The sequence below is a fragment of the Episyrphus balteatus genome, chromosome 2, assembly GCF_945859705.1.
Source record: "Episyrphus balteatus chromosome 2, idEpiBalt1.1, whole genome shotgun sequence".
Lineage (NCBI taxonomy): Eukaryota > Metazoa > Arthropoda > Insecta > Diptera > Syrphidae > Episyrphus > Episyrphus balteatus.
The window spans coordinates 93,395,965-93,499,108 of NC_079135.1; the positions used below are offsets into that span (position 1 = coordinate 93,395,965).

Genomic DNA, 103,144 nt, shown 5'->3' on the forward strand with positions numbered 1-103,144 from the left:
CGATTTGCATTTATATTTTGCTTAGTGCTATGCGAAATATTAAAAATTAATCAAAATCGCTTTTGATTTGTGATTTCCTGCTGTTCCTGTCCTGATGTGGAGTATGTACCTAACTCGTATACCTTTGAATATTCTTCTGTTCTGGCTACGGAGACTCGGACCTTCCAATCTTGTTGTGATGTCTTGTGCATTGTGTTGCACACATCAGCACGCTTATGGTGAGGAAACTATAATATGAAATGTAATCAAAAGCCAAGTCAACGGATGCCATACTTTATTTCGTTTTATATAAACGGATTTTGTTTTATATGTCTCGTGTCCTTTTTTGTTTTGTTGTGTGTGATGGGTAACATCAACTATGAATGACCGCAGCGTAGTATGGGCCATGGCCAATCCAGGTGAAGTTCTTGATTCAACTCTTTCAACCAAACCAATCTAGAATACAAAATAAGCTAAAATCAAAAATTTAGATATACAAGTAGTTTCTTGAATCGATGATGTTCCATTCATTAAATCGTTCTTAACCATTTTTGGTTACGGGAAGAAGGTGTATCTTCTCCCTTGGGAGATGTCGGGGTACCTTTTTGGGAGCTCCAAAGCATCCGGTCGGTTGTACCTATCTTATATTTGAATTTTCTCATTCTCATCTTCCTGATCTTCTTCATGTGTATAGTAAAAGAATACCTTATACGGTAGACAATAAAGGATGAACCATCCACACACAGAATCGAGAACAAATATATACAAACAATGAGGCGATAAGCCCACATTCGTTCCACTTGAGTAATGAGCCGAAACCGAAATACAAAATGCATTTTCTAAAAGAAAAGAAATCATAAAAAAAAGGGCCAACTTTGCGGCAGCTATAATAGCGGCCGGCAGCAGCAGCGGCACCGGCATTGCTCTCAAAAATGTTAAACGTCATTCATAAATCATTAGTCTTGTTCGTTTTTGTTTTTAAATTTGTTTTTGTTAATAATGTTTATTCATATTCTGACCAAATAATATAAAACTTATACAATAGCATTTAGTTTCATTTTGGTGAAACAAATTGTTTCATTTATAATGAGTGAAGGTAAAAAATATAAAGAGGTTATAATAAGGATAGTTTTTAGTAATAAAGTTATAGACAGATTCGCATGTGTATATTGTGTATTTAAATAGAAAGAGGAGTCTTTGAGTTTTTTCTGCCAAACGATGAAATCAACTTTGGTTTTTTCTTAATTCTTAGGTATTATAGAAGAACACCGCACCATTTTGTGTATCCTTTTCTATGATTCTACGCAAAACTTTGTATTTCTCGCTAGCTGTGAAGATTTTCGACTGATTTTAACTCGTTAAGCGTTATTCGCCATGCTTTTGTTCATTTATTGACATTTTAGAGGATTTTACAATTTGTTGTTCGATATGTTAATCGTTTTTCCAACAGCAACTAGATATTACGGAATCGACAGTAAAAGTTGCTTCAATCGTGTTTTCTGTTTGATGTATGTCAGAGTCACATATAAACAAAAAGTATGCACTATCTTGTGTCACCAAAGCCAATATTTCCTTAAAGTTTGAGTACTTTATCATTTTCGTGTTTAATGCGGAAAATTCTGTTCTATAGAATATGAGCTAAGAATTGTTAATACCACTGGTCTGCAAAATTTAACTTTTTTTTCTCCTTCAAATAATTTTTTGATATTATGAAAGATTAGACTTTCCTGAATCTACATCTGGTTTCAGAAAGAAAAATTCTATCAGGTACCATTTTTGTTAAAATGATTTTTGAAAAATGTGAGTAGTTTCTAAAAAATCACCCTTTTAGATTCATTTGAACTTGTATAAAATAAAAACTATTTGTCGAATTGAGCTAAAATTTGGAGGACTTATTCTTTATAATATGACCTATCGATTGACACCAAATATGTTCTTTTACATTCATGTTTACTCATTTTTTAAAATACTGATTGACAAAAAAAGCAGATATTTCGAAATCCTTCACTTTTTAGTAAATCCTACATGAACAAAAGCATCTTAATTAAGGAAAATGTAAAATATCAATGCCCATTATATTTTAAAAGTCAAATATGTAAAGAAAACCAAAATAAAATACATTAAACAAAATTTTTACGTGTTTTGTAATTTTATATATTTTTTCTATTTAGAAATATCTTATTTGTAATAAATTATTCGATAAACTGCCTTGTAAAGCTTCAGATTTGTTTCTCCTAGAAACAATAGTACACTTTTCTTATAGTTTTTGATGTGCTGAGTTAGAATCGGAAGTCAAAAAAATTCTATTACGTCAGGATTTTAAGATATTCGCATTAAAGTATCACAAAATCAAAAACAAAAACTACTATATCTCAAAAACCAGAGCTGACCGAAACTTTTTGAGTTCGGATTCAAAATCAGCACACTTTGTTTAGCAATTTTTCAAATAATTATTAATTTATTATTATATTTATTATTAATAATTTATTTGTTTAAAAAATCTTATTGGAGTTTAAGCAATTTAAATCTTAAAGCCTCTAGTTTTAATATCTTTAAATTTCTTATGGACCCAACAACTTCATTATTCAATTCCTAATTTTTCAAATCAAGATTTGAGAAATCATTGAGAAACATTTAATAGAAAAGGATCGTAAAATCTATTATGTATACATCCAATGATCTCAAAGAGAGTTTATGGTAGATTTTAAAAACTTGAATAAGTTTTTGACGGCCGTCATGCCGTCCAAAAAATCTTTTCATTTTTCCAACACTTCTCTCGCTCCGCCCGGCTGCGCCAACTCCCCCTCTCCACTCTCTCTCCTTTCTTCCCTACACCTCTCCCACCCCCTTCACCCTATCTCCCACCCTCCTGTCGTGATTGGTCATTATTTTTACAAATTTTACCGAAACTATTGATCTAAACAAACATTTTTATTGCGACTACTCAAATTTATGAAAATATTATTTTTAAAAGTGTGATTTTTTTGTGAATCAGATTTTTAAAATAAATCATTGGGCAGTTCTCAAGATTTGTATCTTAAAAAAAGAACATCACATATATATTAATGGCTTAAAGCATGCCAAAATGATGAAATTCGCTTTCTGTTATGACAACAAGAGTATGCTAGCTAACAGACCACCAATGCTCTTCAATTTTAAATATAGGTACTTGTTTTTAGAAAAATTATGGCAAATAAAGTCAGAAAATTCAAACAAGCTTGAAATGAAATTAAGCTTAAAATAATAGCTTATTGGTTTGTAAACAAGAAAAAAAAAAACTTTAGGATTGTGTATTCACTAATAAACTACTGTAATTTAAATCAATGTGTTCCTAGAATAAAAACAATATGGTTTTTGTCTTTGCTTTCGATTTCGAAATTACTCGAAAAAGGTATTTTACAAATACATCCTATCGCTTTAAATTCTCCTCAAAAGATGTCACTGTAAACAAATAATACCAAATACACAAACCTTTTTAAGCTCTTCCTAAATTTTGCTAACGCCTTTACTTCTCAATAATATAAAGTACTTTTACTTGTATAAAAATAATTAATACCTGCTTATTTTTACTTACGATATAATGTACTATAACTATAGGGTGAGGATTCGTATGAAAATCGAAATGGTAGAAAATGCGATTGCGTCTAACGTAAATAACGTTTGACTAACTCTTAAGCGATAAACCGATATCAACGAAAATTTTTACACAAAAGCATTTTAGTAAAATTTTTGAAAATCTCATTTTTGGATGATAACGTGATAACGTGTTATAAATCTATGAACCATGTCAACCACCACAAAAAACTGACGCCATTTTCTCCCGTTCCATTCTCGCACTTTTGCAGTGCGGCAAAAATTTCAATCAAAAATTAAAAATAAACTATTAGAGATACAAAAATCTTCTGTGGCTTATTTGAAAGAAAATAAGCTAAAATGATGTGAAAAACAAGTTTTTTTGTCCCAAGTTTTTTGACCTTTTTTAACCGTTTTTTATTTTTATCTTTTTTTCTTCAACAGATAAATAAATGGAATTTATATTGTAGATAGATAATAGACAGGACTATATCTGTGTAAAAAAGCTCTTTTTGTAGGTGCCTAATAGACATGATCGATATATATATTTTGAGCTGAAGCAATAAGCTTTTAGGTGGTATAAAATTTATTATAGGTTGTTTTATCAAAAAAATGAATTTTTGGGTGATGGAAATGATTTTTTCACTTTTTTCATAAGAAATGATTGTTTTTAATAAATTATTTTAATACTTTTTGAGCATTGTAAAAATTTAAAAATGGTTTAATTATTTAGAAGAAATATTTGGCTTTTTAATGGTATAATTTTTTTTGTAAGCTTTTAAAATAAAAAAATTAATATAATGAGAAAATAAAAAAGGTAAGTTTTTTAGCTTTTTCTTGTAGATTAGGTATGATTGTTTGAAATAAATAAACGCTTCAATTGACTTATTTTAAAACCACACAACCTGTTTTCTTACGACGTTATCACGTAAAATCATCGTCCGTAAACCGGCTTTACAGACAACCTATTTTTTTTTTTAAATTAACTTAATGAAATTAGTTGAAACTTTTTTGTGTCTTAATTTTTTCTTTCTTAATTTTTTTGTTATAAAGAAATCAGACGAGTAACATCGTTTCTAGGTAAAATTATTTTAAGATTAAATTAAAATTATTGTGTTATCAAAGTTCACAAAAATGTCTTTAAATTCCAAGGACCTGCTACTATTAAAGCAAGAACATGTGACCAAGTCGTGCTTTTCTACTATTTTTCAGGAAATTTAAAATTTTTGTTAAAAATTGAAAACATATTTTTGTTAGAAATAGGTACAGTTTTCTCTTTGAAGTATTTGTCATGGGTTCAACACTTGTACCCGTTCCCAGAATGACTCTTAATAATTTATGTACGCTACCCATTTGCAACACTTATTTTATTTTTGTATTACTGAAAAGAGACATCCAATGATAAAACCATGCTACTTGAATTTCAGTTTTTGAGTTTTGGAAAGACTTCAGGAAAAATTTTTGGTATAAAATGAAAATTAAAATATCCATAGTTTCGAATAAATAAGAAACACATTGAATTTACCAAAAAAGTTGAATAAAGTTCAACTTTTGTGTACACATTCCACATGCGCACAAGAAAGCAGGTTCATATTTAAAAAAAAATCAAAATAAAAGAAATACACCAACCCCAAAAAAACAACCACATTTATTTCACTATCTACCATCTAATAGAATACACATACCTACAAAAAAAAAAAACAACACACGAATTCACCATCCAGCAAAATGCTAAAGGTAGTCGAGGTGTAACGTTAGCCATCAGCCAGCCTGACTCTGCTCACCGCCTAAATCGCAAGACAGAGAGCACCCACCACCGCTGCCTGCCATCAATGTTGTCTACACAAACTTCATCATCATCTTCATACATTCGTTCGCCATCGTCGTCATCGTCGTAGTAGTGCGAGTTTTCTTGATATTTTATATTTTATCGTACAAAGTTCGTACCTCAACTCTTTCGTTTTTAGTATAATTTCAATGGTCGACTGTTGCGGTTGTGTTTTCTTTTTGTAAATATTTTTGGTATAACATTTATGTTTGAATTTTGATTTTCTCCTTACCGTTGGTGGACTATAAACAATCTTCGTGTGTTTTTCACCTTACGAATATTGGTGTTTGTTCCAATTTAAGAAAAAAGAACAAAAAAAAATATTGCTGATTGAAAAATACAAAAAGTCTTTCGTTTGGACTTAATCGAACCAGTTTTTTTTTTTTTTTTTGTGGATTAAAAAAAAATTTATTCTGTTAAACTTAAAAAAGATAATTATTTAATCGAAACAATTTTCTTTCTACAATTGACACTTAAAAATAATCAGTTCATTCAGAGGTAACCCTATTAATAGCAACAAGTAATATATAATTTTGCCAACGTAGTATTTAAACTGTGCAAAGAGAAATAGAGAGAAATCATCATCATCGTATATTCTTCTTTAATGCCATCTTACGAATCTTATTCTGTGTGTTTTGTTCTTTGCGCTTTTGCGGTTAGAGAAAAATATATATTCTAATATTGTGAATTGCTTTGCTCCGTCACGAGAGAGTGTGTGTGAAAAATTCTAATTGTATTCGTGTTGGTACTATTCGACCATTGCGCCTCAAGTGTTGTTTTCTTTTTATTTTTTTGAATTTGAAAAAAAAATTAAAACAAAAAAAAGGGGGAACTGCTAAAAAAAAATAACAACAACACATTCCAATTAAAGGGATACTTTGTGGGTTTCATCATCTTTTACTGCCGTCTTTTTCGTCTTTAACTTTGGATAAAAAAACTAAAAAAAAAAGTAGCAGATAACATTCTTTGGTAAGTGTATATATTTATGCAAAAAGAATTAATGATGATTTATTTTTCAACTTAAATTAATTGACACTAAATGCAGGTTGCATTTTAAACTTACCTCATGAAAATTATACTTAGTGAAAGCAATTAAAATATACATATACAACGTGTTTAACCATCGTATATCAGTTGACAAAATCTTTCTGAGCTTCTTTTCACAAATAAGTAGATATGCTATTAATGCCGGAAAAACTCTCAAAAAGAGAAACAAATAATATATCACAAAGTATAGTAGAAAGTCGTTAAAAAATATTAATCTTTCTTCCAAAGTCGTGTGTGTGTTTATAGGCTTCTCTGTTTGGCTAGAAAAAGATTCTCAGATTTCTCTAAAAAAAATTAATTCAATGAAGATGAAAACATTGGACTTTTTTTTTATAGCATGATTAAGTCGGGTTTTATATGGGAATTCTCTTTTTCGAACGGAAAAACTAACGGTTATTGTTTTGTTTGCTTCCGTTTTTTTTTTTTTCATTTTGAATTAAGAAGTGATAGTGTTAGAAATTGGGTGTGTTTTGATTAATTCATGGCAACTAAAATTTTGAATAGGTTCCAGTTTTATTCATGACATGTCACTTTTAAATTTACTTTCCATATGCAGAGAATCTTAGCCAGACACTTGTAGCATCAGATCTTTTTTTGTCAATTAGTTTTTTTCATTATGTTTACAAGTAAGAAAATTTGCTAATGTTTATTTTTAAGTTCAAAAAATCATCTTATGACAAATTTATATTAATGTCGACTCTCATTGATGAGTTAATGCTTGGTTGGTTCTTCCCTTTACTTCAATGTCATTAGGAAATTCAAATCTTAAGTGATTTTTTTTTTTTTTTTTTTTGTTATAAGATAGTGTCGTTTAAGTTGACATAGGTACCTACTGCGCACAATACTTGAGAAAAATATTTAATAAAATACGTGACAACTCGTCACCCTACTGAATTTCTTCGTTTTGATTATTTCGGTAGAATTAATTCCAATTTTTACGAAGCAGCACGCTACGAGAAATATCACATGCTACTAACGAAAAGTAAGAACATTAAAAGTTAAGCACATAAATTATGGGTATATTTCTCCATTTAAGCTTTCATAAACTATATTTTTGATATCATCGGCCTATTGGAATACCAACAGTTTTTTGTTATTTCAATAATAACACTGGTTTACAAGGGTTTTGTTGCTGAGAAAATATAATATTTCAAAAACGAGAGCTGATTAATTTTTTCTAACTTCGGATTCGAGTTCAGCACACCAAACACCTTCAGAAAAGTATATTTTTGTTCCGGCAACAAAAAAAAAGTTTAATTTTGTTAACCAGTGTAATCATTTAAAAACAGCATTATTATTGATTTTTTTCTGTAGAAATGGCGCCGATACTTGCCGAAATAATAACTTTTTTATGACTATTAATGTGTCTGCTTATAAAATATTAATATGAATAAGTTACGTCTCTTGCTTCTACTTCTTTAAAAAGAGTTTCTTATTTAATCGAAATGCGTTTTCTTTTTTTGTTTTTTCTTTTGACTTTAATTTAAAAATCTATTTAAATGGAAAGAATTAAGTGATGTACTCTTCTCTTAACAACTTTATAATGTTTAGCATATTTTTTTAGTATTTTTTGAGAATTATGCGGTGGATTTCTAGAAATAAACATGTTTTTAGGCAATAAATTAATAAATTCTTAGCAACTTGAACTATAAAAACTTGTGGGTGTGTCCCAGTCCAGGTTATAAATAATGAATTCCAACCTGTATTCAGCATATACAAATATTTATAAATATAAAATATTCAAATATTTGTCAATTTCTAGCACATTTATGTACATTCGAACATACATAGATATAATTAAAATTTAAGAATATTTTGTTATCTTACATCTTTTTATCTTATAGCCTGTTTTCACCAGTGAAACTATCTCATTTGGGCTCTAGTGAAAAAGGCTATTAACAAGATGATCATAATATTTATTGAACAGTCAAAAACCCTAACCTCGGAAAATTTCACCTTCCTAGCTTGAGTAGTTTATGAGATACAAGTCTTCGAAAATCACAAAAACCGTAGCTAACTGACCACTGATTTACTCATTGGCAGATCATAAAAATTCTTGCAGAAAATAAGGGCACCTACAAATAAGGGATTGGGGACAAAATCCCGAAAACCGAAATCCCGAAAACCCAAAATCCCGAAAACCCAAAATCCCGAAATCCAAAATCCCGAAAACCCAAAATCCCGAAAACCCAGAATCCCGAAAACCCAAAATCCCGAAAACTTATAATAATTGTATGTTTAAATTGTTTTTAATTGGTTTTATTTTTATGTTTCAGTTAAAATTTCAGTGAAACACAGTTTTGAAGAGTTTTTTATTTTTTCTGTTTTTTTTTCGAGATTTTGGTTTTTCGGGATTCTGGGTTTTCGGGATTTTGGGTTTTCGGGATTTTGGATTTCGGGATTCTGTCTGTCTCCCACAAATAAGATCATGCCCACCTTAAATCCCACCCTCTTAAAACAATACGATTTCCGCTTTAAATAAGTGGAATCTTTATTTACAGTTTATCATACCTATTTTCAACAGTGAGATAGACTGTTAGACCCAACAAGTGCAAGTTTGATCTCCCGTAGCAGCCAGTTTTTTTTTTTTTGAATTGAAATGTTTACAGTTTACACATAAAAATAAGATGATTTTCCGCTTAAATTAAGTGGATTTCTTTTAAATTTGCACATTCAAGAAACTAAGACGACTTGTCCGCTTAAATTAAACTAAATTTGTTTTAAGGTTTAAAAGATATAAACTTTAATGGTTTTGAATACTAAAAGAAGTATAACAAAAGAAAAAAAAAAATTGTGACACTTTTTTAATGTATTTTGTATCTATACAAATACAAAATTTTGAAAAATTTTAATTTTTGTATGCCTTAAAAAAGAAAAATATTAATCGACACATGCAAATAAAGTTTAATTTCAAAAAATTGATTTTTCAAACCAAATTTAAATTTTTTTTTTTTAAATCCAAAAATGATTTTTTTTGTTGAAAATTTTCCCTGACTTTAACATAAGAATTATCAAAGTATATTTTTATACAAATAATTTTATTGGAATGGGTCAAGTAACTTGGTAGAAAGTCAGACATCAAGAAAACAGTTCTGTTGCAAGTATCGATAATTTGGTCCAAAAAAATATTTTATTATTTCAAAAGTATAACCTTGTTTGCCACATTACATGTATTTAAAAAAAAAAACTATGACGTCACGTTTTTGTCATAAAAGAAGTTAAAGATGAGTTTTTATTATAGAAACTTGACATAATAGATTTTTGTTGGCCTCGAATTTAAATTTAGAATATTAAAATCTATTTAAAAAGTATTTTTTTGTTCACCAGAAACATTCTTATTATTATTAATTAGCACAGTGTTATTCATCATTATCATACTTTTTAATATTTATTTTAAAACATGGTTGGCAACCTTAACCCAAAAATATTAATTTTTTTTATAAAAACTAAACTATAAGAGATGTGCTAATTTAAAAAAATCTATGAAATACCTTAATTAGAGGTCTTAATTTGTGTTTCACTTATTTGGCACTTTTTGTACCTTGTTTTTAAAATTTGTGGGCCCTCCCTCTTTGTCGGAGTATTCAGGGGGTAACTTGGTCTTCAGCGCTGGTATTGCTGTAAGTGTTTATACTGGAGCTTAGGTAGACGAAGTCCTTTACCACCTCGAAGTTATGGCTGTCCATCGTGACGTTCATATCCAATACGACAATGTATGTTGTTCTTAAGAAAATTTATAAATTAGAAGGAAATTTTCCTATCATATCGGACCGTTATTTATTATTGCGTTTTTGAATGGATTCTCAAGATTTCTTATTGGAACATGTCAAAACAATGGTATTTTTATCCTCGTACTTTTAATTGTATCAATTTTTGTTAATCCTGGTGTCCTTCTTCTTCACTTTTTATTTTTGCAACAATCTATTGGTAAAATATAAAAACACTTGTTTATCATTTAAATCTATTCAGCGAACAGTAAAAATCAATCAAGAGTTAACTGCTTGTTGTTCTAATTAAATCAATATAATGTTATAATTATTTTTCATGACAAATAAAATAGTATTACAAACATATTTAACACTTAAATTTTATTTTACCAACAACCTCAAGTCCAATATTAATGTCTGACTCTACTTATTCTATTTAAGCCTTTAAATCATTCACGAACCAGTTCGCCTTAAGTATTATCTACTTTTTCTGATTCATCCTTCACTCACACAAAACCCGCCGCATCTTCTGATAAAATATTTGCATTTTAATTTTCTTCCTATAGATGGATTCAAATTATATCTGGCATTTTATTGAATGTAGTTGTTTTCAACAATTTATATCCTTTTTTTATGGTTTTTGAAAAAAGCCGCACGCACGTTCCAACAATCTAATGCTTCTCATCTATTTTAAGTGCCTTTTCACTGTTATTTTTTTCTCCTTTTTTTTCATTTGAATTTATTAAGTGGGAACACTTTTTGCAGCGAAAAGTTCCTACTCTGTGAATGATCTGAGAGGAGAACTACATCATCAACGATTGTATATAGTTGCTGTGTGCATGTGCCATATAGTGACCAATAGTAAAATATTATTACTATCAACTTAAGTGCATAGAGAAGACCATAGATATAGATAGAAGTCTGTGCTGCTGGCAGAACAAGTTTGGCAGCATGAGTTCTGCAGTCTATCTATAAGGCTAAAGGCAGCAAAACAGTAACAGCAACTATACTAGCAGCTACATCAGGCAAATATTGCAGATAAATCATGTGGAACTAGTTATTCTTAGTCGTATATTGTAATTGAGGGTTGCCAGCATTGGTTTTTGTACGTCAATTTGAAAATAACGTCTCCTTTGGTCCTTGAAACTTTTTATTTTTTGACTTATATTTATTTTGACAAAAGTGAAATTTGCAAAATTTGGCTGTCGTTTTTCTGAATTATTACAGAATCCACAGCCATCATGTTCTTTCTCATTCTGAAATAATGGCAACCCTGCCAATAATGGCCGGTTAGATTGGTTTTGATATTTTGTTCTTTTTTTTTTATTTTTTCTTCTGTCGAACTATCATTGAGGCGAATTGCGAATTTTCCGAATCTTTTTGCTAAACTCACCACGAATAGAGGTAGTGTTAGTACAAAATTAGTGACCAAAAGAGTGTTGAATTTATATAAACTTTCTTTTATGCAAAGAAAAGTAAAATATACAACAGCAAAGACTTTATGTACACCACTCAAACAGAATTGGAGAGCGACATACATAGAAATGGGATGCAATAATGGGTTATGCTCTATGTAAAGCTCAATGGTTCGATTAACAGCTAAAGAATATAGTTACCAAAGAGTAATATAAAGACCGCAAGAAGATAGTAGAGGCCTTTGAAGACATCATAGAAGCAGGTTTATAAATATAAGTTAAATGAATGTTTAATGCAATTTTCTATAGTGTTAACGTGTTCGCTATTTTGTTTTTAATTTAAATTTATTAATGTTTATGATTTTATGATTTTTTATTAAGCTGATAGTGATTGGTCTTTAATTTTAAATTACAACTATACTCGTAGAAATTTTTAAAGGATAGAATTGGGGTAGAAAACCAGTAACTCAAAAACGAAAACAAATGGAGAAATAAATATTTTCAAATACACAAAACAAGAGTTTAAAACTGGATAAATGACATTTTAATCTTAAATTATTTTTTTATTATTAGTATTTAACGGAAATAATTCAGTTTTGAACGCTTGCAAAAATAGGAGATGTTTTTTAAGTGATCGATTTTTACAATTGGACTTAATTTTCATTTCATTTTTGGACTTGGTGGATATTTTTCAGTTTTTGTTCATAGGCATAAGAACCTAATGGTATCTATAAGTTCTATTTCTTTTTCCATTTATTCACTTTTCTGTTCTGAAAAGAAGCAATAAAGTTGTTCTTGTTTAAATTTTAATCATCAATCAGGCATATGTTTTGAATACTAAAAACTGTATAAAGATTGAAAAATTGTGGGAATTTTTTTAGCCACGATTACTTCATTCAGTGAAAAAATACGCAATACGCTTAGCTTTTTTTTAAATGCAACTTAGGGGAAATTTTTAATTAGTACCTATCTAAACTAGAGGAAAAAACTAAAGAATACAAAAAAAATCCAAATTTTTTGAGATTTTTTAAGTGACTGTACCTATTTCCCTTAAAACTGGTCGTATTCGAATATAGTATGGGTAAAATAGTACATAAAATCAAGAGGGAGGGGGTGAAGGTCAAAAATATACTGAAAAAAATTGTTAGTCGAATATCATCATATGACACATGCTTTCAAGGTATTTTTTGATGCTGAATCTAATGACATAAAAATAAAGTCAATACGATTGCTCTAAGAAGTTAAGTTATTGTCGATTAAAAACAAGGGTGATTGTTTTTTGACTTCAACAGGTAAAATATAACCAAAATCCATGTGAAAAACATGCTACACGGATAAAATTCGGGATAAAGGTTCTTAAAATTATTTTTGGTGAAAGGGTGTTTTTTCGATAGGTTAAGTTGTGTGTGAGTAAGGTATCATAACAGCTAACTTAAACTTTATTAATTTTTAAAACTTGGTGAAAAAGTTTTGGTTGGTATGTATAAGAATTTAGAATCTATAAAGTGTACAAAATTATGTTGAGTGAAAGGGTGTTTTTTTTTTTCAAGAAATTATGAAATTCGAAATAAGTACCACAAAAACTGGGAAAAAATTGTTACACCAACGAAAATTGGTAAAAATCTTTCATTTATAACAGAAACCAAGAACCCAAAAAGTCTATACAAATATTTTTGGTTAAAGGGTGTTTTTTTTTTTGGGAAAATAGATAAAATCCGCGATAAGTGCAATAAAATCAATGTTATAAAAGGTACCCTCACGAAATTCAATAAATATGTTCTCTTTCTTATGGGGATTACGAACAAAAGAAATCTATACATTTTTTTCATGTGAAAAGGTGTTTTTTTAGGTATAGAGAAAATATGGGTATATTTGAAAAAGTGTGCAATGCTAGAGTAGTACTAGTAGTACCCTATTTAAATTCAGGAATTATGTTACTTTTGAGATAAGAAACAAGAATCTAAAGTGTCTATAAAAATTTCATGGTTAAAATGGTGTTTTTTTTTTTAGTGAAAACAAAAATGATGGATCACCCTTATGAAATTTGGAATAAAAAGCAAGAATAAAGAGTTTTTATAAAAAAAATTAGGTGAAAGGTTGTTTTTTCGAAGAGACAGTAAAATCTGTAATTGGTCTCAAAAAGCCAATGATTCGTGTAAAACGTCTAAGAACTTTAGTATAAACGTTTAATTTGTCATCAAAACCAAAAATAAAATGAATCATTGGCTTTTGGGAACCAATTACAGATTTTACTGTCTCTTCGAAAAAAAACACCCTTTTACCTATTTTTTTTTTTTTATAAAAACTCTTTATTCTTAATTTAATTTTTTTTTTTTTTATAAAAATGTAATAAATTCAAATATTTTCTGTTATTTAAAGTCAACATCGTGATTCTTAAATATGTTTTGCAAAAAGTCGATAGAAAAAAAAACAAAAAAAAATGTCTAGACGGATTGAATCGAAACTTTGTATAAGGGCATATTAAATCATAAAAGCTACAATCAACATTAAGGTTTTTTCGATACTTTCAAAAACCACCAAAAGCCCTTTTTTTAATTTTTCAAACTAACCTGATTTTTGTGGGAAATTTTTTGAAGATTTCAAAACCATTCTTAATTTTCCTTTGCGCTCTGTTTTTAAGATATTGATGGTAAAAGACAAAAAAAATCCTTTTCCATTCAAAGTTCGATATCGCAGCGTCAAAGCGAGCGTATCGAACTTTAAAAAAAGCACAAATTTAAGATGAATAAAAAATCCATATGGTGGTTAGACCATAAAAAAAACCGGAACAAACTATTAAAAAAAATAATACGTAATATTTATTTGGATTGGGGACTTAAAATTTATTTCTCAAAATTAGAAAGTTTAAGCCTTAAAATCCTTTTTTTAATGACGGTACGACCATTTCAAAGGGAAATAAGCAAATGTCACTTGATAAAAAACCAAATAATACTTTCGTAAAAAGGAAATTTTGGCAGAAACTTTTTTTCTCTCTTTAGAAATCTGAATATCAAGAAGTACCTTATTTACCCAGGTTCATGTTTATTAAAAATTTTTACAATAATTATAAGAGTGTTGAAATAATCATATTTGGATGGATAATTAATTTTTTTCACTTTAAAGTGGTAACTGCCTTTAACGTCTCCAATTTGTTTTTTTTTTTTTTTTCACAACACGAAAACTAAAACTTATATTAAAAAATTTAACTCACCATCTTGGTACCTAGTACATTTACTAAATCAAAGGAAACAAATTTTTAAAAGACTTCAAGCTTTTATTGTTTTGCTTAATCTCCAAAGAGATTAACTTTGTGGTTGTGCACGAATAAATAAATAATTAAATAGTTTTAAGTTTGAATCTACTTTTTTGTTGTAGCTAAAGTAGTATAGTTACTTCCTCATTTAGAGTATTTCTCATGACCCATAACTAAAACGAAATGCATTTGACAGGCTTCATTTATCTGGTTTCTTTTGTTAACTTGCTTACGCTCTTGTCTTGTTTGATCGTCTTCTTGCCACCACCAAGACCAACCGGCACAAGAAACGGCGCAGGCAATCAAGGCAACATGTTTCCTTATGGTATGTACCTTTATAGTATGAGTTGTAATGTTGTATTTTAATGATGAGACAGACAGTGGTGAGCTCCAGTACAACTAGGTTGCCAATTTCATTCATAGTTTTAGAAGAAGCTTTTAAATTTCCAACCATGCCTCCCAGACTATTAAGTCCGGACTAACATAGTGCCAGTAGTGTTTCCCGCCTATATTGCATGTTTTATGTCACTCGGTAAATTTCCGATATTTGAAATTGGAAACTACCAACTCTAAGCAACATTTGTAAATTAATACTTTCTTAAGGAAGGCGCTGAGTACTTCACAGTAAGACTTCCCATGGCGAGTGCATCGATTCTTCCTTTTTTCTTTCATCAAATTAATATTGTAAGACGAGTTAAAAACAAAAAAAAAAAAACTATAAAAAATGATTGAATGCTGATGTAATCATAAACAATTAAACTTTGAAAAAATTATGATGGCATAAATATATCTTACATAATACAAAAATTAAAAAAATATAAAAATATTCGCCAAGTCAGAAATGATAATTTAAGCGAAAAAATTTTTCTGCCGGAAAAGTTAATTTATTCAAATAGCCCAGGCTATTTGTACTAATGGTCAAGACTCGAGAGACTATGTCTGACGAAATTTTCGCCTTCAATTAACTAACTACGTATAGTAAATTGGTCACTTTATTGTGATGGATAATTTTTTTTATTTTTGTCTTATGAAAGAACTAAAAGATATTCTGTTAGACGCAAATTATTTTGTCAAAATATGGTTAGATATTAATTTTTTATAATTTTTTTTTCTCCTTCACAAAATAAAAATATTGTTGATGGACTTTTTGTGGCTGATGAACTTTGTCTTTAATATTTTTTATAATACTGCTGCTGGCTAACCACTTGAATATTGTTGTTAAATAATGTATAAATTTGTTGGAAGACAGGTTTATTATTATTTTTAAAAAGTAATTTATATGCAAACACTTTACTACTTTGAGAACAAGTTTGTTTAACTCTAAGCATTAGCAAAATAATTAAAGACTAAACTGAGATATAATTTAAATAAATTAATGTTGTTGTTTTTTTTTTTTTTTTTGATGAGTCATAAGAATTATATTTTGGTGGTCTCATCTATACAAGTTTGAAAATAAACAAAATCTCAATGTTCAAGAAACTGACTTTTAAAATCAATAAGAATTTTGTATTTATAACAAAACCGACAAATTAAGACAAATTATTTTGCCTATTTTTACTTTTTTTTTCATTTTATTTATTAATTTGATTGTTATTTACATAGTTATTTGAGAAATTATTGTTATTTTTAAGTTTTTGGCCAAAGTATAACCGCTACATGGAAATACATAATAGATATGTCAATTATGAGCAGGATTGTAAAAATATCAATTAAAAAAAAGCATTTAAATAAAAAAAAATATTTATTGCAAACAAAAATAATTTTCATTGAAAAAAAAAAAAATATTTATTGCAACTGAAAAAAAATTGCATTAAAAAAAAATTGTATTGCAACAGAAAAATATTTTCATTAAAAAATAATACATTAGCTATGTCACCTTATGTCAACTAGTCAAAATTGTAAAAAATTGGACTAATATTGAAAAAAAAAAAAAATATTCAATGCACACATTTTGAAGTGATTTTTTTTAATGCATAAAATGTTTTATTTTCAATAAAATTTTGTTTAATGCAATTTTTTTTTCATTTGCAACAAATAATTTTTTTTAAATTGTGATGGAAAACAAATCCATTAAAAAAATAACATTAGCTTTTTTTTTTACTTCGATTTACTTACAATAGCGCAATACGGTTAAAATTATGTAAGTATATCTTTATTTTTTAAAATTTTGATTATTTGATTTATCTATTGAAATTTCGAAAAGCTTTTTTTTAAGGGAATATATGTATACCAACATTTTAGGCTATATCTAGCACGTCACAAAATATCTACGATAAATTTCCTTAAACCATGTTTCTTAAAGTCTAACGGCCATATTATTCACTAGTTTAAAAAATACATCTGGATGTAAAATTGTCAAATGTCAAAAATAAATCCAAATCCAAAATAGTTATGCCAATTTTAACTATGAAAATAGTTTAAAAAAAAATAGTTAAAATTGACTATTTTTTTCTCTGTGTGATAGTGAATATTATTGATTTGGATTTATTTTTGACATTTGAATTTCTTTACATCCCAGATGTATTTTTTAAACTAGTGAATAATATGGCCGTAAGACATAAGATCATTTGTCATGCCAAATTTTTTTTACAAAAGTTTTGATAGTAGGCATAAACTTGAAAATGTGCTATTTGAATTAAAAATATTAAAGTTCGTTCGTTTTGCATTTCGAATCGAACAGTTCCAAAGAGTTCTAAGAATAACCAAACAAAAACGTTATGTGATTCGTTTGCTTTTGTTTAGGGTTTAGCCTTAAGTTTGGCCAAATTAGACCATCCTGTCCTTAAAGTACAGTGTAATGTATAGGGATAGGATTTCTTAAAAATAATAAATATGCACTTTAAATATGCATTTAAGGCCACATGAATTTGTAAAATATCAATATTTCTTTAAAATTATAAAAAAAGATTTTACGTAACTTTTATGAAATCTGTATACGAAACAATTTCCGAGTTCAAAGATGTAACTTTTTGGAAATATTGGTTTTTTTTTTTAATAAATAAAATTGCAGAAAATTTACTCTTAAATAATCCAATTTATCATTTGATCGTGTTATTTATGAGTTTGGACAACGTTGGTTTGTCAGTTTTGCACAGCATTTGCTTACGTTTTCTAATTGACTTTCAGTCACTTTTAGTAAAAAATTTCAAGCCTGTAATTTCGTTATTTTTGCTAATTTTTGCGAAAGTATGCACGAGAAACATACATTTATTTCCAAAATATATCAAAATATGCAAAAAAAAAAAGGAAATAATGCAAAAATAATGCACTAACAATTGATTTCCATTTTAAAGGAAATCTCCTGATTCGTATACATAATTCGTTGCCATGCTTCCAAGGTGTTCCTTAAAGAAAATGCATTTGCATGGAAACCCGATCTCTAGTATTGTACAAGTCCTTCGATTGAATAATTTGCCTTTAAACAACTCATTTAATCAACGCATTGTTTTCCGCTATTATTGTTTTCCAGAATTATTTTCAAAGTTAAAATAAAAATCATTTTTATTTAATAACACTGGTAAATTTCGAATTAATTTTCTTCCTAACCTCAGGCGAACGAATCGCAAAGTTTTGCAAAAAAAATTGCATTTGAAAATGCAATTTTTTTAACGTTTTGTTTTAAAATTGTACGCGAATTTGTATTTCCTTTAGGACGAAAGGGTTACAGGATTCAAATACATCTGTCAAAATAGTAAAGACAAAAAAATATTTTTGGCGTAACAGAATATGTTAAACAAAATTATGCTAGTTTTAGGGTAGATATCTTTTTCGAAATTTCAAACGGCAAAACTAATTAAAGAAATGCTTTAGATCATTTACTAAGGATTTTACAATATTCGGCTCTGATTTCGTCAGCTTTCAGGTATTTATCAGCGGTTTTCTTTTCATTTTCGTGCATGTTCTAACACATTTTGAAAATCATCTTACTCAAAAGAATTTAGTAGCACATAACAATTTCTTGTTTAAGTTTTGAGTTCTTGTATACGCCGTTGATCTGGATGTAAAATTGTCAAATGTCAAAAATAAATCCAAATCCAAAATAGTTATCCCAATTTTAACTATGAAAATACATACATAGTTAAAAAAAATGGTTAAAAATGACTATTTTTTTCTCTGTGTGATAGTGAATATTATTGATTTGGATTTATTTTTGACATTTGAATTTCTTTACATCCCATATGTATTTTTTAAACTAGTGAATAATATGGCCGTAAGACATAAGAACATTTTTTGGCGTTTATCCTTTTTTAAAATCGATTTATTTTGATTCTGATTGATTAGAGGCAAAAATGTATTGTAAACGAAAAATATTCAAGTATTGAGTGATTGGTGATTGGCTTTACAATTCTTCTTCCGGATCAAATGTACACTGAGGGAAAAGCCACCATAAAACCACGTAAAATCAATGAAAACCACATTGATTTAACTATTATTCGGAATGATCAATTTATTTTTTCCCTCAGTGTAGATTTGTAGAGCAACGAGTTAAAGGGCAAAAGTTACTTTTGGTAACTTTGGTTCCTTTTTACTTGCGATATAGGTACTATACATATATCAAGTTATGCATTCGTACAAAAAAAAAGTTGAGATAACATTTTTCCATGACACTACGATGGTAGAAAATGCCAAAAAAGTGGTTCCCGGAAGTCCGTATGTCTGTCTTTAAACGAAACGATGTCTAACTTGGTATGTAGCGTTATTTGGCGACTCTCCATAGGGGTTTTTGGAATTAATTTTTTTGGACCAAAAATAACGGTACTTGTCATATACCGATTTTAGTAAAATTGAAATATCTCAAAAACGGCTCCAACGATTTTGTTTAAAAAATTCAAATGTAAGTTTTAAGCTAAGGTCTATCTTTTAATGAAAAAAATTTTTTTTTTGAAATCATTATTAACGGTACCTGCCATTGAACCGTTTTTTTTCAAATCCGATTATCTCCGAAACTGCTTATTCGATTTCAACGAAACTTTTTGTGAAGAAGCATTTATATAATTTATAAATATAAACCAAAAATAAAATTTTCAAAAAAATAATTTTTGGATTTTTAAAAAAATTTTGAAATTTTTGAAAAATAAAATCAAATTTTCGAAAACGGGACATTGAATTTTTTTGAAATTTTGTTTTTAGATGCTGATTAGTGATTCCTACAAAATGGCATACCAATTTTATTTTAAAACTTTTTTTTCCAAAAAATTATTTATAAAAAATTAGTTTTTTAAAAAACTGCTCTAACGATTTTGAAAATTTTTTTTTCTAAGGCGTCGAATTTTTTTTTTCAATTTTAAGATGAGAATTGCCTACAACGAGTTAGATGGGGAAAGGCCAACAAATTATAAGGTTAAAGGTATAAGTAGTGGGAAGACATTCTAGCAGAGACAATACGAAGACCCGAAAAGTTCGTTCAAGAAATGATACGCAAAATCATCATTTCAAAATTTAAAATAAAACCAAAAAATGTATTTTCTTAAGCGTTATATGGTAAAAAATATTTTCATAGGCTAAAACTGAGTTTTAGCTTCAGGCTATGGTAAAAAAAAAAATATTAGAAAAGTGCCGAAATTAACCTTTTTTCCATATCTTAAAAAATATCTCAATTAAATTTTCCTGCAATAATAAAATATACTCTTTGTTGTTTTATTGATTTATTTATCAGGCATTATATTACCATATCTTTTGATATATAGCTGTTGGAAATATTTACACACATTGTCTGTTTTCTTAAATTGTATGAATAATTTAACTACTAATTTAATTTATGGCCATAATCTATGAAATATTTTTTGTCTATAGACAACATTTCATTTCATTTATTCAAATTGATACTTGAAATTTTTCATAGGTTCGTTTAAATGATGAATGTTGTGGTTTATTGAAAAAAAAAAAAAAAAATTAAAAAATATTTTACATAATGAAAAAGAAAATAGTGAAAACACCATTTATCTAGATGGTGTCGAAAATATTTTAAAATAAAAGGAAAAGTCAATTCTGAGAATGTGAAACCATGTCATATTTTTTTTTTCAATTTTTTTTTCATTCATTATAGACAATATTATTTTGATTGTGTTTTTATTTTAAAAAAGAGGTATGTAGGTACCTAAATTAAAATGTTTGGCACACGTTCCAGAAATAATTTCACACACAACTCGGTACCTTTCAAACAATCAAAAAGGTTTGAATCATTGCAAAGCGAGTCTTGAATATGTTTAAAATGCTTCACGCAGCATGTTTTTTTATAGAAACATGTAGGTATGATGTATGTAACTAGTTGCAGTTTCAAGGTTTATCTATGTGAATTTTTTTTTTTTTTTTTTTTATTGGAATTTTCTTTACAGAGTTGATTACTGGCACATAAAATAGTCACACCTTCTGCCGACGAAGACGCCATATCGCCAAGCCAATTTATTATTCAAAGAGATGGAAAGTATCTAAAACCTAACTTGTTGTGCCAAACTTGTTGCTTTCTCCCTCACCGGTACAACATTTTCACTTTTAATTGCCAAGTGGCATGGAAAATGCTAAAGAAAAAAATAAATAAATTCATAAATGATAATTAATGTCTATGGCAAAATATGTGCTAAATTCCATTCGACACAAATGCACAAAAATTTAATTTGTGTATAGATCTCTCGTGAATAAGCAATAAAATATCTATCTTTTTGTATCTGCAAAACTAAAATGATATAAAATAAAACACAAAACACGAAAACCAGTTGGCCAGCATAGCATTTGGCCAGGTTAAAAGAATTTTATTTATAAATAACGATGAAGACATCAGAGTTAACTATATCGAGTGTGTAGGTATCATTTTTATAATCAAACAAGACACATTCTAAAAGTTGTCCTTCACCTTTATAAGTCGATAAATGTTCTTCTAGTCAATAAGATGAAGTAATCAAATTGACTTTTTCATAAAAAAAAAGAAGATACATAATATTATTATTTGCTTGTGGTTTTTTTTGTCATTTTGATAAAAGTAAACATCAAGAATAACAACACAAAATTAAAAAGTCATAAAACCCATTAAGATGTTTCATCTTGTATAGCTTTTTATATATATTTTATACCAAAGACTTGTAAGAGTTTGCGTGAGTCTTTCTCGTGGATTAAAAGAAGTGAATAAAAAGATTGTAGTTGTAAGGTACATATGTTTTTTTTGCTTGTATTTTTATTGAGGTTATGAGGTAATTGCAAATTATTTCTTTTTTGTAGTTTAGAACTATAGAGAAAGGTAAGCAAATTATTGATGGAAACGACGATTATCAAGCTTATACTTAAGAAAATGAAGGAAAAAATGTTATAAATCTCAGAAAATTCTTCGTTTTCTTTGATCTAACAAAAATAAGAATTGTAAGTATGCATTTAGATGATGAACCTTGCGTTTGATGAATAGTATCATTCTTAAGTTATAAATTTAAAAAATTGTCTCTTACAACCTTATTCTTTAGGTTCATTCTCATTCAAGAATTCGATTTAACCAATTTTGCATAAATATGTGTGTGTAGTTGAACATGAATATCATTAAAAGTATGTCATCAAAATAACAATGGCACAGATTTGTTCTATACCTTAACAAGATCAATTTATTTGATTTAAGTTTGAAAATTGAAATAGAAACCATTTCGTGCAGAGTACATAGTTCACGAAGTCGTGAAAACAACAGTATTAAAATGTATGGCTTCATTTGATCTGTATTCAATATGCCCCATAGTAGGTATATCACATGACCTAAGTAATCAGTCAACTACATAAATACAAATTTTCAAATCATTGCATTTTCAATTTTTTTTTTTTTCTTCGGATATAAAACATATATTTTTTTATATTACTTTTTCCTGTCTGCCCGAAGTATTTTAGGAATTTAATTTGTTAGTTTCAAAAGCTATTTTATAAATTTTCCTGATTGAGTCTCAGTATTCAAAGTAATTTGTTTTTTAAGAATACGTACTTAGCGTAGACGTTCCCTTTACTTGCGGTATAGCTTAGATAGGTTAAGTTTAGGATTCGTAAAAAATAATCGAACTCGAGATAACAATCAGACATAACATTACGATGATGAAGAATGTAAAAAAAGTGGGTCCCGCAATTCTGTCTGTCTGTCCGTCTCGTTAACGACATAGCCAATTTCGACCAATATACAAGAACAGTAAAATAAAAGTTATATAAAAATTTTTAAAAAATAAAAAAAGCATATTTTTTAATTTTTTAAAAAACTATTCAAAATTCATGTTTTGAAAAATCAATTTTTTAAATACGGGTTGGTGAATTTTATCGAAACTTTGTTTTTATGAGTTAAAAAATATTTTCTTAAAAATGGAAAATTTAAAAAAGATTTTTATTAAATTTTCGTGCATTGGTACAGCGAACAGGAAATGCACTTTTTAAACTTTAAATTCAAATAGAAAATGACTGAGAGGAGCTACAAAATTAATTTTTCCGCAACAAATTTTGTTTTGCAAAGCTACAATTTCTAGAAAAGAAAAAAAAATTTGAAAATTCAACTTTTTTGAAAATTTTGACCGTTACATATGAAATTGAGTCTTATTCTAGCGGAATATTGAATAACAAAAAAACTAATCGAGGTTTTCGGATTTCGTCTTAGTCTAGGTTACTTCAAATTTGTGCAAAAAAATTTTTTTGAATTTCGCATTTTTTTTTTATTTTGAAAGGTTACTTTTGAGCTATCTTTTTAAAACAAAATCTTGAATATTTCAAAAACGGTTCGAGTTACAAAATTGGGGTTTATATCAAAAATAATGTATTCAAAAGCTTCAATTAATGGCAAAAGAAAAAAATTAAAAAAGTGATTTTATAAAAAAGTCTCCACTGGCCTCATCAAACCGGAAGTGCACTTCTGAAACTTTAAGTTGAAATAAAAAATTACTGGGTATAGCTACAAAATTTAATTTTTGAGCAACAAATTAGCATTTAATTAGCTTCAATTTTGGGCATCAAACAAATATTAATTTTCACTACTTTTGTCCGCTAACTTCAGTCTTATTTTAGCGGAATTTTGAATAACAGAAAAACTGTTCAAGCTAGAAAAACAAAGTTCATGTAATTGAAAAGCATTTAAAAAGCTACAAATTTGGAGGTCAACTAAACTCATTAATTTCAATCATTTCAGATTTTGTCCGCTAACTTCAGACTTATTTTAGAGGAAAATTCAATAATTAACTTTAAATAGAGTATATTGAAAAAATTACGTATACACCACAGTGAACATAACTGCTTTTTTTTCAACCATTTTTTCCATATTTTTAATCTATTTTTTAAATTTTAGTAATTAAATTTAAAAAATGAAAACAAAAAAAAAAAAACAAAACAAAACAAAAATTTTATCTTTTTTAGACATTTATTAATCATTAACAAAGCAATAATCATTCAATCTTTATATGAAATGAACACGTCTTAAAAAGATTGTGAATGCAAAAATAATCTTGCTAAAATTATCACAAACTCAAGTCGTGTAGTCTTTTTTCAAAGATTTTAATTTTTGTTAATCCACCAAGATCCATTGTCTGTTTGGACTAAAGCTAAACATGACCTAATACTGTAACCTGAGCTCTTTCAATCTTTCTTTATACATGATCTTAACAAATGTTGTGCAGGTTTTTTGCTATTATTGAAATTATTATTATTTATTATGTTCAATGCCACATCGATCAGTGCCATTGCCGTTTGAAATTGTACAAGAAAAATAATTCCTGCTACTGAACTAGTTTTATTATTTCTTCCCGTGTCTATTGTTTTGCTATTTTCTTATAAATTTAATTGTTTCGAGGAACAAAACTCTGCTATAAACCTGATGCCATTCACATCAATTTAACAATAATTTCTGAAGGTCATTATTATTATACTACAGGTTCTTAATTGTCATTATTAGGCGTTGTCCGAATCGAGTATCCGTCTTGTTTTTTCACAGATACAAAAAAAAAAAAAATGCACCCAAATTATATTCCAATTACACTCTCGCTGGAAACAAAAAAAAGCCTTCGTTTTTCAGTCAGTCGGTCGACATTTATAAAGTTTCATCGTCTCGCGAAGAAATCAAAATTGTCTTCACCTTGTTTGTTGCCGATGTAGCCCATGGAGCAACCTCCAATCAAAAGTGGTGGACAACTCTTAATTTCGGTCAAATGAAAACGAAAAGGTTCCGGTTTTCATAACTCTAAAAACATGACTTATCCACTTAAAATATATAAATTTTTTTTTATGTTCACAGCACGAGTATCTTTTTTATGTATCGTCACCTTAAACTTTCCTCTCGGTCTCTTCGAATTCCATTTTTTATAAAAAATAATAAAAAAAAAAAATAGGCACTGGACTCCACCTGTGTATAAAGTATCTCTCTCTGTCGTGTTTAGGCGACGAAAGTTGTTTTTCAACAAAAAAACGAAACACTGCGAGTGCGCGGCTTCTTCTTAAATTCCAACTGGTCTCTTCTGGTAGATGACCTAAATGTCAATGGGCTATAAAATTGATTATTCGAAAGTTTTCGAATCTTTTCAACTTTTTGTTGTTGTTGTTGAATGCAAGCGATTAGTGAAATAAATCAATTGAATATCAAGTTTTTTTTTCGATTTTTTTTTTTTTAATTTTGGAGGTAACATTCTTATTCTTGGTTATTTTTTTTGTCACAGTGTGTATTTTGTTTTTGTTTTCATTTTTACTGCTATAAGTTAATTTTGTTTAATATCAACTCACCTTGGCATTTTTTGTGGTTATTTTATCGAAAATTGCTGCGGGTAAATTTTTAAGATAAAAATCTTCTTTTTGTTATTGCTTTAAACAGGTAAGTGATTAAGATATATAACCTTAGTGCATGCAGCAAGTGGTGATCTACTCTGAAGATGTGACTATGCCAGAAAGAAGAAAAAAAAATAATTTAGCTCATTTTTTATATTTAAACAAGTTACTATGACATTTAAATGACCTTGCACACATAACCATGCTATTGTGAGTTATTTATTATAAATCGATTCATCAATATCAGACAATTTATTTTATGTTTAATTTTTGGTTCAAAAATGACTGCAATTTTTAATAATTTGTGATCCAGTAACCTTATACATCGGAATCCAGTACCTAACCTTAAAATCGGGATAAATATTTTTAATAGTTAAATGGTGAATTGTGACTATTTTAATAATCATTCGAAGTATTTTGCATTATTCATATTTAACCGTCTGTCGGCACACGGGTGCGAATTTGGCAGGACAAAAATAAAAGGTGATCACAAAAAAGTGTCTTTATAAGGGTAAAAATACATTTTTTTGGAATTGTGAATGCAATATTCGAGTTCCTCAGAAAATTCTACATCAATTTCATACATGATTCTCTATAAAATATTGAGACCGAAAAAAGTTCTAGGGAAATGAAAAAGTATAAACCAAACTCGCAAAAAAGAGGTGTGCCTATAGAGGGTTAATAGTCAACTTTAACTAATAAAATAGTTATTTTGTTACATTTGACTAATTAATAGCTAATTTCGATAATACTTCAATTGACAATTAAAATAGTCACAAATAACCATTTTTAAGTATTTAAAATAATTATCATTATCAACTATTTCTTTCTCTGAGTGTAGTTGTAATTTCTTTATTTCGATAAATATTTAAAAATAAAAAATAAAATATATAGGTTAAAAAACTAAAAATTCGCTTTTATTACGCACTAAAAACTATAAAATTTAAAAAATTTAATTGACTTATAGGAAATGGTTAGATCAAAAAGCGTGGTGCTCTTTGTTCAAACTTTATTAAAGTATTGATAGTTTTTAGTGCGTTATAAAAGCGTATTTTATAATATATATTTTATTTTTTACTTTTTAGTCTTGTCATGATTGAAAGTACATACATGTACAAAGTTTTATTTCGATACGATGTTTGGAAGTGGATCAAAATGTATTTCCAAGTTTTTATTACATTAGTTACAAGTGAAGCTAATAAAAGCGTATTAAAAACACCCGAATTTCCAACTAATTTTAAGGCATTTTATGAGAAAAAAAAAATTAGGAAAATATTATTTTTTGTACAATTGTGTCTTTAACCAATTTCATTAATAATGTAATAAATATAATAAAGAATTAACAAAAAAAATTTAAATCGTTAAAGCAGTTTTTTTTAGAAAAATATAATTTTATATATAAATATGTATATTCTCACATTTTTCAAAATAAAAACTTGGTATTCCATTTCTAAGGACATACTATTCAATGCCTAAAACGAGATTTTGAAAAAAAAAAAATCATCAGCCTGTTTTCAAAAAATTGATTAACAAAAAAAAAATGAAATATTTTTTTAAAATGCAAAAAAGTGCTTTTTGAAAACCTAGTTTATAGTACCTACAGTATATTTTCTTGTTGTTTTGAAATCGACTTAGTCTTTAACGAAAAATTCAGAATAATAGTTCAAAAAATACAGATAGACAGAATTGCGGAATTTACTTTTGGTTGGTATCTCAAGTTCGATTTTTTTTCGAATCCTAAACAAGTACCTTCATATATGTACAAATGAACATTTATGTACCTATGTAGGTACACTGAGGGAAAAAATAAATTGAAGTTGAAACGTCTTTGTTTTAAAGATGAACTACTTTGGTTTATGTGAGTTTAAGATACGAAAGCATCAAAAATTGACCTATTTTATACGTTGATTTTAAAATGTTCATCTTCAACGCAAAATCATTCCGAATAATAGTTAAATCAATGTGATTTTCATTGATTTTACGTTGATTTATGGTGGCTTTTCCTTCAGTGTATATCGCAGGTAAAAATTTTCATTGAAAATAAAATTTTGATTCTAAAGAAAAATATTTTGCATTAAAAAAATGCTGTTGCAAATAAGCAAATTTCTCCATTAAAAAAAAAATTAATTGCAAAATTTGAGCATTAGAATTTTCTTATATCGTCGATTTTTTACAATTTTGTCTATTTGGCATTTGAGCTTCAATCTTATCATTGAATTTAATTTAAGGCCAAAATTAAAAGAAATTCGATTACGAGTAAATATTAAAAAAAAAATAATCAATGTACACATTTTGCATTGATTTTCTTTTGCACTGGAAAATTTTTCTGGTTTGTAATTAAATTTTTTTAATAAATCGGTATTCAGATTTTGTGTCCGATGCATTGTTTTATCTGAATTTTCGTGATAATCAAATGGATCATAATTAATAAATTATTCATTATATTACGGTTAGTATCCTGGCCCATTATAATAACATGAAAATATTTGGTATCATTTCCTATACAATTTTATTATTCGGCCTTAAAAAACAATCCTAGTTACAAACTTCAATAAACCGAAACAATACTCGCTTTTTTAACAAAAAAAAAAGTTTGGTACCTCTTCGAAATAATGTGGGAAATAGCAATTATATTTTGAAAGTTACATTCACCATAATTGTTAACATGTCCCATGTCTTCCTTCTTTGGATGTCTAATTTTTTTTTTTGTTCATTAATTGTACATCAACTGTTTAAAATGACATGTGAAATAAGACCGTTTGTATCTTTATGATTTATCACAGAGAGTTTGAACGAAAAAAAAAAAACAAAAAAAAAATAAATAAAAGACTTCAGCTGACAAAAGACCACCTCATCACATCATTGACATTTTGAAAGTTACCATAAGTGCATAGCTTGTCTTGACAAAAACTAAATAAAATGTATGAATTTCTTCTCAGATTGACAAGTAAAGAAAATACAAAAAAAAAGAAACAAAATACAAAAAAAAAATAAATTTGGAAATGCATTACGCAATCTATCAAATTCTATTATTTTATTCAAAATAATAAACTAGTTTTAATGCAGATATTTAACTTAAAAGGTTGCCAAAAAAACTAGTTTAAGCAATGTATTATAAATTTATAATCGCTAAATAAAAAAAAAATAAAAATAAGGACGAAATTCCAAACAGATACCTAAATTTCATAATTTTTCCAAAATCCCTCCTCATTTTTCGAAGAAATGTACTGGTAACCCTGTTTTCGAATGCTTTCAAAGACATCTCTATGGTTTATGTCAAATAAATTAACTACAAAAAAAATAAATGTCTTCGGACAACACTTACATTTTATTTACTATTTGAACAGGTCAGAAAGGAAAGTGACAACAACTTTAACCACTTTTGCTAAGTCCATTATTTTTTTTTTATTAAATTTTTACTTGCTTTTTTTGTTGTTGTTTTTAGTAGTTAAAGTGAGTGCGCAAAAAGTTTAATTAAAAAGAATGTATGTTGGCTGGCGTGTGCAATAAAAGTGGTTTGATCCAATTTTTTGTGTTTTTTTTTAATGTTAAACTCTGAAAAAAAAAAACAGGTTCATGGATTAGTAGATAGATTAATCCAGATCAGTAAGCTGTGAAATGTCTGTCTGTATCATGTATCAAGTGAAGATAGAAAATTTATTTTCAGATAAATTTCTTAAAATGAGTTGTTAATAGTTTGGAGAAATCTATTTAAGTGAATGTTAACATGCTGTGTGATTATTTACATTTTTTTTTTTTAACATTTTAATCAAAGATTATATTTTTTTTTTGTCATGTTGGGTGGTGTAAAATTATAGATTATGACCTAGTTTGCTTCTTATAAATTCTTGATTCGCAAATATGAAATACATTGAAGTACCATTTTTTTTTAATCTATCTGAAATTAAGGAGGAATTCAATTTTTTTTTTTATGTTTCAAAAATATGGCAATCAATTACCTACCCTTCCTTTTTTTAGAATTGAATGAACTCTTTTGTTGATGTTGATTCTTAGCAACAATCAAACATATTTATATAACATATTTACCAATTTTCATAAGAGAACTATTTTTATATTATAATGTTAGTTCAATCAGCGTGAAACCTTACCCTTTCCAAAACAAAAAAAAAAAAAAAAAAAAAAAAACGTTCACATCGAGTTTCATGAAATCAATAAAATTGTTATAAGTATTTATTAATTTTCTTAATATTATTATTGTCCGACGTTTCAACAAGAAATTCGAATAATCAAAAATCGTGGTAAGTCCGTTTGAGAAAAGTAAAATATATATAGTTTAAAATTAAACAATAAATGTCATGTTGTATTTATATGAATTTATTTGTTAAATTCATTTAAGGATACCTACATAGAAAAAACTCAGGTTTTTATAAGTAGGTAGGTCATGTTGAAAAATTATTGATGTGGATTTAATTTAATTTAAAAAAAATATAGATACAATCGGCTCTATAAAAAAATGAATATTTTGGCCACTATGGCGTATACGTACTTTTTATTAAAATTTTTCAAAATTACATATTCAAAATTAAAAATAAACTATTAGAGATACAAAAATCTTCTATAGCTTATTTGAAAGATAATACCTTGAAGCTTAATACAAAGGAAGGATTTTTAAAAATTCCGTCATTTAATAGGGTAAACAGGGGTAAAAGGGAAAGATGAAATTTGGGCTAAAATCTAAACTCGAAGTTGTAGAGAACTGATTTTTTTTGCTATAGATAGATGATTAATTTAAGAATAACTGCATTTAAGAAAAAATTCTAAAAAATTTTGAAACTAAGCTATAAAGTTTTGTTTGAACGTTGTACACGTGTTGGGGCTATGACAAAATGATGATTTTGGGTAGGGAATTTTTTTTTTTCAATTCTAAAGGTGCCAGGTAAAAGATGAGGGAAAAAAAGTAGGCGTCTGATACGGATTTTTTTCCAACACTCTGCGTTTCGAAATATGAATTTTTGAAAAACACCATTTTGTTTTAGGGGTATTTTTGGGGAAATGGTAACGGAGTTACGAATAACAGAGTTACGCGCGACAGAGTTACGGCCGTCAAAGTTACGCGAAACCGAAGTTACGAAAAACTAGAGTTACGAATTCTAAACTTATGTTAAGCTATGACATGTGATTTTTGGGTTGGCAACAATTGCGAGGAACGATATGGAATTATGGAAATACAAACAAGAGATTAACATTTTTCTCATTGGTCAGAACTAAATGAGTAAAGCGAAAATGGGTGTTATCCCAACTAACAATTTTACTTCCACGAGGTTAAGATTTTTAATTTCTTGCAGCTATTATCTCTACAGGGCTTGTATTTAGTTTGTGAATCGAAAATTCAAACTTTCGAGGCTTAACTTTCGTTAAACGCTTCCTAGAAACCTAGTGCAAGTGGAATCTAAAAATTTCTACAAGCATTAATGTAAACATTTCGTTTAAATTTCAATACGGCCAAATGAAATTCCATTGTAGAAGCACAAGAAATAAAAGCCAATAACTGACTTCTTTTAAATGGCTTTGCAAAAGAAATTGTATTAGAACTGCTTACAAAATCTTTATGAATGCTTTCTATTTTTTGTATCCAATTCGAAAATTATTAGACTCAAAAATGACTTAGGTATGTATTTAAGTATGGTAGAAGTACCTACAACTTATACAATTGCCTTAAATGCATTTATTAGTATAATTCTATATTACCGAAATTATGTCAATAGTATATGAGTCGTGATATTCATTAAATAAAAAAAACATTACGTTGAATTTCAAATAAACCGCATTAAACGGTTTTGCCTTTTTAAAAAAATATTCCACAAAATATATGTGTTATAGTTACTGCATTTTAATATTTGAATTAAAAAATTGTTGAATCATTGTTTTTGATTGAAAATATTACAAAGTATGTTTTATATTACTTTCAAATATAACGACTTACATAAATGTTTATTTTGTATCTCTGTATGAGAAAAAAAGAAGTTCAATTTCAGGCGCATGCGCGAAAAGTTTTTAGTTTTATATGTTTGCCTTAGCGAAGTTAGGGGACATTTATGTATATTTGTAGAGATCCTTTAAGTACAAGAAAAACATTGTAAAAAGCATTTAATTTTATAAGTTTGCCTAAGCGAACTAATTTTATTTCTAGAAGCCCTGTGAAAGTGAGTACAAGCTAAATTTTTTAAACTGTCAGGCAAACTCATGAGAATAAGAAATATTTGGATAAGTGCCATTATGGTGACCATTTTTGGTTTTTTTATTCATTGTTATAAAGAAATAAATAAAAAAGTGAATCTTTTCATATCGGTAATTATTTTAAAATAGTGATATTAAAAATGGTTTACTGGCCAATTTGGAGTTCATATTCAAGTAAGTAGAGAAGAAAGGAAAACAAGATTTTAATCTTCTCCACTTATTTAATTATGAAATATTGATAGACATTTTAGATTTTTACCTAAGTTCAAAACAAAGTTAATTCTCTTATTTTTAAGAAAAGGCCAAAAGTCCAAAAAAATTGAAAATTTTTTTTCTGCTTCGGAAAAATGCAAGTTGACGGCATCCGGATGAAACCTCTAAAGTCTAAAAAACCGAATTTTTCAGATATTTTTTTCTGCTCCAGAAAAATTGTTCTTGAGTAAAAAGTTATTCTCTTTCATCTTCTCAATAATTATAAGAATGTACAATCAGAATATAATATTATTAAGTCTTTATTAAATAATTTTTTACAAGATAAAAAAAATCAGAAAATACCTAACCAAAAACAATAACTTTGAAAAAAAAAACACAAATGGTCACCATATTCTTTAAGATATTGCAACTCATCAGGAATTAAGTCGAAGCCCTTAGAAAGTTCTGGTTTCAAGTAGTCCAAATTTGAAACTCTTTTATTATATACCTGAGTAGCTCGATGGGTAAAGTACCGGACTTTCAATCAGGATGTACGAGGTTCAAATCCAGCAAAATTCGTCAAGTAAGTAAAAGTTTTTTTCTTAATATAATTGTGTTTGGAAATTTAATTTCAGAAGCAAAACTTGTCTGGATGGAAAACAAAGAAGAAAATGAAAAAATAAAATGTAATTAATAACAGCTTCGTTAGACCCTTGTGGAAGTAAAATTGTTAGTTGGGATTTAATCTTGTAAAATGATTGGATAGGTATAGATATACATATATGGTTTTGTTTTTGTGAGAAGATCGCAAAAACGTTGAAATAGAAAAAAAACATCAATCAAAATTTTACAAGATTAAATAACACCCATTTTCGCTTTACTCATTTAGTTCTGACCAATGGTGAAAATGTTAATCTCTTGTTTGTATTTCCATAATTCCATATCGTTCCTCGCAATTGTTGCCAACCCAAAAATCACATGTCATAGCTTAACATAACTTTAGAATTCGTAACTCTAGTTTTTCGTAACTTTGGTTTCGCGTAACTTTGACGCTCGTAACTCTGTCGCCCGTAACTCTGGTATTCGTAACTTCGTCGGTTTCCCATTTTTGGGTAGTGTTTGATTTTTAGCTCAAACTTATAGGACATGTAGGTTGGAATCGTTTAGTGAATTTTGACTGAATAACGGAAGAAACAAGTTTTTAAAAAACATGTTTTCTGACCGTTTTTAACCGATTTTTATCGTTTTTTATTTTTATCTTTTTTTCTTTAATAGATACAGGAATAAAGTATATGGAGTAATGATAGACCATGACCACGACTAAATGTGTGCCAAGTTTCAATCATTTTCGTGAACACAATTTTGAGATAACGGTAAAATAAAATTTTAAAAATCAATAGGTTATAACTTTTGACCAAGAGCAGATATAAATTTTATTAAACTTTTATGAGCATCCTGATACAATTACCTTTCATTTGGTAAAAATAGTTCCTCCGTGTGTTTTTTTTTTTTTTTTTTTTTTTTTTTTTGAAAACAGATAAATAAACATAATAATGAAATTTTGTTCCTTATATAAATTAGTCTCATTTGACTCTAAAAAAAATATTTTACACAAAAATTTGGTCTTTTTTATGAAAATGTTGCTGTGGACATGAAACTTTAAATAAAATAGTGACTGACAAGTTGCTAAGGCTTTCAAAAATTAAAAAATATAAGTTTTATATACGAATTAAATTAAACTATGCACATTCATCTAAGGAGTGATCATGTACATTGTACAAGTAGTAATTTTAACAAACCTTGTATTTTGTCAGAAAATAAATCACACTAAAAGGTATAGAAAACCTCAATTTCGCCATTGGCAATTTTCTACCCAAAACCTCTTTCGCCAGCAATTTCATCTTAAAAGATAAGAAACCGCCTTACTTAGTAGCGCTAAAGAAGAAAGAATCTTGAAAATCCATTCACCTGTAAGTAGTAGATAAACCAGGCAGTGCCAAAACAGTAGAAGAAGAAGATGGAAACTTCCACCGCCTTAATTTATTCCGAATGGATACCGACACGAACAGAAAGAAAAAAAAACAAGAATCATTGCCGTCATCATCAGCATAGCTTTTGTATAATCGTGTGGTTCCATTGGTGCCCCAGGGCGAAATCTGAACTTTCTGTCGAACAAGTTGTTCGACATCTCTGATGTCGTTGGCGAGCCACATGCGTGTATAGGTACTTCTTCTTCTCTTGCGTCTTGCGGATTGCGGACCATTTGATAATGATGTTGATGGCAAGTAGGTATATCTTTGCTATATGAGAAATGTGTTTTGTGAAGTCTGTGTCGCGCTCATCTTTTCGGTCCCCCTGGATATCCAGTGAAAGTTGTATTTGTTTGTGTTGTTTGGCCGACAATGTTTTTTTTTTTTCATTCAATCTGTCTGTTTTGTATCTTTTTTTTGCGCCTTGTCTGCCAAATCGTTAAATGATTTTCTATCAATTAGTAAAGTCAAGAGTTTCCATTTCACCTGTGATGATGGTGGTACTAGGTAACTCATACTCGTATAATAAATGTTGGGTGATTTCATTTACGCAAACGGCGGAAAAAATAATATTACTGGATGCTCAATGGTCGTTTAAGTGGTTATTATAATTATTTTTTATAAAAGTTACCAAAGTATCGAGTTTAATATTTATTTTATCTTTCAATTTCTTTCGTAAATTTACATACGAGCCAGTCAAATAATAATTATTTTGCGTGCGTGATGCTGCAAGGCATGCATTATCATTATGTCAAAAAACCCACGAAGTTTTGTTATGTTTTTTTTTTTTTTTAGAATGGGTAAGGCTTTGAAGAGAAATATTTTGCATCGTTAGTTGTATACATTTATCTTATTTAGCTTCTTTTTGTTGACAAAAAACAAGACATGAAAATTGGTTAGAAAAATATGTATAATATAATCATGCAAATATTATTTCGTGATGGCAAATGATTGGATAGAATAAGTGTTAATTTATTACAAAATTCTAAAATATATTCAAAATGAATAATCATGAAACTGAGTGTTTTCATACAAATTAATTCAATGGCCTACATATTGATTGTAATGAAGGTAAAATCAATATTTACAATGCTAGATAATTCCAATGATTGTATTATTAGATGTGTTCAAAAACCAAGTTCTGTGTTTTAATTTTGTTGGCTATTATGTTTTTAAATATTTTAACAAACAAGAAGCTTTAATAAATAAGTTTTGACTTTAAAAATAGAAATCAAGTGGAAATCAATAACCCCTAAATTATAATTTGTTAAAAAACGTTTTCAGCTTAAATCACACATTTTTTTAAATATATTTTTCAAATGACATATTTCATGCTATCAAAATATCAGAGGTTTCAATGATTTAATGTTACTATTTTGTAAAGAAGTAAGAAGTTTCATTGCGATCACTATGGCGTATGCGTACTTTTTTTTAATACAAAAAGTGAATTCTCTTTTTTCTGCTTTGAGTACGAAATTTTCAATGTATTAGAATTTTTCGATGGAAAGTAAGATTAATGAATTACATTTGTATGTGTGCACTTGCACATGCGTGTTTAAAGGAAAGTTTTCAGACCATAATGGGTAACCTCTTAGAGTATATAGAAATAGAGCTGCAACTACTATGAGGCCCGTATCGTCAACGTTTTCCGGAAATGTATTCAAATTCAATATATTTGAGCCATCAGAATAATTAAATGGGTTTTGATAATGCTAAAGTTTCATACAAAATTTTAAAATTTGTTTAAGTTGTTTCAACTACCAAATATTAAGATTATTCCCACATTTAATGATTTCATTTTTTTAAGAAAATCTTTTAATATAAGACGTACGAACATAAGAACTAAGAAGGAGTCTTTTCATTTTTAGTCGGTTTTTTTTTTGTTAGAGAAAAATTACTTTTAAGATGCAATGAAGTTCACCTTAAATGTAACAGAATTAAAGCGAATTTCACTTATTTAAAGCGGAAATCGTTCGGTTATCATCATATTTTAAGGTTCCTTTTTTTTTAGTGTATGTCTTCCAGATTATTTCGACGGTGGGGCCGAATCTTCTTGTATACTATAACATAGTTTGTAAAAGTACTCCATCTTCAATTTGATTCTTCTATAAATATGGACAAAATTTTGCACTTCATAACTACCAAAAGAATTAAAGCTCTTTCTTCAAATGAGTCATGAAGTTTTATTCCTTAAATCTTAAGGCGTTGCACCTTTTATGTGAAGGTAAAGAGGTAAAAGGTGTATAAGATTATGTAAAGTGCATCAGTTGGGAAACTGTGATGCCTCCGATGACTAAGCTTGCTGATCTTTGTATTTTTTGAAGTGAAAACTTCTTTAGTATCATAGTGATTCGAAACAAGATGAAATTTATAAGTAATTAAATAAACAACAATTGTGCAAAATTTCAAATAATTTCATATTCAAAATCATGAAATAACGGTAAAAAGATGTGCCTTTTCTAAACACGTTGTACCTTTTGATCTACATAAGTTTTATTTAACTTTAATACGCATGCTAATAATATTACCTTTCATTTGACCACACATACAAAAATTTTAACTTTTTTTTAGGCATGGTAGAAATATCATTGAAGAGTCATATAAAAGGCGATACTAATAAGCTTTCAGATAATATATTAAATTTGTCATTTAAAAAAATATATATAATGGTGTTAGAAGAGAAAAAAGATTGATTTTTTTGCTTTTTTGATCAAAAGTGATTGGGTTCAAAAAATTCTAGCTCTTTTTGTATATGTTGTATACACATGGTTGATATAAATATTTTGAGCTGAAACAATAAGCTTTCAGGTGATATAATATTTATTAAAGGTTGTCATATAAAAAATATGGATATAAAGATGATGGAATACAAAAAATAAGTTGATGATTTTTTCGATGCAAGAAAAATTATTTTTTAAGGTTTCACTTCTAACACGTGTGAATTGCACACATGATTTTTTTTTTCAATCTGAGACCTTACCTTAGTAAACGGGATAGAACTTTATCCTAAGGTGTACTCATCTTGAAATATTTGGTATAATTTCTTTCACCTTAAGCCGATTCAAATTCAGTTGTTCCTTTCATCAGTTGAAATTTATTAGGTAGTTACATATTCAGCAGCTGCTTCCTGATTTCCCGTTGATTAACGCTTCATATAAGCATGCCCGACAAACAATTTTGGTTCTATAAAGCTTTACAGATGCAATTGTTGCTTCTGTAAAGCATTATAGAAGCAAAATTGTTGGTAGGGTGCTTTGACCTATCGAGTAGGTGATTTTCTAAAATTCCTCTAATATAAGTATTCAGAATTTTGCTCTAAAGTTTTAAGTAGTAAAGGTAGTAGAAGGATAGGTAATTTGCCGTGTTAGTGCCTTCGTTTACCAATTTACGAGATAAAAACTACATTAACTTCTTTTTACGGAATAAGGCATTCTTTAAAAAAAAAATTAACTCTTACCAAATTTTTTTTTCATTTTTCACAAAACAAAAAACTTATCTTTCAAAATTGCTAGCAAATAAATTTTATGCATTTCATTTGTCAAAACAAGATAACAAAATCTAAGCAAAACCACCAACGTTGTTTCTTTCCCACAAATACATATCTCTCTATACCCACTCAATTTCATAGTTTCTGGCTATCAATTTACCGTTCAACTATAAAATATCTGAGAACTTATTGACAGCTTCCTTATAACCTGGGACTTTTCTTCCTCATTACATCCAAATCTGTATAAGAAGAACCCAAACAATATCCTTCCATACTCAAAAACAGTATAGGTAGGTACAAAAAGAATAAAAAAAATAATTACAAATAGCCTTTAGGCCATTAGGTTTATATACTATATTCTAGTCTATCTCTTGCTCAGATAAAAGAAATCACGAAACATACATGTTTTGTGTCTGCTATTTGCTATCTTCGTGCATGCATGTGCAATGCGTGTGTCCAAATTGAAAAACAGCTTTTTCCAAGGCTCTCTTGCACTACTGCCGCCATTATAGCCATCGCCACTTCTTTATATAAGTTAGTAAGTACTCCTTTACAGTTTTGTATACATACGTGAATGCATGCATGCATGTGAATACGAGTATATTGAAAATCAGGAAATTATTTTTATCATCATTGACTAACAGCACCACCATAACTGCTCGCACCATTAGTTGCAGAATAGAAGTGAATTTTTGTAGCAACAGCAGCAGCTACAAGATTGTTCCGAGAGGGAGTGGAGCGTACCACAAACATTTTATAGGTAGTATAGGTACTCGACGTTTACCTTACGTCTATAGGAAAAAGGCAAAACCTGTTGAACTACTTTTGGTCTATTACATGTTTCTACCTTGAGTTTGAGTGCAATGTGCAGATATCACCTTATTCTGCCAACTTTAATCTACGTTAAAGCAAAATTCGAAAAGTCTATAGTAGAAATAAAGTACACTACAGGGTTGGATGTTTTTGTTCTTACAAAATTTTAGGAAACTATAAATAGAAAAGTTGTTAGGGTCTAGAAATTTACCAGAAGTAATTTTTCAGGGCAGTTTTGTACTTTGATTTGAATGCTTTGGAACTAGCCCACAAAATTGAATTAGCCCAAATAAAAAAAAATCAAACAGTGGTCATTTAGTCGCAGGTGTATAAATTGAGACTTTTTTAAGTCAGCAAAAAAAACTTCAAAAAATAATTTTTCGAAAACTGTCGGTGGGCAAAAGTAGCAAAACAAAATAAATAAAATTGGACATATTTTACACCTAAGTAAACATATAAGTACCAATTCTTACGGGCGCCTTCACACGAACAAATTGAAAATGAATGTAAGACCGTTTAATCGGGCCTGTTAGCTGGGCACTGGCTTCATGTGAAATAGGCATACGAATAGACGAAAAAAAAGTCAAAAGAAGGAAAAATATGTATAACAGGATGAATTTTTAAATACAGGTTGGAATTGCAAAGGTTTTGAATTTGTGAAAAGTCCTAAAGGTTATTTTCGTTCCCTAGGCTAAAATTATGAGTTCATTTTACAAAAAATTGTTATCAAAAGTGAGTGACGTACCTCTTAAAGTTGTAATTCTTTGATATGTTTTTTTTTTCTGTCATTGTATTTTAAAAATACTTTTATACCATTGATTTTATCGGACTTATCGTGGACTTTCCCTATTTCCCAAACAAAAAAACACCCTTTAACCTAAAATATTTGTATAGACTGTTTGGGTTCTTGGTTTCTGTTACAAATGAAACATTTTTACCAATTTTTAGTGGTGTAAAAACTTTTTCCCAGTTTTTGTAATATTAATTCCGAATTTCATCATTTCTTAAAAAAACACCCATTGACTCAATATATTTTTGTACACTTTATAGATTCTTAATTCTTATACCAACTAAAACTTTTTCACCAAGTTTTAAAAATTAATAAAATATAAGTCAGCTGTTATAATACCTTTCTCAAACACAACTATTTTCTTTACCCATCAAAAAAAACAATCTTTCACCAAAAATATTTTTAAGAACTTTTTGAATCCTTTGTCCTTGCTTTATCTAAAACCATCATCCCGAATTTCATCAATGTAGCATGTTTTTCACATGGGTTTTGGTTATATTTTACCTGTTGAGGTCAAAAAACAAGCACCCTTCTTTTAATCGGCAATAACTTTTCTTAGAGCAATCGTATTGACTTTATTTTAATGTCATTAGACTCAGCATAAAAAAATTACCTTAGAAACATGTGTCGTATGATGATATTTGAGAAACAATTTTTTTCAATATATTTTTGAGCTTCGCCCCCTTCCTCTTGTCCGCGAAAAAACACCCTTTTACCCAACTTTTTTTATAGACTTTTTATCCTTGGTTCTTATCCCAAAAGCAAACTTTTTTTCAAGTTTCATGAGTGTAACAATTTTTTATTTTTTAAATGCCTATTTTACCTGTACTACTATTACAATTTTTGATTTATACACACATTTTTGAATGCAATATTTTAAAAGAATTAAAAACCAATAAAACTGCATCAATAATTTTGTGATGGGTGGTGTACTTTGAGATGAAAAAAATAAAACTTAAAAGCAAAAACTACAAAAACAGCTAAGGAAAACATTGAAAATTTCAGAATTCCTTTACAGAATTTAAAGTTCGAAATTTTCAACTCTAAGGGTTTCGAATCGTAGAGTCTTAAAACATGGTTGAAATATCGATTTTTGTTATTTGATTTATTGATCCGAATCATCAACATCTTCCGGGTAGAGAAAACCACTTAATACATTTTAAATTTTTGATAGTAAAGGAACTGTATTTATCGTTTTTTTTTTTTTTTTATTTATTACAATTTTTTAAACACTAACAATTAACCTGAGAGGATATTATATTATATTCAATTAAAGTCAGAATGAAAACTCAGTTTTCTCAGACGATTTCAGATACATGTTTTATTAATATCTGTCATAACATGAAATAATTATATTATTAATGATAACGAAATGTTGTCATAAAAACTGCTCTTACATCACAAAAATTTGAACTTTATTCAAAAAAAAAAAAATTCATACAAAAATTAATTATCATAAAATTTGCTAAATAATTAAATGTTGTCACATTTAATTGGTGCAAATAAATTTTGTTACAAAAATTTTGTTAATTTGGTTCTGGTAATAAATTTCTTATCAAAATATTTGCATTAAACATTTTTAATTTATTCACCATTTAATTATGTAGATTCTTATATATTGATAATTTTTTTATGGCTTTTTAATCGAAAATCCAAAAAGTATTTTCATGTTAAAATAATTAAATTGGAATTATAATAAGATACATTTTTTCTTTTCTGTCAAAATGTATTCCAAGTTTAATAAGTTTTTTTCATTGTTCTGTTTATAGCTTTATGTTATACTACGTACATACAATTTATTTCAACCTTGAGAAGGGAATTGTAGAGTAGACTCAAAATCTAAACTTCAGATCTTCTAATAGTAGAGTAACTAAAGCAAATTATTAGGGAACCCGGCCGAACAGCTCTGATTTTGACGATATTTTTTTTCAAACGTAGGTAATTAAAAATACTTTAAAGTCTATAGATTAAAAATTGCCGGTGTTGTCGTATTGTTTATTAAAATTAAAATTAATTTTTTTTTTAACAAAACCATTTTTTTTGCTTAAATTTCATAAAACAAATGATAGCAAAAGATTCTCTAGGTAATTTAAGAAAAATATATAAAAGGCAGTAAGGGACAATCTTCCATCGTTTAAGCGATAAATGCAATTTTCTAACATTCTGACCTCAAACACAAACAAAAATATTTTGAAAACAACGGCAACACCTACAATATTTTAAAATACATTTTTAAAAAGCCAGAAGCTCATTCTTATCTCTTAAATTTAAATCCACTAAATTTAATCAAGACTTTTTGAAAAAATGGTCCTCAAACTCAGAATTAAAAAAAAAGTGTTATTAGAAAAATTTAAAATTACTTTTTTCCAAACTTTTCTAATAAAATATGAATTTATCTAAAAAAAATGTTTGGCCATAAATATTATCAGTTGAATTTCGAAGCAAAAAAGGTAAAATATATCACACTTTTGAAAAAAAAAATGAAAAATTACTTCAATTTCAATGTTTTTTTTTTATTAAAACTGAATTTTTGCATTGAAATAATTAATTATTTCAAAGACTGTGGGAAATAGGAACTTTAATTTTTTGCTATTTAACTTTCAACAGTAAGAGTTATTAAATGAATAAAAAATAACTTTATGTTTAGATGTTGAACTTAAAAAAAAAAAATAAGTTACATTTTTTTTCAAAACTTTTATTAAAAAAAGTTCTTCGAAAATGAAATACTTTTTAATTTTTTTCATAAACCGTAATACATAATGACATTTCCTTTTATAATTTGAAATCATAATAAACACGGCCAAAAAAATTTGAAAATAAATGCATTTTATATTACGACCAAGTTTAAAAAACGACATGTTAAAATTTTTTCAATAATTTTTTTTTTCAAAATCTGAGTTCAATTACCATTCTTTCAAAAGCCGTTCATTCAATTAACTTAATTTTAATTTTACATATATGACTAAGCTTCTAGCTTTTAAGAAATGTATATTTGAATATTGGAGGTGTTGCCGTTGTGTTCAAATATTTTTTTTTGTGTTTGAAGTCAATTAATAAGAAAATTGCATCTATCGCTTGAACTATGGAAGATTGTCCCTCACTCCCATATATTTTTTTTCCTTGAATTTCCTAGACAATCTTTTGGCATCAATTAATTTATGAAATTTAAGAAAAATTTTTGAAAAAAATTTGTTTTTGTTCACAAAAATCTTCAAATAATTTTAAAAAATCAAAACGGCAACACCGGCAATTTTTAATCTATAGACTTTAAAGTATTTTTAATTACCGACGTTTGAAAAAAAAGATCATCAAAATCTAAGCTGTTCGGCCGGGTTCCCTAATATTGCCAACTTTTGAGCTTTAGTTACTCCACTATAAGCCTTACTTTGTTGATATGATTTTTTATGAACCCTAATCATACCCTTATAGGTTTTTTTTTCTGTTTGGTATTTCAAATAAAAAGAAAAAAAAATCTTTTCCATTTTTCTTTAGTTGCCACATTGTTGAAAGTTCTAATCTCATCTGAAGCTGAAGCCACCCGTTAAGCCAAAATTGCGCACTAGCAGCACACTCTGACACCAAAGACTCGATGGCGGAATACAGTGGTCATATTTGAATTTTTTTCCAAGAAAAATATCGACATTCAAGTAAAATTTGGGATCAAACCAAAATGTATGACTGCCACATGTTGCGCTAAAAAGAAAACTACACTTCAATAAGCTTGATATTCCCCCAAAACCTCGATTAGTTTTTTTTTTTGTCAATACCTTTCAAAGTTTAAAATATTCATGAAATTTGTACAAACTGCTCCACTGTGTGTAAAACATTCTCCAAGTCCGCAAGCAAAAATTTTATAGCCTTAGATCTTTTAATGGCAACCAGAAGAACATTTTTGGCGCATATAAAACCTCGAACTACTCACGTCTTTTTACGGTACACACGCAACTATTTAGCCAAGAGGTATTTAACGTCTCAAAACTATATACCCCTTGGCTGACATTTTGAAAGAGATTATAGTCGAGCACCGCAACATGATTTTCTGTAAGTTTTGAATTTGCCATGCTCGGTGTTATTTGATCGTTGAACTCTTGCATCTATAAAAATTATAAGTATAGTGAGGAGGTGAGATGGTTTTATGTCTATGTTTTATATTGGGTTAACTGTCTTTATTATGATTGAAATGGTACTTAGAGTTTAGACGTTTTTACAACAACAACAACAACAACAACAAAAAACTGAACACGAGTTGGAGTTTATTTTATCATCAAAAAATATAATTAATTTCATTTCAATTTGTTGGCGGCACATTCACCTGCTGTGTGGTTAGATTGGTCAAAGAGAAGAAATATTTGACTTTCGTTTGACCAAAGGCATTGTAATTAAGATCACTTTCTATAAACTAACTTTGGTCGCAGTTTGGTTTAATTAAATTTAATGATCCAAAGATATCCAATGTGTTAAGTGGATAGATGTGTACTCTCGTCGAATAGTGTGATTTGTGATTGTAATGAGTTGAAATTTAATCGAATTTTATATAGTGGAAAGGCAAGTGCTTTAAAAAGGCATCAAAGGTATGCAAGTATATAATGTTGAATTCACTTCTTATAAATTGAAATCAAACTATCGGATCAAGATGGAATCTTGATTTATTTTTTTGTTGTAGATGACACAGGATAGTAGCTTAATTTAATCGAACTTTCCAAAAATAAAAAAAAAAAAAGAGGATTAATTACTTTTTTAGACAAAATTGCAATGCATTGTGAATTATGTTGGTAGTTAAAAAGAGACTTTGATTTCTTTGCTGACGTAGTGAATTTAACAATAGTTTTAGACAATATGAATTTTTTGTGAAATTATTTTTTTCCAAAAGGATATTTAAAAACACTTGCATAGAAAAATTAGATTATTAGAATTGTACTAGAAGATACAATAAACATTTTTTTCTTAAAAAAAAGTTACCGCTGTACTACAAATGAAATATTGATTATTTTGGCGTTGTATTGGTGTTAAAGTTAAGATTAAAACCAGGGTTGTAAAAATATCAATTCAAAATTTGCTTGAAAAAAAATATTTATTGCAACTAAAAAATATTTGCGTTACCTAAATCAAAATTTCTATTGCAACTGCAAAATATTTGCATTGGAAAAAAAAATTGATTGCAACTAAAAATAAACTATTCCTATTTTCGTGATCTTTTCATTTATAAATAAGTTATTTTCTTCGTAGGCTCTAGGTCTAAAAATATTTTTCATAAAAAAAAAATGTATCGCAAATGAAAAAAAAAATTGCATTGAAAATAAAATTTTTGTTCCAAATAAAAATATTTTACATTGAAAACATTGCAAATATAAAATTTTCTGCATTGAAAAAAAAAAAAAATTCAATCCAAAATGTGCAGTTTTTTACAATTTTGGCTATTTGACCATACATAAAGTTTTTTAACTATAATATTGAAGATAATATAAGATCAAAAAGTCAAATTTGTAAGAAATTCGACGAGAATTAAAAAAATATATACATTTAATGCACACTTTGGCATTGAATTTATTTTCAATGCAGAATATTTTTTATTAGCAATACATTTTTTTTTCTCAATGCAAAATATTTTTATTTGGAATAAAAATTTTATTTTCAATGCAATTTTTTTTTTTTCATTTGCAATACATTTTTTTTTTTTAAATAAAATATTTTATTAAAACTGATTTTTCGATGAACCATGATTTTTGACGCCAAACATTATCAAAGGTACCACTATGCAAGAGCTCATGAAGAACAAAAATCACTTTTCTCTATCCAAGTTATTGTTTAGAGCAAACCATATTTCAATGAAAGTTTCTAAAAGTTTCATCATGAAGAAAAATACCTCTTACCTGGACAAATAAATATTTTACGGAATAATAATGGGAAATTACTAACAGAAATGTTCTTTCAATATATTTTTTTTTTTTAAGTTTGGCCACCATCTATTCGACAATTTTACCAATATTGCATTTTTAGGTTTGGATTTGTTACGAAAACGAAGCTGTATTTTGAATCTAATGAATCAATAAACTAAAACCGATGGCAGTGCTTGTTAGAGTTTTCTATAACATATCGCACCCTCAGTGCAAAAGAGCGATAAGTCAAAAAATGACATTTTTAAGATAATGATGAGGTTAAATTACTTTTCTTTTGAAGGGCTTGTTGTTAACGTAAACGAAAAATTCGAAAGATTATGACTGTTTTTATCCAATTCCTATTACCTATATTAAAAGTCAAACTCTTTCCTAATTTTAGCAATTTTAAAAAATAAATTTATTAAAACTACAAAATAAACATAATGGTTCTTGTAATAGAGCTTTGACATTATGGAAATTGCTGTCCCATGGAAAGTTATAATTGAAAGTTTTGCACTGAGGGTGCGATATGTTCAGTAAGTTTCCTAATGAGGTCATTGAATTGACAAATCTTATATGTTATGATTTACTGTGGCGTATACGTAACATATTTTTTTAAACACTGTTAATATATCTACCACTAATAAAATAATCTAATAGTAGATATTTTATGAAAATTTTCTTGTCTTTTTATTGTTCAAAATAATCGGTGTAAGAACTTGTAAGAATTGCAAGGTCAGACTTGGAGCATTTATGTTACCTAGGTTCAAAGTAATTTTAAGTATTGCCGACTTATCTTTTAGTTTAAAAAATCATGCTAGTTTATTTAAGTAGGTACTTGTCCATTAGGATTTAAAGCGTGTAGTTTTTTTTTAATAAAATTAAATTTTTTATGGGCTTGAATACTTTTTATAAGTTTTCATGTTTTTAAACTACATTTTTGACGAACTTAGTTTGAGAATTTTAATTGGGGAAAAAATTAATACAGCTGTATTAGGTTTTACTATCCTCACTTATCAATTAAAGATGAGTTTGTTTTGCTATACTACCATTCCCTTCTTCTATTTTTATCAACTGGTTTCTTTATCCACTAAGCTTCAATAGTTGGTTAAGAAAACATTATTAAAGTACGCAGTCTGAAAAACATACATGTTTCTGACTATTATCAAAAGCAAAAGATTGTTGATTTGAAAGGAAATTGCGTTTTCGCTTATATTTGTTGATTTCAAATTACTAACAAGTCTAAACAAATTTTTGAAGTGAAAACTTCTTTAGTATCAAAGTGATTTGAAACAAGATGAAACGAAAACGCGACACAAACATTCAATTTGTTATAACTTTTTTGTTTTAATAGATAAATGAAATTTGTACTGTAGATAGCCCTACTAACAATTTTGCTTCTATGATGCTTTACAGAAGCAATAATTGCATCTGTAAAGCTTTATAGAACCAAAATTGTTTGTCGGGAGGTAATTAAATAAACTATAAATCTACAAAATTGCAATTAATTTCATATTCAAAAGATTATAGTTTTTATGGCTGTTTTCGATATTTTTTCCACCATCAAAAAACATATTTGATATTCAATATTATAAGACGCTGCATCAACAACAACATCATTAAAATATATGGATAGTTTTCAAATTAAAATTTCGTGGAACCAGAAGTACGATCTCGAGTTGGTCTGAGAAAAAAGAATTTTTTTTATTTTTCAATTTTCTCAAAAACTAGGAAGCATTCAAACATGTGGACTTCAGTATTTGATAAGGAATCAATTGTGACACTTTATTTTATCAGCCATTTTTTGTATTGTAATCCACAATCTTGACAAAAATAGTATTTAATGTGTTTTTTTAAACTTTTTTTCCCAATGTTTTACTTTTAAATCGATTATTTCAAAAACAATTGATTGAAATAACTACACTTTAAAATTAGAATAAAGTGTACAGTTCTAGCTTTTGAAAAAAGTATCATTCATAACTGTAAGTGTTGCCATTGTTTTTTAATATTTTTTTTATTATTTAAAGTCATTTTTTAGAAAATTGCCATTCCCGCCTAAACGGAGCCAGATAGACCACCGCTCCCATAGTAAAAAATGATCGTATTCAACTCCTCTACAAAATACCGTTATCAAATCTCGGCGCCCAAGATATAGTACCCTCAAAAATTTTTCCGTCACTTGTTTTGGTACGATCTTTTTTAAAAATTATTTTTCTTTTATCAATTTAAGAAGAATTGAGCGATATAAAAGCGCTGTTTTTATAGTAAATTTGATGAGGAATACGATAAAAATAATTTTAACCGTTATAAAAAAACAGTAAAACATAGTTTTAAGGCTTTTTTCCCAGCATTTATCAGTAATTTCGACTTCTAACGCCTGGTAATTAGTCAAAAATATTTTTTTTTGAAAAAAGAAAAATTGATGTAAGTAGATCTATTGAAACTCAATACTTTTTACTCAAACAGCTTTTCGATTAAAAAATTATTTAAGCTATACAAAAAATAAAAACTAAAAGAGCTTATTTTTTTTATAAAAGGGGTGCGCGCAACCCCTAAACATCATCGAAAAATTCTGAAAAAATTAGGGTAGCATTATTTTGTGTCGAGAAAACAAGTTATCGCTAGAGCAAATTAAAATAATGAAAAAATGATTTTTTTGGTCCACCCTACTGTACAAGCTCTACAAGTAACACAATCTTATGTTGAATGTTAAATTGAAAAACTTGAAAAATACCTCAAAACACCTGTGGAGATCTGTTAACGATGACCAGTGTAGGAAGTACCGTAATCTCAGCTTGAAATTTCGACATAGTTGGCTTTAAAAAATTCTTATTTTTTTTTCTAGGCATGGTAGAAATATGATTCATACGTCATATAAAAGGTGAAATAACCTTTCAGATGATATAAAATTTACTATAGGTTGTCATATTAAAAACATATGTATACTTAAAGGAGATAGAATAAAAAATAGGTAGATTTTTTCTTTGCAAGAAAAATTTTTTTTTAAGGTTTCACTTGTATCACGTGTGAATTGCACACATATCTTTTTTTATCTTTACTCCAATCTCCAAAAACCAGATTCAAAACCAACGCATACTCCAATTTTAGAAAAGTTTTTTGTTCCGGCACTAAACAAAATTGTTGTATTTTCTTAGTCTGTTATGTATATATTTGTTACAATGAAAGTTTTGATTATAATTTTTGACTTCAATAAAGAATTAATTTGGACATGTCTAGGCTTTATCAGCAGCTTTTTTTTATTTCTATCTTTTTATTTATAGTATAGGTTCGAAGTTGTTTTTGTCGTTGTTGCTGCATAACAAATCGTTAAGTTGCATCTTCACTACTTTCCCAATGCTACTAACATGTAAAAAAAAATAAGAAACAAATTTAAATAATATTAGTTTCGTGTTAAATAAATAAATTGTTATGTTAAAAACTTTCTCAAATGCAAGCATTCCAATTCGATGATGATAATTAAATTATTCAAATTATCACATTTTAGTGCGTCTACACATTATGTGTTTGTTTTTTTCCTGACCATTTTTCACACGCAATTTTTTTTGTTTTTTTTTTGTATATTTTCTTATGTAATCACGAAACTCTCCAAACTGTCTGCTCTACGTACATTGAAATATTTCAATAAATTTGTTAACTTAATTACAACATTGATCTTATACGTTATACCTCTAATGACTTTTCAAACTTCAAAACTTAATTTTGAAATGAAGTATCATTTGTGACACACATTAATTATACCAATTGGATTGTAATTAGAAAAAAAAAATTGTCTTCGTCATTCGATACGGTTTGTCGCTTTCAATAATTATAAAGTGTGTCTACATATTGTATCTTGACTTCGTCGTCGTGTCGGTCGCGGTCGGCCTGCAATTTTCAAGACACAAGATTGGATTATGTCATGGGAAGCGATTTAGATGATACTCCATGGTCAATTTCCCATAGCTATTGTTAACTAACAATTGCAAATTACATCAAGAGCATATATTAAAAAAAAAAATAAGACCAGATGAAATAAAAGAGAAGTGAACAAATTAGAGTAACTAAGAATGGCAACTGACAATTATTAAGCAACTTACTCTGATAAAATATCACAATCTGTGTATTTAAGAAATATTCATAGGAAATAGAAATGTATTATATTGAAGTTGATGTCATAATATAATAGCTAACAATCTATTGAGCAAGTTTTTCAATAACGTTTTATTATTGATATAATTCACTCCTAAGTGTTAACTAATAGATGTTTTAACCAATCGAAATCGGAAATGGATATAAATTGAAGCATGAATCCGACTACCTCACATTATTTAAAACATAAATCACAGAATTCAAGAAATATTATTTAGAATCTTTTTAGTTTTTACAACAAAATGTTACGTATACACCTCAGTGTACCGCAAAAAAAAAATCAATTTGTGGCTTAAATAACGTGGCGTTTTTTTTCCATAGTTTCAGTTTTCCATAGTTTTTAATGCTAAGCCAGTTTAATACTTCACTTAAAAAATGTGGAAATCACAAATTGAAAGGAATATGTATTGCACATGAAATATCATTCAATTTGAACTCAGTTAAACAGAACTTCGATACAATCTCTGCATCTTTTCCAATCTTTTTTATTCCCGAAGTTATGTAACTTTTTTTCAAAGGTAAACAAGAAAAAAAATTGTCCAACAAAAGACCTAAATTCATGTCAAATGAACATGACAGGTGGTTAAAGCCTGAATATTTTGAAACAATTCCCATGGGTGCATATTTGCATTTGAATTGCAAAAATTCACTGAGCATCAAACACTCACATGCATCTAAAATACTATGCTCTATGATACATCACTCTCAAGCGACCTGATTTAGGCTTTGCGTTTGCGCTTTAAGGAAGACAATGATCTTCTTGGTGTTTCGGAAACGTCAAAGCATAAAACAGTACCTCTTTTTCTACTATATAATTTGTACTGAGTAAAGCAATTGTGTGGTAAAGGTAATGAAGCCTACAATACCACAATGCTCTTGGTACAGAACAACATATATCAGAGAGTGATGGTTTAATGTGCAGCAATGGTGGTGGTGCACCTTCATCAGATTAATATACTGCTCTGGCTGTGTTGTGTGCTAGAAGTAAAATGTAAGTAGGTTGATAAAATATATAAGATAGACTTAACGAAATGCCATTGTTTTGTTTTATTTCTTTAGTCCGCAGAGATTTTGTAATAGTTCATTAAAAAAAAAAATTGTTTCTTTTTTTGTATTTACAGTTAAGTGCAAAGTGTATGTAAGAAAGAATTAATTAACAATAGATTTTTTTTTTTCTTTTTTATTTTTCTTGCAGAACAAGGACGTCCTGGTCTTGAAAGGTGTTTTTAATTAGCACTACAACTATTTGTTAACATGTAAGTTGATCTATTCTTTAATATGTTATTGCTTTTTTTTTTTTTTCATTAATTGGTACTTGTTACCTTGAATTAAATTGGACAAGAGTACTTTTAATTTTTTTAAGTATCTAAACAGATTTGATTTATAATTCAAAAATATACATACCTCACCAAGACGAAGGGCTCTGGTTGCTTGGCTGATAAATCAAATTGAGATTTTTATAGTTTCTTTTTTTTATCTTCTTACTCATAAAACATTTTTAGTTCAGTTTAAAGTAACAAACAGAAAAAACGCAGTGATGAAAATTGGTACAGACCTTTGATTCATCATTGAAAACAAAGCCAGTAAAAAAGTGATGAACAGATAAATTTAAAATTAAAACTGTAGATAATGTGATTCTCTACAAGGAATTGACATTTATTTCCTACGACCAATCGTTAAGAAGATATTGAGATTTAAAAAAAAGGGCAAAAAGTCGAAAATTATAGTTTTTTCAGCATTTCTTTTGTGCAATTAAGAAAAATCCAATCATAATTTACAAGAAAACGATATAAAAATTACATTTTTTCTTTTCTCACTGTACCTACAATTTATTTACAAAAAAAGTATATTATTAAAATGCTTTATATTTCTTCTTAAGAATAAAACTATATTTAAATTTTAAAAAATGCACAAAAGGTGTAAAAAAAATTATAAAAAGAAATCATTTTTATGAAAAAAGTGAAAAATCAATTTTTTTATATCACAACCTATAATAAATTTTATATCATCTAAAAGCTTATTGTATTAAAAGCTTAAAATATTTACATCAACCATGTCTGTACGACATCTATAAAAAGATCTAGAATTTTTTAAACCCAATCAACTTTCATCAAAAAAAAGCAAGAAAATCAAACTTTTTCCTTCCATGACCCAAAACTCCATTTTTTTATATAACAATCTATAATATATTTTATATCATCTGAAATCTTATTATTTCAGTTTTAATGTGATGCTTCAATAATATCTGTACACTGTCTATAAAAAATAAAAATTTTTAAATAAGCCACCCATGTCAAAATTTCAAACTGCGAATACGGTACTTCCTACACTGGTGGCTGGTCATAGGCAACAGATCTCCACAGGTGTTTTCTGGTATTTTTGAAGTTTTTCAATTTAAGATTGTGTAGAAAAAGAAAAAAAAAAACCGTTAAAAGTTAAAAATAAACTTGTTTTTCCCATTATTTAGTCAAAAATCATTTTTAAATTCCTATATTATGTCCTATAAATTTGATCTACATTTAAGTCACAACATTATTCTTTCCCGTAACTTGCGACACTATTAATTTTTATTTACATTCATAAGTAGGTATTTAAAAAGTTGATCACTTAAAGACAAACAAAAATTAAATATGATGACATCGATGACTTGTAAAGGTTACGACCTTATAATTCACATTTATCTTCAAACTTTTATCAACTCCAACATAAATCAACAACTTAGCCTCCTCAAAAGGTAGTATACTGAAGCATTATAAAGCATCGTTTCCTTAAGACAATCAATCATATTTTCATGTATTGCAGACAAGACAAAACAGAGAGCACCCTAAAACAAAAACACAGATTAAATCAATTTGTTTGGCCTTGGACCTTTTTAAAGAGCTTTTGAAGTATTTGTACCTTACAAATTAGATATGAAAACAAAAAAAAATCAAATTCCTCGTTTGTAATTTCCGTTATGGCCAAACAAATATTGTTAGCAATACGATGAAAAAAAAGTGGGAAGTCAAAATGTCTAAAAAAGCTACTTCTTTTACAACAATAACAACAACTTTAAGGCTCGTTCCTCAACAATTTATAATTTATTGAGGTTACGTATCGAATGAAAACTAAAAGTGAAAACCAACATCAACCTTATAGACAACATGCATTGAAGAGCCATGAGGCACGAAACATAAACACATACACACACACAAATACGATGAGTACTAAATTCAAGTTGAGAAACAAGCCTCTTGTCTTGTTGCAACTGTTTTGTTACTTTAAACCATGGCTAACATCGAAATCACGTCCTTCAAGAAAATTCGCGCTTGCTGCACCTTGATGGCCTTTTATGATCATCAGTCAGCGGACTATAATACTACAGGCTATACGGACTTGAATTGCTTTTGTGTAGTGATATCCCTTCACTTCACTCACAACTTGATGAAAGTGCATTATTTATGTATTTTATAGTTTTTGCAAGCAAGGAGTATATTGGACATTTGTCAGACCTTTTTGAACTTAAAAATCACATCCGTCATAGCGTCATTGCCATAATGCTGCTGCAATAAATTGATCATTAAATCAATCCAAATGGTGGTGTGTGAATGGAAATTATTGTCAGCAACACGGATTTCGAAAAAGTCGTAAAACCTTAAAACTCATTAACTAAATCACTTCACTAATAGATTTATTATCAATATAAATTACTTTGTGATTTCCAGGAACAGTATTGTCGGAATAGATGCAGCTTACTGCTAACAGCTAACTCAACATAAAAAGATTTCAAAATTTGATTAATATTACAAAAAGCTGTTGTTAAGGAGCAGAAATTGTGCTTATTTTAAGAAACAAAAACTATTTTAATTCATGTCTATCAAGATTTAAATATTCTTTGAAATCATTACATTTTAAAAAACCGCCTGAAATTCTAAGCATTGTAGCATAAATTGCAATTAAAAATAAAAAATAAACTACACTGGTCAACAAGGTTTTTGCCACAAGAATCAAAATATACTTTTCTAGTAGTTTTTGGGGTGCTGATTCCGAATCTGAAGTCATAAAATTTTGATTGGAGTTCGTTTTTTAAATCTTACCGTTAGAAAATGTCAAAAAACGTAATTTTGGCTGTTTTCGAGGTTATGTTTTTATGTGGAGTAATTCATTATAATTAAAATTTTACAAATTTGTTTATAACGAATTACCCCACATAAAAACAGAACCTCGAAAACGTTTTTTGACAATTTCTAATGGTAATATTTCAAAAAAGGAGGCCAATCAAATTTTTCTGATTTCAGATTCGGATTCAGCACCCCAAAAACTACTAGAAAAAGTATATTTTGGTTCTTGTGGCAAAAAAAAAGTTAAATTTTGTTGACCAGTGCTATTAGAGATACAAAAATCTTCTAAAGCTTATTTAAAAGTTTATAAAACCTTAAAGTGAATACTAATAAGGGATCTTGTAAAATTCAATCATTAAATACGGTAAATAGGGGTAAAACCAAATTGCAAAAAAGTGGCTATTTTCTAAACGCGACGTTGTAGAAAGTTGAATTTTTTTAATCGATAGATGAATTTATTGTTAAGCTGACAAAGGTATTGAAAAAATTCTAGAAAATTTCAAAACCATGTTATGACCTTTGACAAAGTGGTTATTAAAGGTAGGGGAATTTTTTTTTAACAATGTGAAAAATAAAATTCAAAAGATAGTAAAAAAATAAGGGTTTAATACTTTTAAGTAGATTAGATATAATTCCATAATTTTTTTTTAATTATGGAAGAGCGAGAAACGTTTGAGCAATTTTAATGATTTGCAACATAAAAACTAGTAATTTTAATGATAAAACATAAAATCAATTTTAATGATTTGAAACATAAAGATTTGATTAAAAGAAATAATTTGCAGCCCTTAAATTGAATAGAGACTTGTTGTAAGAACTAATTTAACAAAAAAACTATTACGATAAGTCATAGCATGATTGCAATATTTATACAAGGTGAGTCAACCACGGGCGCCATTTAATATTTCGTAAAGACTATTTACGGACAGAAAACTTTCTTGGAAATGCAATCTTCGGATTTCTTATAAGTATAACTGCGTTTCGAAACATAAATTTTTTGAAAAACACCTGCATTTTTAGGGGTATTTTTGATTGTTTTTTTTTTTTTTTTATTTTCAGCAATTTTATGTAGCTTTCAAACTTATAGAACATTTAGATATTGGCCATGCGTATGCATGTGCAAAAAATTTAAGTTTTGAAATGATTTTTGACTGAATAACAGGAAAAACAATTTTTTTTGCCCCAATTTGTTGGGCCGTTTTTAACCGTTTTCTATTTTTATATTTTTTTCTATACAAGATAAATGAATGAAATTAATACGGTGAATAGATAATAGGACTATATTTGTACAAAATTTCAATTAATTTCGTGTTCACAATTTTGAGATAACGATAAAATGAAATTCTTTTTTTAACACGTTATATCTTTTTATCTAGAGCAGATACAAATTTGATTTAACTTTATTGAGCATATTGATAATATTAACTTTCTGACATCATGTTAAAATTAGAATTAATAAGCTTTAAGATGATATAAAATTCGTTCTTGCTTTTTTTGATGAAAATTGATTGCGTGCAAAAAAATCTAGCTCTTTTTATATTTTATAGATGTCGTACAGACATGGTTGATGTGAATAATTTAAACTCTGAAACAATAGGATCTCAGATGATATAGAATTTATAATAGGGTACCATATAAAAAATTGATTTTTGGGTGATGGAAGAAAAAAAGTTTGATTTCTCCAATATCATAATGTCATATCTCAATGTTATCTCGAGTTCAATTGTATTGCCAATCCTGTACTTCTTCTACAGTCTAAATAAAATATAAGATATTCATTAAAATCATTATCCAAGTTCAATGTTATATCGATACATTGCACCGTTTCATAAAATCAGACAAATTAAAATAACTTAATTAGAAACTCTTCATGTTTTGCATGCAAAATTGCAAAATAAAATATAATTTGAAGTACGAAACTGATGATGAGTAAACTTTGTATCTTTTTTTATGCCAGTGACCAATTATGTGAAATAAATAAATTGGAATGTATTTCGATTGATATAGGAATTTTAAAAGTGAAAGTTTAAAATGAAGAAAGATTCAACTATTAATGCTTTTTTTTTGACAATTAAATGATTGTTTTAAACGATCGTTTCAATACAATAATGCTACAAAAAAGTATATACATACTTCAAATAAAAAAAAAAAAAAAAAATATTTCTATTTTTTTTAACCAAAACAAAGATTCAAATCTCCATTTATAGTGTTTTCTATTGGTGAATTATATTAATAACCATTCCATTTTAAAAGTATTTGAATGTAAGAAATCCCTGAAATTTGGATTTAGTAATGTGGCTTTTCCAAGATTTAATTAAATGAAACGTTTCTCTAATGATTATATTTGCTTAGTATCATATAGTTAAATTGATACATTATTGCACTTTAATAGTAATTTTTGGCTTTTAAACATTTTATTCTCCCTCCAAATTACCTAACTACTTTTAAACAAATTTTAACAAAATCACCCACCCAATTCAAATTTGCATACAACCCGCTTATATATTCACGATCTGGAATAAATCTTATTCTTAACCTAGTTTACTCCAACTTACAACTAAACTCATTTACCGATAGGTATTATTGAATTAAAAAGACATTTGAATGCGTGCACCATTATAAAAATTAGAGCCACCATGTGCAGACGACTGACTATGTAGGTGCTTCCGTGCATTTTTAATTTAGTTTTCTTTTTCAGCAGTGTAATGTGCTTTGATGTTTGTGAAGCCAGTGAAACCCTCCAAATGCATCAAGTTCCCAATCCCTGGCTTTTCAACAACAACATGAGCCTGTGAGTCGTGTTCAACGGGAAAATAGAAAACAATTTCCGAATACGAAATTATTTGCCTGTATAGTTCCAAATGACATACAATACCTACATACTCACATGTAAAAATGGTTGGTAACCTCTGTGCGCCAAGTCAACTTCAATCACGATAACGAAAGTGATAAGTTCTTTTTGTTGGATGGTTTGTTCCACTAACGGTGACTGAGTTTGAATTTTAAGTACTTGCATATATGTGTATAAGGCCTCTATACGTCTTCAATCTTTACACACTTGTAAGGCGTTCGGGGTTCGCAAAGTCATACTCTTATAGGCTTCAGTATTTGTTTTGTTTTCATTAATTTTTTTATTTTTTTATTTTTGCTCGCACCAACTTTCATGTGAATTTTTTGCAATGTTTTGTTCAAAATGATAAATTACTCGCATAGTGCGGCCCATCTTTCATTTTTCTTTGAATTAAAATTTTTTATCATCTGAAAGGTGTGTGAGTGTAAATTTTTTTAGGTATGTAAAAATTAAAATTTAAAAAAAAAACACACAATTCAATATAATTGGTGTGTGAAAATTTTTGTACGCATTGCGTTTCTCCTATAGTTTTGCAAACACATGAAATAAATCTAATTTTCATTAAAGTGTTATAGAAGAAGATCCCGCCATACATCATGGACCCTCCCTGGTGGAGTTCCTCGCAAAAATTTTGTGGTGTGCAGTACTTGAAGTACAAAAACAATAACATAACAAGAGTTACAAGGTTGTCATTTGCTATATGTAAAAAGTATGTTTTTTTTACCCGAATGAAAATTTCAATTAACGTTATGCGTATTACCCCTATTACATGAGGAGCAACTATGTGAACTTTAACCATTTATCACTTCATGTTTATGGAAAATATTTTAGATATTTTTTTTCAAATTCGAAAAAATTGTTATAACATTGGTCTCTTATAACTTTGATACAAGAACCAAAACCAAAATATAACTTTCTAAATATTTTTAGTGCTGCAGAATTTGTCTAAATACCCAGGGGTCGAATTATGGCACACGATTACTATCATACGTTAACGTTTTGACTAATTCTGTCTCTATTTAATTATTATTAGAAAACGATAGGGACACATAGCAACCATTCCACAGTGGGTCCCGCCATAGGTCAAAAATAAAAAAAGTAAATGTCAATTTTTTAAAATCCAATGATTAAACAACGTTCTACAATCTCCCATCGAACCAAAACCAAAAAAAAATTTGACGGTTACCCTTTTTTTCATTTCTTAATAGCCATTCAAAGTCGGTATATAAAAAAAGGTACAGTTTTTTAATCGCTGCAGTTATAAGGTGTGAACTTGCGATAGTGATAGCGGGTGTTAAAAATTGTGAACAGTATTAAATTGTTATGGATATTAAACGAGAAGGTTAATACTTTCTAAAAACATAAATTATATTGTTAAATAACATTAAGGCTAATTGTAATGGGGATCGTTAGCGAAGCAATTTTAACTATTTTTATTTAGCTCAATTTTCATTAAATTAGAGATTTAGTTGGTTTGCCTTCGAGTGCCCTCTACAATTTAAGTTCTCAAATGAAGAATACCGTCCTACCTTTCGAAATAAAAGCGCCGTTTTTTCCCCTTTTTTCCCCTTTTCGAGTAATACGTGACGATACACGGAGAAAAAAAAAATTACAACGTAAAACTAAAAAAATTCCTTTTTGTCACTATTATTTTTATAAAAGACTGAACTAGAGGGTAAGGGTAAAGTGCTCGTCTGACAGGCAGGTCCATTTCCGGCATTAACCATTTTTTTTTATATTTTCAAAAAAAAATTTTTTTTTACCTTTTTTTATTTTTCTTGAAAATAACCAAAATTTTAAAAAACTGACTTGATGCATTTTTTTGCAATAATAAATCATATAAAATGATAATACAGGTGTTTCATTAAAAAAAAAATGGTCATTATATTTTTGACCGCACTTTGTATGGGAGGTATGCCGTATGCCGTTATTCGACCCCAGGTTTTTTAGTTATGTTTATTTAATTTTAGAATTTCAAAAGAACTGATTTCCGTCTTGTTTTAAGTTTGTTTTTTAGACGGTAAATTCTATTTTTGGAAAAATTTTATTCTAAAACTTTAAAATGAATGAATTTTCGGGTGTTTTTTGAATAATGTTAATTCAGTTTATGATTTCTACGAATTTTGAAGTTTTCAACCAATTATGAGAAGGTAACTTTGCGAAAAGCATAACTTACTTTATAATTTATAAATATACGTTGCATTAACTTCAAAATTTAATATCCAAAATACCTGGACAATTGGGAAATCCGATAATAAATTTAAATTTAGAGCACTTAATATCTTCAGAATAGTGTCAATATTTTAAATCAACATCTTAAAATATAACTAAGAAAAGTTTTAAAAATGGAACCAACATTTTTCGGTTAAAATTCTTATTTATTTCGGCTTTCTCATCTCCAATAGAAAAATGAAAAAAAAAGTGAATTCATCATGACGTCCATTTGTTCATCTATACACCGAAAAAAAAAAAAACAATATCAATTTAACATTTTTTAATTATCAAATTAACATTTTTTAAATATCAGCCAAAAATGCTCTTTTTATGATATATAAAATGTTAAAACAACATTTTTATTATCAGGATGATATTTAAATGTCACATTTTGGAAATTTTTTTTGATATTTAATTATCATTTTTTCATATCAATTTTTCATTCCAAATTGTTGAAAAATATTAAATAAAAAATTCTTAATGTATACTAATTTAAAGGCGCTTTGTGTTTTTTCGAAGTAAAATGTATGATTTACTGAGAAAATTTGATCGGAACTAAGATTTTACTTCACATAGTTTGGGAGAAAATAACAAAACAATTATATCACCATTATTTTGTAAGGAATATTCCCTTTCAGTAATGTTTTGAAAAAAGAAAGAAATAATAAAAATAATAAAAATGAAAAGGAAAGAAATAGGATGCATTATAATAAACTAAAACGTAAAATCTAGTCAACATTGATATTTTAACTGTCAAAGTGAAATTTTCACTATCCACTTAAACTTAAAAAAATGTCAAAATGATATTTTAATTGTCAAAGTGAAATTTTCACTATCCCACCTGAAATTAAAAAATCTCAAAATGATATGATAAAATATCAAAATTGATATTTTAATTGTTGGACGACTTTTGTCACTGAAAAATGTTAATTTGATAGCTGTTATTATCAAAATTTTTTTTTCGGTGTATGTGTCTGTAAGTCCATCTGTACGCATTTTCAGTGCCTTAACTTAATTAGGCACAGATAATTTTCACAAAATTTTGAAAGCTAGTTTTTTTTTATATGAGGTAGAATAATAAAATGGGTCAAGTCAACTTCTCTATAGGTTGGAAATTTTAAGGTCTTATAAATAAAGGGTTTCGTTTTATATCAAATAGTAAGAAATATAGAGCTATTGATCTGTGAAACATTTCTTTCAAAATTTCCTTTAGTTCCTGAGAAAAATCTTCTCAAAGTTCAAAATAATGCACAAATTTCAAATGGACTTGACCCATTATTATTCTGAACCCCTCATATCTCGGTTAAATTGTGTACTTTCAATAGAAAAAAGTTAAGTAAGCATTCTTTTTGAAAGCGCCTTTAAGAATTTTGATCAAACTTTGATCAATGTACATAACAATCAAATCAATAACAATAAAACTGAATTTTTAGTTCTTCTCAAAAACCCCAATAACGGATGAGTTGCGTTGCAGTTTTTGCTTAAATTGAGTAATTTTTCATTTTTCGTGGTTTGCCAGAGGACTTTTGTTTATTAGGATATGTAAACAAAATTTTGGAAAAATCAAAAAAATAAAATGCACGACTGGGTAGCACGAACTTGCTCTTGGAGTTAAAGTTGCTTAAATTTTTAAAACTTTTTATATAGAAATTTGGAAAAAAAAATAAAATTCGTTAAAAAAAAAATAAAATAAAATCTGAAATTAAATTGCCCTCCAAAACAAGTATGCAGTTTTGATTGATATATTAACGTGCATTTTTAGAAAAAAAATTTTCAAAATCGTTAGAGCCGTTTTTTAAAAAAAACAATTTTTTATAAATAATTTTTTGGAAAAAAAGTTTTAAAATAAAATTGGTATGCCATTTTGTAGAAATCACTAATCAACATCAAAAAAATTCAATGTCCCGTTTTCGAAAATTTGATTTTTCAAAAAAAAATTTTCAAAATTTTTTTAAAAATCCAAAAATTATTTTTTTGAAAATTTAATTTTTGGTTTGTATTTAAATTATATAAATGCTTCTTCACAAAAAGTTTCCTTGAAATCGAATTAGAAGTTTCGGAGATATTCGAATTTGAAAAAACAGTTCTATGGCAGGTACCGTTAATAATGATTTAAAAAAAAAAAAAAATTTTTTCATTGAAATATAGACTTTAGCTTAAAACTAATATTTGAATTTTTAAACAAAATCGTTGGAGCCGTTTTCGAGATATTTCAATTTTACTAAAATCGGTATATGACAAGTACCGTTATTTTTGGTCCAAAAAAATTAATTCCAAAAACCCCTCTGGAGAGTCGCTAAAAAACGCTACATACCAAGTTTGACATTAATCGGTCCATCCGTTTAGGCTGTAGCTCCTTATACAGACAGACAGACAGACAGACAGACAGACAGACGGACTTCCGGGACCCACTTTTTTGGCATTGACTACCATCGTAATGTCATGGAAAAATGCTATCTCAACTTTTTTTTTTTGTACGAATGCATAACTTGATATATAGTACCTATATCGCAAGTAAAAATAAATATTAATATTAGTTTTTTTAAACCACAACAACAATTTCGTGCGGCATTTTATGGGTATCAGATGTCTATGTAGCGGTGCTTCGGCCAGCGCGCGCCTTGACGGTATGTAAAATGTCGTTTTAGATGTTTCATTTGAAATATTTTGACAAAAATGACATATTTTTAGTTGTGACGTGATTCTTGTTGGAAAAAGTTGTTTCATAAGTATTAAAAGTGTCTTAATTTGAATTGTGTCATTTTAGTTGTACCATTTTCAAGAAAATCGAGTGTTACAATTTGAATTGAAACACTTTTGCTGAATTTTCTGGGAAAAAGCATTTGTTTCATTTTTAATTGTGACATTTTAGTTGATTGAGGTTACCGTATCCCCTTTGTATTATTTTAAGTTACAACACTTTAGATAAATAAAAAGTTGTAATTTAGAGTTATTTATTGTTTATTTAAAAATATTGCTTTTTAAAGCTCAATTAAATCCCAAATGCTTAAAATTTTTTATCAAACCTTAAGCTAGCTAGGGCAGATATTTTACAAACACTTCAACTCAAAACAAATCCTATTTTCATACATTTTTTGATGTTTTTCGAGTTATGACACTTTAGACGAATAAACTTCTAGCTACAAAAAACATGCTGACTTCAAATAAGTCTGAAATTTTTAAGCACTTCGCCTTAAAATTCAAAATTATATCTTTTCGTTCGTTGTGTTCTAAACAATATTTTGACATGAGTTAGGTGAATAAAATATTTCAACCATTTTTGCTTAGGTCAAAAATATAGTGATTTTTTACCGTCTGAAAAAGAAACTATTCCACTTGGTTTTTACTTGAATGCAAACAAATCGTTGTAACATACGCCTTTCCAAAAAAAAAAGCAATTTTAAAAGCAACACATTGAACAAGTCACTTTTTGCAGCTATAATAACAAGATAAGATTATAATACCACTTGACCTCACTCTCCCAAAAACCCAATTCACTTTCACTTTAAAATATGCTGTCAAACCACAACAAAACTAGCCATCATTTTAAAATGCAACTACAAAGACATAAAAGAGCTTAACACAGTAAACACCAAAGCAACCTGATGCAACTGTTGGCTTACTTATTCGATAGGTAATTGCAGTAATTTTAGTAATTTTATCAGTTTTGTAAGTTGCAGCAGCATTGTAATGAGCCAATAGTTACACCCAAATATGGAGGTCGTAAGCTGCCTCTCTAAAGGAATTTCCAAGTTACAAATAAAAACAAAAAATGTGTTACAAATAAAATAACTATTAGGTACCTGCTAGTTACAATTTTATTTCATCGTTTGTTGTTAACTTTTTTGTGGTTTGATTTGATAGCTGGAAATGTTAAATTTTCTTCTGACATTTGTCAGGCTTTTAAGAAAAAAAGATGACACTTCATCTTACTCTTAAACAAGATAAACAATCTGACTTGAACCTTGTCATTTATTAATATGTTATTTGTTGCCTAGTACCAATATATTTGAAAAATCGTGCTCATTTGTTTGTGTGTTTAAATCGCAAATTGTATATAGTTGCAACAAAATAATTTTAAGTTTCGTAAAATAAATTTTAAACAACAAACAAACAAGTAGATATCCATCAATATAAAACACTCTGTCCTTGGCCGATGTAGATAGGTTCAAAATCTCTGTACACGAATTGAATTCAAATAACAATGGGGGAATGTCATTTAATGACAACATTTCATGTCTAATAAGGTGATTAACTGGATTTTCATGTTGCCGCCACCGCCGATAAAATGACACTCCCTCCTCGCATTCACCACCATCAGTCGCAGTCAATGAAAAATGTTGTAATTTTTGTTGGTAATGTTCAAGAAATATATCCACATGCACTTGTTGTTGGCCAAGTTATAGGTTGTCTATGAGCCAAACTTAAATAAAACCAAAACTTTTAATACAACACGAATTGAGTGCACTTTGATCGAGCCAAGTTAAAAAGAAGTCCAACAATATCTTTACTGACAAAAATTAATTGCCAAAAAGTACACCCACCTTTAAAAAAAAAAGTGGACTTTGACTCTACACTGTTGATTTTTATAAAAAAGATTTCTATAAATGTAGGCGTTTTGTAAGAGAAAAAATATTTATCGATGCAATGTGAACCACGTACATATTTGTAAACTGATGCAAGCAAACATATCAGTTAATAGAAACTAACCATTACTTTCATTTCAACGCATAAGCTCTTAAATGTTATGCATAAATTAATAGAGTTAATGATAAACTGTTGATTAATAAATTGAAATGCTTATACAAATAATAATATTATTTATTTCTATTTGTTGTTTTGAAAGATTTCCGTGATTTTTTCTTGGTTTGAACTTCCTTGAAAATATACAAACATTTGCCACTGTTGGTAATATTTGATGTGAAGTACTACAGCATCAATAAACCTATACTTGAGAGCAGTTTGGCAAATAGGAATCAAGTTTATTCCAATTTTCGCTAATAAATTGTACTACAGTATTATTAAAAGCAGTTTTTGTTTATCTATCTGCACTTTGTATTGCCTGGGTCGGCACACATAGTCTAGAAAGGAACGTCTTGTAATTCTATTTTCTGTCTGTCATTTTCTTGAGCCTAAACAATTAAAGCGAAAGATTTTGCAATTTGGTGATTCCCTAGATTGGCAATTTATAATGTAATGCACTTTATTTTTTCACCATTCGAAATAAAATAATTTTTTTGTTTCCAGATAAAGCCATGTGTGTAAGCAAGCAAGCTCAAATTCTAACCAAATAACAAATTCTTAAAATATAAAAACACAAACAAAAGAGCTGATGCGCGAACTTTGTTTTTATTTTTTGTTTATTTGTAAATTACAATTAATTTGGTGAACTAATACAAACATTTTACGCGAGAGGGAGTTTTGACAACATATTTTTTAAATTCTGAAAATCCTGTTTATTGTGTTCACTTGTTTTTAATGAATCAATCTAAAATATTACAGCATCATGAAACAAAATGTACTTATTGGTTACATGTACTTGTGTACCCAAGAAATACTAAAAAATTTTGCTATACATAATTGATTTTTTCAAAAAAAATTGTCATTTTTCTTTAAATCCAAAAACTATTTATTTGAAATCCTTTTTTAAGTTTAATCAAACTTTTTTTTTACAAAATTTCTCATTGAAATAGGTTACGAGTACATCGGTTACTAGAAAGCCAGACATCAAAAAAAGAATTTTATCTCACGTACATAACGATAAAAAAATATTTTTTTTTTTATTTAAAAAGTAGGATCTTTTTGGTCACAGTGCATGCATTTTTTTTAATCAAAGTCGTTTTTGAGAAAAACAAAAACTTTTTAGACCAAATTGTCTAAATTGGTTCTAAAAAAATCCAATTTCGCTCTTGGGAATAACTTAAAACTCTTAACTACGAAGTTTGAAGTAAATTGTTGCATTGGCTTAGGCTACAGATCAAGATAAGCACAGGCAAAATTGCGAAAACCATTTTTGCGCATTTTATATTATCGTAATGTCATGGCTGATTGCTATACCGAGTTCGATTTTTTTACGATTACAAGTGAAAAGAAGTCACAAAGTTTGATTAAAACAAATTTTGCATTTTGAAATTAAGAATTGTCATAGCAAGTTCAGAGGATGGTTTTTTGAGAATGTCTCATAATAAAATCGATGCTGGGGTATTTCTGAGTATTTTCCTTTATTTCCTTTGAAAAGAGATCAATTAATTGGAAACATTGAAAAAAAAAAGTAGAATCTTTCTTTTACGTTTCTTTAAATTTGCTGATACCCTCAAGCATAAGAAGCAAGCCATAACGATATTTAATATTACAATTAGCATCGCATTGCTAATAAACTATACATGAACAGCAAAAAAAAAAAACCTCTCAGTACCTAATTTTATTAATCAATTTTCAAGGATAACTATTGAAACACCTTCGCTTTTATTTCTTGGAATGTTCAATTTTACAATATATTAGTAGAGTCAATTAGTAGAGTAATAAAAGCAATTTATTATCTTGAATATGTTCAACATGTACCTTCGCTTCGTTTTGATTAAACTTGAACTGGAATTCGGTCACACTATTTATCAATTCATTGCCCATAACCTTGTTCAAATGCAACAAACCATGGAATATGATAAAATAAAACCGCTGTTTGCGCTGTTTAACCAAAAAACCCATCAAAAGAACGTTGTCTATTGAAATGGTTTTTTTTCTTACCTTTTATTACTTTTAACTGTTTATAAAATATGTAAAGTGTGTGTGTGTTTTTTCAAATCAGATTGAAATAATAAAACATAAACAACATACTCCCACATTTATTTCTTTTAATATTTCTTTTTTTTTTGCAAAGCCGCATAAATAGCGCAAACAGAATGGAGCACAATTCTTTTTTTTGTTCACGAAAATTCCCATTCTTCTTAAAAGCTCATTAGTTGTGTGCGAAGTGCAGCACAGAAAATAAAAACGAATAGTCTAAGTCTGAGCCAATTTATCTACAAAACAGAAAAAATAAAACAAATGAAGAGAAAAAAAAAATGTTTCTTAATAAAATTGAGGTCACCAGTTATAAGGCAATTTATTTTACACTTGGCGAAATGCTGTTAAGAATACGTAATGATTTTTTTTTTATACAATTCTTTTCAACAAAACAAAAAATCATCATCACAACTCAAACTAACTACCAAGCATCAACCCAAATAATAATGATACATTAAATGATGTTTTTTTTTTGTCTTCAGAATTTCATTCATCCATTGTTGAATTCTTTGTTCTTGATGCTAGGTTCTGGATTTACGGGAACATACAATTTCATACAAACTCTTGGAGTCAAGATACTCAACTCACTCTAGGTTTGTAGTCTATTTAAGCTTAAAATTATTTTATACACATATAACTAATGTGAGGTTCTAATTGCTTTTTAATTTGTGATCAGGAAATGACACATTGATAACAACACTCTGTTTGCAGGAAATCAGTATTAATGGAAAAAAAAATTGTATGGTATTAATGCATTTCATCTAACGAAGTAGATATTTATTTAAATTTCTTAAGAAAACAGGATTTCTAGACACGCAAGGTGCAACCAAACTAAAAGGTTCAAATTAACTTTATATTTAAACTTAATAAAAACTATAGACACAGTCTTCTTTCTTCCCATTTTAAATAAACTTTAATTCTATAAATAGTTTTGTTCATATCTATTTATATTTGATATTTTAAATTAAAACAAGATTCGCATTATTTATTGCTTTAAAAAAACTCTGCGAAATAATAAAAACAAAACAAAAATATGAAAATAGACCGCATTACCACATAACAAAGAAGAACGAAAAATATGAAATAATATTTTGGTAAATAAGTGGTAAAATAACGAAATAGTGACTTTTTACTTATAATTGCGAAACTAATTTATTCATAACGATAAATTTGTTAATAAAAAAAATAGCTTACAAAATGTTCACAAAATGAAACACTTGAAACATAAAATGCATCTTTAATATTTTACAAATGTTTTCCAATTATAAGCGTTTATACAAAAAAAAAAACAAAGTTCGAGCATCAACTCTTTTGTTTGCAATTTTATCATTAAAATTTGTCTTTGGTTTAAAATTTTAGTGCCACTACAAGTTTTTCTTTCAAAAAATATTTTAAATAGGTCTTTTATTAACTTCTTATCTTGAAACAAGACTGATAGATGGCAGTTTATTTAAATTGTTTCAAAGTGTGAATAGATTGTGAATGAACTTAAAAAAATTTCAACTGTTTTACTTCTTTTTTTATGGTAATTTTAATTTATTTGGGACATTGCAATTGAAATAAATCAAGCATAAGAAACAATGTGTTTCAACAAAATATCGGAGACGTGCCAATCCGAATTAAGACCCTTTCATGACCAACACAAAAACCAGCTCGCTTCTACCTCATTTTAAATGCTTTTTTATATAATAAGAGATACATATTAAGCCATGGTTTCGGGTAAACAGCATGAGCAAATCACTCGCCAAATCGTTCTTATACGTTCGTTTCCAAGCACATAAATGATTGACTTATGCGTGATCATTATTCCCTTCCATAGGTCAACTTCCCAACCGGTCCACGAAATGCTTATTAGGAGCAGACAAATTTAAGCCAGCAGTTGCCTAGATATATCCTTAGCTGGGATAAGTTTTAGCCTCAAGCCCTTCCAGTAAATGTTGATCTCAGCAATGATTTTACTAAGGATATCCCTAGAAATCCCAACCTCATACTTGATATCCCCATATCTCTCGACCATCTCACGAGAATAGGAAATCTATCCCAGAGAGTTATTGGCTTCCAAACAAACCTTAGACCTCTATTTCCTGTAGAGAGCTCATTCATGTGTTCGGTGGAATCACTTTGGCAAGCTTCAGTTTCAGTTAGGTTTTTTTGGATGATGCCAATGGGGAATTGGTGGGGGCTGTTCAGTTTAAGGCGAGCTAGAAGTGACTTCAACATATTCATTGAAAAATAGTCTCCTGATTTGAGACCAGTGCCCATGTTCTGTAACTTTTATCACTGGCAATAAAATATTTTAATGACTTTAAAATCCATTTTATATCATCACAATAAAAGAAATTCCGTCCAAAATCATAATTTCTGAATTCATAAACTCTGAATTTGAAAGAAATTTTGCTTTATTTATGGAAAGAAAATGGTTTTTAGAGACGTTGAAAAACGTTTATCGTTTATTAAAACTGAAAAATATTTGCATTGAAAATAAAAATTTTATTGCAAATATGTAAAAATATTTTGAATTCAAAAAAAGAAATTTATTGCAAATCTGCACTGAATAAAAATGCAATGCAAAATGTGTGCACAAAAACAAACAAGATAAAATAAACTTTGGTGATCATTATTGCATTGTGGTTCATCAAATATTTGCTTTTTCGATTTAGTTTAAAAACAAATACCTAACGAAGAAAAAATAATAAAAATTCCTAATAACAATTATTTTTATTTTAAGTGGAGCGATTGAATATAATTCAATTTTAAAGTTCAAGAGACCTCAACTGATTAGCCCACTGTCTTGAACTCTTGAACTTGAAAATTGAGTTTAAAAACAAAGTTCGTATGTCAACTCTTTTGTTTGTGCTTTTGAATAATTAGAAGTTGCCTCGAATTTGAATTTTCAATAGAAACATCAGCTTTTTTGAATATGAAATAACATAAGAATTATATCTTAGTTCTTTATTAAACTTTTTTTAATGAAGCATAGCTTAAAACGCAGTTTTTAATTCAAGAACGTTGAAATTGGATTGAAGCAATTTGATTTTATTTTATTAATTTCTTTTCTGAACTGTATTTAGGCATAGACAATACTTATTTAATTACTGAAGGTGACTTTTAAAAGTGTTTTTGACTTGGTTTAACTACATTATGTTCTCCTTAAATGGTTGCACAAAATTAACATTGGTTATTATTAATTACAAATTAGTTTTTAAAACAGTAAAATTTTGTTTGCACTTAAATAGAAAAAATGGCAATTTTTGTGTTTTAATTTATCCGTGACATTGTATTGCCTTTTGAAAATACACTCCTCGAATCAAATTTTAATTTTCTAGGTAGCTATATAGCTACTCGTACCGTTCATTCAACCACATGGCTTTATTTGAGGTATTTTCAAATTTCAACAAACCCACAAAAACCTAAAGGTGAACCTCTTTTCCTCATCAGTCATTTATTTTTCTAACAACTTGTGCCAAACCTTTCAAAGAAAGACAGAGAGAAAAAAAATACAATTTTTTTTAGGGCAAACTAACAGGTTAATCTATTTGTAATAAAAAAAAAAAGTATAAGCTTAATGTAGACTTTAGCTATACCGGCATCCAGTGTGCATCAAAATGGAAAACTATACAATTTAGTCTGGGAGTAGTAGAATGCTCAACATAGCAAAAGCATGACATGTATTTTTTCTTTATCTTCGTGGCTTACTTTCTTCCTCAGTTTCAGTGACTGCTGAATGAAATAAGTCAAGATAGAGTATAAAGAATGAAATAAGTCAACAGTAGAATATACTTTGTATAAGTTTTTTTTTGCTATCTGATATAACAAAGCCTAGACGACACAAGTCATAGCAATTCTCTGCCATCTTACACATGTATTGCTCACAATGAAAGAATAGACGAATGTGAAAGACTATGTGCAGCAAACTCGATCTAGAATTTCAATTCAAGCTGTGCCAAGGTGATGATAGGATACTCAAAAACTACATGAAAACTCATAAAATAGTTTGCTGATTGGATAATTTTCTTTAAGATTTGTTTCTTCTTTTAATACACTGTAAAAAATAAAAAGATTAAATAGAAGCCTTTATAAGAATTTTGGATACCGGGTTTTTCAAAATATGAATGTGTTGTTGTTTGATTGAAATACAGCAAGTCGTTCTCGAGATATACACTTTTTTTTTCAAAATGATGGGACCCATTCAAGACCCCAAAAAGGCCTCTCCTCTAGAAACAACATGCGATACAAAGTATATTCTTATCAGTGTATTCTACCTGTTAAATCAGTATTTCATTCACATGGGTGTTGAAAGCAACAACAAAAAACACGCAGCAACACAGACAGACACAGTCATCATTGATCTCTTTCAATGGGAGGCACATCCGATTTCTAGACATACAAGATAATGTACAACAGAATTGCGTGTGGATACATTTTGACGATAAGTCAACCTACTGCAAGTTGCAATTTATATTGCAGATTGCCCAGTTTTCTAGTGAACGACTTTTCTTGTTTTTTTTTTTACTTTTTCATTTTTTCTTCGTTACTATATACTTTTTTTTCTGTACGATATTCCTCCAGACGAATAAATAATTACAACCGTTGATATAGACGATATATATAAACTTCTTTCATCCAGGAGATTTGCCGGAGAAAAAACGCATGATAAAAACCTGATGATTTGGTCCACTTATTGTGGACCAATATATAGATAGTATGATGGCGACTACCATACAAATAAACAAACAAAAAAAAACCGGTGTATTGGCGACCGAAAAAAATTTCACCAAAAGTCAGAATGTGCGTTTGAAAAATTTACTTTAAAAAATTAAATTAAAAGAGAAATTAAATTCCGAAAGCGTTACTTTTATCTAAAGGCTACTCGCTATTACTACCGGTTAAGCCGGACGTGCATCTTTCCGATCGTGCAAGGTTTAAGATATTTTTTTTTAAATATGTACCCCTTCGAATAAGATACAAATCATATTGCTGATGGTAGATTGCAGCAGTTTTTCGTGATCAATAAGGTGAATCGACACGCATGCGTAGAGAGAGATATTTTTTGTCTTATATATAGTTTGTTTTTGTTTTGTTTTGAAAATTAAATTGGTTATTTGTTAAAGGTGATTAATTTTTGTTAAGAATTGGAGTTGTTAGTGTTAATTATTATAATAAAGTAAGTGCTTGGAGTGTATAAAATTAAACTATCATTGAGATTTTTTAATAGTGAACCCTTTTTGAAAACAATTAACAATTGTGCCTAAGATAAGACTATAAGGCGTTTTATTGACTTTTTATCAATTTATTAACAGTCTTGTTGGCCGAACTTCTTTAATTTAATAAGATTATTTCTGTAGGTTATTTGAAGTATTTTGAAAAAATATCTATAAATAGTAAAAAAAAAAAAACTGTATTGGCACAAATGACAATAATGGAATTGTTCTTAAAATTTAACATTCTCAAATAATTTTACAGAGCTATCCCTTAGTTGTGTTTGAGTCAATTTTTGTTTAAAAATCAAATCTGTTACTATTATGAAAAATCCGATTAATTCGATCTTAAAATAATATAAATTGTTATAGAAATTTTTTAGCAAAGTTAATGGTTTCATCCTGAAGCTCCAAATATCGTCGCTTGGATGCTATCTTGTTTAATGTCTATTTTTCAAAATTTTGGGAAATCGATTTTTAAAGTTCAGAATGAAAATTTTTGTTGATATCAGAAAATTTTTGTTTTTAAATGATTTTTTTCTGCAACTCTTGACAATTTTATTTTTAAAACAAGTAGTAATAGAAATAGTTTTTCAATTATTTTGAATTATATTATAAATTAAAATAAAACAGAAGTCATTTTGGATATTGGACAATGGCATTTATGGAGTGACAAAAAGTTTTCAAAATATGTTAGATATTGAACAAAAAAACTCAAAATTGAACAGAATCGAAGAAAATACAAACAAAAAAAGTTCATAGAAATTATGAAATTCTTTTTTTAAATATACTTTCATTTGTTCAATGTAATAAAAAAAAAAGATAAAAAGGAGTTTATTGAACAAAAATGAGATGATAAAAAAATTTCCTATTGAATAAGAAAGTTCTCTGTAACTTGAAAACTAAAAGAGATAGAACAAAATAGTTTTCGTCAAACGAAAGAGCGTCCCAAAATTATAAAGACTGCATACTTAAAACTTAAATCAATTTCGTAAAAAATGGCCTTTAGAACAAGATAACATCCAAGCGACGATATGGGGTTCATCGAGTTGACAAAAATACTTTAAAAACGTCGAAAGACTTTTTAGTTTTCAATTTTTCTTGAGCCTATTTCTTCAACTGGATTATGTGTTGAAACGTTATTCATATGCTATTGAATTTTAAACTGAATTCTCAGGCCTTCTATGAAAATGAAAGTATTACCTGATTGGCTCGAAATTGAGATGTATTTTCCCCAAGATGGCACTTCACTATCTTACGTTGAAAAAATTGTTAAACATGCACTAATGTTCACGCATCCAAGATTTTTAAACCTTTCGCACTACAAATAAATTTCGGGAATAGTTTTGAGTGTAGATATTACAAAATGGAACTCTTAGGACTTAAAGGTGAGATTGAAAAAACGAAAAAGGAAACTTTTTTTTGCCCCAAATATTTTCATCGTTTTCAACCGTTTTTTTTTTTTTTTTAATATACATAACATATATTTGTATTATACTTTGAATTAGACTTAGACTTGAATATATGGTTTTATTCTTTAGGAAAAAAATAAGGATTTTAGATGTTATAACTATTATAAACTTTTCATATAAAATATATTGACATAATGATAAAAGACAAAAAAGCAATAATTTATGCTTTTTTTGTAAAATATGACTGTCTTCAAAAATATTCCTAGCTGAAGCTTTCAACAAAGCTACAGATATAAATAACCTCTCAATTTTTTGCTTAAATATCATACTATAAAATGGTGTTATTATAATAACACAATAATAAGATATAATCTCATAACTTTTGTATACAAAAAAGTTGACAGCAAAATTTGTAATTATCAAGGAACTCCTTTGTATCAGTAGTATCAAATTTTTCATTAATATTTTCTTATAACGTTATCAAGTAAAACGATTTTAAGGACAACCAATTTTTTCTGAAACTCACAAAACAAATACTCGGACCCAAAAAAATAATCACAACGATATTGACCCGACAACCAAATGTTGTCAATTTGATCACCAAATCGTTAAAATTACAACAGGTGCTATAATTTTTACAATTTGGTGATAAAATTGACAACATTTGGTTGTCGGGTCAATTTCTACAACAGATTTTTTTGCATTCATATATTCCAGAACTCCATTTTATCTCAAAATCGTTTTCCAATTTTATACATGGAAAATTTCTGCTCCAGTAACTGTTTTCCTAATAAAAACAGTATGTGCCCTCAGTTTTTAATATTTGTATCTTGATTCACATCCAAATTTTCGGATGTGGAGCTTCTCTACTCCAATTTCAAACTTACCGTCAAATAAAGAGATTATTTCTTCGCCCGCACTTCACGAATGTGAAAAATGTTACCTGTCTCCGTTTTTCGCTCTCATTTAAAATTACATATATATCTTCAAATTCACATTAGAATCACTTTTCAAAGCCCTCTCTATTTTTTTAGGACTCGTACTCTTTAAGACTAACCCCTTTTCACCATATTAGATTTTCACCTCAGATCTTTTAAATACAAACTGTAGGGCAATAGAGGAAATTGATAAAACAAATTTTGGGACGAGTATATCCAGTTGAATTTGGGGGATAAGGGCTGCTTGAAGAGGAGCTTGAAGCGACACTTTGATATAAATAATCAAACACTCCATTAACAGAAGCCACTTAGCGAACTACTATATAAGTTCATCTAGGAAAGTTGTTTTTTTTTTTTTGTATTTGAGTCTAAGATTATCCTTACCGAAATCGATCGAAAAATCTAAGATAAGTTCATATTTTGTTTTTCAAAACAGAGCAAACCAAAAACCCAAAATCATAATTTGTGAATTTTCACATTCAGCGTCCAATTGTTCCGTTTTTAAATAAAAATAAAAATTTGTATGTGACAAAAACGTGTACGATTCATTATTTACGAGTATTTAATAAGAAAAAAACATATCTATCAAATAACACTTTCATCATAATCTAATAATAATAATTTTTGTATTATTTTCTTTCAGATGTAACCGCACAAATGGCTTTACGACTGCGTCGTGATGTACAAAAGGCATCATATTACGTTTGGTTTTTGGGTGCTGACGAAGCCAAAGGCTTACGTGGCCCAAGAGTAATAAATTCCGTTCTACCATACCTAATTGATAGGTCGCGTGAGCAAGAACCACTTAAGGTTACCTTACAGGTGTCACACAAGGGAATCAAAATCTTACAGGTATATAAACAAACTATTCACCATCGCACATAACTAACCTACCTTTTTTTTTTGTTTTTTTTTGTTATTTCCAATTTTATCTTATTTTTGTTGTCTTCCTTCTTCTTTTTTTTATATTCGACGACAAAAAAGGGTTCATCAAAACATTTCATTCCGCATAGTGCCATAACCAGTTCCGTGCAATCTGAAGATATTGTTGCATGTGTCCTACTACTTTATAATCCGGCAACCAAATGTCCCTTACATGTGCATGCGTATAGATGCGATTCGGAGACCACAGCCGAGGCATTACATCAGCAGTTGCAGATCCTAATCAATCGGCCAGAGAATCAAAAGCGTTTCGAGGAATTGGAATCCAGGTGAGTTACGTTTATATATTATGCTCAAAGCATAGATACATCTTTTATGGTTTAGACATTTTTGTTGTTGTAAGTTTGTAACCCATCGAGTGAAAGTGATAAAAAAAAACAACCCACACACACAGATATAAAAAAAAAAATTAAAATGCAGAAAATATATAAGGAACAAAAAAAAGCGAACCTACAACTTGTTCACAAAGAGGAAGCTAACAAGCTTTCAGCAATGGACCGTAAATATATTGAACGCCATAAAGTGTGACAAGTAATAATGAATTTTTTTTTTGTCAATTAATTTTATTTTTTCTTGTGTACCTTTTCATGCCGTTAGGTATTACTTTTGTGTAATTGAGATAAGTTTGTTGAAATGCATCATCTGTAAGATGCTGCGATCGGTTGGATTAAAATAAAGCGACATTGCGCTTGAATTACACTGAAAGAATATATGTACCTGTAAAACCATTTCAAGGTTTCAAGGCTTTCTGTCATGATGTGACAAAATCAGTTAAACAGGTGTATGGATCTTATTTATGACTGATTTATCCATCAATTGCCAGACGCAACACTTCTTTAACAGCTTCCAAGCAACTTCATTGAAGAATTGGGTAGAACCTTGCAATTGGCAACGAAGCTTTAAAAACTGGCGATGCTTTTTTAAGTTCCACGATTATTGAAAAATGTTGGCTATCGTTGTTTTTGTTCAAAGCCTAAACAGATTTCATAAATACCTCGCATGCCTACCTACGTACCTACTTATATTTCGACAATATCTAGCCATAATGTATTCAATTTTAGGGAGTCAAATACTGTGAGCCATCAAATACCAAGTTCGAATTTTAGCGGGGTACAAAATGTTTTCTTTTTACATCACATGTTACCAATATAAATAAGTTTAATTGAAGATTTAGTGAAATGAAACCATTCGTCTTCATCTTGCATTTGCCAAAATTTTCTGCTTCGGTAAAACTTCTTTTGATCTTCTTTAAGACTATAAGCTTTACCGAATTTGTAATTCTTTATTTAAAAGCTGAAATTTTAGTTTAGAGGTAAGTGTTCTTTTGGAAACAAGAGTTTTTTTTAAGTCAAGCATCACTGTTTTTTTTAATTGTCCATAACTTTTTTGATGATGGCGGCTCTGGAAGTTCATGTCAGTCCACGTGTAAACATTCTTGTTTAATTTAATTTTCCTTTTGGAATATTTTTTTATAAAATTTGATTCAATTCAATACATGCTTTATAACATACTTTAGAATTTTTGGTTTGAATAAAAAAAATCCTATAAAAAGCGTTTTTTTTTTTGGAGCATCATGAGTGGTCTAACCCATTTTTGTGGAAACCTAACAAATTTGAATGAGTCAAGAAAGCCACAAGAAGAGAACACTATAGGAGTAGGTATTCTCTTTTGCAAAAAGCTATTTGGTACAAATTCGTACTTTTCTCGATAATTACTCACTAGCTGTACAAAACAGTCAATAAGCTGATACTTACACTTACAGTTCACCGTTCCATCTAGATCAACTTGGGATGCTGACCAATTTTTGAAGCATGAATCTATATTGTTTTTTGTAAAGCTGATTTGGCTCAAAAACCGTAACAATTGAATCTCTCCTTCCGTCTTCCCAACAACTTACCTATCTTGGCTCAAGGAAACCAATTCAACATACTCCGCATCTACCTGCGATTGTTGATCATCTCTTAAGCCTTACATTCGGCCTTATAATTAACTAGTGATATATCTCATAGTTGAATTTTATATCATTGGTAGATTGGCCATTGTTTAAATAGAATCCATGCCTGTGAATGTTGCAGTTGTTTTGTGCATTTTCAACATTGCTTATACAATACAATATGAGTAGTGTGTTTTTGAGAGTTCTGGACCCTCCCAACCTCCCAAGCTCTAGTACAAAAATTTGTATGGAAAGTATAGGTAATCTACTACATTTAATGGTGACTATTACCAAATTTTGGGAGGTATTTTTTATGTGTTTTATAACAGATTCCGTGGTAATTGATAAACCAGCGGCTGTGTGTAGCATCTAAAACCAGAAGAAAAAGAGGAAGAATGACAAAAAAATCTATATTTAGATCTTTATGAGGGAGTTTCATACTTCCAATTAGACAATACCTTTACATTGATTGAAAGAGAAGGCTAATCATATATGCACACATACACTTACAATCCATGCAACCCAATCTATTACTTTTTTTTTTTTAGGTGAGCACAGCTCAAAGAAATCCAACTAGAAAAGTGTATCCCACAACCAATTTATCACTGGAAATCCAATCCCACAACCAATATTCCAATGAAAATACAAATGGTTCTAGAAATCCAACCAGTGACAATTATTCCCAATTGGAATTTCTGAACTTACTCTAACATCGGTGCACACATCATTTTTGTATTGGGTGGAGTGGGAGTGACATAGATTTTGAATTGGATGGAGTACGAGCTACCCAACCAAATAAGCACTATTCCAACAAGAATTTAATTTTTACATGGAAATACAACCGGTACCAAGCACAAATCAAAGAAATCCAGCTAGAAAAGTGTATCCCACAACCAATTTATCACTGCAAATCCAATCCCACAACCAATAATTTCATTGAAAATACAAATGGTACTAGAAATCCAACCAGAAAATTATTCACAATTCTTGGTGGCTGCGTGTAGTATCTTAAACAAGAAGAAGAAGAGCAAAACGGGAGGAGTTTGATACTTCCAATTAGAAAATTCATTGTCTTTGATTTCAAAAAGTAGAAAATTATATAGGGATCCATGCACCTGCAATCTATGCAGAGACATCTATTTGTTTCTTCTTTTTTTTTTTTTTTGTGATGGACCAATAGTTTTATTGAAAAGAAATTGTGAACTTATGTATCGACATGAACGATCATGCTCGTTCTATCTAAAATATCCAAGTTCAATATTAGCGTTGCATGTTGTCACATAAGGAAAATCAAATAGGATCATCTCTAATAGATATATAAACATTTTTGTTGGGGATAATATTATGATTTCGGTGATGTGGTGGGGGAAGTGTCAATATAATGTACCTGTGTATGGGGTGCGCGATCATTTTATTACGGTCTTACATTTTATTAGTTTAAAGCGGTTCAAAAGCAGTTTAAAGCGGTTTAAAACCAGTTTAAAGCGGTTCAAAAGCAGTTACAAGCGGTTTGCTCTGAACGTCGTTTTTCGGGTTATAAACGCCACGTTTTGGGTTATGTTTAGGTTCTGAACTCCGGGTTTCGGGTTATGAACGCCACGTTTCGGGTTATGTTTGGGTTCTGAACATCGGGTTGTAAGCATCGTTTTGGGTTTTTAAACGTCGTTTTTGGGTTATGAAAATCGTGTTTGGGTTCCAGTAGCAAAAGTTGAACTGCATATAAATGAAATCTAAGAAAGAATAAAAACACAAGTTTTTTTTCTTTTTTTTAATTGATTTTATTGTTTATAATGTTTCAAGTTAATAACTAAAATTAAATACAAAATTGAGAAATCTTCTTTCTTTTTATAATAACAACTTGCTTATTTATTATAGGGAAATAATCGTCTTATCATATAAACTTAAAAATATTTCTTATAACATAAACTATTATTTTATATCTTAAGTCTACGTAAAATAATATTCTTCTACTCGCTTGTTACCCCACGCTAAGGTTTTATATGAATTTGGAATAACAAATCTTTTATCATCATCATAAGTGAGAGTGATTTTATTTATTAATTGGGTATATATAAAATGTTTATTACTTCTAAAACAATGCATCGTTTTTAATAAGGATTTGGATGGGGTATTTATACATTCTCTAAAATCATTTAAAGTTACTTCGTTAGCAACAATATTCTTTTTGATTCCTTTTATTTTCTTTACTATATCGTCTTCAGTTACAATGCAATATGACTTGGATTTAGTACCTACAAATTCTAGTAATAGTTTTCCTGAACACTCATCTTTAAACTTCCCTAAAACTTTCTTGTTCACTCTTGGAATGTTGTATTGATTTACCTCTGGGTAATCGCTAGTATCAAAATAGTCTATATTTTTATTTATATCATCATACAAATCCCTTGTTTCAAATTCATAAATGAATGAATCTGTGTCCGTATATAAAAGGTTTAACTTTTCCCCATATTTCACTTTCATAAAATTATAATGGAAATCATACATTAATGTTTTAGATAAATCCAGAACAGAAAACCCAACATAAATAGGCTTGTCATATTTAACCTTTAATCGGTTCATTTGAATTACTACTAAGTCTTCATGTATTATTGACCGGCTATGAAAATTAGGTTTACTAATCAAAGAATTAGCTCCGAGACGTTTTCCAACACTATCCCATTTGGTAATAAGCTTTACATCTACTCTCTTATCAACATTCTCCATTGTTTTTCCAAAAACACTGTTGTTCATCAGTTTATAAAAATCTTTTTCGAAATCATTAGTTGATAGAGTCCTCAAGTGAGTATTAAGATCGATATACGATTTTAGCCAAGCGCTCTGGTTGAATTCCAGCACCTTATGGACTTTTTTCAATATAAGACCATTTGAAAGACATTGCTTTAAATTTCGATAATGAATTACATATCGTGTTTTATCAAACTCATTTGCAATTAGTTTTGTATTCTTCGAGTTTTTATATGGAGGTTTCAAGTTTTCAGGGCAAAATGGTAAGTCGTTATGCAGATCATGTAAATAATCAGGATATTCTAAATCTACACATAAAATGTATCCTTTATTAGAATTATCGGCTATTGATTCTATATCTAAACTGTTTGAGTCTTCATCACTTAGCCATCTGAAATTATTAATTGGTAGATATTGACTCATTGCCCATCCATACAAGTTATTTACGTCGAAATATCCTAAAAATGTTGATTTTTTCGTAGCATCAAAGTTTGGCATATACTTATTATTTGCTTTGGCATATCTACCGGTACATTGGCTTAACCCTCCTCTTATACCTTTTTGTATAAAATGAATCATATCTATATCGGTAAACAGCTCTAATTCTACTTTGGTACTCTTTAGCATTGCATCCCAACTTAACCCAGGTGCTGTATAATACTGACAAGGATCAAGATCATATGTTTTAATACAAACATTGCGGAAATTCTCAAAAATATCAGCTAGGAGCATCACATCTGTTTTTAAATAAACATCACTGTATTCTCCTAATGTTTTCATATTAAATGTGCTCCATACTATCTGAGCATGTGAATAATCTTCGTCTGTTATATCTGAGGAATTTAAAGTGCTATAAAAAGCAGACTTGGGAGGTAGTTTTGTTTCTTTCAATTTTTCAGCTGATAAAACATATTCATATGGGAAAACTCCTTTTTTCATGACCAAATTAAATTCTTCTTCTTTCTGAAAAGCTTTTTTAGTTTCAATAAATTGATTTTGATTAAGGTTCTTTGACAATTTGTCAATACTTGACGCCATAAATCTCAACGAATCTATGAATCGTAGTTGAATACTACTATTGTTAATGCCTGTTTTGATGTATTTTGTAAATGAAATATATCGTTCTTTGTTTGTGGGTATAACATCGATTTTTTCATCACTATCACCAAATTCTTTAACAATAAAGTGAGAATCATAACCACTCAGGTTATGTAAAATAATAGGAATAAAATCAGGTATTTGATATTTTAAATTGCATTCCGAATGAGCTGCACCTCGAAATTGTCCACTTAAATGATCATGATCTCTTACACGATTTTCATTGAGGTTATCACCACAGATAAAACATTTCTTAGCATTTATAAAATCAGTATCTTGTTCTTTAGTTAGCGTTTTCATTGGGATTTCTTTTTTTAAAATTGAACTGATACGCTGCGCATCTTCTTTTAAATTATTCATAAAGTTTTTGGTACATTCATCACCTCGGTATAAAACAAATTTACTTAAAGAATCATCATAACTGCATTTTATATAGTATGCAAAGCTAAAAGGTTCATGCATTTGAATATTGTTTGAAAATGATTTTAGAGGGTTTGGTAAACATGTATCAAAGGGCTTTAAGGCTGCTTCAAAATCAGCATATATTACAAAAGGAACTCGCATTTTTTTATTGAAGCTTTTAAATTTTAAACAATTATCAATTTCAGTTGGTAATATGGTATGCACTTTATTACAATCATGTTTCAGATGTTCATTTAGACGATCTTCACTCCAAAAATACATTAAGCATCCATCACATAACCACAATGCACCGTTACGTTTAGAAATTTGACTACTAACTAACCTGTTTAAATTTTTAATCCAACAATAATGTCCGTTTTCCCCATTTTCTAAATACAATAAGTTAACATGTTTTTCTTTTTTCTCATTAGTATAAAATAGAGGTCCAACAAGGGTATTATTTTCCAGCCCATAGACATTAATACTTAAATTATTTAATTTCTCAAATTTTGAAATATTTTTCATACTCATTGGAAGCTCCACATTGTTTAAATTCAGCACTTCAGTGTAGTAAGGATATGATGAAACTCGATCTGCGTGTTGTTCAGGAGGATATAAAGCAGATACAATCGCCCATGCAAAGCATGCATCATCGTTGTTCTTAACATTTATGATGGCATGTTTCAATTGAATGTTCCTTGGTAATTCAATGTAAGATGCTCCACGCATAGGATTGTATTTATTGATATTTATTTCGAGGTATAACACTTCCTGCAATGCCCACCCACTATCACGTTCTTGGAATTCTTCGCTTTTTGATGTGATGTCTTCAGTAAACTTTCGATAAATCTCCTTTAAATCCGTTGACTGATTTATTACTTCATTTTTTGTATTAAATGACTTAGTATCGGTAACTGTTTCATCGCTGTTATCCTTAACATATAGTCCAAACATTTCGAAATTAACTTTTAAAACATTTTGTGCCTGTAGAACTTCTGTTATAAGTTCCAAAATTGTACACTCTTGCTTTTTCATAAAGTCTTTATAGTCGATATGACGATCACAATCTCGAATTCTATAACTTTTGATACGGCTCTTAAATGCGGTGCAGATCACTTCAACGTTGTCTAAATGTTTATTTGAAGCATTAGTTTTATGCAAATTACTGTTAAGATGTCCTTGGAACATAGTTTTCTTGATATCCAATCTACAAAAAGTGCAGTGTTTCAGCTTATTGTTTAAATCATTCTCGATTTTAATTCTTTTCACTTGGATATCAGATTCTGAACTTTTTCTTTTGTTTGACATTGACATCATGTTATATGGAACTGTCATTTGGTGATATTTTTTTAAATGATATTGATAGTTTCTAGCGTTGTCGAAGATCATACCACAAACATCACAAAGCACCGAAAGTTTATTCTCATGGTTTATTCTCATATGACGCACATAGTTATCTCGTCTTGTGAATGATTTTTGACATTTATCACAACTGTACATTTTGAATTTTATTATAGTTGAACACACCACTTCGATAAACTATACTTCATTCAGGCAAACTGTTCTTCACTTGGTTGTTTGAAAACTAATGGTCTTTTGTAAAATTAAACCAAGCTCTTATACATTTACCCCCACCACTTACCTTAAACATTTCATCTATAATCCGCTTACATTATTGTTACTATCTTTATTCTTATTCTATAATTTACATCAAAAACGTGCATGAGTGAAACAACAATAGTGTCGGCAATTACACTTAAAAATATGACCGTAATAAAATGATCGCGCACCCCATACACAGGTACATTATATTGACACTTCCCCCACCACATCACCGAAATCATAATATTATCCCCAACAAAAATGTTTATATATCTATTAGAGATGATCCTATTTGATTTTCCTTATGTGACAACATGCAACGCTAATATTGAACTTGGATATTTTAGATAGAACGAGCATGATCGTTCATGTCGATACATAAGTTCACAATTTCTTTTCAATAAAACTATTGGTCCATCACAAAAAAAAAAAAAAAGAAGAAACAAATAGATGTCTCTGCATAGATTGCAGGTGCATGGATCCCTATATAATTTTCTACTTTTTGAAATCAAAGACAATGAATTTTCTAATTGGAAGTATCAAACTCCTCCCGTTTTGCTCTTCTTCTTCTTGTTTAAGATACTACACGCAGCCACCAAGAATTGTGAATAATTTTCTGGTTGGATTTCTAGTACCATTTGTATTTTCAATGAAATTATTGGTTGTGGGATTGGATTTGCAGTGATAAATTGGTTGTGGGATACACTTTTCTAGCTGGATTTCTTTGATTTGTGCTTGGTACCGGTTGTATTTCCATGTAAAAATTAAATTCTTGTTGGAATAGTGCTTATTTGGTTGGGTAGCTCGTACTCCATCCAATTCAAAATCTATGTCACTCCCACTCCACCCAATACAAAAATGATGTGTGCACCGATGTTAGAGTAAGTTCAGAAATTCCAATTGGGAATAATTGTCACTGGTTGGATTTCTAGAACCATTTGTATTTTCATTGGAATATTGGTTGTGGGATTGGATTTCCAGTGATAAATTGGTTGTGGGATACACTTTTCTAGTTGGATTTCTTTGAGCTGTGCTCACCTAAAAAAAAAAAAGTAATAGATTGGGTTGCATGGATTGTAAGTGTATGTGTGCATATATGATTAGCCTTCTCTTTCAATCAATGTAAAGGTATTGTCTAATTGGAAGTATGAAACTCCCTCATAAAGATCTAAATATAGATTTTTTTGTCATTCTTCCTCTTTTTCTTCTGGTTTTAGATGCTACACACAGCCGCTGGTTTATCAATTACCACGGAATCTGTTATAAAACACATAAAAAATACCTCCCAAAATTTGGTAATAGTCACCATTAAATGTAGTAGATTACCTATACTTTCCATACAAATTTTTGTACTAGAGCTTGGGAGGTTGGGAGGGTCCAGAACTCTCAAAAACACACTACTAATATGTCATTTGTTTTCCAGGACCAGAGAGTACCCGTAAGTAAATTTTATATGATTACTCAATGAAAGCACAATTATCTAATAGGTTAGCTGTTTTTAACCACACTTGGTATAATTTTCATTGATAAATACAACAAATATTAGGTAACGAAATTTCCTCCATGGCTTCTCCCAAACTCTTCATTCCGCGAACTTTGTCTCCTCGACTATTTACTACATTATGTATATTGGCCCAAAAAGTGAAAATTTTCAAAATTATTTTTGTTAGTTTTTCGGGCTGGGAAACATAAATAAAATGCACGACTGTGTCGAACGTGCTTACTCTTGCAGTTCAAAACACTTTCATGTTAGTTCACTTGTAGATTTTAAGAGCTGCCTCTATATACATTTTAAAGAAATTTGTTGATGTTGGGGAAGAGCCGAAATTTAGGGCAAAATTTTGTTAATGAAAAAAAATTTTTTTTTATTTGACTTTTTTGAGAAAAACTAAAAATGCAGTTTTATTTCAATTACTTTGAATATTACAGCTGCAAAGTTTAATCAAAATCGTTTGAGCTGTTTTCGAGTAATTAGCTTTAACTGGAAAAATTTGTATGAAGGTACACTTTTTAAGCGAAATATAAAAAAAAAAAACAAAAAAATCAACTTTCAGAATTCTATAAAAATCATCTGTACCAAATTTGAAGAAAATCCGTCTACCTGTTTAGGCTGTGAAAATATGTACAGATGGACGCACAGACGCACTATGGGACCAAACGATGTAAATCATCTCAAAATTCCATAACTTTTTTGTTTCTCAATATTTTTTTTTGAAATTTCGCACAAATTACACATTGTATGCTTCAACATGTAATAAAAATTAGAACTACAATATTATGTATGTATTTATTATAATATTTTCAAAAACAAAAATTATGAAAAATAGCTCAAATTCATCAATTAATGGCTTTATTCATATACAAAATTATATTTTAAGTCGTTGTAATTTGTGTTAAATATAAGTGAAGTTATCCTGGATATAATATATTTTGATAAGAAAGCAAAAATTAAAAGATTATAAATTCAAAAAAAATCATACGAAGGAAAGATAATTTAAAATTTATTGTAGGTAGAATTTATTTTATAAGTAAGAAAAGAAAGAAAAAATGTGAAAGGGATAAGTATCTAAAAACGTAGAGACTAAATTAACCATTTTCTTAATAAAATAAAAATTATTGTGTATTTTATAAAACGCAAACAACAGAGAAGGGTCGAAGAGGAAAAAAGTATTAAAACGAAATAGAATATGAAAATAATTTATATTTTATAGAGAAGACTTTTTAAATAAAACAAAAGCTTGAGATAAGAATTAAAATAGCGTAAAAAATTAAAGTTTAAAAAAATGGGATGAAATAAAATCAAATCTGCAGATTTTGATTTGCGGCAGAAAATGGAACTTGAAATCCGTTCAGAATGTCAAGCTTCTTGGGAATTAACTTTATAGGGGATCCTAAAATACATACATATATCAAATTCTTACCATTTTCGATTAAATGCGCTTCTTCTGAAATTTCGAAAAATTCCTACTTTGAAACAGGGGAAGTTCATAATTGATTTTTGTGTTTACAAACGTTCACTAAAATATTGGTAAATAAGAATCAATTATTTAATCAAAACATTATTTATTTTGTTCGCCATATCACTACAAATTAGTTAGCAGTTTTAATGAAACTCAATTTCTTACTTTTACTTTAGAGCAACACCCTAAAAAATAAATTGTACATTTTGAAACTGCTTTATCATTTTTATAACTTGCCTAGTTATCACAGTTTTCAAAAAAAAGTATCAAAAATTCGGAAATTGAAGTTAGGATGAAAGATACTATAATTTGAATTCAACAAAACAAGTTTTTTCAGAGCAAAAAAAAAACAATAAAAAACATAGGCTTTTGTTTAACTAATTTGTTGCGAAATAATTTTTTTTTATTTTTCAATTGTTCCTAATTGTTAATTATTGTTTTAGGGACAGATTTGTAAAAAAACAAAAATAAATTATGAACAGGGGAAGCAAAATACTTTATTAAAGTAGGAATTTCTAGAAATTTCACAAGAAGTGCATTTAATAGAAAACCGTAAATATTTGGGATAAACAAGTTACCAAATTTTAAGAGCCATTTAAATCAGAATATTTCATTTGAATCATTAATTTTGAGACACCCTGTAGATGACAGTAAAAAAAAGATTTGCAAACATTTTTGGAAAATTTTTATTTTATACATTTTTGACCGTAAATAAAAATGGCGCAAATATGCGCAAAATTTTATTTTTAATCCCTAATTTTGAGTAATATGAGATTCTAAATTCATTCATAACTCGACATCGGCAGTCGTCCGCAAAGGAGAAATCTACAATTGAAAATTAAAGTTGGCCGAATTACTTCCCATTAATTGTTATTTTTTTTTAAACAATCAATTTAAAGTACATTCAAAAACAAATGATTTATTAATTTAGGATTTATAAAGTAGAGATTCTAACCTTTTTATTGATATACAACACTTATAAGGTTTCTTCAAAAACATCTGAGAAAACTAAGTTTAAACTGTTATATAAAATAGGACGAAAAACAATAAAAATTGAAATGTAAGGTTCGAGACTCATTTTAAGTACTTTAATCCAAAATGTATTAAAAACAATGTATGCTATCATACTTGTGCACATTACTATTATGTTAAACAATCATTACATTTTTGAAATGATCACATTAGTTAAAACCAATTTTGAGATGGTTTTGGTCGTTTGGTCCCATTATGAGACGGACAGACAGAATTTCGAAACCCACTTTTCGGGTTGGATTGAAGTTGGATTTCTGTCTGTAACTTAGTTCTTATTTAGTACACCTATATCTCATCTCAATTTGTGTGTAAAGTTAAACACTAATTCGTTTTTAAGTTAATTTGTCTAAATTTTACATATTAAACTTCCTTAACATTTTGAAATCCTTAACATTGAAATCTTCAAATTCTGTTAGTCTCTTCATTACAATTTCTTACATTTAAAAAAAAATCACAAAAATATAAAGCATCTGATTATAAATAATACCAGTTACATTTTTTTAACGCGCTAATTTTCTCTCACTGTAGCTTCAAGCTATGGTTGATCCAACCAAACTTTAGGAAGCAAAGATATAAATTGTGATGTAATATCACGTTGTTGGAGCTCTCAACTTCGTAATACTAGATTTATATACATGAATGTGCTACACTCTGGAGTTGCATTCGACTGCCAGCACAGATGCACAAAGATAAATGGAAACAGATACAGGTCTCAACTCAATGCAAAAAAAAAGTAATTCAATCTTTGATTTTTTTTGTTTGTTAATTTTTTGCTTTAAATCTACAGCTTCTTTTAAAATGCACCGCAAAAATGCAAAGTGAGGTTTTATGAAAAAACAAACGGCTGTATTAGGTACGACTAATAAAGTTTTAGGGGGAAACTCTGAACTAATCTTTTCATTTTAGTTGTTAAACAAAAAAGTTAAAACTATTAAGGCCCGCTTAGCTAAGTCCAAAATTTTCGAAAAAAAAAAGCTTAAAGATAGAGAAAACAAAGACATTAATCACTCACAAAATTCGGCTCATCGATTCTATTGTACAGTGCTGTGAAAAATATTTGTCGACTTGGTAATTTTTAACCACTAAATTAATTTGCACAGCATCGTGTTTGAAAATGTTGTTTTTTAGCTAAATGTTTGCTTGTAGTTTTTTTGTTTTGTATTTTTTACAATTCCGCACATTATTGGCACGATTCAAGTCAGGATGGCAAGACTATATTTTTTTTGCTTTCGTATATCCATTTCATTAAACAACACTCTCAACATGATGCGATTTGATGATCATTGAAATGATGAAGGGGAAAGAAACAAATTCTTCAAAATGCCAAATGACTCTTTTTTTTTTAAAGCCAGACCATCTGATGACATACATTTCGCCAAACAGAAAAATCGCGCCACCATCGCCAGAGAGAAGTGTGAGGGATCAAAAATACAAAAAATGATGCAACCGATTAAGGCGCAGCCATGTCTATAAACATTGAGCATCTTTCATAACAAAAATAAAAAATGCCAGTTTAAATATTTTCGGTATTTTTTTTTTTTTTTTTTTTTTTAAGGCAAACAAATAAATAAAAACCTACCTATCGATACCTATAAGAGTACTGAAGTATAAGACAAACAGTACCTTACTTAAAGTATGATAGCAGATAGGTACTTTAGATTGATAGTTTTTTTTTACTTTATTTGAGTCTGCATTCCGGTATGATCTTTATCAAACTGAGTTTTTTTTTTTAAACATTGTTAACATTTAAGAAATTGGATAGAAATTGATGGATCAAATGATGAAAATCGTTTTGTAACCGATGATATTAGAATCAAATATTTCGCCCATTTTTACTGATGCCTTATCCATTTTGTAGACAAAATTTTGTACCAGGTCCAAAAATAAGATATGTGATGTATAAAAATAAGTGTTTTTGGTTTTTTTTTTAGTATTGGAACTGGGTTCCCGAATACTTGGGCATGGTAAACTAGAGTTGGACTCGGTATTTTTTAGATAGAAGAAGTTTGTCACCTAAAGTTTAATGTATATTTTAGCAATTAAGTTTATAAAAAATTTTTCTTTTTTGTTCAAAAAATATTTTTTGTAGTGTTCGTTTTATTTAAATAAGGTTACAATGTTTGTATACAATAATTTTATAAAGACTTTTGTTTCCCTTTTTAAAAATTTTCTTATTTTTTAATCAAACAACAAAAATACTCGTATGATAAATTTGCCATGTACGATTTATTTTTTTAAAAATGGTTGCCACAAAGAAGTTTTCATTTAAAGAGGGGCAGACTCATTGTTTTTTTTTTTTTTTTTTCATTTTCAGTTTCAACTTGTCCTTCATTTGACATCTTATTAATCTTCTTGTATCAGTTGAAAAAATACTCTCCAAAATCGGGGATTAATTACATACGTTTTTGGGGACTTGAGTGAAACCCATAAAAGACTTCAATGTGTTTGATCTCGCTTATAAATTTCTGTGGTGTTTATTGTCAAACCCGAAACGAAAAAACCAAAGGCCCAAGAAAAAATTAATTTAGGGATGTGAAAATTAAAAATTCACGCGAATTGTAAAATATTTGCTGTTCCCACTTTACTGATAGGCTGATTTCAATGATTTGTATTCAGATGCCAAGCAATATAAAAGTTTTAACCTTTATAAGACTTCAACACGATTTTGTTGTTTTACAAAACTGTGAAGTACACACAAGTCCCATCTACTTAAAAACAAAGTATGAAATTTTGTCCCATTTCAAAACTAAAACACTAATTTATAGGCAAATTGTTTAGATTGTGAACTTATTTGCTTATTAAATGTAGACCTTTGTATTATTTTCACTATTATAACTGTAAGCTAGGCGTTTTAGGGCCATTTTATTCACTATTACTCAACTTTGAGAAAAATCTGAAGTTGGCAAACTTGAGAGTTAACTCCAACTCGAGATTAAAATCACAAGTTGAAAATTTGTTTTATTCAATAATTTTTTTCTTAGCTCCCTAGTTCCAAACTAAAAGTTGCCCAACTCTCCGTTTTCAAAATATCCTTGGGATATTTGTGACAGTTAATAAAATAAAATGAAAATAAAAAATGACATTTCAAAGTAAAATCTAAACTTTACTCGGCAAACTTCTGATATTTTCGGAAGTTGAGAAAATCAAAAGTTGATAAAGTTGAGATTTGAAAACTGAAAGCTAATACCGTCAACTTAAAGTGAATAAAAACGAATTCTCAAGTTGAAAATAAAAATCCTCAAGTTGTTTTCAACTTTGAGTGAATAAAATCGCCCTTAATGAATTTATTTTAACCAAAAAGTTTTGAACTTTTTTCATTCTAATTTCGGGGATTAGTTGAGGAAGGTTTAAAAAGTACTATTCATGTACTGAAAAATATATCACCTTACACACCATTTTATATTTTTTGTTACTTTTGAAAAAGTTCAAAGCATGTAGTAGCTTTTTGGGTGTTCATCGGGGTGAACCAAAACAATCAATGATTTTAACAATTATTGAAAAAATATTTGTATTTTGTGTTTTTTTTTTTTAAGGTGAAATAAAACAAATCAATTTGAGCTTCTTAACAGAAATGTTTAAGGGGCTACATTCAATCAAGTAAGAATTCTAAGTCATATAAATAACATTTGAGGTGCAGTGCCCCTACCAGTGGATTTACCTTTTCTAAAATTATAAATTAAAAAGGTCACTGTGGTGTATGTGTACTATTTTTTTTTTTTTTTAAGTGAATACAAAATAATGCTGCCATAATTTTAAAAATAAGGATAGGATAGCGAAAATAAAAGTTGGGCTATCCTGGGCCAAAAACCAAGAATTTTTTTACTAAATAAAAAAAATTATTTTTTGTGATTTATAAGGTGAAGCAATATATGTAATTACGTTATAATTTTAGAATTAAAGGTGGGCGAACGAAAAAAAAAAACTTGGGCTAACCTTGGGCAATCGAACCAGGCAGGTTTGAAACAAAAATTAGCATTTGGGGGTCCCAACTTCACATAGCCTATAATATCGTTATTTAAAGAATGTTTCCCCTCTAACTCAAAAAAAATTGATTTATAATCTTAAAAAAAAAAAACTATTTTCAAAAAGTTTTTCTCCAGTCCCGTAATACGTGCGGTTTGTACCGGAAGCGCGAACGCGGGCCGATGCAGGACAATGCTTCGAACCGGACTAGCGGTGCGTTGCAAAGACATGGCAATCCTGCCCCCTCCCTAAAACTAAAAAACAGTTTTCTGGCTCTTTTTCAAAATCATTAATGAAAAAAAGACCAAATTTTTGTCTGGCATTTTTATCTATTTTTTTTTCAAGCTTATTTTCCCTTATTGAAAATGGAAAAAACCGCAGAAAATATCTGACAAAAAAGTCTGGAATTACCACAAAAGTTATATTTTTTTTTTCTAGAAATAAAACCAGAATTTGTCTGAATTGTTCGGCCATTTTTCCAAAAAAATCTGTCGGTTTTTATCCGATTACTTTAAATACTAGGTATGTACTTACACACACTTTAATCACACCTGAAAAACTGAAGAAAACTTCAACAACTCGTGTTGTATAAAAGTTATATAGGAGTGTTCTATAGAAGTTACTCATTCTGGCAAGTCTGTAGGTATAGGCATAGTTTCGTACCTTTTTTCTCATAAAAGATCTATAAAATAGACTCATCTTGAAAAAGCCTTTAAAATAAAATCCAATCCCATTTTTCTTCTTCTTAATAAAGTTACCAAACACTTTACAATTACAAACTTCCTAACATAAACAAAAAAAAATAACCTAATGATCTTAAACGATAATACCTTTACCCTTTTTTGTTATCTTTTCTAGACTTGGAATCGTTCCTGTTTCAAACGGCAATGGTTCTCATAAATCCTCACTGCCATTTGACCAACAGCAACAACAAAAGCATGCACAACGTCGACATGAAGCCTCTCCAAAACGATTTAGTTCATCACTTGGCAGCGATACCGGCAACAGCACTCGCGAATCCGAATGCAGTGAAGATCGCAACAATTCGCCAATGTCACGTTCCCCACCAATAATCAAACAAAAAGGGGATCTTTTCGATTCATTGGCAGCCGAATTACGTGCAAAATTAAACGGCAATGGTCCACCATTGCTGCTCCCACCTAGAGATTACGATACCGTCCACAGATCAAAGGGTAATCTGGCAGCAATAGAGCTGCGTCGTTGTAGAAATTCATTGATTGTGGGTGCATCCACAACGCCAGCGGCAGCGGTAAAGCAACAAATGTCATCGCGAGGATCGTCGGGTATCGGATCGGATTTGGCTCCTAGTCCAGAACGACAAGATATCAATAGCTCGAGTGGTAAGTTCTTGAGAATAAAAAAAAACTTATGAAACATCTTCTTCATGCTAATATTGGCCTTTTCCTCTCTATCTTTATTCTCTATCTCAAATGTTTGTTCCTTATTGATTTGTTTTTGTTTTTCTCTATTTTCCAACAGAAGATGAACACTGGTCAAATGAAGCAGATAACTCAGTCATAGCCTTGAAGCCATCACAAATTCAAATGGAACGCAAACAGCCGCTGAATCGTAAAAGTGCTGTCCAACCGCCAGAAGATAATTACCTTCGTGATCTTCCATCCAAACCTTACAATCCATCTATGGCTGGTGGCAATAGCAATAATATCAGTGCAAGCATCGGCAATCGCAGCGAAAAAGAACTTAGACCGATCGCAGTTAGGCCATCACAATCATGGAACAAAGAGGATGAAATAAAGCCAATAATCATGCGACCATCCGACTATGATGCTAAATTCAATCGAGTGCTCATGGATAAGCACCACGATGATGCCGCATACAAGGAACGCATTAGCCATAACAACTATAATCCACCACCAGAAGATACCGGTTTTTGTAAATATAAAGAAGACCATCAGCAGCCAGCACAAAAGTTATCATCATCGTCATATGACGCTCACGATGGTGGATTCCATAATCACATCGATAAGATGTTAAAGAAGAAGCTGTCATTGGAGCGGAAGCCAAGCTACAAGGTCGAAGAGGAGGAAGCTGACTATGATTCTGATGCTGACCATCAACACATCCCAGTTCAGCAGCCGGTAACAGCAGCTGTGTCAGTGCCAATGGGTTACCGGAAGGAGAATTTAACTGACAAGCAAAAATTTCAAGAGTACAATGGTAAAAAGGTCAAAAGTTATAATCCAGAGCCAGATCGTTTTGGTAGACATCGTTATGTAGATCCAGCTGATTTACCATTTACCCAACCAAAATCATCAGCTGTACCCCATCAGTATCCAAGCCATTCACCAGAACCGCGTGAGGTGGTACAACAGAGACCGGTTGAAAGGCATAGAGAGCGTCAAAGGCCTACGGAGAGTAATCGGCCTCGAGAGAGAGAATTTTTCTCCCACAGTAATGAAAGGAATCCGTATAGGGAACCGGGAAGTATTCCATATATCGAAAGCATGGAAAAGATGATGAAATCTCAAGCCATGCGGTATAAACAATTTGAAAATGATCCGAAAATTGAGTATCAACAGGAAATGGATAAACATTTGAGAATAAGTCCACGAAAGTCGTTGCCAAGGAGCGAAAAGTCATCACAACATGTCGCCGATGATCATGATGTTGAAAAGGAGTTTTGCTACAGCCGAAAGTCACAGTCGAGAGATCCAAGAGAATATGTTAATCCGAATGTCACGCCTAAAGACAGATTTAAGGATGCAAAGGAAAAGTTTAGGGCTATGGAGCGATCAAGGTACATTGCCGAAAAAAAGGAAGTAAATGCTCAGCCTAGTATGACTTCGTCATCGAGGAATCTTCAACGACGATCATCGATCGAACATGCTGACAGTGGAATTCGTTATGATGATTGGAGTGACGAAGAGGAGTTACCTGTTGTTCATCCAAGATCGAGCAGTCGGGAACAGTGGGAGCAATCGAGAGATCCAAGTGATCTGCCCCGGGAATATCATGAAATGAGAGGTAGGGATATCCCTGATTCGCATAATGATCCCCGTGATTATCATCATCACCGTGATGTGCGTGATCATAGAGAACCACAGCAATATCGTGAAAGACCGATCGATAAGCGTAACGATGGTTACGGTCCAGGTGCCCCACAGCCGATATCGAATTCCAAGAGCCTGTCAAATTTAACCAAGGGCTATCGACACAGTTACGCTGAGCCAGCTTTTGCTAGATCGGGAGGACGAGTTGGACTTGCTGCTGTAAATCCGTATTAATAAAAAAATATTCGAGACTCTATAACTTTTGTGGCAATATAATTTGAATTTTGTGCGAATATCTTTTATTTTAAAGAGAAAAGATTAAAACCAGGAATGGTTTTTGTTCTTTTAGATTTGTTTTCTTTGTTTTTCTTTATTTTTTTTTTTTTTAATAAAATCCACATGTGCCTTAGATAAATTTGAATAAACAACATGTAATAACAATATAAATATAATAAATGTTTTTTAAAATTATGTATTTTTATATAAAATAATCGAAAAGTTGTAACAATAAAACAAATATATTAAAAGGTATTATTAATTACCTTGTTATAAATATAAAATTGTATAAGCTCTACCTTGGTTTGATATGATAAATAATTTTTTGACTAATAAAACAAAATTACCCAAATTGATGTTTTTCTTTAATTTTGAAAACGGATTAACTAGTTTAATTAAAAAGCTTTATTCAGTCAAATCAATTTTTAAATCATAACAATCATTTCAGGACGTTAGAAGACAATCCAGGAGAGTATACAGGTTTACATACAAAAATCGACATTAAAATATGATAAACAAATTTTTGAGAATTCGATCAAGGTTTTAAATACATTACAAATACTTAAAATGTTTTGTCTTCCCAATTTTCAAATTAAGTCTTTTTTCCTCTATAAGCCAATTTATTGTCTGAAAAGTTATGAAATGTATAGCTTATAATATCTTTGCTGCCGGGTACAAAGGGGTTAAGTCAAAAAAATCGACTTTCGGATTTTTATTGGACTTTAGTCAGTTTTGTTTTCTTTTTCCTTTGGTCCTATCGCCATAGCTCTAGTGTATCTCCTTCCTTTAGAAATTATTCGGTACAAAGGGTTTAAGTCAAAAAATTTTAAAATTTTGTGGTACTAAGGGCGTAAGTTGACTTAACTCCTTTGTTTTTGCATTAATTTTTAATTTTAAAATTAAAAAAATGGTCCTAAGGCGTTAAGTCAAGAGGAAGACAGAAAACGAAAATTCATTTTTCTACAGTATTATTATAGCTCAAATAGAATTCTCACATTTGGTAAATAATCACATTGATATTTCCAACTTTCTTTTACAAATTAAACTTTGTTATCAATGTAAACAAAGATTTTTCTTGACTTAACTCCTTTGTATCAAGTTGATTTTTGATGACTAAATGGCTTTTTTTTTAAGAACGTTCATTTTCTGGTCAACAGCATATGGATATTAAAAAAGATCTTATAGATGATGTTTCTGCATCATTACTTTTTCTAAATAATAATATTCAGATTTACAAACAAAAATTGAAACTTAAATTTTTCTCAAAACTACCTTTTCTGACTTAACCCCTTTGTAAAAAATAGAAATTTTTCTTTCTGCTTTTAATGGGCAATTCATATCCGAGAACAGTCCAAATATTTTTTTTCAAAAAGTTATAACGAAAACCTTTTTCAACATAATGTAAATACCGTTTCGTATATTTTAAACTAAAAGTAGATTTGCGACAAAAGAAAAAAAAGCAGAATCTCTAAGGAAAAGAAACAACATACTTTTGTACTAAAAAAAAAACTGCAAACGTATTATAAATTTTAAAATAAATACTCATGTAGTTTTTTTTTACATATTATATACAAATAGCCCAAAATGTTTGTATTATTTTTTCTAATCAAAAAAATTGTAGATTTCTGGTTTTTTTTATTTTTATAAACTAATTAAAAGCACACAGGAATGGTAAAAGCTCACTGAGTGAAAAAGAAAACAACTAGAAATCAACGAAAACCACGTCAATTTAACAATTTTTCGGAAAGATTTTATGTTGAAGAAGATAGATTTTTATCGTAAAACAATCTTGAGTTTGTTAAGTCGGTTAACGGAAGATAATTTTACTTGATAACGTAATAAGAAAACATGTTGAGTGTTTTAAATAAAAAAAATGGATTAAAAATTATTTGAAAGCAAAACCCATGGATCTTTGGTGCAAATGACAAATCGTTCAACGGTTTAACACCCTGAACTGTTGACTTTATAGCTTTCTTAAGTTGGACTTGACTTTTGACTTGACGTTTAAGATGAAATTGCAATCTATACCATACTACTAAAAAGCTAATGTGGAACTTATCATGAGTCACAATTTTTTTTATTCTTTAATCATCAAGTTTCTAGAAAAAAGCAACAGTAAGTAGAGCTGTAGCAAATCGTATGTATTCGTTACTAAAATGCGGGTATTCACTTCAGTAACGAGTAACGAAACGTTACTTTCTAAACAGTATCGTTACTCGTATGTTTCGTTACTGGGTACTGAAGTAACGAAACATACGAAACGTACGAGATACGAAACATACGAGTAACGACGCGATTTCAATTTCAATACTAAATCCGATGTAAGAGATACGAAATGAAGTGATACACTCAATTTGTAGCATTTCGCATCTTGTGTCGTTATCGTAACCATAGTCAGAATGCTAACTGCAGATAATTATCTGGAGTTTACTTTTGTCTCGATTAAAACAGTAGTGCCAAGGTTCAATAATCATTGTGTTGTCGACAATGTATACAGAAATATCAAAAGAGACGTTTTTGTATTTTCTCTATTTGGCCGAAATATGTATATCCACGACGCAACCAATCTGTTTATGGCCTTGGTGTTATCTAATGGTATTGATATTTAGCTTAAGAATGTACAAAAGTTGTTTTGGTTTTTCAAAAAATTAGTTTATTTTCGGTGCAAAATTTTCAACACAAAAAAAAGCAGAGAAAACGAGGTTTGAAAATCACTCTCAATACAAAAAATAAATGAAAAATTGTTCGACATGGTTGTATTGAAGTGTTAATATTTCGAGATCTGCGCGTTGTACTTTTGAAATAAAGGTCTCTAAAGAATTGTGATAAGATTACTGAACTAATATAAACAAAAAATTACCAAAGTTTTGTCGAATAATTTGGAAAAAAATCAAAAAAGTTTCCACGTTTGATTAAAAAAAAAACGAAAAAAATTGAATATAGCTACCTTTAAACTCTTATTACATGAGAATGCCGCAACTAATTTTAATGTTTATGACCTTAAAATGTAGCGTAGATTATAGAAATTGTTTTTGGTTTTTTTCAAAAAAAAATTTGTAGATACACCCTTATACCTACCAATGTACGAAACATACTTAAAATACCAAACATACGAAACGTATCAAATACATGAAATATACGAAATGTTCGAAACACACGAAGCATGCGAAAGTAACGAAACATGCGAAACACACGAAACATACGAAATATGCGAAAAATGCGAAACATACGAAAGTAACGAGCAACGATATTATTGATGCGGGTACTAGTATCAAAAGTAACGTATACATACGGGTACTCATTTTGTCGTTACTTTTACAGCCCTAACAGTAAGCAACAGGAGTAAGTCTTTTGAGAAATCTGACGTCACAACTCGCAAGATACATTTTTGAACTAATACCTGCTAGGTTTTTAAAAAGTTCCACCAACTAAAAACATTGCATTCAGAATTCTTTTGGGTATTAAAAAAAAAAAAAAACAATAAACATTGATGTCGTCATTATACTAGACCTATAAGGATCTTTAAATATGTATATGTATCATGTATCAAAGGAATAAGGGCAGTTTTTCATGATTTTCTAATTTCATTCAGTATAATGAGTACCTACTGCAAAAAAAAGTCTCAAAATTATGTTTGCTTACTTTGTGCTTTCTGTGAAGATTTCTATTAGGTTTTGTTACAAGTTTATAAAAGTTACTAAATTAGAAAAATAACATTAATCCAGTCAAATAAGGGTTTCACCTCGGAATTAATGCTAATAGAATTTTTTTTTGCTCAATATCTTCGCTTTGGCATTCTATAACATACCTCAAAAGTTGCAAACTTACTACCGAATCACTAATTCCAAGATTGTACCAGGATGTTTTTTAGTGCATATCCCAAAATGTCCCCTTTTTTCAAAAAATACCAATTTTTCATAGATATGAATGTTTATTTCATTGCATTTTTTTGATTCTTAATAATAATGGATATGAAAACCTTCATGCAAAATTTGGTTCCTCTACCATAACTTTCAAGGGTTTTTCGGTAGTAAGTTTGCAACTGTTTTAATAATATGGGTTGACAGATGAAAAACTGGTATAACTTTTTTCAGAGACGTCAGATTGTCTTGATTTTAGATTTTTTGGCATCAGCATTAAGAAATACCTCGAAGACATGTATCATATGTGTATATAATACCATTGTCTATTATTGCTAATTTTGAAAATCTCCTTTCGCGCTTTGACCTTGAAAATCGCGACTTGCGGACATTAGATTTTTCTAGACTTTTGAAGTATGTTATAGAATGCCAAAACGAAGATATTGAGCAAAAAAAAATGCTATTAGCATTCATTCCGAGATTTACCCCTTTTTTACCTTATTTTACTGTATTACATTTCCTATCAAAAATACCTAACATACGTAGGTCAGATCAGTGGCGTAGATAGCTTTTTGCTAAGGGGGGGGATAGATCTAGTTCGCAAATTTTTTTTAAGTTTTAATAATTTGTATTGTTTTTATTCTCTTTAAATTGGAGAAAGTTCTTTCGGTAGTTAACGTAGAAACCAGCAGTGTAGCTAATATCTTTAATAAAATAAAATACCAGGAGAACTTTTTTCGGTGCAGCTTTCGAGCGCTTTCAATGAGTTCATAGAGGAAGTATTTTTACTTCTGATCATATATCTTTTCTGAGTTTTTAATTCTTCACACAGAGAAAAATATGACCAGGACCACCTAAATACCAACAGATTTCCTTATTGAACTGTTTTATGCTGCTTTGTCTATTTCAGACGAAGAATCCTTAGAAAGAACCGGAAACCCTTTTAGTGTGTTTTCATGGTTTGTACATTTTTCTCCAAGGCCCATTACAGAGAAATCGAGAAAAAGATTGAAAACAGTAACACGAAAATATTCTTTACTGTACTTTGAACCGAAGGGTTCGAACGATTCTTTTGTCGCTTCACCATTCTCTTATGTTTAACGCCTATGTCAAGGATTTCAGCTAATTTTTCCCATATACAAAAAACTTTCGAAAATGAGTCGTCTTCTGCCCGTTTAATTTTTAGTTGATCCCTTAAATCTTTAGCGAGCTCCATTGCTTGGACCAAGTCTAAATTCACTCTTTGAAACACCGACTTAATGGCAACGAAAGTTGGTAAACGATATTTATAACCTTTAAGCTAATCAAGAACTCGAAATCCATAGCTTTTTTTTCAAAGTGCGCTTCTTCAACTTATTTATTCATGACTTTATTTATTTTATTTATACTGCACAATTATCGATCCCAATGGGGGGGATATATCCCCCTGATCCCCCCCCTATCTACGCCACTGGGTCAGATTAGATTATACACTCATATTTTTCTTCAAATTCTCCCTTAAAGTTAGGGTTATCGATTTTATGTTTTAATAATGGAACTTTCTTAAATTCAGGTGATTTGACTGAATTAAATTATTTAATAATTTATCATAATATTGTGCCTAATTTAAGTTTGTACCCTTCATTTTGTTTGTATATGAGAATGAGTAGTAGTATACATAGTTAGAAATTGTATGCTTTTAGTGGATTCATTTTTAAAAATTTAATTAACGTTTGATTTTGCAGTAGTCACTATATCACAAATATGAGCAAAGATAGATGAGGTACATTTTTTTTTTAAATGTGGACCACAATTCATTTTGCAGTTTTTATCAAAATGGTGAAAACCTGTTTATTTTTTTCTTTTATTTTAGTTCCCAAAATTTAACTTATTCGACCTTATCACGAATTCCATTCGTGTCGGAAATTTTCAATACGATTCCCAAAAAAAAAAAACAATCACAAAATCCCATCGTACTATTTGTATGACATTACATTACGAAGATATTTCCGATACGAATGGAATTCGTGATAAGGCCGATTATGAAAATTAGCCGGAATAAAAATTGAGACCTTGGAACCTTCTTAGATAATATTTCAAGTTATAACTTCTAAAAAAAAACTGAGTATAATTGAAATAAGGAGTAACTGGAAAATTAACTTCTCAAGATTAGCTTTTATTTCAACATACTCTAAATTTTTCATGGACTAGATAAGTTTTTTACTGTATCCCTGGGGAATCCATCGTATTCCTCCACCACTGCAGTTTTTAGTTCATTTAACGTTGATGGAACTGGATCTCTGGAACTTCTGGCTTATCTATAATTGAAGAATTCGTAAAAGAAATCCAGTTAAATGAATTTAAAACTGCAGTGGTTATATTCAAAATATGATTAATTAGTGTGCCCATTCTAATCAAACATGAACAAAATTAATCAAATCAAGGAAATATTGTACAATTTGAACCGCAAATAGTGCGGTTGTATAGATGGCTGTAACTCTATACGTAAAACCTTCCGTTAAGATGTGTCGATTCGATTTTTTTTTACGAGAAACTCTTCCAAAAATTGATAAGTTTTGTAATAAGGCCCAATTTCGTCACATTCCATTAAATTTAAAGTCTCCATTAAAAAACGGAAAATATTAAAATTTGTATGTTTTTTTGACAGATAGCCTTAAAGCCCGTCTCTTAATTATAAAAAATTATTCAAAGTTGAAAGCGAGCTAAAAATGCAATAACAATGTTGAAGTTCAGTTTTGAAAACAAAAAAATAAAACTATTAAATTGAGTTTTTTGGAGTACATACACATATATGAGTTTATATTTTAAAAATGATTTGTTTTTTTAGTTAAGAAATAATAATAACACATTTACAATTATAATATTATACGCAGATAAATATATATGATTGCTTTTTTCTGTACGAAATACACGTTTTTATCCTGGTCACACAGCATTGAATCATAAGACGAATTTATTTTCAGTTTTGAAGGCATACACAGCTTAGAGATCAACAACAATAATTAATTAATTAATAATTATATTAAAATAAATATTTTTTTTTTTAATATTTTTAAGTTTTTTTCTTAATAAAAACATTAAAATCATCTAAGCAAGAAGGCTATTATAATAAGTCGTAGTTAATAGTTTAGTTATACTCAAAAACAGTAGAATTTTTTTCGTTGGAACAGAATGGAACTAAGTGTATTATTGCGTTGTTTTTTATTTTTATTTTGGCTCAGCACATTCTGGGCGTTGTTGATGGGTTTTTTTTTAATATTCCATTTCGATTAGTTTCATTTTCTTATTCTTATTTTTTTTTTTGGAATAAGGTAGGTTTTATTGGCTTATTTGGCTATTTTTCGCATTTGTTTTGTTTGTTCCGACATAGATTGTTCAGCTCTGTCGGCCTTATGAATTAACATGTCAAGTTTGTCCAGATGAGAAGTCATTTTGCCTTGAATATCAAGCGAAGCATTTCTCATCATGGACATTCTACTTGGCGGTTTTTGCATTTCTTCAAGATTGTCAAGAGCATCATTTATATCACCGCCAACTGATACGTCTCCAGTTGTGCCACGGCGACTGCTCGATGAAGAGGAAGCTGTTTCGTCAACAGATTGTCCTCTAAACATGGTGGTGATACTGCCGCGGGCGGTTTGCTTCAATCGATTGATTTTAGACTGAGTCGCTGACAAGATACTATTAAGCTCGTCTAATTTTCCTCCTGTATTTTGGAGTGATTCCTCATCTTTTTCCAGGACCTATTGCAATTGAGGAAGAACACTTTCAGTCAAAACAAGGACAAAATCAAACATTATTCACTTACACTCGCTTCTAAAGCTTCAATTTCATCCTGTTCAGCCTTCTGGCGCTCGGCCAGAGCCTTTTCAAATTCTTCTTGGTCGGGTTTATCGATTCCCAGAAGTTCAGCTCGCATACACTCAAATTCGTATGTACCTTCAGCCATTTTTTTACAATTAAAATTTTTTTCTTATTTTATGATGATTTTCTCTTCAAAATGGGTGGGTTTTTGTATGATTTTTTTTTCGATTCTAGTTTAAATAATTAAAAATCGATGAGTAATTAAATAAATCAATTAATTGCTAACGTTGAGAATGCGAGCATTTTGATAAAAGAAGCGAATAAAAATTGAATTTGGTGCAACTTGACAAATTCACTTTGTACTCTTTAAGCGATATTTTGAAAGTATTGATTTAACAATACATTTTTACTAGAGGTAGGCATGGTACAATGGCAGTAGTGCCAGGAAGGTAAGAGGAAAATCGATTATCTTGTCATATGATTAAGCTTAATTCTATGAAGTTTGTTTATTTTGTGTTTTGTCGAAAAGCTTTTAACATTTTCGACGTCGCCATATTGAAATCATTTTCGAAATTTACTACATAATTTGAATTCGAATTTTTTATTTTGATGAAACCGCTATCCAATTTAATTGTATTCTTTAGATTTAGATGAACAACTTTTAATTACAAAAATCGAGTAGGTATTTGTTCACAGAATATGCCAAAGAAATGAAAACAAAACAAAGGTTAAATGGAACCTTAATTTTAATTTTTTTGATAGTGTGCTCTTTTTAGCATTCATACAATGTTACTACATATTTACCTACTTGTTCAATAGCACCCAACTTTTCTCAGTTATGATTCTCAGATCATAATATTTTGATGTTTATTAAACAATGTTATACCTGTTCGAAATTAAAGAAGCTTTAAAAATTACATTTTAGTACACATTAAACAATGGTCACCGTGGCGTATACGTACTTTTTTTTAAATATTAATTTTTTACTGACGGGTACAAAGTCAGCTATTACATGAAGCCTCAAGAGGCGCGCCTCTTTTCAAAACTAATGAGTGCAAGAGAGAAAGAAGATAAACAAAAAATTATCCGACCGGAGAGTCGTGGACCAAAATTCTGAGACTCTTTTTTGACGTTTCTTTTTCCACTCTTTATATTTTCAACATTCCCTTCCATTTCTTTTTGCTTCTTGGTGGAATACAACAACAACAATACTTAAATTAAAGGATAAATGTCCAATTTGAGTCTTTGACTCAAGAGGCATCGTGTAATAGTACGCGCCTCACAGAATGATTACACTGTGCAAGTCGAAATTCTTGACAGGCGCGAGAATAACTGTTTCGCCCTATTTCGGACCCGAGAAATCGATTGGCGTCATTAGTTTTTCGATTTATCGGTACGACTTCGAACAAAATTTTTTTTGAAAGATTTTCAATTATTTTGACAATTTTTCACTTTTTTTCGTAATTTTTCAACCAAAAACAATATTTATATTGCTAATAATTCTGCTCAAACGTTATTTGCTACCAGTAGAAAGACATTATATACTATTTTGAACAATTTATTTGAAAATTTAGTGATTTTTTTTGAAAAAATTAAAAAAAATCGAAATATTTTACATTGTTTATCGTTTTTCGATGTTTTTGTTCTTTTTTGCACAAATACATTGCATGTTTTCCATTAAAAATTAATTTAACTGTTAATTTAGTGTTGGTTAAACTTTGACAGTCTATCGATAGCATCGATAACAAAAAAATATCGAGTATATCGATACTTCACAAAACTATCGATAGTTTCAATACTTCCAAATTATTGTACCACAAGGCTACCGATATTATCGATAGCTTTGAAATTAATTAAACACAATTTGAACTACAAGTTAAGTTTTCGTTTGACATTGGATATAAACAACGAATTAACATAGTGTTTGGTAGATATCGATAGTTTCCATTATCGATTGTATCGATAGTTTTGAGAAAAAAACTATCGATAGTTTTGTGAAATATCGATATACTCGATATTTTTTTGTTATCGATGCTATCGATAGGCTGTCAAAGTTTAACCAACACTAAATTAACAGTTAAATTAATTTTTAATGGAAAACATGCAATGTATTTGTGCAAAAGAGAACAAAAACAGCGAAAAAACGATAAACAATGTAAAATATTTCGATTTTTTTAAATTTTTTCAAAAAAATCACTAAATTTTCAAATAAATTGTTCAAAATAGTTTATAATGTCTTTCTACTGGTAGCAAATAACGTTTGAGCAGAATTATTAGCAATATAAATATTGTTTTTGGTTGAAAAATTACGAAAAAAGTGAAAAATTCTCAAAATAATTAAAAATCTTTCACAAAAAATTTTGTTCGAAGTCGTACCGATAAATCGAAAAACTAATGACGCCAATCGATTTCTCGGGTCCGAAATAGGGCGAAACAGTTAATCGCGCACCTGTCTCAAAAAAAATTTTCAAAAAACTTGCACAGTGTTATCAAAAGAAAATTCGAAAAAAGAGTCAAGCCTCTTGAGGCTTCATGTAATAGCCGACAAAGGGGTTAAGTCAATAAAATCGATTTTCGGATTTTTATTGAACTTCAGGATTTAAGTCAATAATTTTTCCAACCGGATTGCGGTTATCTAATTGAATGTCCCGGATAAGTATCACACCTACGTACATATATCTTTTGTTTTTGAAGAGTGTCTTTTCAAAAAGGAATTAAGTCAATTTTAACTTTATTTTAAATTATCTTTTTTTTAATTTATTTATTTTAAATTATTTATCTTGTAAAAACCACATTTTCCCTTATTGTTTTTGTATTAATTAAAAAAATGTTTTATCCTTTTCACCATTCACTCACTCCTCATTTAATAGTTGATTTAAATTGTATTAAGAAAATATTATTTTTTACATTTAC

The 103,144-nt window shown here is 29.0% G+C and overlaps 2 protein-coding genes across 3 annotated transcripts; one reads left to right on the top strand and one right to left on the bottom strand.

The window, feature by feature from the left end:
* The first annotated feature begins 5,377 nt into the window (after window positions 1–5,377).
* Window positions 5,378–92,726, top strand: LOC129911190 (ankyrin repeat domain-containing protein 11). Of its 2 annotated transcripts, XM_055988905.1 has the most exons (6): window positions 5,378–6,349; window positions 50,282–50,342; window positions 73,226–73,434; window positions 73,567–73,793; window positions 90,118–90,620; window positions 90,760–92,725. In XM_055988905.1, exons 3-6 carry the CDS (start codon window positions 73,240–73,242, stop codon window positions 92,523–92,525), a joined length of 2,691 nt encoding a protein of 896 aa, XP_055844880.1. In that variant the 5' UTR covers window positions 5,378–6,349; window positions 50,282–50,342; window positions 73,226–73,239; the 3' UTR covers window positions 92,526–92,725. The 2 variants fall into 2 exon arrangements, with proteins under 2 accessions (XP_055844880.1, XP_055844881.1); XM_055988906.1 differs by lacking the exons at window positions 5,378–6,349; window positions 50,282–50,342 and adding an exon at window positions 73,083–73,120 and having other exon boundaries at window positions 90,760–92,726.
* A 6,895-nt stretch (window positions 92,727–99,621) lies between these two features.
* On the bottom strand, window positions 99,622–100,659 carry LOC129911205 (uncharacterized). Its single transcript, XM_055988924.1, has 2 exons — window positions 100,236–100,659; window positions 99,622–100,170 (listed from the first exon to the last, which is right to left on the bottom strand). Exons 1-2 carry the CDS (start codon window positions 100,374–100,376, stop codon window positions 99,754–99,756), a joined length of 558 nt encoding a protein of 185 aa, XP_055844899.1. The 5' UTR covers window positions 100,377–100,659; the 3' UTR covers window positions 99,622–99,753.
* Between the last annotated feature and the right edge of the window lie 2,485 nt (window positions 100,660–103,144).

Excerpts from the sequence above, each read along its gene's own strand:
- LOC129911190 (XM_055988905.1), top strand. The coding sequence starts at position 73,240 with ATGGCTTTACGACTGCGTCGTGATGTACAAAAGGCATCATATTACGTT. Across the intron at positions 73,435-73,566 it reads AGGGAATCAAAATCTTACAG|GGTTCATCAAAACATTTCAT; the intron begins GTATATAAACAA and ends ACGACAAAAAAG. Across the intron at positions 90,621-90,759 it reads AGATATCAATAGCTCGAGTG|AAGATGAACACTGGTCAAAT; the intron begins GTAAGTTCTTGA and ends ATTTTCCAACAG.
- LOC129911205 (XM_055988924.1), bottom strand. The coding sequence starts at position 100,376 with ATGGCTGAAGGTACATACGAATTTGAGTGTATGCGAGCTGAACTTCTG. Across the intron at positions 100,171-100,235 it reads TTGAAGCTTTAGAAGCGAGT|GTCCTGGAAAAAGATGAGGA; the intron begins GTAAGTGAATAA and ends CAATTGCAATAG.